Below are 135562 nucleotides of genomic sequence, written 5' to 3'. Positions count from 1 at the left end.
CCTAAATCTATACTCCAAGGCCACAGCTCCCACGTACACTTCAGAATAATCTAGGTGGAGGCTATTCTTCTGATGACAGGGTAAAAATTACACTTTAAACAAGTGGATCATTTGGAGATCTCTTTAAGAAACACATAGGCTCATGGATCCCCTTCTCTAGTTTCATATAAATGGACAATCATCTCACCAAAGATTATCAGTCTCACTCCCCAGTAACAGTAAATCAGAGGGTGTCTAGACTGGAGAAGCACCTGACACTGAGGCCTAGGGCTCCTTACTATAAACAGAAACATCAAAGCATGCCTACAAACTCAATAGTGGGAGACAGGCTTCCTTCTATTCAAAAACAAGATAGTCCTTTGAGTGTCCTTTATGTCCCCAAAGCATGGCTGTGAATGAAGACTTGGCACCCAGGAAAGCACTCCTGAGGTGCAGGAGAACCTTTGGGAGTCAAGCCCACCTTCAGAAAGCAGCTCTCATGGCACTCTTTGGTGGTTCTCGTGAGGGGACAGTTAGAAGCTGCACCTGCCTCAAAATAACTTCCTTGCCCACACACATTTTCACAGTTCCTATCCTCATGAGCCATGGCGTGATGTAGTCAAGGGGCATCCTTCATTGAACCTGCTGTAGGCCATTTGGACTGAAAGTTAAACCATCTTTTTCTCATAAGCCATGGTGAGAAAAATAAAGATGCCAAGAGCCAGGCAGAGGTTTAGACAACATGGCGGTAGTGTGGGCATCCAGAATGATTTACTTAAGATGACAGCTATAGGAGATCTGAGGAACCACAAGAAAGTAACAAATGACTGGTCTGTAACTCATCCCACACCCAGTTCTGACAAATGCCGTGTGTGTGTGTGTGTGTGTGTGTGTGTGTGTGTGTGTGTGTGTGCGCGCGTTCATGCGTGATTCTGAATAAATATACTGAGACTAAGGTGTTTGTTTCATCTGCCTGCCACCCTCCCTATCCCTGGCTTCCAAGCTCAGACTCACCTCTTTGGTCTTTCACTGCTTCATTCTGTGCTTTGTTTTGTTGTGCCATGTTTTGACAGGCCTTAAACTCCTTAGTGCCAGGATTGTAGGTGTGCACCACCATGCCCAACCTAGAGTATTTTTTTACATCAATGAAAAGCTAAATAATAATAATAATAATAATAATAATAATAATAATAATAATAATAGGCTATACCTAGTAGAAAACTCTTGGGAGAATTTGATACCCAAGTCTAAAGATGCAGACAACAGCATGCAGGAGTCCCTGGGTGCAATCCCCAGAAATAAAAACCTTTTTAAAATTAATATTGTAATTACCTTAGAAAGGTAAAAGAAGATGTTTAATGCAAGAAAATGATCCTGCTTAAAAGAAAATCAGACCAGTGAGTGACCTCCTCCGGAGCAGGCCTGAACCAGCAACCTCCACTGGAGCAGGTACCAGAGAGTGACCTCAAGGGAGCAGGCCCAGAGCAGGCCTGGGCTAGCAACCTCCACAGAAGCAGGCCTGAGCCAGCAGCTTCCCTGGGAGCAGGCCAGAGCCAGCAATGACATCGGGGATTGCAGATCAACCTCTGGGAATTGCAGTGCCTGCACTACAGGATGGTTCATGAGCCCTGCAAGGGGCTGGAGATTGAAACACATACACACAGAGAGACACGGGTCATCCTTGAAAAAAGAATGCCAACTTCATTGTGTTCCAGGGCAGCTTATATAGTGCCTTCCCTGACCAATGGTCATGCCCTAGCTCTTGGGATTTTCAGATGCAAACCCACCACGAACCACCCCCTTGTCTTGTGCTCAGAGCAGCTGCAAGCATAAAAAACAAGTTGTTTACAGAAAATTCAGAATCTGGGGATCCACAGTCCCCAACAGGAAATGCCAAGCGACCTCTGGGATGACTGGAACTGTGGCCCCGACTATACCATGAAACAATCATCTGAGCCTTAGATCCACTGGCACCTGGAAGAGTGATCACCAGAGGCACAGCCCCAACTACACCACTCAGAGGAAAAGATGGGTAGGCAAGGTAAGAACACACTCAACACCAAAAAAAGCAACTCAGCACCACCAAAAATTAGTGGCTCTACAACAGCAAGCTTGAACATCCCAATACAAATGAAGCAGAAGAAAATGACATAAAAATTAACTTTTTTTTTTTTTGTTGTTTTTGTTTTTCGAGACAGAGTTTCTCTGTGGCTTTGGAGCCTGTCCTGGAACTAGCTCTTGTAGACCAGGCTGGCCTCGAACTCACAGAGATCCATCTGCCTCTGCCTCCTGAGTACTGGGATTAAAGGCGTGCGCCACCACCGCCCAGCAAAAATTAACTTTAGGAAAATGTTCGAAGCCCTTAAAGAGGAGATGAAAATTTTCCTCAAAAAAAATGGAGAAAAAGACAAACAAAAAATTGGAAGAAATCAACACATCAAGACAACCAAGAAAAAGCAATCAAACAGATGAAAGAAATGATTCAAGACTTGAAAACCAAAATAGAGACAATTAAAAAAATACAAACCATGGGAATTCTGGAAACAGAAAATATGGGAAAATTATCAGGAACCACAAATGGAAGCATGAACAGCAGAATACAAGAGATGGAAGAGAGAATCTCAAGTGTTGAAGATACAATAGAGGAAATAAACTCAACAGTCAAAGAAAAAGCTTAACACAAAATATCCAGGAAATATGGGACACCATAAAAAGACCAAACCTAAGAATAATAAGGATAGAAGGAGGAGAATTCCAACTCAAAAGCACAGAAAATATATTTAACAAAATCATAGAAGAAAACTTTCCCAACCTAAGGAAGGATATGCATGCGAAGATATAAGAAGCTTACAGAACACCAAATAGACTGGACCTAAATAAATAAATAAATAAATAACTGTCCCCTCATACATAATAATCAAAACATTAAACATACAGAATAAAAACGAATATTAAGAGCTGCAAAGGAAAACGGCCAAGTAAGATATAAAGGCAGACCTATCAGAATAACACCTGACTTCTCAATGGAAACAATGAAAGCCAGAAGGTCCTGGTCAAGCATTAAGCAGACATTAAAAGACCACGAATGCCAGCCCAGACTACAATACCCAGCAAAACTTTCAATCGCCCTAGACAGACAAAACAAGATATTCCATGACAGAACCAGATTTAACCAATACCTGGCCACAAACCCAGCCCTACACAAAGTACTGGAAGAAAAACTCCAACCCAAGGAAGTCAGCTACATCCACAAAATCACAGACAATAGATGATCTCACAGCAGCAAATCCCAAAGAAGGGGAAAACACACATAATAATATCAACAATAACAAAAACTAAAATAACAGGACCTAGCAATCACTGGTTATTAATAATCACTTAATATAAATGGACTCGATTCACCAAAAAAAAGACACAAATTAACAGATTGGATACGAAAACAGAATCCATCCTTCTGCTGCATACAAGAAACACACCTCAACCTCAAAGACAGATATCGCCTCAGAGTAAAGAGTTGGGGGAAAAAATTCCAATCAAATGGACCTAAGAAACAAGCTGGTGTAGCTATCCTAATAGCTAACAAAATAGACTTCAACCTAAAATCAATCAAAAGAGACAAGGAAGGACATTTCAAATTCATCACAGGAAAAAAATTGATCAAGAGGAAATCCCAATACTGAACATCTATACCCCAAATACAAGGGCACCCTCATATGTAAAAGAAACACTTCTAAAGCTTAAATCATACATTAAACCCCACACACTAACAGTGAGAAACTTCAACACCCCACTCTCTCCACTGGAAAGATCTGTCAGACAGAAAATTAACAGAGAAATAAGGGAACTAATAGATGTTATGAATCAAATGGACTTAACAGACTTCTATAGAATATTCCATCCAAACATAAAAGAATATACCTTCTTCTCACCACCTCATGGAACCTTCTCAAAAACTGACCAAATACTAAGTAACAAAGCAAACCTCAACAGATACAAAAAAATTGGAATAAACCCATGTATCTTATCGGGATCACCATGGCTTAAAATTAGAATTCAACAGCAATACTAATTTCAGAAACCCCACAAACACATAGAAATTAAAAAATACTCACCTGAATCACCAATGCATCAAGAAAAAAATAAAGAAATTAAAGAAGTCCTAAAAATTCAACTAAAATCACCACACAACATACCCAAATTTATGGGACACAATGAAAACAGCGTTAATAGGAAAGTTCATTGCACTAAATGCCTACATAAAGAATCTGGAAAAAACCCACACCAGTGAGTTAACAGAACACCTGAAAACTCAAGAAGAAAAAGAAGCAAACTCACCCAGGAGGACTAGACAGCAGGAAATAATGAAATTGAGAGCTGAAATCAACAAAATAGAAACAAAGAAAACAATACAAAGAATCAATGAGACAAAGAGTTGGTTCTTTGAGAAAATCAACAAAATAGACAAACCTTTATCCAAACTAACCAAAAAACAGAGAGAATATCCAAATTAACAAAATCAGAAACAAAAAGGGAGACATAACAACAGACAAGAAGAAAATCCAGAGAATCATCAGGTCATACTTTGAAAACCTGTACTCCACATAATTGGAAAACTTAAAGGAAATGGACAATTGTCTGCATAAGTATCACTTACCAAAATTAAATCAAGACCAGATAAGCAAATTAAATAGACCTATAACTGCTAAAGTAATAGAAACAGTCATCAAAAAACTTGCAACTAAAAAACCCCAGGACCAGATGGTTTCAGCACAAAATTCTACAAGATTTTCAAAGAACTAATACCAATAATTCTCAAATTGTTCTACACAATAGAAACAGAAGGATCATTACCCAACTCTTTTTATGAGGCTACAATTACCCTGATACCCAAACCACAGAAAGACATTACTAAGAAAGAGAATTAGAGACCAATCTCACTCATGAACATTGATACAAAAATATTCAATAAAATACTGGCAAATGGAATCCAAGAACACATCAGAAAAATCATCCTCCATAACCAAGTAGGCTTCATCCCAGACATGCAGGAACGGTTCAACATATGAAAATCTGTCAACATAACCCACCATATAAACAAACTGGAAAAAAAAGTATGATCATCTCATTAGATGCCGAAAAAGCTTTCTACAAAATACAACATTCCTTCATGATAAAGGTCTTGGAGAGAGCAGGATGCAAGCAACATACCTAAACATAATAAAGGCAATATTCAACAATCCAACAGCCAACATCAAACTAAATGGAGAGAAACTCAAAGCAATCCCACTGAAATCAGGAACAAGACAAGGTTGTCCACTCTCTCCATATCTATATAGTACTTGAGGTTCTAGCTAGAGCAATAAGACAACAAAAGATCAAAGGGATACAAATCAAAAAAGAAGAAAAGGAACTTCTACAGCTCATAAACACCTTCAGTAATGTAGCAGGATACAAGATTAACTCAAAAAAGTCAGTAGCCTTCCTTTACAAAGATGATAAATGGGCTGAGAAAGAAATCAGAGAAACATCACCCTTCACAATAGCCACAAATAATATAAAATATCTTGGAGTAACTCTAACTAAATGAATGGAAGAACTGTATGATAAGAACTTTAAATCTTTGAAGAAAGAAATTGAAGAAGACACCAGAAAATGGAAATATCTCCCATGCTCTTGGGCAGGTAGAATTAACATCATAAAAATGGCAATCTTACCAAAAGCAATCTACAGATTCAGTGCAATGCCCATCAAAATCCCAGCCAAAATCTTCACAGACCTTGAAAGAACAATACTCAACTTCATATGGAAAAACAAAAAAAACCCAATATAGCCACAACAATCTTATATAATAAAGGAACTTCTGGAGGCATCACAATTCCTGACTTCAAACTTTACCACAGAGCTACAGTACTGAAAACAGCCTGGTGTTGGCATAAATCAGACAGGAGGACCAATAGAATTGAATCAAAGACCCAAATATCAATCCACACACTTACAAACACCTGATTTTTGACAAAGAAGCAAAAAATATAAAATGGAAAAAAGAAAGCATATTCAACAAATGGTAATGGTATAACTGGATATCAACATGTAGAAGAATGAAAATAGATCCATATCTATCACCATGCACAAAACTCAAGTACAAATGGATGAAAGACTTCAACATAAAGCCAGCCACACTGGACCTCATAGAAGAGAAAGTAGGAAGTACACTTGAATGCATTGGCATGGGAGATCACTTCCTAAATATAACCCCAGTAGCACAGACACTGAGAGAAACAATTAATAAATGGGACCTCCTGAAACTGAGACGCTTCTGTAAAGCAAAGGACACGGTCAACAAGACAAAATGGCAGTCTACAGAATGGGAAAAGATCTTCACTAATCCCACATCAGACAGAGGTCGGATCTTCAAAATATGCCAAGAACTCAGAAAATTGGTCATCAAAAGAACAAATAACCCAATTTTTAAAAAGGGGTACAGACCTAAACAGAAAACTCTCAACAGACAAACCTAAAATAGCTGAAAGACACTTAAGCAAATGCTCAACATCCTTAGTCATCAGAGAAATGCAAACCAAAACAACTCTGAGATATCATCTTACACCTGTCAGAATGGCCAAGATCAAAAACACTGATGACAACTTATGCTGGAGAGGATGTGGGGTAAAGGGAGCACTCTTGCATTGTTCGTGGGAATGCAAACTGGTACAGTTCCTTTGGATATCTGTATGGAGATTTTTCAGAAAATTAGGAAACAACCCAGTAATACCACTTTTGGGTATATGCCCAAAGGATACTAAATCATACCACAAGGGCATGTGTTCAACTATGTTCATGGCAGCATTATTTGTCATAGCCAGAACCTGGAAACAACCTAAATGCCCCTCAGCTGAAGATTTGCGGACAAATGGATGGATCTAGAAAACATCATATTGAGTGAGGTAACCTAGATCTAGAAAGACAAATATAATATGTACTCACCCATGAGTGGCTTTTAGACCTAAAGCAAAGAAAAGTCAGCCTTCAAATCACAACCCGAGAGAACCTAGACAACAAAGACAACCCTAAGAGAGACATACATGGATCTAATCTACATGGGAAGTGGAAAAAGACAAGATCTCCTGAGTAAATTGAGAGCATGGAGATCATGAGAAAGGGTACAAGGGGAGCAGGGGAGGAAGGGAGGGTAGTGGAGAAAAATATATAGCTCAATAAAAACAACTTTTAAAAGAAGATGTATAAAAAAATCAGTCAGCCAGGTGACTCAGCAGGTAAAGGCACTTGCTAGTAAGAGTGACAATTTGAGCTCAAGCCCCAGCAGCTACTGTTAGCAAAATATCAACTCCTGAAAGTCATCCTCTGACCTCACACATGCACCATGGCATACATGTGCCCACACATTCAAATTTCAGAATGTAATAACAATTTTTCAATAAACCTGGCAGTGGTGGCATATGCCTGTAATCCCAGCACTCAGAAGACAGAGGCAGGAGGATTCTGTGAGTTTAAGGCCAGTTTGGTTTATTATAGATCGAGTTCCAGAACAGCCAGGGATACATAGAGAAACCCTAGCTTGAAAATAAAATTAAATAAAGAAATAAAATCAGCCTGACTGCAGTGGACCAGCCCTCCATTCAGAACAAGAAAAGGCCCCGGCAATGAGTCGGAGTCTGTGAAGTCTTATCAGGAAAGCACTTACAACCTCCCATGCCCCACATGTCAGGCCCCTAAGAACACTAAAGCTGCAGACACCAAGTCTCCCACACTCTGCGTCTGCGCCATATGGAACCACTGGAGTCAGAGGGATCTGAGAATGCCATCTTTCAACTCCACGCAGCTATGCCAGCTGTTCATTTCACGAGTGATCTTTCTCCCTTGCTTCCTACTGTTAATTTCAACTCTAGTATCTGTGTCTCAGGACGAGTTTGCTTTGGTTTCTGCATTGCTCAGTTAGGTCTTAGGACCACTGTTTGTGTGTGCACCCGGTTTATCATAAGGCGTTCTTCACTGCACTCTTCCGCCCCATCTCATAGACCACCCCCCCTTATTACTTCTTTCTCTCGTCCTCACCTCCTTTTTTACTTCCTAATTATAACTTTCCATAGCTTTACCAATCTCTAAACTCTTTGGACCCTGACTATATCACAATTTTCCCTCCTAGTCACTTCACCCACCATGATGGGTTTTTTTCCCCCAAAGTTGATCTTAAGGCTTAACCCTAATCCACATGTAACCTATTTTTTCAAAGTAGATCTAATATTTAATACTCAGCTTTATCTACCTTCCTTGCCTTCCACTCCTAATATTATTAACTAAAATTCAAGCATATGCCACTTTCTTCTTGGTTGTTTATCCTGCAACAGTTATTGAAGTCAGAGCCCCCACCATTAGTAATTGGTTAGTACATTTGCAGAAGAGTATTATCAAAAAGCCTGGGGCTGGAGAAATGGCTCAGCAGTTAAGAGCACTGCCTGATCTCCCAAAGGTCCTGAGTTCAACTCCCAGTAACCACATGGGTGGATTACAACCATCTGTAATGAGGTCTGTAATTAAAAGATAGCAAACAGCAGTGGTTGCTCTCCCAGTTAAGGCCCTGCTCTGGAAGCAATAAAGAGCTTACTCCAGGCACCCAGAGCTTGTAGTCTTAGAAATTGTGTTTTAAACTATACAGTCAACCCTACCACATAGGTTTGAACAAAATACTTTGACTGAAAGAATGTAACTGATAAAAAAAATAGTAATAATTGAGCAAGGGACACAGACAGACAGACAGACAGACAGACAGACAGACAGATAGATAGGTAGGTAGATAAATAGATAATTACTAGATAAGAGCATGTACTGCTCTTGCAGGAGACCTGTGTTAGGCTTCTCACACCTGTGTCAGATGGCTCACAGGGCCTGCTACTCCAGCTCCCAGGGGATCCGATGCCTCTGGCCTCCACAGGCACCTACACACACACACACACACACACACACACACACTTAAAAACAAATCTTTAAAAAGTAAAAAATAAACCAATCAAAGAAATAGATCAGATGCAAACATCTTAAGACAGTAGTGTAAGAACTAGGAAAAATCAAAACAACTTATCTCCCTCCTAACTTACTAGCCTACAGCAGTGGCATCTAATGAGAGTGGGCTGGATAAAATAGCAAAGACAGGGAGAACACTCTGTGCCTCCCACGCAGAGCACAGCCTCGGGTATGGCACGGTGCCCTGGGAGCTCCAGGAAAACAGCATTGTGTCACATCTGGAACTTGACTTTGTCAAGTAGCTCTTTATCCATTTCCTTTCTAGGGCTCCCATTACAACTCCAAACTGATAATGGTCCTGCTCATACTAGCAAATGATTTAAGGGGTTTTGCAATTTATGCAATATTAATCACTTTACTGAAATCCCTTACAATCCACACGATCAGGCTGATGTAGAGTGACACCATCCCAGAAATGGCAAATTTTAAAAGTAAAAAGAAGGTGCATATACCCATCTAAATCCCCACAAACTATGCTACATCTAACTACGCTAACTTCAAATTTGTTCACTTTAAAAGTTAATACTTCTGCTGCACAAAAGCATTTTGCTCTGAAGGAGACACAGCCTACATTATATGTTAAATGGAAAGATCTAGAAACAAACCAATGGAAAGGGCCTGACGTTCTGCTAACATCAAGGCGAGGTTATGCTTGTATCTTTCCAGAAAAGGAATAACCAGATGTCTCCCACTTCAATGCATCAGACCAGGACAGCATCCCAGAGACCACCAGTCAAATAAAACATCTAAAAATAGACTGAAAACCCATTAAGAGGAGGCATTCCAGGAGGAAAAATAGGCAATGACTTAAGGAGATAACAAGGACACAATTCTACTGACCCCAAAACAATGCTGTTGTGTTTACTGACTATATTACATGATAATTGTCAGCTTGTCAATGCAGACTCCAATTGCCTTTTGTCAGGGGAAATGAAAGGCATGCCTGTAATAGGAGACAGTACGATGTTGTTTTCCCGTGCTAAGGATTGTTTTTTTAGACTTTTTACTGCCTGTTCCAACAGTGACTATTGGAATACAAAGAGAGGTCTCAAAGATGACCTGATTAATTAATAAAACTACTACTATTGCAACAAAAAAAAATATGAGCAGAAACAAATCAAGGCATGAGTGAATTAAGGACCGCAGTCATACAAAACAGAACCATTTTAGATTGTCTGTTGCTCAGGCATAATCTTTGATGTTATCCATGTCCTGGCATGTGTTGCTTTGATGTGTCACATGTTTCTCATACTGTGGATGGTCAAATTAATGATCTACATAGGAGATAAACAAAATCTCTCAAGTGACCTTTAAAAGGCCATCATCATTAAGGTGGCTTTCTCCTTTCCTAGGTTCCTCTGGTAGCTATTCTTATCATTCTGCTAGGCTTGCCTACACTAGTTAGACTAGCGATGCAGGGAATGCATTCAACCTTGGCCTCTATTATAGTCACAATTTTCTCTTTAAAAAATGCAAGGGGAGGTGTGGGGGCATGAAGGTCATTGTGCTCACAGATAAGCATTAGGGAAACCAGGAATGTTAAACACACAGGGTTGTCCCCTCAAAAGGAGGGATGTATAACTTGTTATCAGCACAGAGGGCTGGGGAAGGACGTGGTTAATAGCCTGGTGACCTTTGTGCTGTCTGTGTGGTTGAGACCACAGTGGATTCTCCTCCAGACCCTTATCATGAGCTCATCAATCTATAGGACCTATCTTTATGGAATGTGTCACTTGTACTTTACAAATCATTCTGATGTAGTCAGGTCATGGGCTTTAATATGCACACAGGATTAAGTTAATTGTCAATAGGAAAGTTTTCACCAAATTGGGCTGTGCTTAAATATGCCTGAAATAAACTACTCAGGGTCAAATTCCCAAAGTTTGAACCACACCAGCCGCTTAGTCATGCTGAAGCAAACTACCTCTTGCATTCCACAGATCACTGAGAGCCGGATGAAATAAGAAAGACAGTGGGAGATATGAAAGGAATTTGTCATAGATAGAAATAATAAGAAAAAACTAATTTGAAATCTGGAAGTAAAAAACATAATAGATCAAATAAACTCTGTGGAAATTATCAGCAAGAATGGATAGCGGGGGACAGAACATCTAAGCATCTAAACATGAAGACAAAGTGGAAAAAGTGAAGCAACCCAACAGGGACAAAGGTACATTAATGAGCAGGCTCCAAAGGAAATTCCAAGATACATATGATACTCTGAAAAGGCCAAATTTATTGGATTATAGGCATAGAAAAAAGAGAAGAAACTCATGTATAAAGACATGGAAAGTGTTTTTCAAATGAATCAAACAGAAAATATCCCAAATTTAGGGAAAGAGTTGCCAGTCCAGATAGAGAAGACATTCAGAACACCGCACAGACAGATCAGAAAGAGACTCCTCTCTCCATACTATAATTAAAATAGTAGGGACTGGAGAGATAGTTCGGCAGTTTGTCAGCATTTCCTGTTCTCCTAAAGGAGTCAAGTTTGGTTGCCAGCACCCAACTAAGGTGGCTCTCCAGTGCCTGTAACCTTGGTTCTGGGAGATTCAATGCCCTGTCAGACACCTGCCACGTGTGGCATACACTCACACAGACACACGGGTACACACAAAAACAAACCTGAAAAAAATTCAGACACTAAACATACAGAATAAAGTATACTGAATTTCTTGATTTATGTGTCTTCTTTGGAGTACCTGTGGAACTCAGGAAGCTAAAAAAAAAAGGTGAGGGTTCTTAATGGGTGAGGGTATAGTAGAATACATACAATAGAAATGGGTGAGGGTATAGTAGAATACATACAATAGAAATGGGTGAGGGTATAGTAGAATACATACAATAGAAATGGGTGAGGGTATAGTAGAATACATACAATAGAAATGGGTGAGGGTATAGTAGAATACATACAATAGAAAATAGAGAGGGAGAAATACTGGAAGTTAAAGATTTAAGCAGTGATGAGGTAGAGGTACAGGGTGAGAAAGGGGTGGGGAGTTTGTTAACCAAAACTAAGGACATAAGGAAAGCCCTTATACACACACACATATGCACGCATACACATATATGTGTGAGAAATGTGTGTGTGTGTGTGTGTGTGTGTGTGTGTGTGTGTGTGTGTGTATAAGCTTTGATCACTGGTATCCAGCATGGGTGGAAAATACTTCCCTCAGAGATGTGGGTTATATAAACAAAGACTCAGTTCCAGACATAGGATCAGGGCCAGAAAGGCCCCAGAGGTCTCCAAAACAACAGAAGCTATTGCTATCCCTCTTGGCTACTGACCATAACAAGACAGTAAGACCCTGTTGCTTAAGACAGAATATATTTTGGTTGCAGGACAGAATATATTTTGGTTGCAGAACATAAAGACATCCAGCTGGAACGGAACTAAAACCTTCCTCCCTGCTGGCTAGATTTCCTAGTGCCAGGGGGTACTAAGCAGGCTGCCGGGGATGACAGGTCACTAGAGGTGCCCAGTGATAAACCCTGCATGCTGCAAAACCAACTTGCCAGTCAAGATATGCAATAACAACACAAAGGTTATGGGGGTAACCAACCTTTATTGGATTGGATGTGGAGCCTGTTCCAAAGGAGAGAATCTGTGCCAGGTACTGTAAACTGGAGGAACCTACTACTGTTACCTTGATAAATGGATATGTCAAACTCTCTTCTAAGTATTTGTGTTTATACACATAGTTTAGATCTGTCTTCGGCCTCGACTAGAGAAGGTTCTCTCTGTAGTGGGCAGCTGTTAATGCAGAGACTCATGTTTGGTCCAAGTATTGAGAGTAAGTGACTACTGAATGGCCAGTCCTAAATAAGATATCTATTTCAACACAGACACACAGACACACACACACTAATGTATAAAGGAAAAATGATCACTTTTTAATTCTGTGCATATGTTAAATATCATTTATATGAATAGGTGTTTTGCCTGCATGTATGTCTGTGCACCACATGTATGCAGTGCCATAGAGTTTGGAAGAGGGCATCAGATCCCCTGGGGCTGGAGTTACAGTTTCAAGGAGCCTTGGCGGGTCCTGGGAATCAAATCCAGGTTCTCTGGAAGAGAAGTGTGTGTGCATACACATGCCTGTGTGAGTCTATGTGCACCATATCTATACAAGAGACCACGGAGGCCAAAAGAGGGTATCATATCTAAACCCTGGTCCTCTACAAAAGCAGAGAGTACACTTCACTGCTGAGCCACGTCTCCAGCCCCAACATTCAATTTTTGAACAAACAGGTGAGGAAATGTCTTTACTGGTACAGTGTAGTGTGCAGCCTGAAAGTCTTTACAGTAAGTTTGTAGTGTCCTAACTTAGGAAGCTGAAGTGCCCTGGTGACCCCGAATGTATTGCATGTCACTGGTTATCTGTCCTGAAGATCAAGAGCAGAGCCCTGTGCTTGGGGGAGGCAATGAGACCTGTGGCGAAGCGAGCAAACCCTGTCATTCCTGCAGACTCCAGCTTCCTAAGGTCTGGTCTCACATGAAAATGGTTGTCCTCACGGTAGCGTGAGGAATATAGCTAACGTATGGTGTTCCATACCACTCTCTCCTCAGATTCTGGATTCTGATTATAAATGCTCGAGTCTGAGATTATGAAAAAATAAGATACGAACAAGGAGCTCGTCTGGAAGTAGAAAAGGGACTAACCAGTAAATGGGGATGTCTCTGGTAAAGGTACGGCCCGGTCCTGGGCAATTACTTAGCTTCTCGCAGCCTCTTTATGTTGGATTCCATTTGTCGTTCCTATGTGGGCTGACAAATTAGGCCTTGCCTCCACCTGCCTGCTTAAGTCTGAAAGCATCTCTCGTGGGGTGACCATGGGGCTTTCGGCCACGCGAGGGCAGCATTCTCCCTCCCAGGCTCTCTCGATCCCTCCTGCAACCCCCAGTGCAACCTAAACAGAACAAACGCCGGTGGGGGCTCCCCTCTCCACTACGATCAGATTGCCTTTAAGAAGCAGTTTCTCAGAACCGCACGAACTAGCAGGGGTCAGCCGACATTCTCGCGATGTCCCCACCGGAAGTGGGTGGCGGTAGGAACTCGGAGTTCTCGCGAGAGCCCGGCGGGAAGTGGGTGGCGGCCCGGCCGGAGCTGAGCGCATCACTGCTCGGCTTTCGCTTGCTCCAGCGGCTGTAGCCATTGCCTCCGGCGCTGTTCCTTGAGCGCTCGCCTCGCCGCGGTCTTTCCAGCCCGGAGCTCGCGCGCTCGGCCTCCCGCTGTCCGGCGGTTCCTGTCCCGGCATCCGGAGCCGCCGTTCCGGTCCTCGGTCGGTCCGCCGTTAGGCCGCGCCTCAGGCCCTGTTCGTGGCGACGCCGGCAGGTGATGCCCAATACAGCCATGAAGAAAAAGGTGCTGCTGATGGGGAAGAGCGGGTCGGGGAAGACCAGCATGAGGTCGATCATCTTTGCGAATTATATCGCGCGCGACACCAGGCGCCTGGGCGCCACCATCGACGTGGAGCACTCCCACGTTCGATTCCTGGGGAACCTGGTGCTGAATCTGTGGGACTGTGGCGGCCAGGACACCTTTATGGAAAATTACTTCACCAGCCAGCGGGACAACATCTTCCGTAACGTGGAGGTTCTGATATACGTGTTTGACGTGGAGAGCCGCGAACTGGAAAAAGACATGCATTATTACCAGTCGTGTCTGGAAGCCATCCTCCAGAATTCACCTGACGCCAAAATCTTCTGCCTAGTGCACAAAATGGATCTGGTTCAGGAAGATCAACGTGACCTGATTTTTAAAGAGCGAGAGGAAGACCTGAGGCGTTTGTCTCGCCCGCTGGAGTGCGCTTGTTTTCGAACGTCCATCTGGGATGAGACGCTCTACAAAGCCTGGTCCAGCATCGTCTATCAGCTGATCCCCAACGTTCAGCAGCTGGAGATGAACCTCAGGAATTTCGCCCAGATTATTGAGGCTGATGAAGTTCTGCTGTTCGAGAGAGCTACGTTCTTGGTGATTTCCCACTACCAGTGCAAAGAGCAGCGAGATGTGCACCGCTTTGAGAAGATCAGCAACATCATCAAGCAGTTCAAGCTAAGCTGCAGTAAATTGGCCGCTTCTTTCCAGAGCATGGAAGTGAGGAATTCTAACTTCGCTGCCTTCATCGACATCTTCACATCAAACACGTATGTGATGGTGGTCATGTCAGATCCATCCATCCCTTCTGCAGCTACTCTGATCAACATTCGTAATGCCAGGAAACACTTTGAGAAGCTAGAGAGAGTAGATGGCCCCAAGCACAGCCTCCTCATGCGTTGAGTAATGCCAAATGCTCTTTAGTAAAATGCTGAATTACCTTTCTTTTCTTTGCATCCCCTGTTTTTGATATTCATGTCGTGTGCTTAAAAGTGAGCTTTGAAACGTGTGCTTAGGTTCCCATATCTTCCCTATTCTTTGCATTGGACGCTATTTACTCAGCTACCCAGTAGAGCTTCAAGACGGCCTTTATGAAAAGTTGGTGTGGTGTAACACTAAAGTAGGGGATTTGTGTGCGTGTTCTGGTTACCTGGTTATGATAGATAAGAATATTAAAGTAGTTATCTTCTGTATTATCAGATTACAAAGGTGGGATGTTACTATTTTATCAGCAAGATATTAAAATGTATTTCTAAGTCCTCGGTTTCAATCATGAATAAACATTTATTAGCAATTTAAAATGTTGTTTGAAATAATTTGAAGGTCCTTAATAGTAAAGATTCTGATTATCCACAAATATTGTTTAGCTGGCAAACTTCCCGTTTTCCTAGTTGGGCCTCCATCACTCTGGCAGTGCTTTGTAGCAGCTGTAGCTGTGGGACTGGAGTGGTTAAGAGCACTGTCTGCTCTTCCAGAATACTTGAGTTCAATTCGCAGGACTCGGAGCACCAACATGGCAGTTTACATCCATCCGTAACTCCAGTTCTGGGGGATCCAACACCATCTTCTGACCTCTGCCATCACCAGGCACAAACAGCCATTTTTAATTAATTAAAAATTGTATTAAAGGACTAGGTATTTATATAATGTAGCTCAACTGGTGTATGAGTTGCCTAGCAATGCACAAGATCCTGGGTCCAGATACCAGCAGCACATAAAAACGGGGTTGTGTTGCATGCCTATAATCCCAGGTGAAGGCAGGATTGCGAGTTCAAGGTCATCAAGTCTGAGACTAGTTAGTGAAAACATGAGGACCCCACACCCCCCCGACTCACCCCACCCCCTCCCTGCCAACCCAAGATGTTCTCAGGCTAGGGATAGAGCTCAACGGTAAAGTACTTGTCTAGCTGATGAAGCCCTGGATTCAAATCCCAGTTCTGACCCTTTACTTTTAAATTGAGCAAAGGCATTTCACTGTGCCTTTTCCCTTGTTTGTGGGCCCAATAAGAATACAACAGAACTGCCAAAAGTTTAACAGGGGAACATACAGAATAGTGCACCTTGTTAGCCTTGACCACTGGGCCCTTCCTCTAATTATAGCATGTGACACTGGCTAAGCTTGAACCCTTTCAATGCCATGTATTTTAATTTATCCTCACAACCTGAGAGATGGTTACTTCTATCACTAATACATGAGGAAACTGGTACAACCTTACAGCAGCATTCTTTCTGACCAGACCTTCCTATAGACCCCTCTACCACTACTGAAGAAAAGTTGTTTTAAAGAACAAAAAATAAAAACCTAGCTTTTGCTAAACGTCAGCTTATTCCCTGTAATCCCAGTATTCAGGAGGCTAAAGTAGGATGATAAATTTAAGCACAGCCTGGGTTATAGTCTTACCTCAAAGGAAAAAAAAAAACATTCCTGTCATTTTAGGTACAGATTAGTCCATGTTAATTCCAAATTTACAAACTGAAGAAACCAAGACCCCAGAATTAGTATTTTGCCATTTGTATTTATCTGGAAATTAAATGATACTGACCAGCAAATCACTTACTTGGTGAGGAGCCACTCTGACATTACTAATATGCATTGACCATATAAGGTATGGTAAAAACAATACAGATATAAACTGCCCCACGCCAGTTCTAGTAATAGCTTAAAGGCTAAGCTTAAGTAGTCTCTTAGAGCAGAGACTTCCGATCAACCTGGACCTTCTTATTTTACAAATGAGGCAGTACATGTGATAGGGCTTTAAAGTTTCTAAGCTTTTTACATTATTTACTAAACACTAGCAGTAGGTGTGATGACAGGTTCCCTACCTACTAAACTTATGGTTTAGTAGAAACTGGGCCTGGTGTCACCACCTTATATAATCCCAGCACTTAGAGGCAAGCAGAAGGACCAGTCACTCACTTAGGCCACCCTGGTCTACACAGGGAGTTCCAGGCCAGCCAGGACTACATAGAAATAGAACAAACAACAAAAACCTGTTGTAGTAAATCTAGATTCTAGGGAGTAAATGCCAGTAACAAAATACTCTTACCTGTATCACCAAGCCTTTCAAATTATTTTGACCAAGTTGTACTTTTATATGTGGTAAATCAGTGGTGTGTTCAAGGCATAATTCTTTTTGAAATAAAGAGAATTCCAGACAGGTGGTAAAACACTGAATATTTATTCTAGACAGTAGTATGTAGAACACATTTAATAAATAATTCTTAGGGTGCAGACAGTTTCCACTTAAGAGCATGGACTCGCAGGCTCTCAGTGAATAAAGGAAAAGGTGATCTTTAGAGAACCAGGTATTGAACTTCATACTGTCTTCACACATTAAACAAAATGTCTTGAACACATTTTCTTTTAATGCACTAAGACAGAAATAAGTTTCTTTTATACAGGTCTCAAGAATTCCTGTTTATACATTATATAAAACAGAAGTAATACCTTATAGCTGAGAATAAGTCAAGGATTCAAAATGCTTGTTTAGTATATTTTGTTCAGCTTAATCCCTGCCCTCCAAATGGTCTGTAACTTCTCAAACTGTTCTTTATCCCACTTGGGAACATTTTTCATGCTCAGCAACATTACATGCTTGCCCTCTTTAAACATTTAATTTTCAGGGGCTGGGAGTGCATCCTTAGGGTTCATAGGTTTGATCCCACCTCCACCATAATAATTGAGACATACTTGCATCTAAAGTTTTACTTAATATAGAAGTCCATTTGCACAGTTTTTTTAATCTCTGTGAAGAAAACAAGGTATACTCTGTAACCGGGGGTGGAGGGGGTGGGGGGACTACTTATTTACCCCTTCTTTTATTCTGTCATAGAGGCACAAAAAATTCCAATACTTAAGTATCTGCACCAATGAAGTGTGACCCATGGGATATGTGTTTATGTGTGTTTGTATGCACATGCATTACCCCACAGACATCTACATAGGTTACAAAGGTAGGGATCTAAGTTTATATATAAATGTTGTGACCAGAGATCACGTACAATTTGGGGGAAGTGTCTAATGAAGATACTAAGTGAAAGCTAGGCAAACATCTGTAGTTCCAGCACTTGGGAGGCTGAGGCAGGACTGCTGTGAGACTAACCTGAACAAAATAGCAAGAGCCCATCTCACAACCAAAACAAAACACAACCAAAGTTAAACAACACACTTCAAAAAAGGCTCAGACCATGGTTCTGGGGAGAACAAATTAAGACTTCAAGGTGGAAATGTGATTTGTTCTGAGCTTTGTTTTCCAGACAAAAGTCTCACTGTGCAGCCCTGGATGTCCTGGAACTATGTAGACTAGACTCAGAGATCTGATTGCCTCTGCCTGCTGAGTGCTGGGATTAGAGGTTTGTGTAGGTTTTGTTTTTTTTGTTTTGTTTTGTTTTGTTTTTGGTTTATCGAGACAAGGGTATCTCTGTGTAGCCCTGGCTGTTCTGAAACTCGCTGTGTATACTTGTCTGGCCTGTAATTCTGAGATCTGCCTGTCTCTGCCCCCAAGTGCCAAAGGATTAAAGGCATTTACCACCATGCCTAGCTCAAAAGTGTTTATTAATTAGAGGATTTAATGTTGTATTGAGCTTTAAAAGGAACTATAACTGACTAGAGAGATGTTTACTCTGGAGATTCAAGTTCAAGTCCTAGCAATTACATGGAAGCTAATAACAGCCTGTAACTCAAGTCCCAGGGGATCTGATTCCTGCTGCAGGCCTCCCTGGGGACAAGACACTAAAGTGGTATACAGACAGACATGCAGGCAAACATCCACACACATGGAAACAGAATTTAAAAAATAACTAACTGGTATGATTAAAGGTTATTAAATTTTTCAAGTCAAAATAAAGAACTGAGGTGAGCTAGAAGAGCAAGGGAAGTACTCCAGAAGATCCCAGGGGAAGAAAGAAGAAGATTCTAAGTAGAGCTGTCTTTAAATTAGAACCCTATTCTAGAACTACAATAAATCATCAAGGGCTTCTAAGCAAGCACATGATCAAATTCCTTATTATCGTCTAAGGGAACTTCAGGAGATACAGGATGGAAAGATGCCAAAAGCATTAAGTTATAATCAGTTTGGGAAAACTAGAATAAAGATTTTGTTCATGGTGCTAAAATGGAAATAAGCATGTCAGGAACACTCAGCAGACCATAGGTAAATTTCAGTGACTCCTAAGTAAAATATATCCAGATATTTGATCTTTTGACTCTCATAATGAAGGGCTCCTAGAGCAATACACATATAATAGCATACCGTTTCTTAAAGGTACCTCAGGGCTAATATGAATCATACCCTCTCAGCAGAAAACTGTTGAACATGAAAAGACATGAGCCCACTCAACATTTGGCAGTGGCAGGCCTTGCCCTTCTCTCCCATTCCCTCTGCCTTGCTAAAAAGTTTACATTCCTAAAGCTAATCACCAAGATCTATTTCCTTATTTGGCTACTTCCTCCTCCTGAGGCTGACTACTACCAAGGTCCAGCTATGGAAGTATTAAATCCAGCAATCAGAAGTCCCCTTTGGTTCACCTAATTAACATGCCCAACTAAAATATCTCATCCTAACACAGGTTCCCCCCACCTTAACTTTATAAACCACCACATACTTATCCACCATGTCTTTCACCTCTTTATGTCTCCAGAGGGACAAACACTTCCTCCCGGCTTCCCCTTGTTCTCTTCCTTCTCCCTCATACCCTACCTCCTTTACCACCGCATCCTAGCCCATTCTAACATAGTTCTCCCCTTTTCCTCCTCTTTAAAACTCGCCTCTGCAAGGTCATTTGCTGCTGTTTTCTGCCTGAATCAGAAAGCAGCCACTTTAACTTCCCCACTTAATAAAGGATCTCTCAATGAAAACAGGTGTTTTGGGTATGGTCAGTGCCTAAGCTAGGGTCCAGGAGGAAGCCCCCGCTATTCAGGAGTCTCATTCAGAACTCATAAATTACCAGAGAATCCTATCTGAGATTTCTAGGACCTATCTCAGATGACCCTGGTACAGCTGGGTCCTGCACTCCGCTCCAGCCTTTTACCTCCTAGCTTCAGTGCCAGCAGGCTAGGTACCCTGCTATCTCAACTATGAAGTTAAATAAGCATGCACATTAAACACTCGGCTTTGGCTCTGACAAGATGCTCCTCTTACCTAATATGCTACTCACAATTTAGATACTAGGTTGTCTGTAAAGCAGGCGACTGAATGACTTCCCTACAGTCCCTGCTTTGCTGTATTCGTGAGACCCAGGAGCTCTTACACGGTCCCTCTGCCACTCAGCCCATCTGCTTCCAGTACTCTTTCCTCCGGCCTCTCTCCTCTCTCGTTTCCTAGAGGACTTGTGGACAGGATTTAGACAGTTACAAACTGAGACAGTACAAGGAACTGAAGGCGATAAATCAACCTTTCAGCGCCTCTCTGCTCACGCTTTTTCAGGCACATGTATTCATTCCCTGGACGTTACAAACAAACCCTTTTCTGGGCCAGAAGCAGTGACAATAAGGCAAAGTGTACAAATGTCACAATTACTTAAATCCATGTTCATTTCTCTCAAATTATTTTTGGATATTCGGTAGGCATTAGGGAACTTTAATAGATTCTGATCAGGAACATAAAACTTGTTGCTTTCCCCCAAACACCCCATATCACCCATAGACAAGAGTAAACAGATTTGTTAATTTTTCATTTATATTTTTGTTAAATATAAACTAGGATTAAATTCTCAATCTATGTAGACAAAATAATACAGTTTGACAGTGTTCTTTAAATGTCCGGTCATCTTCTACCTTTCCCCTTTTCTCAATTCATTCTGTCCTGTCTTATCACATGTGTTTTATCCATCAACATCAGGCTGCAGGATCAGTATACTTGGAATTCATTAAGCCTGTTTACAATCTCACAAACTATCTAAATACATCACATTTCAAAAGACCTAAATGCCTAAAGACATTACAAGAAGCCGAAGTGCATCCGTAACTCCTTTGACCTTGGAAAGAGCGTCACACTTCCAGTGTCTCAATGAGCTGCAGCTGGATGGCAAGGCTTCAGTCTAAGTGCATCACAGCTAAATCAACTGGAAATTGCTTCATCATGTCAAATCAGAGATTCTCTTGCTTCAAGGCTCTTGAGATTTCTTCTTCTGCAAAATTGATTTTTTAAAGGAGGAAAATAAACATTACAAAGAAAGTGGAAACAATTCTAAGTAGTAGCAAATTTCTTGATTTCAAGAAGGCTCACTTTGTGCAAGACTCACTAATAAATAATAAATAAAATTACCATTTCTACTGAAATGCTTTTTCTCCAAAATTCTCCTAGAGTACTTTTCAAAAACCCAGTGTTTAATTATCATGGGAAAATCAAAGTGATAAGCAAGGAAGGTATATATTTGTTCTAAAATATTGAAATAGGGTTTAAATTATTTTTCTTTTAAAGATCTATTTATTTACTTATTATGTATATAGTGTTCTGTCTGCATGTCTGCCTGCAGGTCAGAAGAGGACACCAGATCTCACTACAGATAATTGTGAGCCACATTGTGGTTGCTGGGAATTGAACTCAGGACCTCTGAAAGAGCAGTCAGTGTTCTCAACCTCTGAGCCATCTCCCCAGCCCTTAATTCTTTATTATGCAACTTTTAAAACATGAAAATAGGAGAACTGTGATTAATAAAATGTGCTGAACACTTGGCTTCAATAACTTATTGCTACAGGTAGAACTCTGCCTACCCAGACACTATGATTATATTTTGAAAGACAGATTTGTCTGTCTCTCTCCATGGATATATATAATCATAGGGATTCTGAAAGTACCCATAAAGCAAGGGATCACTCCTCTTATCCTCGATGAAGGTATAAAGATTTTATTTATCATATTACCAACCATGATCATGCAACATTCACTTTATACTATATTTATGAAAAGGTAAGTGAACAGAAGAGATTAAAAATAGCCTGGGCTACTTGGTAAATTTGAGCTTGAACTATACAGTGAATCTGAGTTAGCCAGAGGTACGATGCTACTCTGTCTTAGAAAGGAAAAAAAAAGTTGAGAGAATGGTTCACCAAGGATGTACGCACAGGTCTGGGCAACTCTTACCTTTTAAGTTAGGAAGAAATTCCCTGAGACTACATGGTAATGTAGTCCTCAATTTTTGCTCCACCAGAGAAACTTTAGTTAATGGTGATACAGACTGTGTTCTTTCATCAAGGGACATGTGGGAAGATGGCTTTGTGTAGTCAGTAAACAAATCCTGAGTGCCCAAAAAACTATGGGTGTCATCTGCTTGCAGGTCTTTGGCTACAGGGCTCAATTCTACTTTGTGTTGTTCAAGTGTCTTGGGACTAGACAGGTGAGATTCTTTCCTTATTTTGTTAAGGGATTTCTTCAAAGCCTCATAACTACTGAGAATAGCCTGAAAACTGGAATCGACTTCTGGAGGAGCTTGTCTTTTTTCAACATCATCTGGAAAATCATCAGAATACACACAACTACTTGGATCCAGTCTAAAATTGCTCTCTGAATTAGTAGAGCTATTAAGACTTAGGTGGCCAGCTTCTTCTGGAAGAGTTTCATGTAATATTCCAAAACCACTCAGCCTCTGCAAAGGGTCCCATAACCGAGTTTTACATGTGGAAGGTTCACTGCAGGAAGCTTCTGAGTGGTCCAACAGTCGAACAGAGTCCTCTTCTCTTTTATCCATCACATCTATCCCACTGCCCACAGCAAGGGAAAACGCCGCCATCTGTCCGGTTTCTGAAAGTCTGGTTGCTGCACACTCTAACTCTTGCTCACAAAGCATTTTCTTATTTATCGAGTCTGACTCGTCCTGAGTTGGGGGTTCACTGATCTGATTTGTCACCAAAGGTTTTTGAGGTACACTTTTGAGCTGATCTGAAACAGCTTTTTCTTCAGGCAAATAGGACTGATCAAAGTCGGAAGAAAAAATAGCCATGCTTAGTTCCCTCTGATTCTTCAATGCCAGCGAAGACTCTGGAGACACTAGAATCGCATCTGAACTTCTGTCATCTTCAGTTTCAACAGCTTTTCTCCATGAGCTCCTAATTTCAGTTACTAATAAATGTAGTGGAAAAAAAAACATAATTTACTATTTACATATTCCCAAACACATGCAATGAAAATCTTCAATCTAGTGCTGAAAATAAAGCTACTGCCTCAGTCCAAGTTCCATACACATGCTGGCATGATGAGAAACCTTCATCTCCAAATGCCCCAAATCAAGTCAGTACATACAATAACAGCTGTTCCTAAAATACACTAACACCTCTAGGCGATACATGTGATTACATACATGAGAAATTTATTTTCTTGTCCATCCATATCAGAAGTGGGAGGAATTACTTTTTTTGATAAAGGATTAGCTATTAATCTAATCTCTGTTGACTATTTGATCTCCCACAACTCCTCAAATCTTCCATTGTAGCATGGAAATGGCTATTAACAATGTGTCAACAAATTAGCAAGGCTGTGTTAAATATAACTTTAAAAACAAACCAAAAAAAAAAAACAAAAAAAACAAAACACTGCAGGACCCTATTTACTTCACTGGGTGTCATCTGAAGAACACCAACCTAGGCTGTTTCACTTCAATATGAAGTATATCAGCAAAGAGGAAACTGTCTTAATCATTTAGCCCGCATGATCTACATTGGTTAAATAAAGAAATATGTATCAGACGTCTGCCTACCCAATTGTAAGTATTAGGGGAAACACTTGACACTATGATTATTTTTGCCAAAGGGTAAAAATCTATGCAAGCAGTGTGATGGTTGCATATGACCGCTGACTAAAAAACATAATCCCCGTACCCAATTTATTTATATAGACAGAGGGTGTGTGTGTGTGCACGTGTGTGTATGCGCGTACACATGCTATGATGCAGGTTTATTTATGTAGACAGAGGGTGTGTGTGTGTGCACATGTGTGTGTATGCACGTACACATGCTATGATGCAGGTATGAGTCAGAGCACAACTTCAGGGATTCATTCTCTCCTTTTACTATGTAAGAGATGGCTCAACTGGCCCCAGAATTTTTTTTCAAGTAAAATAAAATATTTTGCAGAAAAATAGCCAAGTAACACATTAAAACAAAACTAGAATACCAAGACTGAGTATGCTTCTGTGTAGGTACACTGAAGTCACAAGATTACTGAGGAATGACTGTTGTATGAACATGAGTGATCACACTGAATACTTCAATAAAATTTCATCATATCAGAATAAAAGTCATTGCCAACAAAACAAAAAATACAGAAACAGTCTTAGATCATTAGTCTGACAGTGGCAATGTCTTAGGAAGGGAAAACAGGACAGAAAGCATAACTTACGCCGGGTGGTGGTGACACATGCGTTTAATCCCAGCACTCGGGAGGCAGAGACAGGCCTGGTCTACAAGAGCTAGTTCCAGGACAGGCTCCAAAAGCTACAGAGAAACCCTGTCTCGTAAAACTAAAGGGGGAAAAAAAAAAGCATAACTTACTCAAGTTTTCTGGAGTTCGTGGAATTTGTTTCCTAGTTAAGAAAGGATTAGAAATTAGAGTGTCAATCAGCTCCTCCAATTTTATTTCTTTTCCTTCAGAGAACTGTGGCGAATCAGACAGAACTACTCTGGCAACCTGCAACAGAAAAGAAAAAGAAAATGACCAAGCCCAGACAAAAGTATGAAACAAAACTCCAGGAGGAACTGTGAGCACATCAAAGCCGGCAGTTCATCACTACAGATGACAGATTAGACAGTAAGGAAGCTCCCTGACATGCTGCAGATAGTCCAGGTACCATCATGATGCAAGATGAAACACAAACTAAATTTAACAAGGTGCAGTCATGAACGCCTTAACCCCAGCACTCAGGACACAGGCAGATAGATTTGAATTCAAGGTCAGCCTGTTCTACAGAGTAAGTTACAGGACAGCCAGAGAGAGCTACATAGTAAAACCCTGTGAGAGAGTGTGTGTTAGGGGAGGGAGAAAAGTTTTATACTCAGAAAGATTTTGGGTTTTGATTTTTGTTTTTTAAAACAGGGTTTCTTTGTGTTTTGGAACTTAGCTGTAATCCCAGCATTTCAGAGACAGAGACGGGAAAACCATCATCATGAATTCAAGGTTAGCTAGGGCTATGAAAAGATTCTGTCTCAAACCACTAAATAAATGAATATTCATTTTATTTTCAGTGTCACGAGATTTTAGGATTCTCTTCTTCTATCCCACCCTATTCCATTGTTAATATTTTTATTGTATTTTGGGGTTTTTTCTAATTTTTTTAAATTTATTTACTTTTATGTGTATGAATGTTTTTGCCTGCACACAAGTATATGTACCCTGTTGGATCCCCTCAAATTGGGGTTATGGGTGACTGAGTCAAAATGGGGATGCTAGAAATCAAACTTGGGTCCTCCGGACAAGCAACAAGTGATCTTAACCACTGGGCCATCTCTCAGGCCCATATTTTTTTATTTTGTTTTGCTTTTTGAGACATGTAGCCTAGGGTTGCATGGAACTCATTATTTAGCAGAGAATGACCTTGAATTCCTGAACTTTCTGTCTCCATTTCCCTAGAGCAATCTAAATTCTATTAAACTAAAAATATGCATTACTTTCCATAACTAGGGAATTCCATTTTTAAAAGAACTGATCATCTTTTTGGTGTAGTCAATAAAGAGAATCAACAGAATATTAGAAACTTAGAAGCATTTAGAAACCATGAATTTGGCCTCATGCTACAAATAGAATAGTTGGCATTAATTCCATTCTCTGATACTGTACAGTGCCTATTTAGTAGGGTCAGACTGACAAGGAGATGCTAAAACCAAATTAATGCAGTCTTTAATAAAGCCTATTTTTAAGTCACTTGGAAATAAACTGTCATATGCTAAGACTGCTTAATCAAATATTAATTCAAATAATGTTAAATTATAAAACAATCAAGACAGCAACAGTGAAAAGCCTGAGAATTTAATTTGTATAAACTGACCCGTGGGTACTGATCAAGTCACCTGACATAATAAAAAACATTGCTACAATGACCTGAGTTTGATTCCAGGGACCCATGGTAGAAAGAGAGAACCAACTTCTCCAAGTTGTCCTCTACCTTCACATTTGTGTAATACACACACACACACACACAAAAGAACTTTTTCTATTTAAAAAAAAAAAAAAAAAAAACAAACTAAGGGAGCCAGAGAGATGACTCAGCAGTCAAGAGCAGTTGCTCCTGCAGAGGACCTAGGTTTGGCTCACAACCATCAGTAGTAACTCTACCTCCAGGGATCTAACACCCTCTTCTGACTTCTGCAGACACTGCACATATGTGATGCAATATGTACATGCAGGTAAAACATTCACACAAAAAAATTAAAAAATATTTTAAATATTAAAATAATTTTTTAAAAAAATCAAGGGCTAGAGAAATGGCTCAGAAACTAAGAGAATGTATTGCTCTTACAGAGGCCTGGGTTCAGCTCACAGCACCCACATGGTGGTTCACATCATCTAACTCCAGTTCTAAGGGGTCCAACATCCTCTTCTGGCCTTCTCTGGCACCAAGCATACACATGATGCACATACATACATGTAAACAAATACAAAAAGAATTAAACTAAAAAGAACCTTTCAAAGTCAATGAATTGATACATCTTTAGTCACTTTGAAAATATTTCTAAAGCAAAGTTAACAAAAATTGCACTCAATAGTATTACACAATCTTAGTTTTTATATTTAAAAAAAGCCAAGAAACACAAAGTATTCAAATGACTATAATCATTGAAGACATTTACCTAACATTTTATGCAATGGTTTTATCCATTAACTACCGAACATGTACGTTTATACATTGACTAATATTTACAGAATGGGAAGTAAATAATAACCTCAATCTTAACTAAATAGGTTTATAAGAAATCTACTTTTGCTTTTCTAAGGAGGTTGATTTGAAGCCGGGTGGTGGTGGTGCACACCTTTAATCCCAGCACTCAGGAGGCAGAGGCAGGCAGATCTCGGTGAGCTAGAGGCCAGCCTAACCTACAAAGTGAGTTCCAGGACAGCCAGAGCTATTATACAGAGAAACCCTGTCTCCAAAAAAACAAAACAGAACAACCCCCACCCCAAAAAAGGCTAATTTTATTTTAGCCTTAATTTTTATTAAGATTATTATTATTTTTTTTTTTTTTTTTTTTTTTTTGGTTTTTCGAGACAGAGTTTTTCTGTGGCTTTGGAGCCTGTCCTGGAACTAGCTCTTGTAGACCAGGCTGGCCTCGAACTCACAGAGATCCGTCTGCCTCTGCCTCCCAAGTGCTGGGACTAAAGGCGTTCGCCACCACCGCCCGGCTAAGATTATTTTAAATTATGTGTTTTATGTGCATGTCCATGAGTGCAGTGGCTGAAGAGGTCAAAAGAAAACAACAAATTCACTTGATCTTGAGTTATAAGCAGTTGTGAGCCACCCAATATGGGTGCTGGGAACAGAACTCGGGTCCTCTGCAAGAATGAACAGTGTTATGCTCTTAACTACTGAACAATCACTCCAGACCCTAGCGTTCATTTTTATTATCTGTGACTTCCTTAACTTCAAATTACCCCATTACTCAACAAGTGTACTCCATTTCTGATTCCAATACAACTTAGAAAATACCAGAAATGAAGAATGAAGCCAGGCAGTGGTGGCACACACCTTTTATCCCAGCAGAGGCAGAGGCGGGCAGATCCCTGAGTATAAGGCCAGCCTGATCTACAGAGTTAATTTCAGGACAGCCAAGGCTACACAGAGAAATCCTGTCTTGAAAAAAATTTAAAAAAGAAAAAGAAAATAACAAAAACGTAAGTATATTTATCAATAACCTTCTTCTAACCTCTTCTGCTAGATGATCTTGTTCCTTCTGGAATGGATCGCTCTTTTTCACGGGCAGAGACCCTCTGAATACATTCTTCTGTGTATTCTTTGCAATGTCTGATAAAGGAGGGTTTTCCACATCAGAGTCTGGTACTTTCTTATAAGTCATTATGTTTTTGTCTTTGGGGGTTCTCATATTTGGATCCTGAAAAGATATAAATTATAACCTTAATGATCATGGTGATTTTGTTATCTTCACTCCAGATTCATGGGTTAAAAGTAGGGATGTTTTACTTTTTGAGACAGGGTCTTATTGAGTAGCCAGGCTAACTTGGAACTGCAGTGTAGCCCAAGATAGCCTCCCCTAGAGACACTTATGCTTCAGCCTCCAAAGCTCAGGATCTCAGGAGTGTATCATCACACTGGCAACAGACAATACTATTGTAAAGAAACAATTTCACATTCTTATTTGGCAAGAGAATAAAAAAAATACAAAAACAGGAGGGAAAAACTTTAAATGTAATTGTTATGTCACCAAAAATAATTTTATTATAAATCACAATTTTATTATATTATTATAAATTATATTCACAATTAATCAAAACTGTTTTTAAAGCCAGGCATTAGACAACTATGTAATCCCAATATGTGGGCAACTGAGGCAAGAGAATTGTCATGAGTTCAAAATTGGCCTGGGCTACACAGTTAGTTCAAGACAAGAGCCTGGGTCAATTAGCGAGGCCATGTCTTGCTGTGGAACAATCTTTGTACATTCTAAATATGTATTGCTCTCTTTGTTAATAAAAAAGCTGATTGGCCAATGGTTAGGCAAGCTTTTCGGGAGAGAGAGAATGCTTTCAGGGGAAGAAGGGTGGAATTAGATAAGTGGCAAGCCAGATGCAGAGAAAGCAGGATGTGTAGAAAATGAGGTTAACAAGCCATGAGCCACAAGGTAGAACTAACAGAGAAGGAAAGAGATATCTAGATTGACAGAACCATTATGGGGCTAGCTAGAAACCTGGCACTAGGGAAATTTCCAAGAGTCCACATTAGAGGAGAGAGGGCCTGAACTGGTCTTCCCCTATAATCAGATTAAGGACTACGTTAATTACCATCATATAACCTCCCCATCCAGCAACTGAAGAAAGCAGATGCAGAGATTCACAGCCAAGCATTTGGCTGAGCTCCCTGAGTCCAGTTGAAAATAGGGAGGAGCAAAGGGGTCAAGACCATGATGGGAAATCCCACAGAAACAGATGACCTGAGCTAGTGGGAGCTCACTGACTCCAGACTAACAGCAGGGAACCTGCATAGGACCAAACTGGGCCCTCTGAAATGAGTGACGATTGTGTGTCTTGTACAGTCGTTGGGACCACTGGCAGTGGAACCAGGATTTATCCTTATTGCTTGAACTGGCTTATTGGAGCCCATTCTCTTTGGAGGGATACCTTTCTCAGCCTAGATGTAGCAGGGAGGGCCTTGTCCCTGCCTCAAAGTGATGTGCCAGACTTTGTTGACTCCCATGGGAAGTCTCACCCTCTCTGAGTAGATGGAGTGTGGAATGGGGGGAAGGTGGTGGGAGCAGAAGGGGAGGGAGTGGGAACTGGGATTAATATGTAAAATGAGAAAAGATTTGTTTAGAAATAAAAACTAAATAGGAAAAAAAAGAAATATGGGTTACGTAGTAAGAATTAGCTAGTAGGAAGCCTGAGTTATTGGCTGAGTATTTATAATTAATAATAAGTTTCTGTATGTTTATTTGGGACCAGCTGCTGAGACACAGAGAAACTCCACCTACAGAGTCTTACAACAAATTAACAATAAAAATGAAAATTGTTTTACAAGATACCTTTTCAAGTAGTGTGATACTGTTTGTATCTGATGATGAGGCACATTGTAAGGGGGAAGGCACAGGACTGAAAGAAAAGACAGCAAGTCCAGGTTATAAGTAGGAGGCACTCCATAACTTGATGAATCTGAATATCTAACAGACTGTCTGCCTCGTATCTGTCCATGACGATTTCACTCAATTCGTCCTGGTCATCGAAAGGCAATTTATTTTAGGGAGGTCTAGTGACAATTAGAGCAGTACTTCTGCCCAATTTGTGTATCATTCTCCCAACTAACTCAAACTTTCTCTCTTTGTATCTTCTACATCAATAATATTTTTACATGGTTAACTGAGTTGGCACACAACAATTTCAATACAACTTAAAAAACAAATTCAACTAACTAGAATTTCATTATTACAAAGTCCTCAATATATTAATACAATTTCACAGTAGCAGAGACTTTAATATTCCTTTAAGCAGACATGGTATCACACACCTGTAATATCAGACAGCTCGGTGGCAAACAACCTAGCACCTGAACTTAATCCCCAGATCCCACGGCAGAGCAGAATAGACTCTCAAAAGTTATCCTCTAACTTTTGCACAGAGACACATTTGTGCTCCCACCACACACAACATAATAATAAATATTTTTCCTGCTGGGCGGTGTTGGTGCACGCCTTTAATCCCAGAACTTGGGAGGAAACAGCAGGTGGATCTCTGTGAATTCGAGGTCAGCCTGGTCTACAAGAACTAGTTCCAGGATAGGCTCCAAAGCTACAGAGAAACCCTGTCTTGAAAAACAAAACAAAACAAATAAATACTCTTTTATTCTGATCCCTTTCCTAGCCATAAAATACGATATAGTAATTAAAATATGTATGTTCATTTAGTGCAAGTCTTAATAATAAAAATAGTAATCTGTACACTATTAACCCATTTCAAGTTCTCCTTCCCATGTACAGAGATTCTTCACTATCATAAAATTTTTAATTTTGGGGCTGGAGAGATGGCTCAGAGATTGCCTGCTCTTCCTGAGTTCAATTCCCAGCAACCACATAGTGGCTCACAACCATCTGTAATGGGGTCTGGTGCCCTCTTCTGGCCTGCAGGCATACACACAGACTGAATATTGTATACATAATAAATAAATTTTTTAAAAAAATTTTAATTTTGCAAATCAAAATTTTTTAACAAAAAGACTTGATATTTCCTGTCCAAAATCAGTTTATCCTGTGAATCTTGCTCTATAACAACTGTTATATATAATGAAACTGTTTGTTTAGTGTTTTAGTGTTCTCCATTCTGCTTATGCCTTAGTGTTTTATATTCCCCTGCTCCTCTGCACAAACATTAAAATGTCATGTTACCTTTTCATGTTAATTATAAAACAATTTATTTACACTTTAACTCTGGGATATGGCTGAACGTGGATAAGGTTGGCAGAATATTTGCACGCCCCATAAAAGGGTATCATGATGGCATGTGCCTGTAATTCTAAAACTGCAGTTTAAGACAGGAGGGTCAAGGTCAGGCCAGTAATATGGCTCCCGTGGAAAAAGCAGCTGATATCTCACAATGCAAGCTTGATAAGCTGAGTTTGATCCCCAGGACCCATATAAAGGTGGAAAGAGACCCAGAAGGTCAGCTATCCTCTAAACCTCACGTGTGCCATGGTCCATGTGCACACAATGGCAAGTGCAAGAACTCATAAGTTACACACATAAATACTAAACTTTCTTTAAAAGAAAATCAGAAAAACTCTCCTTCCTAAACAGCAAGTTTGAGGCCAGCCTGGCCTATAAGTAACTCTTGTCTTAACTTCAAAAGATCTTTTAAATTCTAAAATCAAAAGAAGGGGGGAAGCACTGGCATGTGTAAGCACTTTGCTTACTTTTCAGGACAGAACACAAATTGAACAGCTTTGCTAATTAATCTGGTGGGTTTTCCTCCTAGGGTCTTCAGTTCCAGGCTCTATACTTAGAGCTCTGACAGGACTGAGTTTTTGTTTCTTTCTTTCTGGTTTTTTTTTTTTTTTTTTGAAAGTGGGGTGGTGCCCAGAGAGACAGCACAGTGGTTAAGAGCATTTGTTGCTCTTCTAGAAGACCCAAGTTCAGTTCCAAACATGTGTATAGGCAGATGGAAGAATCTGACACCCTGTTCTGACTTCCTCAGGCACCAACGTGCATATACATACTACATAAGTATGAAATAAATCTTCTAAGGAGGTGGAGTTATGACGGGTAGATTAAATCAATCTTCTAAGGAGGTGGAGTTATGACAAGCAGGTTAAAGCACCTGCTGTGCAAAACTGGAGGCCTGAGCTCAATTCCTGAACCCACCCTGGAAGAGAGACCAATCCCCAAAACTTCTCTGACCTCCACATGTGCACACCACCCCCTACATCATACACATACACAATAATAATAATAACAATAATAATAAAATAATCTGAAACTAATTAGTAATAGGTACAACATCCCCAGCAACTGGAGGAAGAGGAGCATTGAAGTTGAGGGCTAAGGAGGTAGGGTTGATCCAAAATGAGATGGGGAGAGGGTGGTGAATAAGATCAAAACACACTGTACTAAATTCTGAAAGAATTAATAAAAATATTTTAAGGATGATATATGAATATATAAAAAACATTATACAGTTAATATGTTCTAATTAAAAATATATGTAACTTTTAAAAAAGAAAGACTAGAATTTAGGGTTTTGTGGGGTTTTTTGGGTTTTGCTTGTTTTTTTAGACAGGATTTCTCTGTGTAGCCCTGGCTGTCCTGACACTCACTCTGTGGACCAGATGGCCTCAAACTCAGAGATACACCTGCTTCTACCTCCCAGTGCTGGGATAAAAGGCGTGCACCAGCACAGCCGGGGGGGGGGGGGGGGCTGGTTTTTTTTTTTTTTCTTTCCTAAAAAATAAGAAGAGAAGAAAACATAGAGATTAAGAGTTGAGAAATACTGGGTGTGGTGGCACATGCCTTTTATCCCAGGAAGCAAAAAGCAGAACTCTGAATTCAAGGGCAGTCTGATATACACAGAAAATTGCAGGCTAGCAATTTAAAAATTAAAAATATCAAAAAGTAAATAAATCAAAAAACATCATTACCACTATACATTAGAAATTTTGTAAAAATCACTATAATGAGAGTGTTTACAACAGCAAAGGAACGACCTACTACTACTGAATACTGAGTACAATGCTATCTCTATCAGCTTACTCTAATCAAAACCAGCATTAGGACTTTGGGTGCTTTGATTATCTGTGAGGATACATGTATGTGAAAGGCCTAAAAATATACTTACAAATAATACACAGTGGTACTGGGCAATAGCCCCAAACATAACAGCAGTACTAATCCTGAGGAGGACCCAAGCTCAATTCCTAGCATACACACTGGGCAGCTCCCAACCACCTGAACCTCCAGCTCCAGGGGATCTGACACTCTCCTCTGAACTCCACAGGCGCTTGCACTCATGTGCACATACCCATACACATAACTAAAATTACTAAAATCAAAACTTAAAAAAACTAGATGGGGAGTGGCAAGATGGCTCAGCAAATAAAGCCACTTGTTGCCAAGCCTGACCACCTCAGTTTGATCCCTGGAACAACTCTTAGAAGGAATAAAGCAGCTCACACAGGTTGTCACTCTAACCTCACATACGTGCAATCATTCATCCACACAGAAAAAAAATAAGTGTAAAAGACAATACAAGGGCTGGAGAGATGTTCATGTGCTTCCTGCACAAGCTGGAGTTCAGAACCACATAAAAAGTCAGACATGGCAGCCCAAACCTATAGTCCTTGAGTCAGAGAGAGAAGGACCACAAAGGCTCACTAGCCACCCAACCTAGCTAATTTGTGAAATCCAGGTTCACATTTGAGACTGTCTCAAAACATAAGGCTGGAGTAACAGACGACACCTAGTAATGCTTTGGTCTCCGCATTAGCACACATGCATAGGTGTACACACTGCACACATACATGCTTTCACAAGCATGCACTACACATGTACACATAAATACAGCTATCTGTTCAGTATATCTGTTTCCCTGTTACATAATAATTCTTAATTGCAATAAAAATATGCAGATTACATATATTTAAGAGGCATTTTTTGCTTTATGTTTTAATTAACGGTGGTGAGGTTGTGCATTTCACAGCATACATGTGGAAGTCAGTGAACAACTTGGGGGAGTCAGTTCCCTCTTTCCACTATGTGAGTCTGAAGGGTCAGGACTGAACTCATGTCCTCAAGCTTGGTAGTAAATACCTTTGTCCACTAAGGTATCTCACTGGTCACCAGCCACTGACTATAAGAGCTAAAATGGGATAACAGAAAACAGGCAATAAAGAAAATAGAATTCCTGAAGGAAGTGGTAATGAAATGAGCTTAGGTTTTTCATATTAAAGTTGGTATTAGAGTAAATCAGGTATCTTCTAATATTTTTTCTAAAGAATGTTAACTATTTATAAAATATCAAAAACTTCAGTATAAGCCCAACATAGTGGTGCAGACCTTTAATACTAACACTAAGGACACAGAGACAGGCAGATCAGCTTATATTCCAGGAGAGTCAGAACTACACAGTGAGACCCTGCCTCAAGCAAACAAGCAAAAAAAGATAAGGGGGAAAACAAAAACAAAAACAAAAAACAAACAACAACAACAAAAAAAAAAAAACGTTGGTGCTGGAGAGATGGCTCAGCAGTTAAGAGCACTGCCTGCTCTTTCAGATGTCCTAAGTTCAATTCCCAGCAATCACATGGTGGTTCACAACCATCCATAAGGAGATCTGGTGGCCTCTTTTCTGGCCTGCAGGCATACATGCAGGCAGAACACTGTATACATAAACAAAACTTCAATATATGGGCCAGAGAGATGACTCACCTACTAAGAGCACTGCTGTTCTTGCAGAGTGTTTGGTTATTAGTACCTACAATGCAGACAACTATAACTTTAGTTCCAGGGAATCTGACACCCTCTTCTGGCCAAGGGCACCAGGCATGCACTCGGTACACTTACACACTTACATGCAGGCAATGTAAACATTGTAAACATAATAAAACATAAATTAAAAAGAAACTTTTATAAAACAGATGGAAACAGCAAGCTGTGCAGGCTAAAGAAGGAAAAGATGAATCGTCAGAGGTTGGGGGCACACGCCTTTAATCCCAGCACTCAGGAGGCAGAAGCCGGCAGATCTTCGTGAGCTCAAGACTAATCTGGTCAACAAGCGAGTGCCAGGACAGCCAAAAGTTACACAGATAAAATCCCTGTCTCAAAAAAACTTCAAAAGAAAAATAGAAAAAAAAGACAGAAAACACAGACCAACTGAAAGCTAAGTCAGACTCAGCCACTGCAACAGAAAGCACTAGTCTGTTCCACACCAAACCGGATGACCTCAAATGCCCCAAAAGTTTAGATTCAATAGCTAAGAGTGATTCAAAAATAGTACACACATAAAGGAAAGGGCAAAATTCCCAAACTTATCTTCTGCAATTTCCAAACCTATACTTTCTTCAAAAATCAGACAATCCCCATAATGTAATCCAATATTCAGATAAATATAAGAGGGAAGAAATGCCCAGGCACAGCAAGTACTGAATGTCTTCTGCAAACGTGGGTCTGCAGTAAAAATACTGTCTAGTTGAGAGGAAGAAATCACACAGTATTCTACAGTACAGAAAGTTGTAAACTGGCTTAAGATGAGATTCAAATCAATAGTATGAAAATCAAAAGCTTTACCTGTTGGCTAGATCACACACACCTCCTAGGGTATCAGCTTCTCTTCCATTACCATTTTCTTGGTTATGTTCTTTATGTGTATCTACGGAAGTGTAAAAAGTATTCTTTTAGTTATATTTATGTATTCTAATATTCAAGGACCTCTAGAAATGGTAGAACATCTATACTTTCCCCTGAAACCAACGTCTGAACGCACCCTTTGTTAATGTTACACAAGTGCTCTATCATTGAATTCATGACCAATTGTTTAGAAAAGCTTCTAAATGGAGGCAAACAGAAAGATAATATAAACACAAGTAAGGAGCCAAGGGGATAGCTCAGTTGGTAAAAACAACTTTGCCACAGAAACCGACAGCTTGAGCTCAACCCCCTAGAGCCCAAGCCATAGTGTACCTATAACCTCAGGACCCCTACAGAAAACAGGAGGCAGAGGCAGAGAAACTGAGGGATTGCAGGTCAACTGGCCGTGAAGAACTGCAAAAAAGCAACAAGAGACCTTGCTCCATACTCACACCCCAAGGCATCACACAGCAAAGTTTAAAAAAAAAACTATCTAAGATAGGTAAGATAGTTGGCTCAGCAGGTAGGGCACAAGCCACCAATCCTGACACCTGAATTAGCTCCCCTAAACCCACATGAGGAGAAAACTAACTCCCACAAGTCTGATGGAACAAATTGTTAAGACAAAGTAATAAAAAAGTAACAGATTGTCTGGTAGCAAGCTTTTGTAAAACAACTGATGTAGTCAAGCATGGTTCTGTACTTCTACAAGCCCAGCACATAAAGGCAGGTGATTCAAAGTAATTCAAGAGCTTCTACTATACAGAGAGTTTGAGGCCAGCTAGGGCTACGGAAAACCTGTTTTGAAACAAAAAAAAAAAAAAAAAGGAGGAGGTGTTATATAACCATGTTTCATTTTTGAGTGAATAAATCATGTACTAACAATATTAAGCAAGGAAAAACAAAAGGTACTCAGCATATTTCAATGTGCTTGTGACATCAATCAGCCACACTTTTTTTCACCATCCTCTCATTAAAAACTATGTCACTACTAGGTGTGGGAAGTCATTCCATATTCATTAACCAATAAAAGCAACACATATAAAGAAGCTGCCTTGGTCTATGATAGGGCAGAGTAGAGCTAGGTGGGAAAACTAAACTGAATGCTGAGAGAAGACAGAGTCAGGAGACGCCATGGAGCTGCCAGAGGTAAAGACACGAGCGGCCAGCTGGAACGTTGCCAGTAGGCCACGAGCCTCAAGGTAAAATATAAAATAGAAATGGGTTAACCAAAGATGTAAAAGCTAGCTAGCAATACGTATAGCCAAGCACTGACTTAAATAATATGGTTTCTGTGTGATTATTTCAGGAGTCTAGGCGGCCTCCTACAACAACTACCATACTAACACAGCAAAAACTAAGAGAACTTTGACACAAGCATCAGTGTGGGACAGTGGTGACTGAAGCGTTGTTCTACTGCTACAGCAGCAGACCGGAAGTGTGCAAGGAGGATGCAGATATACACCAGTCCCGTTGAGAGTGGAAAGCAGTGGAAAGGCACCAAGAAGATAAGGTACAGATTGCATTTACAAGAGCATGGCTTATGGTACTGAGGAGGAGATAAACACCAGCAAGAAGGATGGAAAAATCAAATCCTCGTTACATTACAGATGTGATATTGCAGGAACCCCTCCATTTTCAACACATAACACCTAAGCCTTTCCATATTTGAACATTTAGCCAAGGTATCACTCCATAAGCCAACGCAAATGCTATATAAAGGTTCTCTCTTCGTCTTATAGTAGTATGCATAGTATACAAACTCAACCTTTCTTATTTGTTTTGTTTTGATTTCCAACACAGGTTTCTCTGTGTAGCCCTGGCTGTCCTGGAACTCACTCTGTAGACAAGGCTGACCTCAAACTCAGAGATCCCCTGCTACTGCCTCACAAGTGCTGGGATGAAAGGGGTGTGCCACCACTGCCAGGCTCCAACCCAGCCTTTTCAAAACCCTCTATACCTATTGATTATAATGGAATCACAAAACATTCCCCAAATAAGAGCAAATGCAAATATCACAAAACTAGTAGAACACCATAAAAACAAACTACACAAAACTATAAATATCACCTGTTACTGGTAGACAGAACTACAACTTACCTGTCTGGCAAACAAAAAAGTTTATAACCAAAAGGTGGTGGCTCATACTCATAATCCCAGCACTTAAAAGCTAAGTTCAGGGCTGGAGAGATGGCTCAGTGGTTAAGAGCACTGCTTGCTCTTCCAAAGGTCCTGAGTTCAATTCCCAGCAACCACATGGTGGCTCACAACCATCTGTAATGAGATCTGGTGCCTTCTTCATGTATGGCCTGCAAGCATACATGAAGAATACTGTACACACAAGAAATAAATCTTAAAAAAAAAAAAAAAAAAGCTAAATCCAGGGCTGGAGAGATGGCTCTGTGGTTATAAGAGCACTGGCTGCTCTTCCAGAGGACCCAGGTTCAATTCCCAGCACCCACATGTCTGTAACTCCAGTTCCAGAGCTTCTGACACCCTCACACTGAAAAACAGGCAAGAAAAATACCAATGCGTATAAAATAAAAATAAATTATGTTTAAGAAGAAAGCTGAGCTCAAGATTAGCTTATGCTACATAGAGTTCTATGCCGACATGGACTTCTCATGTGGAGAGACCCACTAAAGGTAAAACTGCAACCAAGTATTTCAACAAGAAGCAAACAACTTGCTGGGTGGTGGTAGTACACACATTTAATCCCACTCAGGAGGCAAAGGCAGATGAATCTGTAAATTTGAGACCAGCCTGGTCTACAGAGTAAGTTCCAGGACAGCCAGGACTATACAAAAGAAACTCTGTATGGGGGGAAAAAAAGAATAATTTGTATATGCAAATGTTAACAGAGATGAAAGACAGAATTAGATGTCCTAGCCACAAGTGGAGGTACATACTTCTAATCTCAACATCTGAGAGATTGAGGCACAAGAATCTCAACTTTGAAGCTAGCCTGGGGCACATATTAGAGACATGGCCTAAAACAAAATGAGCAGAAACAATGACAAAACAGAATCCTAATAGGATTTTGAAGGTATTTGAAAGAGGATGACCCCCAAAGGGAATGGTACTAGTAGGAGATGTGGCTTTGTTGGAGTAGGTACAGCCTTGTTGGAGGTGGGCTTTAAGGTCTCCTATGCTTAAGTCACGAGTCAGATCACTTCCTGTTGCCTGCGGCTGGAGATGTAGGCCTCTGAGCTGGATGGAGCACCATGTCTGTTTGCATGCCTTCATGTACCACCATAATGGACTGTAAGCCACCCCATTAAATGTTTTCCTTTACGAGAGTTGCCATGGCCCTGGTGTCTCTTTACAGCAACAGAAACCCTAAGACAGAATTCCATAAGGAAAGGATTTAAAAGTGAAAGATGGAGATGGCTCAGCAGTTGGTTTTTCAAGACAGGATTTCCCTGCAAGCCTTGGAGCCTGTCCTAGAACTTGCTCTGTAGCCCAGGCTAGCCTCAAACTCCCAGAGATCCGCCTGCCTATGCCTCCTAAGTGTTGGGATTAAAGGCGTGCACCAACTCCACCCAGCTTGTTGAAAGATATTTGGTTACACGGTGTAAAGATATGTTACTCTGACTGGTTTAATAAGAAGCTGAACAGCCAATAGCTACGCAGGATTTCCAGGCAAAAAGGATGCTTAGGAAGAAAAAGTGCAGAGATATGGAGAGAGAACAAGCAAGCATGCAGGAGAAGTAACAGCCACAAGCTATGTGGCAGCAAATATATTAATAAAAATACGTTAAGTTTTAAGAACTAGTTAGAAACAAGCCTAATATATCAGTTGAGCTTCATAATAGTAAGTCTGTGTCATTATAGAAGAGCCAAAGGTCCCAATGAAAAGTTCAAGTACTTATTGCTCTTACAGAACCAGAGTTTGGCTCCCAACACCCACATCAGGCAGCTCAAAAATGTCTTAAGTCTAGCTCACAGGAATGTGACACCTCTTCTGTTCTCCATGGGTACCCTCGTGCACATGCTTGCACACATATATGCAAACATATAAACACACACATATAAAATCTTTTTAAGAATGAAAGACAGGCAATATTAGAGAAGACACAGGAAAACAATTTCTTGAACTTGGAAAATAATGAGCTTCTAGATTATACACATACACAACCCAAACATATAAAAACAAACCTACATTTAGGCATGTCCCAACTAATCTGCATAATATAAAAAGTAAAGCCTTATAAGCAACCATAAATTGTAACCTAATTGTGCACAAATGAACAACGAGACAGTCAATGTGTCAGCTGTAGCAGAAAGCAGGAAACCAGATTTTACCATCAAAGTCCTAAAGATAATCTGTCAACCCAGATTCTAAATCCAGGCTAACTACTGTTCAGTACTGAATAAAACACCAGGTTTAGTGTCTCACACCTTAATCCCAATCTTCACATAGGCTGAAACATACATGTTTTACAAATGATACGATTCTATCTTTTTTCATGACATTTTTGCCACCAAAACAGAAATTTTACGTACATTTCACAGTAAAAATAATTGGAGAGCAGGCAAGATGGCTTAAGGGGTAAAGAAACGTTACCCAGGATCTGAATTTGATCCTGGGGTCTCACATGGTAAAAAGAGAGAACCCGGTTGTTCTGCGACCTCAACACAAGCACTGTTGAGTGTACATACACATGCAAATAAATGTAAAAATTACTTTAAAAATATAAATAACTATTATGAACAATGAAAAATAAACCAAGTTCTTTAAAAATATAAATAACTATTATGAACAATGAAAAATAAACCAAGTTCAGTGGTGAACAGGTATACTCCCAGCACTCAGGGCAGAGGTAAGAGGACCGCTCCAAGTTCCAGGCCAGCCTGGTCTACACAGTATGTGCCAGGTCAGGCAATGCTTTACCAATGAGACACTGTCTTTAAAGGCGACTGGAGGGAGCTCACCAACCTGGAAGTGAAGCAGGATACTTTAAAAGTACACTCTTCTCATATACTTCCTCTGACACAGGATCAAACGAAAGAGGAGACATGGGAGGCAAAAGATCCACAGCCTTAAAATACAGAATTCACAATATTAAACACTCTCACAAATAACCACAATGACAAAGCTAAGTTCATCTACGAATAGATTTTTCCTCCTAACAATGAATTACCAAACTTTTTTTTTTAAATAATTATGTATACAATATTCTGTCTGTGTGTATGCCTGTAGGCCAGAAGAGGGCACTAGACCCCGTTAGAGATGGTTGTGAGCCACCATGTGGTTACTGGGAATTGAACTCAGGACCTTTGGAAGAGCAGGCAATGCTCTTAACCTCTGAGCCATCTCTCCAGCCCGAATTACCAAACTTTTATCCTGCGACTACTTTTTTTTTTTTTAGTTTTGAGTATGGACATTTTGCCTGCATGTATGAGCACCATGTGTGTGCCTGTTGCCCACAGAAGCCAGAAGAGGGCATCAGACGCCCTAAGATTGGAGTTTTAGCTGGTATGAGCCACCACATGGGTGCTAGGACTCAAAACAGTAGGCTTAAGGATAGACCATCTCTCCCACCCCTGCAAACATTTTTTTTAAATCAAACAATATACTATTTGTATAAACAAGTTTCAAATTTTATTTAATAGTATTTTAACCCTCTGAATTTAAAATGAGTAACTATAAATAACTGTAGCTTGATGAAGAACTATTATGTACTTAGAAAAAATTATACAAATTAATTAAAACATTTGAACTGCACAGTAACACACACCTATAATCCTAGCATGTAATAAACAGCTTAGGCGACAAGTGCTCCAGATCAGCCTAGGATACATATCTGCACAAGATACCTGTCTCTAAAAGAAAACCACTGAACGGAGAATAATGGTGCAGGCTTATAATTCTAGCATTTGGGAGCAGATGCAGGAGGATCACTGGGTCATATTCATCATCACACAGCAAGTTTAAGGCCAACCGAAGATACATGAAATTATCTCAAAAAAAATAATAACTTGGACTGATGAGACAGCTACAGGTAAAAGCACTTGTCAGACACCCTAAGGGCCTGACTTCCATTCCAGGAACACAAGCATAAAGGGATGGGAAGAACTGACACCATAAAGTCACCCGTGCCCTCTGTATGTGCACCATGGCACATATGTGTTGCCCCAGCTCCATCAAACATATAATAATTATATACAATTATTAAAAAAAACTTTCAACTTCAATGTAAACACAATAAATACACATACACACACATTTCTAAGTTACTGTAACATAAATTAAAGGACTGTTAAACCTTAAAGACAGAGAATTGCCAAAATTAAACTCTTCCCCAAAACACAAATCTACAGTACTTACTGAAGACCCGCCTTTAATTAGACTGAAAGGAGACAGACCAAGAAATTCTTTCCACTTCTGATGCCATTTTCTTTCCTTTTCAAGGACAGAATGTCTTATTGCAGTGACGTTCTCTTTTATTTTATGCCTATGATATCATAAGAAATAACTGTATTTGAAGAACAAATAAAAATATAGCACAATTTAAGAAAATAGTATTAAGGAAGAGAATATAAAAAATTAACCATTAAACTACATATAAATTAAATTAACTCTTACAAGTGACTCTTCAGAATTTAAAATATTTTTTTTCTCATTTTAAAACAAAAAAGCAACCATACTCCACTTATTTTAAAAACAAACTTTTTGAGACTGGGTCACACACAGTAGACTGGCCTAGGCTACTTAACAGAAGATGTTCCTGAACTCCACAACCTCCTGCCTGGGCCTCCAAATGCTGGGATTACAGGCTTTTGCCACAGGGCATTATTTTCCCCAGCTCTAATCTTCACTTTGAATTCCACTCCCACTCCATCAACTCCTACAGGGAGCCAAGCTTATGATCTTCCAACTCAAATGAAGAACTTTTCTCATGCTCAATTTTCAGAGGAACTCACTATATATAGAGTAGGATGGCCCCAAACTCACAATCTTCATGCCTCGGCCTCCCAAGTACTATGATTATAGCTGTGTGCCACCATGTATGAGTTCAAGGTTAACCTGTTCTACATAGTGAGTTATAAGCCAATCAGGCCTAAAAAGTGAGACTGTCTCAAAAACAAAAAGAATTATCATAAGGCAAATAATTTATTCCAAAAATAAAAATAAAAACTACATTTCTTGTCCCTTTACTTCACATATCTTTTTGGAAATTCCTTACATAAGACTCCTGAATACCAGTATTTCTTTTCTTTTTTTTAAGATTATACATACAGTGTTTTGTCTACATGTCTGCCTGCAGGGCAGAAGAGGGCACCAGATCTCATTACACATGGTTATGAGCCACCATGTGGTTGCTGGAAATTTAACACAGGACATCTGGAAGTGTTCTTAACTGCTAAGACATGTCTCGGGCCCAAATACCAATATTTAACTTATATGCCAAAGCTGAAGAATTATACACAATTTCTGCTGAAAAAACCACCCAACCCAACCACCCTACCCACCCCATAATAAAATAACAAAAAAATTTTCTATGTACCTCGTATGTTTCATATCTGATAATCTTTCCCTCTGTAATTTGGCTTCTTTTTCAAGGTAGTGAAGGTCTATTATCAGTCTTGCTTGGTCAACCTTACAATGTTCATATTTCATTATTTTCAAGACTTCATTTAACAACTGAATAATGGTTAAGAGGTTCAACTTTCCAGCCTCATAAACATTTCCCATCTGCAACTAAAGATTTAGAAGGGAAAAAAAAGCAAAGATCTGTAGGTTCTTTTGGCAATACTTACATATTTATGCTTTTTACTATAATATCATACCTTAAGGGATAAATTGATCACCACCCAAACAGAACCGTGGAAATAATTTCAATCCAATAGAAATTGTCAAAGAATTCACACATTTTTATACCATGCAAAAAGCTAAAATCTAGCAGAAAATAAAATCAAACAGATGGAAAGAAAAATAGAGGGGCTGGAAAGAGGGCTCAGTAGTTAAGATCAATTGGATCAACTGGTGCTCTAGCGGGACTCGAGTTCAGTTCCCAGCACCCACATGGCAGCTTACGATTGTCTCTACCTCTAGGTCCAGGGAACCAAATGCCCCCCTCTTCTGGCATTTTTGAGCACCAAGTGCACATGCAGTGTGTACACATGTACACGTATGTGAGTTCACACACACTCATTCACATAAAAAGTAAAATAACTCATTTTTTTATAAAAAGTCTAATGAGAAAGCAAATTTGCAAAAGGGATCACAATTTTTTTTCTTTGAGACAGGTTCTTACTATGTAGCCCAGCTGGGTTAGAACTCACTATGTCAACCAAGCTGGCTCTGCACCCAGAGATCTGCCTGTCTCTGCCTTTCAACTAACAAACTTATTTTAACAAAAATTGCAAAAATGTCAGCTAGCCCAGCTTACTTGAGTTGCAGGTCAGTAAGAAAAAAGAAAAAAAAAGAGTGGATTATCACCTGAAAAACAAGACACCTGAAATTGTCCTCTGGCTTCCATGTGCTCACGTACCTGAGAGCACTCATACACACACAAAAGTGCATGCACATACACAAAAGCAAGAAAAGAAACACAGACAGAAAAAGGGAAAAAAATGAGGCTGGAGAAAGAATTTAGTCTTTTTAGTGTTCGCCATCCAAGTATGAGGTCCCTATTGCCCACAAAAAAAGTGGGTTTGGTGGCAAGTACTTGTAATCCAGCAATGCAATGAAGACAGGAAGATCCCTAGAACTCACTGCACAGCCAGCCTAATCCGTGAGTCCCTGGTCTCAGTGAGAGACCCTGTCTCAAAAAAACAAGGTGGAAGTCAGGCATGGTGTTACACACCTTTAATTCCAACACTCAGGAAGCAGGGGCAGATGGATCTCTATGAATTTGAGGCCAGCCTGGTATGACTTCTAAGCTAACCAGAGTTACACAGTGAGACCCTACCTCAAAAAAAAAATTAATAGTGATTTTCTCTAAAGACATGACCACTTCCTGCCTTATCTGTGTTCTTAACATAATTAATATCTTTTCTTTTTGTTGTTTTCTGTTTTGTTTTTGAACACAGGGTTTCTCTGTAGCTTTGGTGCCTGTCCTGAAACTCGTTCTTGTAGACCAGGCTGATCTCAAACTTACAGAGATCCACCTGCCTCTGCCTCCAGAGTGCTGGGATTAAAGGCATGCACCACCACCACCCGACCTTAATGTCTTTTCTGATACCTGCCTACACCATATAGAAATTTGAATTTATACATCTAGAGTATATGAATTTGATGCACATATATTGCACCCTAAAGTGAAATCTCTTCACAAAATATTTTATCCATGTAACTTCTATATACCACAATCAATACCAAATAGGTGGTAGATACTGTACTTACTAAGGAAAGAATAAGTAAGTCATACAATTAAAATGTTCCATATAAAGACAAACACATAAATGATAGATGGGTGGTACTTTGGCTAAAGAAGAAAGATTAGAAATAAAAGTTTAGTAATATTGTACAGGGACCAGAAGCTGTGGTGCATGTCTTTAATCCCAGCATTCAAAAAAGCAAAGGTAAGTGGAGCCCTATATGTTCAAGGCCAACCTGGTCTACAATGCTAGTTCCAAGCCAGTCAGACACACACAATAAGACTTTAGGAAAAAAAAGACAAAAATAAAATTATTGATAGGAAGGAAGCTGTTGAAGTCATGGCGCTGTTAAGAAAAATGTAGGTAAATCTGTAGTGTCAGAAAGAAAACTGTGTGTGTGTGTGTGTGTGTGTGTATGTATATGTATGTGTGTATGTATGTGTGGGGGGGGAGGCTAGGCATGGTGGTGCACACCTTTAATCCCAGCACTCAGGAGTCAAACAAAGGCAGACAGATCTCTGTGAGTCTGAGGCCAGCATGGTCTACATAGCAAGTTTCAGGATAGGCAGGACTACAGAGAGAGAACCTACCACAAATTTCCCCCACTGCTTGTTTTCCAAATTACTGAAGAACAAAACCCTTCCTAAGACTTGCAAAGTAACTCAGCAAAGCTTGTGAATGAAAAGAGAGTGCCCTTGAGGGAGGGGGGAGGAGGAGGGAAGGAGATGGAAATTTTTAAATATAAAAAAAAATAAACCATGAGAAAAAAAAAAAAAAAAAAAAGAAAAGAGAGTGCCCAAGTCACATTCTGCTTAAAGATAAATATAGATGAGTTTAAGAGAAAAAAGGAAAAAGACAGAGCATACAGACTTTATAAAAGGTCACCTGGAAACCAAGCATAGTGATGCACACCTTTAACCCCAGCACTTGGAAGACAGAAACAGACCTGGTCTACAAATCCAGTTCGAGACTTACCAGGGCTACATAGCAGATCCCATCTTAAATCAACAACAAAAAGAGAGCTGGGCTTGGTGGGGCCTACAAGCCCAGCACTGATGAGGCTGAGGAAGGGGGAATTTATAAAGAACTAATTCAGAGGGAGGTGAAATGGCTCAGGGGATAAAGACATTGACACCAATACTGTCAAGCTGAGTTCAACCTCAGGACACAAATGAAGAAGAGAATACGTTGTCCTCTGACCACCAAATACACACGTGTAAATGTGTGTGAATGTGTGTACATGTACACACACACACAAAAATGTAAAGAACCAAAACAGTACTATTTTCATACTAAGCAATCTTAAGCTCTCCATGCTACACAAAACTGTACAATGACGAAGAGATAACGAAAGCAATAGATCCAAATACACATACCTTTGGCAGGACCTCTATGAAGGCTTCACTAGAGATGATAAAGAACACAAATGCTGGAGGCAGTGGGAAAGCAGAGTTGACAGGAAATATAAAGTAGTGACACTGTTTTAACACATTTCCTTAACAGCAAAGTTTACCTGACACATCTGCTCCTCGATTCTGTCAAGTAAGAGTCTTGGTATATTAACAGTAACATTAGTTCCATCCAAAACACACTGGTTATCAACACTGAAGAGTGAACTAACAACTTCTCTCTCCTTTTCCAAAAACAGGAGTGTCTCATTCACTAAAGTCCACAAAGACCGAACCTTTGAAAACAAAACAAAGTAAGAAATCCACACATAACATGTATGTACTCTAGGAGGTTGGAGAGATGGCTCAGAGGTTAAGAGTTGCTCTTAGACATATCCTAAGTTCAATTCCCAGCAAACACATGGTGGCTCACAACCATCTTAATGAGATCTGGTACATACATGTAGACAGAACAATATATACATAATGAACAAACAAACAAATAACATATATGTACTCTAAGAAAACGCTGGCATAAATATTTGTTCACCCCTTCTAACAAAAAGAAATACAGCTGAAAAGAAAATTATGTGATGGCATTCTAACTGTTTAAAGCACTGATATCTCTAAAAGGGCTTAAAAACATGTTTTTTGGGAGGAAGGGACTTGAAACAGGTTCTCACTATGTAACTTTGGCTGGCAAAGAACTAGATTAGACCATGCCTCCAACTCAGAGATCAGCCTGCCTCTGCTTCTCGAGTGCTAGGATTAAAGACTTGTGCCACCAGGGCTGACTTAAAGAATTTCTTAGGGAAAATACAGCTTATTTAATTTTCAAACAAACTTAAGAAATCTTTATACTACCATTCTAAAATTGTATTACATATGGCAAGCTCAAAAAGGAAGAAAACAAATGCTGGATGTGGTGGTTGCACACACCTTTAAGCCAACCACCCAATGGCGAGGCAGACAGAGCTCTGTGAGATCTAGGCTAGCTGGACTGACTTCCAAGACAGCCAGGGCTATGTATCCAGACCCTGTCTCAAAAAGAGAGAGAGAAATGAAAGATAAAGTAAATAAGCAGGATTCAATCTGAAAAAAAAAAAACTCACAAAAGCAAATGAGAAACACTCCCATTTTTTTCAGAGTGAAGGTAAGGTAAGTGTACACATTATGAGCTTAGTTTCCTTTGAAAGCAATGAGGTGTTTTTTAAAATAAAGTTTCCTGTCTTTTAACATTTTATTATTATTATTTTATGTATCTGATGTTCAGCCTGCATGTATGTATGTATGCCAGATTCATCCACTGCTAGTTAAGGCCAGAAAAGGACATCAGATCTCCCAGGAGTTACAGGTGACTGAGAGGGGCTATATGGGTGCTAGAAACCAAACCTGGGTCCTCCAGAAGAGCAGCCACTGAGCCATGTCTCCTGCTCTTTTTAAAGTAACATTTGCCTTCATATGCTAAAGGTTCATTACAGAAAACTTAGAACACAGAAAACAAAATCTTTCCACCAATGCCCCATTATTAACATTGTTATCTCCCCATGTGTGGATATGTATATACATAAATTATATTTTTAAAAAAACTGAAGTTGTTATATATGTTCTTTGTTGCTGCTTCTCATTTGGAATTACATTGTCAGGTCTCTGAAATATACTGATCTAGAAAAATGCTAACATTAATGCCCTATAGAAACTTTCACAGTAAACATATCCTGCTATTTAAAAAATGTATCTCACCTTTTGAATTTTCTCTTGTATATTACTCTGGTCATCAGAGGGGTTCATTCTAATAAAAAAATTAAACAAACAAATTAGTCATTAAAAAATTCACATGGTAATTTCACATCCAAGAAAACTGGTCTGCAAATCTACAAACAGGCATTTCAGTTAAAAAATAACAACAACAACAATAATGAAGCTCTCAGGTGGGTGTGGTGGTGCATCCCTGCAATCCTAATGCTCGTAGGCAGAGGCAGACAAATCTGAGTTCAAGGCTAGCCTGATCTACAGTCCCAGAACAGACATGTCTCAAAAACAAAAGAACTCAAGTTCAATGCAGTCATTTTTAAGACCTTTATTAAAGTGAGAGGGAAAACCATGCTCTAGTTCTAACATCAACTGGCTAATGATATTTACTCTATTTCTATTTTTAGTAGTTTATCACTCATAATTCAAGATCTAAACTCTGTGTAAGGTAAATTCCAGCTCTAAAAGTCACTTGCCTTTTAATTTGATTTTGTAGGGCCATGTATTCTGATCTCAAATTTCGTACTTGCTTAATAGACAAACTGCAAGAAAAAAAAAACAGAAAAGAACATTTTCATTGTAATGAACTGGCATGAGCCACTTGTTTGCTTTCTTTATTCTTATCTTTACTGCAATGTTTTAATAATAAAATCTGCTCTTTTCCATCTTCCTCTTGGAGAGGCAGCTTCGCTTCTGCCTCTCTCCCCACTTCTCTGCTTCCCCCTTCCCCCCTGTTTCCCCCCCCCTCTCACCTTCCCCCTTTATAACTCCCTGAATAAATCTTCAACCTCAAAAAAAAAAAAAAAATAATAAAATCTAAAGAGACCGGCAAGATGATTCAATGGGGAAAAGCACTTGACTCCAAGCCTGACATCCTGAGTTCAATCCCCAAAACCATACAGCAGAAGGTGAGACTCAACTCAAAAGTTGTCCTCTGACTTCTACTTGCACAATACGGAGTATACAAACAATACATGTTTATTTTTACATGTAAAAGTAAAAAGACAAAACTATTCTGTGACAGTCTTGCCTGTCTCATTTCATGCTGTGACACCAGTGCACAGAAAAAAGAATTTGTTGAGCAGATAAACACACATACAGTAAATAAGTACTATAAACTAGAGTATGCCACATGTCAACCCTCGGATGTAGAAGAGAAACACAGTTCATATGGCAAGAAACATAGTCTATATGGCAAGGCTCAAGTAACAATGAGTGAATGAGTGAATGTGTTAATGTGCTATAAAATGACTTATATGGAGGACTTGTTGGTAGGTACAAAATATCTACTCAAACTATGAAATAAACATTAAACACAGAACAGAAACATGGAAGAATTTACAGAATGAACAGCACGATTAGAACTTAAAACTACAACTCCATGACCAGAGATGGCTAAGCAGATGAGAACACCTGCTGCCCTTCAAGGACTCGGTTCACCTCCTAGATCCACATAGTGGCTCACAACTGTCTATAACTCCCTCTTCTGGCCTCTGTGGGCAGCAGGTACATGTGATGTACAGACATACGTGCAAGCAAAGCAGCCAAACACATAAAACAAAAATATTTCAAAAATTGTGTAACTAAAATGCAATATCTAGTAATCAAGAATTTGAAATAGGCACAGATCATGTCTAGGCTTGTTTATATTGGTATTTTTTTAAAAAGAAAACTATTTACTAACTTTAAAATATGACTTACTGTGCATTTTCCTGGTATTTTTGGGTAACATAATGTTCTCTTTGCAAAATTTGTAAAAATCTGTTACGTGCTACGTGGCATCTGGCAATGCACTTGTGCATATCCTGTTGCTTTGCATTAAATGTTTCTGCAAAACGTAGAGAATCTATAAGGAAGACAAGATTGCAGACATCACCATGAGCTTGTTTTTTCAATAAAACAAAGGGAGGAAAAAAAACTGTGCCATTTTGTAAGCAACTTTTCACTTTGTTACTGATGATCAATGAAGAAGAATCCATACAAACGTATCAGAGGTCAGGCTTTTATCTATAAAACCTACTGTAAAGAGATTAATAATAAAAAATAAGGATATTCTCCCAAGCGGGGTCTCCACACTGCACTTAAAACTTACCAGGTGAAAGGTGGTGATGTACGCCTTTAATCCCAGCATTCAGGAGGCAAAGGCAGGCGGATCTCTGTGCGCTCAAGGCCAACCTGGACTACAAAATGAGTCCCAGGCAAGACAGCCAGGACTGTTACACAAGGAAACCCTGTCTCGAACAACAAACAAACAAACACAACATATCCACATCCCAACAAGCTGTGCAGAAACCTCCACAATGTCTAATTATTTAAAGAAAATCAGTTCACTGAATTCAGAAGTCACCTCGACATTCAAAATCTTGACTAAACTTACTTTAAATCAGAAGTTATATTCAGAAACCCAAATACAAAATAAATTCTTATTAAATCCAAATACTTAGCTGAGTATGGTGGTACACACCTATGATCCTGGTACTTGGGAGGTAGGAGGAAAAGATCAGGAGATCACAGAGCAAGATTAAGGCCAGCCAGGGTTATTCCAAACAAAACAATGAAAAATCCAAACATACATATTTTATATAAAACAGCTTGCATTACATATAATTGGAATAAATTACCTATTTACAGAAAAAGAGGCACAATGCTAAGATCGCATTAGATTTAAAGTATATAAATATGTGTAAAGCATGCTCACAGATGTTTGGAAACATCACACCTGGAAAGAGCAGTAAATGCATACTCATAAAGTTTGGGTTGCAGCATTGCTCTTTTAAAGGTTAGCCAAATGTTTCTCAGCTGTCGGTTACGTAAACAAATTAGGGTGATTTGTTCAGTTTAATTAAAAAGGAGATCTAAAAAAGAAAGAAGAAAGGTCTATCAACTGACACCCAATGATTTCCAAGTGAAAAAAAAATCCAAAACCAGGGCTATAGTCACATTTATGAGCTTCGTTCATTTTTTATTTGGTTTGAATAGTGTTTTTTAGGCATTCTCACTATGAGCCCAAACCGGCCTGGAATTTACATTGTAGCCCCAGGTTGACCTCAAATTAGCAATATTCCTGGCTCAGTCTCCCAAGTGTTAGCACACCAAACTTGGTCTCCCATGTAACCCATGAAGGAGGCCTAAACTCACTATGCAGCCTAAGTTAGCCCTCAACTTGAAATCCTCCTACCTCAGTCTTCTAGAATTTAGATTACAGGCATAAATCACCATTCCTAGATCTATTTATTATTTAAGTGTATGTGTGTGTGTGCACATGCTTGCTTTCCATATATATATATAGGAATGTTGGTCTAGCCTTTAACAGCTGAGCCATCTCTCCAGTCTGGTTTGATTTTCTTTTTTTTTAACAAAAAAAAAAAATTGTTGGTCCAAGTGGCACATGTCTGTAATCCCAGTAGAAGGGAGACAAAGGCTAGTATTACTGATTAAACTGTTGTTTATACAACTGAAAACAACAAAATTGCCAAGTCTGGTCATATACGCTAGTCCCAGCACTTAGGAGGCAGAGGCAGGGATCTCTGAGTTTGAGGCCAGCCTGATCTATAGTGAGTTCCATGAAAGCCAGAGTTAGGTAGAGAGGTCCTATCACCAAAAAAAGAAGGAAAAAAAAAAAAAAAAAAAACCACACAGAGAGAGAGAGAGACACACACACACACACACAGAGAGAGAGAGAGAGAGAGAGAGAGAACATCAAAGTTTAAAAAAACAGGGTGAGTTCTCATATTCTGATTTTTAATAGAGTATACTAAATGACTATTCAAAATGAGTCATGTCAGAAAACCAGAAGACAGGCAGGATTTAACACTTCAACACTTTTGCCTTATACCTGTCCATACTTTATGACCAAAATAAAACAACACCATAGCTAATAAATACAAATACTATTCATTTTTATTTAGCTCTAAGAAATCATTTATTTGATTTTTATGAGCTAATGAATCAAAAAAATTTTGAAATAGAAATTATCAGCCAATGCCGGTAACTGAACTAAACTGCTAACAATATTCAGCACACTGGACTAGAGGCCTGATTTGTCTCAGTGGTTATCTTTAAGCCAAGCAAGGTATGGATTTCTACAATATTTTAAAAGGCAGATTCTCACTAGGTGGTGCAGGTTTGCCTGGAACTTACAACTTAGCACAGGTTAGCTTACACGTCTGTTCACCCTGCCTCTACCTCCAAGTGCTAGGATTATACGCATGTGCTACCATGCTGGCGGTTCCTGTATTTCTAAAAGGTTGTAAAAAACCAAAATTAAGTGGTCCAGCCGGGCGGTGATGGCACATACCTTTAATCCCAGCACTCAGGAGGCAGAGGCAAGCGGATCTCTGTGAGTTCAAGACCAGCCTGGTCTACAAGAGCTAGCTCCAGGACAGGCTCTAAAGCTGCAGAGAAACCCTGTCTCGAAAAAAAAAAAATTAAGTGGTCCATAAAACCTAAAATACTTATCTAGCTTTCCTATGGAAAATGTGTCCCAATCCCTGCACCAAAACATAATAAAGTAACACAAATATTAACAAATTCATTATGAAATTTCCAACCATAGATGAGTAAAATATTAACTAACCATTTGCTTTTTCAGACAAATGGTTTAATTTGATCTTGATTTTAAAATTATGAACAATAGCAATTCAAGAATAAAGAAAAGTATAAGTAAACTTACCATTAGATTGTATTTTAATATATTTGATTGCAACATATCTTGCAAAATGATACATCAGATGAATAAACTTAGGACCACCAGGAGAAAGAAACAGTGAGCCAACAACCTGAGGAAAACTTCTTCCACATTCAGCCTAAGAAAAGATATGAGACGATTCAACCAACAATAACTGTCACATTTTTAATCATTATTTTTCTTAATTTTATTATTTTATTTGTCTGGGTATTTTGCCTGCATGTATGTCTGTATACCAGGTACAGGCACTGGGAGCTAAGGTCAGAAGTGGGCATCAGATACCCTAGAACTGCAGTTTACTGGGGCTTGTGATCTGCCATGTAATCGAACCTGCGTTCTCTGGAACCACTGAGCCATTCCTCCAGCCCATCACTCTATTTTTTTAAAGGTGATAATCTTGCAGTGGGCCACACATGAGCTCCTCACGGTAGGACAGTAAACCATCAACACACCCCCTTCATGGCACAGTGGCTTAAAAGATCAATTTCCATAGTGGAACAGAGAAAAGTCAGAAAGCAAAGCAGCCAGGTGGTGATAGTGCACACCTTTAATCCCAGTGCTCGGAAGGCAGAGAGACAGGTGGATCTTTGTGAGTTCAAGGCCCACCTGGTCTACAAGAGCTAGTTCTAGGACAGCCATGGCTGATACAGAGAAACCCTGCCTTAAAACACCAAAAAAAAAAAGGGGGGGGGGGGGGAAAGGAAGGAAGGAAGGAAGGAAGGAAGGAAGGAAGGAAGCAAGGAAGGAAGGAAGAAAGAAAGAAAGAAAGAAAGAAAGAAAGAAAGAAAGAAAGAAAGAAAGAAAGAAAGAGAATATAAATACTCCTACCCACTCTCCTACCATTTTTAAAACCTGAATAGGCTGGGTACAGTGTTACACACATAACCCCAGTCCTAGGTAGGGAGAGAAATAAAGGCCTTTAACCTGAGCACCCAGGCGGATACAGGTATACAGATCTCTATGAGCTTAAGACCAGCTACATAGTTCCAGGCCAGCCAGAGTTACACAATAAAATCTTTCACTTTAGGGCTTAAGAGAGATAGCTCAGTAGATAAAATTCCCAGAATGAAAAAAGAAGCCAAACTATAGCATATGTCTGTAATCTCAGAACTCTGGAAGACAGAAACATTATTTACGGTGGCAAGCTGGCCAGCAAGACCAGCAGTAAGGGACAAGCTCCAAGTTCAGCAAGGGAACCAGCTTTGGCTAGGGCAGATCTTTAAGTTCAAGGCCAGTCTGGTCTAAAGAATAAGTTCTACATCAGCCAGGGCTACACAAAGACCACCCCCCCACACAAAAAAAAAGAGAAAGAGAAACCGGGGGGGGGGGGGGGGAGACAGGAAAGATATCCAGTTTCAATAAATAAAAAAATACGATTAAGTTAGACATCCAAAATCAACCTCTGGCCTATACAGACATACACACACACACACACACACACACACACCAAGGTTTCATTTTTACAAAAAGAATAATGTAATTAAGCAGCCTGTTTTGTTGTTCTAGGTTTGGTTTGGATGGTTAAGTTACAGTGCTGTTGAGGGAACAGAGGGCTTACACATGCTAGGAAAGTGACCTGCTGAGCTATATCCTCAGCCTTAAGGGATTTTTGTTGTGGTTATTATTGCTTATTTTTGTAAGGCAGTCTCACCATGTCACCATGGCTAGCCTGGTGCCCACCACAAAGACCCAGGCTGGCCTTGAACTTTGATGGCGCCTCCTGCCTCTCAAGCACTGGAGTTACAGGCACATCTGAACCTTCAAGACTGCATCCTCTACCTTACAAAGAAAATACTTACAGAAATTTCTTTTAACCATTCACAGCAATGTTTCCGGAATTCCATGTCATGTTTTTGGTCAAATGGAGGCCAGCAATCTCTTAAAAACAGATAAAGCAGTAGATTAATGAACCCTTCCAAAAATCAAACTTAGCAAAATTTAAAAGACATGAAAATTATTCCCCACAGTAGAAACATTAAAGCAAAATGAATTTAACTAATGTTCTTTGACTCAACTAAAAATACTGAGAAAATAGTTCTTTTTTTCTTAGGTCAATATTTCTGGGTTGAGTTCAGTTTATTATAAATAACTACATATTATAGAGATTTGCCAAAAAATAAGCCAGTCTTGGTGCAAGCCTTTAATCCTAGAATTGGGGAGGAAAGGCATGTGGAGCTCTGAGTTAAAATCTACATAGAGTATCAGCTGGCCAGGGATAACAATGAGATCCTATTCATTAAAAACAAAAAAATAATAACCTTACAATTTACCTAGTACTCCTTTGATTATCTTTTTTACCCAAGTATTTATTAATTAATTATTTATTTATTAATTTATTTATTATATAAATGCTTACTGAAAGAATCAAGCTTTTAGTCCAATGTGGTAGTGTATGCCTTTAATGCCTGCAGTAGGGAGGCAAAAGCAGGAGGATCTCTGGGAGTACTAGGACAACCAGGGCTACATAAAGAGTCCCCCTCCCCCACCAAAAAAAAAGAATCAAGCTGTACTTTTACAACATGTTTTCTATTCCGGGGAGGAAAGCCAACACTGAGGTTATAACTCAGTAGGAGAGTGCATGCCTAGCACAGGGTTGCAAACTCTATCCCTAGTACAAAAGAAAAGAAAATAAAACACGTACAGGAAACAGGACTAAAAGGCTAGAATGTTAACAGTGATGTTCTCGGCTTAGTGGGGTTAGGAATGACGCTTATATCTCTCTTTACATGTTCTAAAACAGAAGTTTTCAGAACTGTGTGTTCTACAACAAAGTTTTTAATCAGGGGAAACAAATCAGAAAAAAAAATTATTTTAATTTGAAACCCCTAGTGGTGGCTGAACTAAGAATGAGCCCACCGGTTCACATATGATAGGATTAAAAGGCTTTAGCCAGGCATGGTGACACACACTTGTAATCCCAGGACTGGGAGGCAGAGACAGGCAGATCTCTGTGAGTTAGAAGCCAGCCTGGTCTAGAGTGAGTTTCAGGACAGCCAGGGCTACACAGTATACACAGTGAATTCCAGGCTAGCCAGAGTGATATAGTGAGACCCTGTCTCAATCCCCATTAAGAACATTAAGAACAGCAGGAACAAATGTTAAGAACAAAATCTATACGAAGTATGCAACTTTTAATATAAGCATGCACACCCCCAAATCCTCACTCAGCTATAAAAAGGTTAAGTACTACATTTCTAAGGCTCACACCAGAATTTTATCACATTTATTTAAAACAAGATAATGGAAGTTGGAAGTCTATTTTCAAATCTGAGAATGACTAAAAGAGAAGATGAAATAATTTTTCCTACCTGAAAACGTCTTTGGCAAGAGACTCATCCAGAGTTCGAAACAAAAAATAAGAAACTATATGAAAGGCGTCACGGTTCAGTTTGTCAAACATGTTCCTGTGGTTTAAAATGAAAGAAGCAAAGATAAATGATTAATAAAGCTATGTAGCATCACACTGTCTGAGCATTGCACTCAAACTGGTATTGTTCATTCTCTTCAAGAGGTCAAGGCGAATTCATCTTTCTCTTTCAGGTTCACTTTATACTCCATTAAGAAAAAACATACAGCCAGGTGGTGGTGGCGCACGCCTTTAAAACCAGCACTTGAGGCAGAGGCAGGAGGATCTCTGTGAGTTCAAGGCTAGGCTGATCTACACAGAGAGTTCCAGGACAGCTAGGACTATTACATAGAGAAACCCTGTCTGGAAAAATAAAAACGAGCTTTTATTTTCAGATTATACAAATAGATATCCAAATAGGAAACTAGCACTTGCTTTGCTGCTATGAAATATTAAACATAAAGAGCCGGGAAAGCTAATTAACAGGAAAAGACGCCTTGACATGATGAAGATGGCACTGGCTGCCATCTACTGAGTAGCAGTAACAGCAGCCAACACTTTTGAGAACTCGGTATTTGTCAGACACTATTTTATCACTTCTACATGGAGCAATTTATCCTGAATTCTTCAAAGTACTATACTATTTTCTTAAGATGTATTATTTTAAAAATTTGACTGTCCTCATTATACACACAAAACTTCAATCTAGAGATGCTTAAAAAAAATGCCCCTTCCCAAAAATATCCCAGTGGGACACTGCACTCAACAAGTAGCTGCAGACTGAACACATATATCACCTCCACCTGTCAATTTATTCAAACGGGGATAACTATGCAACTCTGCTTCCCCTCTATTGCACTCGCTAACAAAACTCATGAGGCTTTCAAAATGAAGCCTTTGAAACAAACACCTTGGACTGGAACAACTAGGTTAGCTCAGCATGTTCAAATTTATAAGAACAGAGGTTACACAAATACTTGTCCACACAAACTACGAATTCATAGAATTACAAACAAAAAAGTTTGCTGTATATGTGAATAAAATATATTGTTTTTAAGTAAATGTGACACAATATTAGCCCTCAAAGTTGTAATTAAGTTCGATTTGATAGCTGTTTAGGAGTTACTACTATTAGCATATGTAGTGCTTTGTTTAGGTGGCTCAGCAGGTAAAGGTGCTGGCCACCAAGCCTGACTACCAGAGTTCTATCCCTGGGACCCACACGGTGGCAGAAGAGAACTGACTCCATACTGAAACACATATTTTTAAAGACTGAGAAAACAACGCCTTTAAATTCCAGCACTCAAGAGACAGAGGCAGGCGGTCTCTCTGAGTTCGAGGTCAGCCGATTACTCTCCCAGAAGACCTAGGTTCAAGAGGATAACCACAAGCACAAGGCCAGCTGGGCAGAGTAAGACACTGTCTCAAGAAACAAATCATTAAAAAAAAAAACTCCAAAGCGGAAAAGGGGTCTGAAACCAGAAGTGTAAGAAGCCCCAGGTCGGGAGTACACAAATAAAAACAAAGTATTTCCTTCTGAGTCACAATAACAGAAACGGCAAAAGAAAGGGTAGCGTCGTTTGATTTTCATCTTAATATGGCCACTTTTTTTTTTTTTGCTAGCTGTAACACTGTAACATGTTTTGGTTCCCCCGATTCGAAATTAAACCCATAGCTAACTACTTAAAAGGCGTTGCATGCAAGTTCCCCCGCGCTTCCCACCAGCTGCAGCCCATAAAGGCCGTGTAGGACAACCCTGAGGCCCTCCCCGCATCCCTGCACTGGTGCCGAACGGCGCCGCCACAGGCCGGCAGCCGCGGAGCTTTGCCGCCAGTGACGGGCCACCCAGGACCGCGCCGCCGCCGGGTCTCCTTACTCTCCGAGGTGCGCTTGAGACAACATCTTCCCGCCCACGGCGGCGACCCAGCTCGGATCCAAGCCCAGCGCCTGCAGGTACATCCAGAGGTGACGCTTCTCGAAAGCCGAATTCATCCTCTCGGTAGACACTGCGACGGCGTGAAACGGAGGAAAGCGAAGGCCGCGGCGACCCGTGAGGACCCTTGCACCCCTCCTACAGGCAGCCCGCGAGGACGGTAGCCCCTCCGCTGCGGTCGCCCGCTACCTCCAGGCCGGTAGCCATAACAGCACAAAAGGCCAAACGCGCCCGGGAAACCGAGCCGGCGAGTACAGCGCTGCCCCCAAACCGATACTCCCGCGCTTGCGAAGAGGACAGTGCGCCTGCGCCGCAAGACTTCCGGGGCTGGTCTTCCTTAGAGGACTCTATCTCCCGCCATGCAATGCGTCCCTGTCTCCGACTGAGAAAACTACAAGCCCCACAGAACACTGCGTGGCGAGCAACCTGCTCCTGGGTAACAGGTATTTTGCTGAGAACACAAGATATCAGTTCCGGATTCTTGAGAGTTTTATTTATTTATTTAAGGTTCCTGTTGCAAGGTTGTGATTGCTTTTAGTTCGGTAAAGGCTGCATTAAGCCGTTTGTGAGTAACACAAGTGTACGGCCCTGAACAAATCATCTTTTTCTTTAGTTTTTTGTTGGATGGTTGGGTTTCTCTATTTAACAGTCCTGACTGTCCTGGAACTCTTTGTAGACCAGGCTGCACTGAGATCCACCTACCTCTACCTCCCAATTTCTGTGATTAAAGGCATGCGCCACCGCAGACCAAGCTCTCCTAGTAGCCTGACAGAAATCTAAGCCTGAGTGTCTGGTCACTAAAATGGGACAGACCTAAACAGACAGTCCTCAGAGAAACCAAAGCCTTCTGCTGGCTCAGCAGGTCCCCAAAGCCCATTTGCTGGCTTAGGAGGTGTCCCCAGTCTCCTGATAACTAAAGATGGCTTTCCCACTCTGGCGCTCGAAGGTCCCTAACTACTGGGACCTTCGACCGATCAGCCCATACTAATCTTTCTACCATGAATCAGTCCGAGATTAATCCCTCCTCACTGGAATTCCCCTAACTTCCCTTAAAAGGGAATCCCATCTTAAGGGGTCGCCAAGTGTCACCGCAATGTTGAAATTAATAAAGCACTCTTATTATTGTATATGTGGCTGTTGGTCATCTTTGGGGGCTTCTCGGACCATAACACACTGTCTGGCTTTTTGTGAGTTTTTTAAGACAGGGTTTTTCTCTGTGTGGCCCTGGCTGTCCTGGAACTAACTCTGTAGACGAGGCAGGCCTTGAACTCACAGACATCCAGTGTCTCTGCCTCCCGAGTGCTGGGGTAAAAGGTAAAAGGTGTGTACCACTACCTCTCCCTTTCTTTCTTTCTTTTTTTTTTTTTTTTTTTTTTTGTTTTTCGAGACAGGTTTTTGGAGTCTGTTCTGTTCTAGAACTAGCTCTTGTAAACAGGGTGGCCTCGAACTCACAGAGATCTGCCTGCCTATGCCTCCCAAGTGCTGGGATTAAACATATAATTACTTTAAACTAGCACGATTATGACCTGGAGTTTAACTACATTAATATTCTTTTGTCCCCCTTAGATATAAAGAATGCACTTCAGAAAACTACTTCACAATTTCATTTGCCAAAAGAATTTTGCTGGAGGTTTTTCACGTCTTGGTACAGATTCTCCTGTGGCATAGGATGATCTCACATTCACTGTACAGCAGAGGGTGGCCTAAGACTCTGATCCTCATGTCCCTACCTTCAGAGTTCTGGGACTAAAGCCAAGCAACACAACAAATTTTTCAAGATAAGAAAAATAAGTAAACCAGCACTAGTTTTTACTTAATTTTTAAACTTGTCTTGATCTTTTAACCTTTTGTAAATTATATCCTCTGAACAATGTGACTTAGAAGGCCATATAATCATATATATAACCATTATAAAGACACCTAAACATGCCAGGATGTAGGCAGAGACTGCTCGTTCGTTTCCTGGCCTCCCAGACCTGAAATAACCACACAGAAACTGTATTAATTGCAATACTGATTGGCCAATAGCTTAAGCTAGCTCCTCCATCTTAAATTAACCCATTTTTTATTTTATATTTTGCCACAAGGCTCATGATTTACAGGTACCAGCATGCAGGTGTCTTTCTCCTCTGGAGGCTACATGGTGTTTCTTTGACTCTGCCTACTGTCTCCTCCTCTATGTGCTTAGAATTCCTGTCTTGCCCTATTATGTGCTGTCATAGGCCCAAAGAAGCTTCTTCTTTTTTATACTGTTATTTTCATTATTTTAAATTTTTTATTATTTTTATTGAGCTATATATTTTAATTTGCTCCCCTCCCTTCCTCTCTCCTTCCCTTCGACCCTTTCCCATGGTCCCCATGCTCCCAATTTACTCAGGAGATCTTGTCTTTTTCTACTTCCCATGTACATTAGAGCCATGTATGTCTCTCTTAGGGTCCTCTTTGTTGTCTAGGTTCTCTGGGATTGTGAATTGTAGGCTGGTTTTTGTTTGTTTTATGTCTAAGGCCACTTATGAGTGAGTACATATGATATTTGTCTTTCTGGATTTGGGTTACCTCACTCAATATGATCTTTTCTAGAACCATCCATTTGCCCCAAAATTTCAAGATGTCGTCATTTTTTTCTGCTGTATAGTACTCCATTGTGTAAATGTACCACATTTTCCTTTTCCCTTCTTCAGTCAAGGGGCATATAGGTTGTTTCCAGGTTCTGGCTATGACAAACAATGCTGCTATAAACATAGTTGAGCACATCTCCTTGTGGTATGATTGAGCATCCTTTGGAATATATACCCAAAAGTGGCATTTCTGGGTCTTGAGGAAGGTTGTTTCCTAATTTTCTTTTTTCTTTTTTTTTTAGGTATGTTGGAAGATTTATATATGATACACATAATGCTGGGAACATCATAACAAAAAAATGTTAAGTGTATTTCTTTCTACAGAAAACACAGCTTTCGGGACTGGAGAGATGGCTCAGAGGTTAAGAGCATTGCCCGCTCTTCCAAAGGTCCTGAGTTCAATTCCCGGCAACCACATGGTGGCTCACAACCATCTGTAATTAGGTCTGGTGCCCTCTTCTGGCCTGCAGGAATACATGCAGACAGAATATTGTATACATAATAAATAAATATTTAAAAAAAAAAAAAGAAAACACAGCTTTCGTCCCAAAACTGCTAGCGACTGCTGATTGTTAAACAAAGGACCGTGGTCCTGGTATGTAACACATTCTTGTGAGGATCTCTGCAAACACCAAGGCCAGCAGAGTGTCGATTCACATGACACAAGAAGGAAGTCTGATTAAACATGACTCAGTACTCAGTGTTGGATCAAATTGGAGAGTCTGACACTGGCTCGTTTAAATCAGGCATAATTAAGCATGGTACAATTTGGAAAGAAAGTTTCTTGGTGATGATTAACTCAAGCCTGTGTGCCCAATAAAGGTTAAGGCATGCCGGGCGGTGGTGGCGCACGCCTTTAATCCCAGCATTCAGGAGGCAGAGGCAGGCGGATCTCTGTGAGTTTGAGACCAGCCTGGTCTACAAGAGCTAGCTCCAGGACAGGCTCTAAAGCTGCAGAGAAATCCTGTCTCGAAAAACCAAGAAAAAAAAAAAAAAGCTTAAGGCATGACTACACTAAACTCTTTATACATGTGACATCTTCCATAATGATGGGTTCTATAGCTTAACTGAGAAGGCAGGTTCAAGGTAAACAAAGTATATGATGAGGGCACAGGTGAAGTTAGCACTATAGACTCATTGAGACAAGAGTCTGAAGGAGCCAGATGTGGTCTGGCTATACAGATAGCACGGAAGTCACCAGGCTGTTGACCACATCCATTTCCAGCCTTCGGGGTGGAAAACATGGTATGTATTTCTTTCCTTGAGGAGACAACCCTGGATGTTTAACATTCCTGGTTTCCTTAGTGATTGTCCCTGAGCACAAGGACCTCCATGTTTCAAAGTATAAAGAGCTTCTTGGAGTTTTTACAGTTACAGAACAAAAGAAATTCATAAATCGTAGTATGTTTCCAAATATATTTATTAGGTAGCTCATCAGATATCTGTAGGCTTCTTGGAGGTCATTGTAAATGAAGCCCTCCCTCATTTTTTTATTTTTACTGAGCTCTACATTTTTCTCTGCTTCCCTCCATGCCTCCCCCCTCCCCTTTAACCCTCTCCCAAGGTCCCCATGCTCCCAATTTACTCAGGAGATCTTGTCTTTTTCTACTACCCAGGTAGATTAGATCTATGTATGTCTCTCTTAGGGTCCTCATTGTTGTCTAGGTTCTCTGGTATCGTGATTTGTGGGCTGGTTTTCTTTGCTTTATGTTTAAAAACCACTTATGATTGAGTACATGTGATAATTGTCTTTCTGAGTCTGGGTTACCTCACTCAAAATGTTTTCTAGCTCCTTTCATTTGCCTGCAAAATTCAAGATGTCTTTTTTTCTGCTGTGTAGTACTCCACTGTGTAAATATACTACGTTTTCCTTATCCATTATTCAGTTGAAGGGCATTTAGGTTGTTTCCAGGTTCTGGCCATGACCAACAATGCTTCTATGAACATAGTTGAGCACACGTCCTTGTGGAACGATTGAGCATCCTTTGGATATAACCCAAAAGTGGTATTATTGGGTCTTGAAAAAGGTTGTTTCCAATTTTCTGAGAAATCGCCACACTGATATCCAAAGGGGCTGTACCAGCTTGCATTCCCACCAGCAATGAAGAAGTGTTCCCTTTACCCCACAAGCTCTCCAGCATAAGTTATCACCAGTGCTTTTGATCTTGGCCATTCTTACAGGTGTAAGATGGAATCTCAGAGTTGTTTTCATTTGCATTTTTCTGATAACTAAGGATGTTGAGCATTTTCTTAAGTGTCTTTCAGTCATTTAGATTCCTCTGTGGCGAGTCCTCTGTTTAGGGCTGTACTCCATTTTTTAATTGGATTATTTATTCTTTTGATGACCAATTTCTTGAGTTGTTTGTATATTTTGGAGATCAGACCTCTGTCTGATGTGGGGTTAGTGAAGATCTTTTCCCATTCTGTAGGCTGTCGTTTTGTATTGTTGACCGTGTCCTTTGCTTTACAGAAGCTTTTCAGTTTCAGGAGGTCCCAGTTATTAATTGTTTTTCTCAGTATCTGTACTACTGGGGTTATATTTAGGAAGTGGTCTCCTGTGCCAGTGCGTTCAAGTGTACTTCCCACTTTCTCTTCTATGAGGTTCAGTGTGGCTGGCTTTATGTTGAGGTCTTTGATCCATTTGGACTTGAGTTTTGTGCATGGTGATAGATATGAATTTGTTTTCATTCTTTTACATGTTGATATCCAGTTATGCCAGCAGCACTTGTTAAATATGCTTTCTTTATTTCATTTGATATTTTTTGCTTCTTTATCAAAGATCAGGTGTTTGAAGGTGTGTGGATTAATATCTGGGTCTTCTATTCTGTTCCATTGGTCCTCCTGTTTGTTTTTATGCTAATACCAGGCTGTTTTCAGTACTGTAGCTCTGTAGTAGAGTTTGAAGTCATGCTTCCTAACTTTCTGAGAAATTGCCATACTGATATCCAAAGGGGCTGTACCAGTTTGCACTCCCACCAGCAATGGAGGACTGTTCCCTTTACCCCACATCCTCTCCAGCATAAGTTGTCATCGTGTTTTTGATCCCAAAGCAGCTTTTTTATTAACCAATGATATTAACAACATACAGAGGGGAATCCCACATCACCTCCCCTTCTCTGTCTAAATAAAAAGGAAGGTTTTAATTTTAACATAGCAAAATTACATATAACAAGACAGTTATCAAGCCAGGTGATTGCCCAAGTATCCAGTTGTCTCTGTCATTTATTGCACATTGTCAAAGTTGCTTGATTGCTCTTCTTGTTTATCCGAATAATATTATTTCCTTTCTCAGGCCTTCAACATGGTTGAAGATTAGATAGTCATAGTTACTTTCCTTTCATGACTGGACCAATCCATTTCTAATATAAGACTTAAACTCTTTAGGATAGGATAATTATTGAAACATTTATCATGTTTCTTTTTTTATTGATATTTATTGAGCTCTACATTTTTCTCTGCTCCCCTCCCTGCCGCTCCCCTTCCCCCTTCAATATTCTCCCAAGGTCCCCATGCTCCCAATTTACTCAGGAGATCTTGTCTTTTTTTACTTTCTACTTCCCATGTAGAGTAGATCTATGTAAGTCTCTCTTAGTGTTCGCATTGTTGTCTAAATTCTCTGAGATTGTGGTTTGTATGCTGGCTTTCTTTGATTTATGTTTAAAAACCACCTATGAGTGAGTATATGTGATAATTGTCTTTCTGTGTCTGGGTTACCTCACTCAAAATAATGTTTTCTTGCTCCATCCATTTTCCTGCAAAATTCAAGCTGTCGTCATTTTTTCTCCTGTGTAATACTCCGTTGTGTAAATGTACCATGGTTTCCTTATCCATTCTTCAGTTGAAGGGCATTTAGGTTGTTTCCAGGTTCTGGCTATGACAAACAAAGCTGCTATGAACATAGTTGAGTACATGTCCTTGTGGCACGATTGAGCATTCTTTGGATATATACCCAAAAGTGGTATTACTGGGTCTTGAGGAAGGTTATTTCCTAATTTTCTGAGAAATCACCACACTGACATTTAAAGGGTTTGTACCAGCTCATTTAACATGTTTCTTGCTTGATATTGTTTATACTGGTTGTAATTCTAATTTTTATACTTGATATTTGTTCTTATTATATATTGTTTTATATTAGGCTTAGAACTCTCTTATTTAGACAAAAGAGGGAGGTGCTGTGGAAACTCCTTCAGCCAATAGCCTTTAAGATACCAGCCCACGGGTGTGGTCTCTTATACTATAAATGCAGCTGTAAGGCTTGAGGGTGCACATGTGTTTCTCTCTCTCTCTCTCTCTCTCTCTCTCTCTCTCTCTCTCTCTCTCTCTCTCTCTCTCTGTTGAATTCAGTTACTGTTACTCACTTGTGCAGAGAATTGTAATCTGTGAGTTCCCCCTAAATAAAGAACCCTTCACCTTTCATTATACTCAATTCTGAGCTAGTGTGGAATAATCTTATTCACAGTCTCCAACAATGGTACATGTCTTTGATTCCAGCACTCAGGAGGCAGAGGCTGGAGAATCTCTGAGTTAGAGGGCAGCCTGCTCTACCCAGTGAGTTCTAGGATAGCCAGGGCTACACAGGGAAATCCTGTCTCAGAAAAAAAAAAAAAAAAAGACAGCTAAACATGACTCTCTCAAGAAACCAGCATCCATATTTTAGGAGTGTATACTGTCCTTCTCTCCAAATGCCCATGCTTAAATCAAACATGGCATGTGCCTATTTCTATTTTAAGTTTATTTTTGTTTGTGTTTTACCTACATGAATTTCTGTACCATTTCATGCAGTTGTCCTCTTCTGCCAGCAGAGGGCATCGGATTCCCCCGAACTGGAATTACAGACGTGAGCCATCATGTGAGTACTGAGAACTCAGCCTGGGTCCTCTATAAGAGCAACAAGTCCTCTAACCGGCTGTGTTTCTCTCCAGTCTTGTCTTATTTCCCTTTAATAAAAATCACTACCGCCGGGCGGTGGTGGCGCACGCCTTTAATCCCAGCACTCGGGAGGCAGAGGTAGGCGGATCTCTGCGAGTTCGAGGCCAGCCTGGGCTACAAGAGCTAGTTCCAGGACAGGCTCCAAAGCTACAGAGAAACCCTGCCTCGAAAAAAAAAAAAAAGAAAGAAAAAAAAAGAAAAGAAAAAAAATAAAAATCACTACCTTTGCTTCACTCAGATTGGTCCTGAAATTCTTAAGTATAGTCAAGCATCCTCCTAAGTTCCTAAGCAGGGAACTCCTCAGGCCTAATGGCTATTCTAGGCCATGTCTCTACCCCTGCTGACAATACAATTCTCATTTTACACATGAGAAAATTGTGGTACCAAGAAATGAAGCAATTTGATGAAGGTCACTCCTAAGTAGGAGAGATTAGAACTTGGGGTCTCTACTTCGTTTCCTCCTAGTTGGCAAACTTTTGTTCATTGACATGACCACTGTATGTAGAAGTTTCTGTCCTGCAAGCCATGCCCAAGCAACCATACAGAGTTTAATATTAATTATAAATTTTTGGCCAATAGCTCAGGCTTGTTATTAGCTAACTGTCACACTTTAAATCAACCCATAATTATTATCTATGCTTTGCCGCATGGCTTGGTACCTTTTCTCAGCACAGCATGTCCATCTTGCTTCTCTCTTTGTCTGCTCACTACTCCTCCAGAATATTCCATAGACCACTTCTAGAATAAGGGAAAGCATAAAACTTTGACTGGCTGACCCACTGAGACCTCCAGAGACACAAGTATGCTATTACCAAAAGAAGAATGTTTTTGGGCAGTGGTGGCACATGTCATTAATCCCAGCACTCAAGAGGCAGAGACAGGCAGATCTCTATGAGTTTGAGCCCAGCCTGGTCTGCAGAGCGACTTCCAGGACAGGCTCCGAAGCTATATAAAGAAACCCTGTCTTGAAAAAACAAAATAAAATAAAAAATATCCTAAGATAAAACAAAAATTTGCAAATGTTCAGTTAAAAAAAAAGACTCTCTGATCAAGGATTATACTGCCAAATTTTTATATTTTTAATGTGCACCTCACTGACCAACAGCTCAATTTTATTATAGGTATTTCAGCAATTAAACATTAAAGAATTATAGAAAATGATGCATGATGCTGAACAAAATCTCTCACAAACGTTCACATCTTTTACAATTAAGATCAAGCACTCCCCAGAAAAGTAGACTAACAATCCCCAAAGCCACAGGATTAAACACAATTGCAAATATTAAAAAAATGATACATAATACATTTAAAGAGAGAGAGAGGGAGAGGGAGAGGGAGAGGGAGAGGGAGAGGGAGAGAGAGAGAGAGAGAGAGAGAGAGAGAGAGAGAGAGAGAGAGAGAGAGAGTTTCTTTGTGTTGTAGCATTTTGCCCTCAGAGGACAGGGCTATGAGTGTGTGATCTTTGGTTCAATCATCCTCTTCCAAAGGTATAATATCAGGAACTTCATCAGTCTCAGATGTCAAATCAATGGCAGTGAAGTCCAGCATCTGTAAAAGAACCTTAGATGGATTCTTAGTTAGGGTTTCTATTGCTTTGAAGAGATACAATGACTATAGCAACTCTTATAAAGAAAACATTTGGGGGGTCCTTACAGTTCAGAGGTTCAGACCATTATTATAATGGTGGGGAGGAACATGGCAGCAAGCAGGCAGACATAAAGCTGGAGGAATAGCTGAGAGTCCTACATCTTGCAGGCAACAGGAAGTTAACTGAGAGTCTCATTGAGGGAATCTTGAGCAAATGAGACCTCAAAGCCCACCCCCACAGTGATGCACTTCCTCCAACAAGACCACACCTACTTCAACAAGGCCACACCTCCTAATAGTGCCACTCCCTTTGGGCACCATTTTCTTTCAAACCACCACAGATGTGAAAACGAGCACTAAGCTTCCTTGTGTTAACTAAGGTCAAAGCAAGAACCAGCAGCAATGAGGTGAAGTGAACATTCAGGTCCACAGCAGCTCCTTGGGCTTTCCCCTGGAATGCTGAGAATACAGGCAGGCACTACTTGTTGGCTTGAAACTTCTCTTTACTGGAGAACTAACGGGGTAGACGCTATTACAGTGTCGTTGTTTTGTTGTTTATTGTGCCAGGTGCTCTCTGGAAGCAGAAGCAATCAGATCTCTGTAAGTTCAAGACCTGCCAGGGCTACATAGTGATACTGTCTCAAAAGACAATGTGAGGAGCATTTGGGGTTATTCTTCTTCCTTTTTTAAATTATAATGTTCCACTTTTCTAGGATTTGTCCAGGAACTGAGATAGCAATTTTTTTTCTAATTTTGAAATACAGCACTGAGGAGGCAGAGGTCAGGGGGTGGGGGGTAAACTTGAAGCCAGACTGAGTTACATAGAGAGGACTGGCCTCAAACAAAACTTTGAAATAGTCATCACAGGTGCCGGAGGTGCGGCTCGTTGGTAAGGCTTGTGCTTAGCGATCTCAAAGGCCCTGGGTTCCACCCTGAGCACACCAGAAAGTTAACTAAGAGGAGGGTAAAGGAAGTAGCTGGAAAATTTATTACTACAGACTGGACTCTTCCCAGCAAAAAAGAACAAGGGAAAACTAATGGCCTAATAGCCAAAACAATTAACAACAACAACAACAACAAAAAAAAACTCTCCAAAAAAGGGGGGGAGCAGAAATGAAGAAATGGGTTAAGGCATTAATGTTTTTATCCCGTAGCATAAATAGACAAGACGTTTTATTTGAATGAGAAGTCTCTATAGCGAATGATAGCGATAGCTGGACTACACTGTGAACATATTTAATGCCACTGAGTTACATATCAAAAATATGACTCAAATGGGGCAGGCGTGTGGCTCACACCTGTAATTCCAGCATTTGGGAGGTGAGGCAGGAAGGTCTAGAGTTCCAGATCAGCCTCAGTTATACAGCAAGTTCAGAGCCAGCCTGGCCTGTACGGAAAACCATGTCTGAAAACAAAACAAAACAAAACAAAAACACCAGCTTGAGCTACACACAGTATCAGGCCAGATAGAGAGATACATAGAAAAATCCTGTCTTGGGGCTGGAGAGATGGCTCAGCGGTTAAGAGCACTGGTTGCTCTTCCAGAGGACCCAGCTTCAATTCCCAGCATCCCCCATGACAGCTCACAACTGTCTGTAACTCCTGCTCCATACGATGCGACCCCCTCACACAGGCATATATACAGGGAAAACATCAACGCACATAAAGTACAAATAAATTATTTTTAAAAAAGGAAAACTCCTGTCCCAGGATGATCAAAATAAGAATGTGTATGTATGGCAAGTGGATGTGGATAAACATGTGCCCACGCCTGAGACCCAAGACTGGCGTGGCACATCTTCCTCAGTCATTCTTCAACTTGTTTTCAGAGGCAGACGTCTCTCGCTGACCTTAGCTCTCATTGACTTGGTAGTGTGGCTGGCCAGTGAGCTCCAGATTCTGCCTGTTTCATAATCCTACCCACCGCCACCAGCACCCGGATTCAGACCACACCACTGTTCCTGGTGTAAATACAGGTGCTGGTGATCCACACTCAGTCTTCATTCCTGTGACCCAGACACTTTGCCAGCGGAGCCATCTCCCCAACCCGAAAATGGCAAACCTGATGCTTGGTATATTGTATTCCATAACAATATGGGAAAAATGAGGGGCAAGGGGACAGGGAAAGTCTTCATTTATTCAACAGGCCCCTTAGATCTTCGTGTCCTTCATTGTCCTTTCCCCTAACTTGGGAACTGAGAGAACTTAGCATCTGAGGTACAGCTTTCACTAATTCAGTCCTTAAGGTTTTCATGGAAGAGACTGTATAATTCTAGCACTCAGCAGTCTAGGGTTAGAGGATTGCTGTGAATCAAATTTGAGGCTAGCCTAAACCAAAACCTGTAAATACGTCCTGAGCCAATCCCAGAAAGAGCTGAGTTAATAAAGTCTGCACGCAGGGTGAGAGAAAGGTATTCTCTGAAGAAGCCAGAGGAGTAAGTAAGATCTTTACCACCAAGGCATTTTAAAATGTTACAGAATAGCCAGGATCACAGACAACCTCTGTGGAAAGTCTATAGCGACAGCCTGAAGGCTTCCTTGAGACAAAAGCGGTAAACACTTAAGCTTACTGGGTAAAAGACAGACACATGTGAGACCATCACACAGAAAGGCCTCTGTATGAGTCATTCCTGGAATTGGTTCAGTTCTCAGAGCTATTGGCCCTGTCCCACGGGAGCCAAGAGAGGTCCAGCTGGCGAAGATTTCTCTCCTCCCTCCAGCTATCCTGCTTCTTAAAGATCTGTCCTCCTTCTTCCTCTTGAGCAATTCCCTGAAAGAGGCATCGAGCATAACCCAAATTTTAGTTTCTCTTTTTACTTCACTAGCTCCTCAGCGCCTTAAATGTCTTACTAAAGGAGGTGTGTTTTCTCTAATCACGTCCTGGTATAATGTACTTACCCGAGCTGGTCAGTTAGAGATAATATATGTCATTGTCCCTCAAATGGTAGTCTTACACTCTAGTGCAAGTTAGTGAAGACCAAGAAGATGGCCTTGAACTTAGAAAAGTGCCTGTCTGCCTCTGCGCGGCCTGCTGGGACTAAAGGTGTGTGCCAGCACCACCCGGCTCCTTCGGTGTTCTTGTTACAGAGAGAAAACAGAGAAACAAAAAAACAAACAAACAAAAAGCTGTATTCTGTTGCTCAGGAAGAATAAATTTCAGAACTGTCTCCTTTTCTAAACTTTTGTTTTGTTTTTTTTTTGTTTTGTTTTTCAAGACGGGGTTTCTCTGTGTAGCAGTTCTGGCTGTCCTGGAACTGGCTTTGTAGACCAGGCTGGCCTCGAACCCACAGAGATTTGCCTGCCTCTGCCTCCCGAGTGCTGAAATTAAAGGCACCACTGTCCAGTCCATCTCCTTTTCAGAATCAGTTTAGTTGGCACTGAAACCCTCGTAATGGAGAAGTACAAGAGTATACATCCAGAATTAAGTAGTCAGCATTGTGACACGTGCCTGTAATCTCAGTCCTCAGGAGACTGAAGGCAGCCAGGGCTGTGTACAAGATCCGTCTCAACAAGAAAATGCATGCATGTGGTTATTACATATGGATTCCCCAAGCCAGGTGTATATCACACACCGACAGTTCCTGCACTCTGACGGCTGAGTCAGGAAGACTGCTTGAATCCGGGAGTTAGACCGGATTGGGTGGCCCAATTAGACCCCGACGCAGAGGGTGAAAGCAGATGCTGCCAAGCCTGATGAACTGGGTTTGATGGGGAGCCCACACAGTAGGGGAAAACGGACTCCCACAAATTGTCCTCTGACTTCTACATCCATCATAGCACCCTACACCCACACTAAAGAAACAAATGTAAAAAAACATTTTACACCCACAAATGCAAATATTCTTAACTGAAATAAACCACCCACATACTTTTGAGGCACAGAATGGAAAGACTATGACTTATTTGAACTAAGAAAAAAATTAAGCAGAGACCCATGAATAATCTACGTCTCCTAAAACCTGCCTGTATCTCCCAAACAAAGACAGCTGTCAGGATGCAAGCAAGTCCTAGCTGCACAACAAGAACACAGGTAAAGTCACATGCTCTTTCTTATTTCCATGGGAAGGTATGAGTCAGGGCAGAGACCACCTTTTTTGAATTTTGTTCTGGCAAAGGGCAGCCTTGTTCATTTCTTAGCGTGACCAGCAGAGTGTGGCTCTTTCTTAAAACATTCTATTTTAAAAAATATTTTATCCGTAGGAGTTTTACTTGATGGTATGCATGTGTACATGTGCATACAGTGCCCACCGTGACTAGAAGGGGGCATCAGAGTCGCTGGAACTTGGCTACAGCAGCTGTGAGCCTTCGTCAGATACTAGGAAAGGAAACCAGTTCCTCCGCAAGAGCAGCCAGTGCTCTTAGCCAATCAGGCCTCTCCTCAGCCCCTGGAATTTGCTGTCCTGAAAATACTTTTTAGGTTTTATTAGAGTTCCATGTAGCCCAGGCTGACCCTAAACTCACTCTATAGACATGGATGATCTTGAACTTCTGCTCTTCCTGCCAGCACTCTAAAATGCTAGGATCCCAGCAGTGACCACACCTCGTTTATGAGGTGTTAGGGACTGAACCCAGCCAGGGTTGTGAGCATGCCAGGACAGCACTCCACCAGTTAGCTGCACCCCCAGTTTGCATTTGCAGCTTTGAAAGCTTGGTAAGACTGCAGCTTTGTGACAAGGAGACTCAGGACCAGTCCTAAATGACAGGTCACCCTTAAAAGGACTAGAAGCCCGCAGCTTTGAAAGCTTGATAAGACTGCAGCTTTGTGACAAGGAGACTCAGGACCAGTCCTAAATGACAGGTCACCCTTAAAAGGACTAGAAGCCCGGCTGCCACAGACAGATTGCTTAGATATCTTATGTCAAATTATTCTCACGTCCTCCTATGGGCATCTCACCAATGACTGAAATTGTTTCCCCACACAGAAATAGCTCAGCCGGTTAGCCAGGTAAGTGGACACTGAGCAATCTTACTTGTGACTTACTTTGTAACTGGGCTCTCGGGGAAAGAAAAATCTGCTGTCTTCGGGGAAAGCAATGCAAATACCCAATTGCTTCCTGTCCTTTATTCCTTTTCAGCAAAGCAGCCTGCTGTGGCCAGACCTTTCTCTGGACTTAAAAAATCCCCGGGGGGCTGGCTGGTGGAGAGAAGGCCAGCTGTGGGGTCCACTGGCTCCTCCTGCACGGGACCAGGGATTTGAGTCCCTGGCACCCACATGTTGGTTCATAATTGTAACTCCAGTTCCAGGAGACCCAATGTCCTCTTCTGACCTTCCCAGGTATCAGGCATGCACATAGTACACATACATACATGGAGGCCAAACACTAAAACACACATAATAAATCTAAAGAAAATGTTTTAAAATCCTGCCAGGGGTTGGGTCAGCTGGCAAATGAACAACTGTCTCCTAATAAAAGTCTTACACATGAGCAATATTTCTCCTTTATGGTCTCTGTTATTTTCTGAGATAGGGTCTCATGTAGCCCAGGTCTCCAAACTTGGAGATCATAGTGCCTCTGCCTCTGGAGTGCTGGGTTAAAGCCATCACACACTGGGACTATTCTGGAACTTTGGTTCTCTTCTATCTCCTGCACACTAAGATTCGAGGCATGTACTGCCATGGCCCCATGCACCGCTTCTTGTTTTCTGTTGAGTTTTCATTTCTCCAGGCTCAAAAGAATGTGCAGAGAAGTATGGCCATAAACTGTTTTCTGGCCTCTTAAAGATAGCATCATATTTTCCTTTCTTTTTTATTCTAAGTGAATGGGTGTTCTTTCTTTATTCTATGTGAATGGTTGTACTGCTTCCCTTGGGACTGGAGTTACCATTCTGAGCTGCCATGCGCATTGCTGGGAATTGAGCCCAACTAGTGGCTCTTAACCCCTGAGCCATCTCTCCAGTTACCCCCATTTTTATAATTCATTTTTTTAAAAAAAAATAAAAGATGCTCCCCACTTCCATTGTGGTTTTGCTTTGTTTAGGACCCAGGATTTCTCTATGTAGCCCTGCTGTCCTAGAGCTTGCTATGTAGCTACCCTCAAACTTAGAGATTTACCTGCCTCTGCCTTCAGAATGTTGGGATAAAAGGCATGAGCCACCATCCCCTGGCCTGTGTATGTGTGTGTGTGTGTTGCGTGTGCATGCTTGTGCATAAGGAACTCAGAGAACATTTAGGGTCAGCTCTATCCCTCTATCATAGGGTGGGTCTTGAACTCAACAGGTTTGGCAGGTAGTATCTTTGCCTACTGAGTCCATATACTGACCCTTTACTCCTTCTATGGGGGCTTCCCTGCTGCCCAGGCTGCTCTCTAATCCCCGAGGGCTCAAGTGATCCTCTCCCATCACCCCTCTGAGTAACAGTAACAATGCATTTAGTCTCTTATTAGCTTTGGATTTGTTTGAGATCTTCAGATCAGTTGTTGTCTCCCAATGCTGTTTACCCTGCTGACCTCCCAACAGGCCAACTGGAACTCATGCAGATCAAGCAGGCCAACGAAAGCAACACACAAAAGCCCACATGACAACAGCATAAAAGTGCTCCACCCTGCTATGAATTTCACTGACTCCAAAGGCGGCATTTCTCCATAGGGAATAAAAAAAAAAAAAACCCTAAATTCAAATTGCTCAAGCATGCCCCTTGAGATGAACAAGGACGAAGCCAGCTCAGAAGACACGGGACACACAGGAGCAAATGAAGCCACACGGATGAATCTTTATTCAGTACAGACAGACATTTACAGCCAATAGCACAAAGGCCACAGACAAGAACGTCTAAGTACCCCTGGGCTTTTAAGTTCTGGTAGGCTCTCACGTGCCTAACACGTTCCACTTCCCAGCCAGGGGGCGAAGGTCATGTGGCAATGCCGCATCTTCACAGCTCTTAATTCAGCCACTAATGACCGTAATGAGGACCTTTGTTTGAACTAGCTCCTTTTCCAATCTAAAGTCATCTATTGGGTTAATTTCAAACTAGCAAAAGGCATCACCCGGCTAACATCATGCACTGGTGACAAGGACAGGTTTAGTGAGTTTTGAGCTCAGGCTGCTGGACCTTCTGGCTGGTCTTGTCCACCTCTGCATTCTGAGGCTCAGTAGACTGAGGATAAAAGGGACCTACCAGCCAGTTGAGAGGCGTGTTGTTAACAAGGTAATCCATCACATCATCTAAGGATTCTTTCATTTTCTGCAGCTGCCCCTTACTGGAAGTGAGGAAGCCGTCAGACACTTCCTTAAAGGAGGCAGCATTGCGGAACACTGAGTAGATGTCGCCTGCCATCACCCCCAAGTGGTTGGCCTGATCTTGGACATTCTGTGGTAACCCTTGGACGCTGGACAGGAGAGTCTGGCACGTAGTTTGGAGCTGCTGAGTCAGGTTGCGGGCGATAGCCAGAGTACGTGACTCGATGTGCTAAAAATAAAACACACTCAAGAATTAGCAGTGGCTCCAATGGTACCACAATATGCTGGCTATGTATGCATACAGGCATCCAATACACATGCAGCTTCGCTGAACCCTGACTGCTTCTTTTCACCCAGGGAGGAATGCTCTGTCACTGAGCTAAGTCCCCAAGCAATTTGATTTTTAAACAACCCTTATAACAATACTATATGCAGCAGTTCTAATCCTATTTCACAGCTAGGAACATATGCTTAGAGTTTAAGTAATTTGCTCTAATAGCTGGAAAGTAGCTAGGTGAGAGATTTGAACTCGTGACTGTAAAGGTCATCTTCTTAAACAGAGGAACAGCAAACAGGAGAGAGAGCGGACATCAAAACATATACTCCCTGTTGTTAGTTTAATTTAGATATTCTATTCTCAAATAAGTAGATACAATATGAACAAACAATTGATACGGATTTCAGAGGCACACTGGCACTGGGGACACAAAGATCCATTTTGTATGATTACACTTTGTATGATTGAGCTAGTTCTGGGGGCGCCATTAGCCCCCACTCTTTCACTAGTTTACCGTTGGTTCTCAGCTGTGTTCTGATCCTTCCCAGAAGTCACCTGACTCACCCATTTGAAGGCAGGAGCTTGCACCACTGAGCTACACCCCAGCCCTCTCCTTACTTCTAAAAATAATATTTAAATTACATGTATTGTGTGTACTTACGCAGAGGTCAAAGGAGAACCTGAGGGACTTGGTTAGTTAGCTCCTTTTACCGTGTGGGTTGGAGGCACCTCTCTATCTGCTTACTATATGTCTTACCAGCCCCTCTATTTATTTTCAGTTAGGCCCAGGCTGGCCTTGAATCTGTCACCTTCCTCCCTCAACACCCCAGGGTAGCTGGGATTCCATGTCTGCACCATGAGGCTGCGCTGATAGAAAGACATTCTGGGAGGATTCATTGGGAAACACGGTGACACCGTCTCACCTCAGCACAGTGGGACTCGTCTGTGTCATCGTAGCCAATGCTTCTCTTCCACTCCACCCACGAGACAGAGAGCTTATCCTGGGCACCCTGCATGTTTTTCCTGGCGAATTCAATCTGTGACGAAAGGAAGCAGGTGAACACAGCCATCCCTCCCTTTTCCATCGGCCTGCAGCTCCGTGGCAGACACAGGTGACATAGATACCACGGATTACTGCAAGAGTTCAAGGACAGCTGCAGTTACTGATCGACGCGGCAGCCTGCCAAGGAGCAGGGGCTCTTCATTGCCTCTATGCAACTAGTAAATTGCCGGGGCCCAATGTGGCTCCTGTTTAGCACAGGTAAAGCGTAATAGAGTTTATATTTGCCTGAAGGGTAAATGAGAATTAAAAGAAGGAAAAAGCATGGGGAAAAAATAAAGGAAGGAGGCCAGGCATGGTGGTGCGTGCCTGTAATCCCAGCATTTGGAAGGCAGAGGCAAGAGAACTGCTACAAGTCTGAAGCTAACCAGACAACTACTGAGCAAGCAAGACTGTCTCAAAAACAAAAAAACAAAAACAAAAAAAATGAGGAAGAGAATTCTCTGCCTTCCTCTTCCTTGTCACCAGCCACCTGTTCTAAACTGACGCTCAGTACCATACACGCCGTTCTTTAACTTGGCAGTCTTTAATGGCTGCATAACAATCTATTGTGATGTATTGCACAAACCTGCCCCTACTCTTGCTGTGCACAGTTAGGGTCTCTTGCAACTATAAAGTAAAAGAAGTATCTGTAGCCGGGTGGTGGTGGTACACTCCTTTAATCCCAGCACTCGGGAGGCAGAGGCAGGTGGATCTCAGAGTTCAAAACCAGCCTGGTTTACAGAGCGAGTTCCAGGACAGCCAGGGCTACACAGGGAAACTCTGTCTCGAAAAACCCAAAATAAATAAATAAATAAATAAGTAAATAAGTAAGTAAATAAGTAAATAAAGTATTTGTAAGGCAAAAATCTAAGAGGAAAACTGCTCAAGATATACATTTATAACTTTCTAGAATAACCTGATTATTTGATTGTTTAGGTTTTTTTTTTTTTTTTTTGAGCCAAAGTCTTAGTCCTGGCTGTCCAAGAATGTGCTGTGTAGACCAGGCTGGTCTCAAACTCACAGAGATCCTACTACCTCTCCCTCCCTGAGAGCTAGGATTAAAGTAAGTGTTTTTTTATTGTCATTGTTTTGTTTTTTTCAGATGACCTATTTTTATGTTATGTGTATGAGTATATGTCTGCATGTATGCATGTACATGTGTGTATGTAAGTAGGCATGTATGTATGCATGTATGTATTGTACAATGTGCACACCTGGTACCCTCAAAGGCCAGAAGAAGGTGTTGTAACTAGAGTTACAAGTACTTCTGAACTGCTGGTGTGTGTGCGTGTGTGTGTGTGTGTGTGTACGTGCTGATAACCCATCTGGGTGTTTTGCAGGTGCAACAAGCGCTCTCAACGCCCAAGCCATCTCTCCAGCCCCACAGAGCTGATCTTATGAGCGCTGGAGTTCTGTGGACGTTCTCCACCCTGTCTCTGGATCACTGGCAACAGCATCACATTCTGTGGATGCCACAGGACAGGGAGGTGGCTGCACTGTCACCCAGGAGATCCAGTTCTACTTCCTTCGCTAGAGTCATCTGAGCATGACCCATTCTCCTCCCTGGGCTATTCATATACAATACTGAAGTTCTTACCTTTCCTCACTACATCTACTCTCATCCTTAAAACGGCACCGTACTCACCAGATGGACAGTGGAATGAAGCTGAGAAATGGTCTCCTGGCTTTTCTGTTTGGCATCCTTAACCCTGCTGAGAGCCTGCTGATAGGCCCGGGAGCGGACCTTGGTGGACAGGGACCCCAGTCTCACATAGTAACTTGGCTTCTGAACCATATCAAATCCTTCCACCTTTTTTGCTTCTGTCTCTGGAAATAAAAGACAAAAAGAAAATAAACAGGGAGCCTCAGCTGTGATCCCAACAAGGACGTTTTGAAACTATTCACGTCCACTGTTGGGCTGACCGCCCTCACGTACTACTGTATCTGCTACACACTTATACATACAGACACACACGCATGTGTGTTCACACATGCTTCTTCCCACTAACATGAACGTCTTAGCAACATAGACCTAGCACATGGTACAAGCAGTACCATGTGGGGCCTGAAAACTGAACCCAGGGTCTTCCACTGAGCCATTTCTCCAGCTTCTGGCTTTATATTCTGGATCCTCCTCCTGCCTCTGCTCCCCTAGTGCTGGGATTACAGGCATAAGCCTCCATACCCCGTTTTGTTTTGTTTTTTGAGAAATGTTCACTATGCCATCCTGGCTGGACTGGAACTTACTATGTGCACACCTACGATACCAGCACTTGAGAGACTGAGACAGAAAGATCAGGAGTTATCTACCTAGTGAGTCTAAGACCAGCTTGGGCTGTCTGAGACCCTGTCTCAGTAAAAATAAACAAACAAACAAGTAAATAGATAAATAAACAAGTAAGTAAGTAAATGAATGAATGAATGAATGAATGAATAAATAAGTGGCAAAGAGTGTGGTAGAGCCAGAAGGATCAAAGTCATCCTCAGCTACATAGTAAGTTCAAGGCCAGCCTGGGTCATATGAGACCCTGTCTTAAAAGAAAAAAAAAATGTGAAAGGTGACATCTGGCGCAGTGGGCAGAGGCATCACTTAGCCTGGTGGCCTGAGTCTGATCCCCAGCACCCACACTGTAGTGGTTTGAATGAGAACGGTCAGAGGCTTTTGGTTGACTACTTGGTCCCCAGTTGCTGGAACTGTGTGGGAAGGAATAAGAGGCGTGGCCTCGATGGAATGCAGGTCTGTCACAGCGCGGGCTTTGGGGTTTCAAAAGACTGGTGTCACCCCCAGCGTGCTCTCTCTGCCTCTGGGCTGCCCTCGGCTGACTAGCTGCCATGTTTTTGTTCCCAGCATCATGGCCACTAAGGCTCCGAAACCTTACGTCCAATTAAATGCTTTCTCTAATAAGCGGCCTCGGTCCCGGTCCCGGTGTGTCATCACAGCGATAGAAAAGGACTGGGACACACATGCGGGCAGCACAGAAGCGGCCCCGGCTGCTTCTCCTTTGTCTTCCACATGTGCGTCATAGCATGTGTGTCTGCCACACGCAAAATAAAATGTCATTTGATTAACCAATTAATTAAAGGTTAATGATAGCCTTGGGCCGGTCATGGTGGTGTACATTTATCCCTGCACTCCAGAGGTAGACAGTCAGATCTCTATAAGTTCAAGGCCAATCTGGTCTACACAGAGAGCTATAGGGCTACATAGTGAGACCTGTGTCTAAATAAATGAGCAAAGTTTTTTAAAAGGGAATCATAAATCACTTCGGCATAAAAGCAACATTAATTACCTAGCTCTTCCTGAGTGAGAGGGAGGTACTGGTCTACCAGGAGCTCCGACTTGGCAAGTGCATTTTCTACCCCGCTGCTCACGAGCTGCACCATCCGACTCCCCAAAACTGTGTTGATGCCGCCGTTGACCACAGACTTGGTCCTCTCCACGCTGCCAGCCACTGCGCCCTTGGTCTTGTCCACCACCCCCGTGATAGTGCTGGCTACGGAATCTTTGGCCCCGGCCACAGTGGTCGTCACTGCATCTTTTGCCCCGGTCACAGCACCTTTGGCGTTGGCAACAATCTGCAAGAAGAACAGACAAGCCGGCTTGTGAGAAAAATGGGCGAATACACACTTAGGCTTTTACAAAGGCTGTGCAGTTAAAGACGGGCTGAACACGCCCCTTTACTCCTGGTCTTGGGCACAGCATTAAGATTCAGTGAGGCTAAAAGTCCCTGTCAGGTCGCTTTGTCCTACATCCATCCATTCTTTAAGGACTGTTAGATATGCAAGTAAAATAAATAAACATGAAATTATTTATTGAGGCAAGTTGTTTTGGTTTTGTTGTTCTTGTCTGAGACAGGGTCTCATACAACACTGCCCTTAATGAACTCATATTCAGTTGCCTCTGCCTCCTGAATGCTGGAATTAAAGGTGTGTGCCCCCATGGCTGGCTTTGATTTGCCCATTAATAACTTATCTTAGAAGGCTGGGAGGTCAGCCTGGTCTATAGCCAAGGCTATATGGAGAAACACTGTATCCAAAAAAAAAAAAAAAAACAACCAAAAATAACAAAAAAGAATTTATCTTAGGGCTAATAAGATGGCCCAGCAGACAAAAGCAAGTGCTAATGAGTCGGAAGACCTGAGTTACAATCCTGGGACTCACCTGGCGGAAGGAGAGAACCAACTCCCTTAAGCTGTCTTCTGACCTCCACACATGCACTGTGGCAGACACCCCATTTGCCCCTCAAAAAGTTAACTTACATACAGTATTTTTCAAAACCTTATCTTATACTGGTGGCTCATGCTTATAATTTCAGCTCTCAAGAGGCTGGGTTGGAGTTTGAGTTCTGATACACAAGGAAACTACGGCTCAAAACCAAAATAAAACCAAACGTTCTGGATTCAATCCTCAGCAACCTCTGCCCCACCCCCCAAAAAAATCTTTACAATGTTACATTTGCATTTAGGTAAAAGCAGAGAAAAAAGCCTCCGAAGAAGGGTGGTAGGCTGGGGATGTAGCTCAATTAGTAGAGTATTTATACAGCATGAAACCCTGGGTTTGAGCTGGCACCATAAAAAGCCTACAACCCCAGCACTGGGGAGGTAGAGGCAGGAGGATCAGCAGTTTAGCATCACCCTTACCTACCGAGGGAATCAAAGGACAGCCTAGGCTAAGAGACCCTATACCTCCCAAAAAACAAAGCAGAAACGTATTAACTCCTGGTGAGATTATATAACTTTAGATAGCGCATTCAGAAGTCACATCATTCCAGAAAGGAAACTGCAGACCAAGCTGAACTTGGTCCTCTAGGTACTGGCACAAAGGGTTGTCTAGGTTAAAGGGAAGAATGACAGGGACGAGAAAGGACGGCAAAAGACACAGGGGAGGGTGGAGCATAGCCACAAGGAGCTCTAGCAACAGGATGCTCTAAATTACTTCTTAATAAGATCTCAATGTACTGCTGGGTGGTAGTGTCACTTGCCTTTAATCCCAGAACTTGGGAAGGAGAGATAGGCAGATCTCTATGAGTTCCAGGCCAGCCTGGTCTACCAAGCAAGTTGCAGGCTATGTGGAGAAATGCTGTCTCAAAAGAGCCATTACACAGAAAAACCCTATCTCAAAAAACAAAAACAAAATGGAACAACAACCAACAAAACCCTATAATTCATAAAGCTTTCAGTTTAATATCCCAATCTATTTTTTATTTCGTTTGAAATATAATAAATTGACTATTTTTTGTTGTGGTGTTGCAGGTCAAACTCAGGGCCTTGTACACAGTAGGCAAGCAATGAATTATAACCCCAGTTCTTAAGTTATGCTGAATATTATAAACAAGTCATCAAAAAACTTTTTTTTTTTTTTAGAAAGGGTCTTATTGCACAGCCCTGTTGGCTGAGAACTCGCAATGTAAACCAGACTGGTCTTGAACTCACAAGAATATCCTGCCTCTGCTTAGAGCCCTAGCCCATGCGTCACCACACTAACCAACCCCTCATCAAGAATTAAATATCCCAAATAGAAAAGAATTCCTATCCTTACAATAGCCTCAAGCAATGTAAGTGAAAATTTTAGAGCCCTATAAAAGTATTGTAAAGGCTGTCCACAAAACCCACCGATTTAAATGGTGAAAGACACAGCCCTCCCTGTTTTCCCCTATCATTTTGTGCAACGCTGTACTCTTAACCAAAATGAAAAATTCGGCATGATCTGAGCTACAGAATCACCAGGATAGATGAGGCAACCATTTTGCCAACACTGGCTAGCTGTCACGTATGCTTGTGGTTCCTACCAGCATTGCACAAAGCCAGCCCAGACCTGCGCCCAGCTGTATCCACAGCCAACCCCACACGGAACCAGTTATTTAAGAGAAGGGTCACAGCTGGAGCCAAGTTACAAACTGATAGAGAGCGGCTTAAAAGCATTCTAACCAAAAGCGGCTAGTTCCTCTCTGCTTCTTGGACTTAACCCGGCAGCAGTTCAGGAAGTCAGGCGGCAGCCATTACTCCTTCAAAACTACACTCAGCTCGAGCTTAAGGGCAAACTACTGGGTGTGTTTGTAGCCCACAGTGCCTGGGCTAAAGAGAAGATGAAACACGCCCAGCAGCAAGCCTCAGCGCTGTCCCAAGCTCACCTCAGCTGTCGGCTGATTCAGAATAGGCAGTCTCTCCTCGATCCTGTCTAGCCCCTTGCAGGCGTAGGTATTGGCAACAGCAACTGCAGGAAACAGGAAACACAGGGAAATGGTCACTGGAAGTATAGAACACACACGGCAATACCTTCGGCCTTTAATTGGCTTTAATTTCGCTTTATTACAAAAAACAGCAAGAATGCAGTTTTGTTTTCCTTAAACCCACAGGACATGCTTCCTGGCTTCTCTCGCTGTGACAGGAGGAAATTACACAGGTTGCTGGCAATGTTCCTCCAGCGACAGGTAAATCAGGGGCTGTCCAGGAAAAGCAGCTAAGGAGGAAGGCCTCAATGTTAGCAACAGAGTAGGCAAGCTCCCACTGAACCTTCTGTCAGGAAGTAAAGTAACTGCAAACTCTCAAAACTAGGTTAGTCCCTGTTTATCTCAGTACACAATGATACATTTTGGGATCTCACCAGCGAACAATAGCACCCTGGGTCCCCCAATAAGGCCCAGATTTCAGTCTAAGCTTCTCCGTTAAAGGTAACAGGCCAAGTATTCATATCAAAGTCTCTTGAGAATTAGCATTGTTGGGAGAGCTTCTCCAAGGATGCTTATAATCTAAGGTGATGTGGAATAATCTTTTTGAACACTGTGAAGTTGTAGCATTCTGATTGATTTAATAAAAAGCTGAACAGCCAATAGCTAGGCAGGATTCTCGGGGCAGAGAGGATGCTAGGAAGAAGGCAAAGTTACCAGATACAGAGGAAGCAAGAAAACAGCATGGGCAGTACAGAGTAAATTAATTAAATTAATCAATTAAAAGTAGTAAATTAATAGAAATGTGCTCATTTAAGTTATAAGAGCTAGTTAGAAATAAGCCTAAGCTAGTGGCTGAGTTTACATAATTAATAAAACGTCTCTATGTCATAATTTGGGAGCTGGCTGACTGGATAAATTAAAACTTGCTACACCAATGCCCTAATTTACCCCTTGGAAACTGATTCAAATCTTTGTTAAAAGCAGTTCGTGTTTTTGGAAAAATTTGGTGGTGAGAGTATAGAATCACCGGTGTAGCCACTTAGTAAAACAGTCCGGTGATTCCTCTAAAATTGAAAAAACAAATCCAATGTGTACGGTTGGGTGTTTTGCTTGTGTATATGTCTGTGCACCAAGTGTACAAGCCTAGTGTCTTTGGGAGACCAAAAACGTCATTGGATCCCCTGAAACTGGAATTAGAGATAGTTGTGAGCCACCATGTGGGTGTTAAGAATCTCACCAGGGTGGTCTAGAAGAGCAGCCAGTGCTCTTAACCCTCAGTCCCAATCCCAGCCCCAATTCCTCTGAAATTTAAACGGTTATAGAAGACCCAGCAGTTCTACTCCTAAATACATCCCAGCAAAACTGAAAATATTCTCCCCCAAACTTGTACATACATATGTTCCCATAAGCATCATTCATCACCTTCCCAAAGAGAAGCGACTTTAACGTCCATCCGCTGATGAATGGATAAACTGTTGGGGCTGGGGAGATAGCTTGGTGGTAAAGCGCTTATCAAAAGAGCTTCAAGACCAGAGTTCAGATCCCCAGAATCCGCCTACACACAGAAACACACACTGTGACACAGAAAAAGAGGGAGGCGTATTGTCCTGGCGAGTTTTTATGTCAACTTGATGCAAGCTAGAGTCATCAGAGAGGAGGGAACCCAATCGAGAAAAAAGGCTATACACACACCTGTAGGGCATTTTCTTAATTAGTGATTGATAGGGAAGAGCCCAGGCCATCGTGGGTGGGGCCACTCCCGAGTCGGTGGTCCTGGGTTTCTATTAGCCAGCCGAGCAAGCCAGGAGACTCAAGCCGGTAAACAGCACTCCTCCATGACCTTGGAGTCAGCTCCTGCCTCCCAGCTCAGACCCAGTTTGAGCTCCTGCCTTGGCTTCCCTCAAGGACAGTGATTCAGGTTGTGTTAGCCAAATAAACCTTTTCCTCCTCCAGTTGCTTTGGGATTTATGGTGTTTCATCACAGCAACAGTAACCCTAAGACAAATATGTTCTACCCACACAATGTAATATTATTCCTTAATAAAAAAAAAAAGGGATTAAGTATAGATACAGCATGAACATCTGTCATGGCTATGCAGTACATGCAAGGCTATGTCCCAGACAATTCTTGAAAACCTCTACACTAAGTGAAAAAAAGCCTGTCGGAGAAGCCCGTTTCAGGACTCTGCTTATAGCAGAGGCCAGAAATAATCTTATATAAAAATAGATGACTAGCAACCAAGGGGTACAGAAGGAAGGGGGAACTGACTGCTAATGAAAATGAGCTCGCTCTCATTGTTTGCAATTCTTGGGATGGAACTCAGAGTCTCATAAATGACAGGAAATTGTCCTACCATTGCGCTACAGTCATTTTTATTTATTTATTTATTTATTTATTTATTTATTTATTTTTTGGTTTTTCGAGACAGGGTTTCTCTGTAGCTTTGGAGCCTGTCCTGGAACTAGCTCTTGTAGACCAGGCTGGTCTCGAACTCACAGAGATCCGCCTGCCTCTGCCTCCCGAGTGCTGGGATTAAAGGCGTGCGCCACCACCGCCCGGCTAGTCATTTTTAATTTAAGTGGATTAATTGTTCAGTGTGTTTTTCTTATCTCAATAATGTCAGTATTAAAAATACAAAGTTTTGGACTCATGATGTAGCTCGGAGGGTTGAGTGTTTGCCTAGCAAGCACAAAGTTCTGTCCCCAGGACTGCATAAACCAGGCATGTGGCTTTGGGCCTGTGATCCCAGCCATTTGAGAGGCTAAGGCAGGGAGATATCCTTATTTAAAGATAAAGTTACATAGGGAATTCCAAACCAGCATGAGCTACAATGTGCAACCTTGCCTGAAAAAGAAATTTGGGCAGGCAAGATAGCTCGTTGATTAAGGTTGCTTGCTGCCAAGCCTGATGACTGATGATCTGAATTGATCACTGTTATTCTCTGACCAGGGTCATGGCATACACCTACACACAAACGCAGACACACAACCAGACACAAAATAATTTAAAAAATAATAAAAATTTTCAATTTGCACATTTGAATGAGAAAGCTAACTCAGTCCACCCCCCTAGATGATTCCTTTATAATTTCAGTTACTAACACAGAAGCATTTCTGAAATTTACTCTTTCTTTTCTTTTTGGTTTGTTTTTTGTCTAGAGACAAGGTCTCACTATGTAGCTTTGGCTAGCCTGGATTTTGCTGGGTATAGCAGGCTGGCCTTGAACTCAAAGATCGGCCTGCCTCCACTTCCAGAGTTCTGGGACGAAATGCATACACCACCAAGTCTAGCCTTATTTTTTTTTCTTTTTGAGACAGTGTCTCATACAGCCCAGGCAGCCTGGAGTTCACTGTGTAGCCATGGCTGACCTTCAGCTGACACTCCTCCATCTCCCCTCCAAAGCATTAGGATGACAGGTATGAGCCACCATGCCTGGCTGGGAAGTTCCAATTAGAGAACCTGGCTACAAAGCAGTCCCTTTGTGACAATGAGGGTCACCAGACAGCTTCCACACAGAGGTGGATTTGTGTTTCAGGAAGGCCCGAGGGTTTCCTGGTGTTAACCTTAGAACTCACCCTACCTAGTCCCTTGGGCTCAATATTGACTGAAACATCTGAACTCACTTTGTGGCTCCAGCTTCTGGATGATGGGCATCGCACTTGTCACAGCCACCGAGGTCACGGTCTTCACACCCTTCTCTGCCATCTCACACACAGATCTCAAATATGGATGCTGGTCCTTTGTGCTGATATAAGCCGAGGACACCAGGTCATAGGTTGAGCTCACCAAGGGCAAGTTGGCCACTCTGGTCACCACGCTCTGCAACCAGAGAGGAGTGGATATTAGTGACTCAAAACAGAAGAAAGGGGCCAAGAAACAGGTACTTAAAACAAAAAAATCATACCGGTTGTGGATCAATTGCAATCGAGGCCATTTTTTCCTCCTGGAGAAAAAAAAGAAACCTGGAGAGAAAAGAAACTGATTTCAGAACGCTGGGAAGCGATTCCTTCTCCAACCCAGGAAGGTGCTCAATTCTGGCAGATAGTTTCAGTTTCTACCGGCTAACTCAGCCCTCTGCAGGGCCAACAGCCTGACGCTAGGTGAGGCTCCAGAGCAGTTTAAGAACTTTCAACAGGAAAGAGCAGTCATTGGCACGTGTCCTGTCTCTTAACCAGGACACTAGAAGCGCCTTTGAAGGGCAGCCTCTTTCAAAAATGCTAACCAGAAAGGCAAACAATTCGATGTAGAGATACAGATACGCCGGTTTCTGTGACAGAATCCTAAGAATTAAAGGCGTGCCCTTGATTTACTCAAGTCTCGGTCAGTCTAAAGCCCAGACTGGTCCTCCTAATTTAACCTCCCGAGTGTTGGAATTAAGGTACAGGCCACACTAGCTCACAGCCTCAGCACTCTCAAACTAACATCCGTATGAAAAAAAAAAAAAAAAACTAGCAGTGAATGCCTTATGCCGACTGAGCTCAAGAAAGAGTCGCTCCAGGGAATTTAGGAACATCTCAGGAGTGGCGCTGTAAAATTTAGCTACCCAGTGACCCACACCCACAGGAAACTGCCGTTTGTCTGCCCAGCAGCAGAACCTGTCCAGCCACAGTTCAGCCTCTTGCAACAATTGCCCTGAAGGCGGAAGCTTCGAGACCAGTATCCATTCCTTAGTGCAGCCCGTAAAATAAGCACTTTACAACGTTTTCTAAGGGTACGGTGGTGCAGTGATTCCCTGAGACAGGGTAGGGGAACCAGAGTTCAAGGCCAGCATGGGCTCTGGAGAGCCGAAGAGCAGACGGCGCTGCCTAGTGAGGAGCTAAAGGATAAACGAGACCATTCCCACTACGCACCCCCGTAAGTACTTCTGTAAGGTGTTTCCCTTTAAACGTTTAAAGGACAAACGCAAATTGCTCACAGCCCAGACGGAAGTACAAGCAGAAAGTAAACCTCTGAAACAAAGGCGAGAGCTTTCCCAGCTAGCCCGGGACTGCCCGCGCACCGCCGCCACCCGCTGCTGCAGTCCCGAGCCAAGAGCAGGCTGAGTGGCAACCGCCTAGGGGACCTGATGATGTGGTGCAGCACCCACCTAACGGCCCGGAGAGCAGAACAAAGAGCAAGTCCGCACGGTCCAGCCCGCAGCACAGCAGGGGAGCCCGGAGCAACCGCTAAAAAACGCCTGGCTGCCCCGCCCAGGCCTCCGTGACACGTGATAGTCTAGCCACAGGCAGCAGCTGAACCCGGCTCCATCTAAAAGCAGGAGGGGCTGGGTCGCTGGAGCCGCCCAGCGGGGAGGTGGGAACCCAGCCCGTGCGAGCAGAGCCCAGCCCGTGTCAGAAGACCAGGGACACGCCCGGGAGAGTAGATCCCAGCCTAGAGCCGGGAGACTAGGGACTTCCCTGGCAAGGGACTCAAACCCAGTGCCAGGAAATCCCAGCCCAGTGCCAGGAGACTGGGAACCCTCGGGGCGAGGCCTTCGACTTAGGTCGGAGGGATAGGGGTTGTAAAATGCACACAAATTAAAGATCCCTCAAGAAAAGAACGCTTCAAAAATGAAGTCGCGGTTCTAACCTTTTACTTTGGGCCAAGAAAGTAACAAAGATCTGTGAAATTCCAACACAATAACGACCTGTAGAGATTTTTGGTTTACTGTTCTTTGGATTTAAACAATTCATCAACGGGATGTGGTTGGTTCACCACTTGGGAAATTGCAGCAGGAGTTAGTTGCAAGTCCCATGCCAGAGAAATGCCCTGTTCTCGAACTAAGACAACTTATCAAACGTTTCTAATTGAAAGGTTAATCTGGATTTCCCAAAACAAAGCTTGGCACTGCTTTCTGTGTTTTCTTCAGCAAGATAACTTCAAATCGCCCTGGAGTGATAGCAGCCCAAAATTAAGGAAGACAGCCAACTTGGCTGTGACTCATGAAATGTTTTTGTTTTTGTTTTTCTTCGAGAAGGGGGTCTCACTCTATAACTCTGGTTGTCCTGGAACTCACTCTGTAGACCATGCTGGCCACGAACTCAGAGATCGACCTGCCTCTGCCTCCTGAATGGGGGATTAAAGATACGTGCCACTACTGCCCTGCCCTGCCCTGCCCTGCCCAGTATGCAATGTTTTTATTTGTTGTAGGGAACTTAATAACGTCCGAGGCGTTTTCACCCCTGTGTAGGATGCATGGGTGTGAACCGCGTTATTGATCTGGAAAGTTATGACCTGAAGTCATAAGGGTTCAGAGAATGTCTTTCCTGAGAAAGGTAGAGGTTCATGCCTTTTGACTCCTTGCAAGGGAAAACTAGAGGGAACAGGTTTAGGAAGGATACTCCCTCATGTCCTAGTCCTGCAGGTCCCCTGTCACCAGAGGATGGAGTAAGGGAAGCAGCAACAGCGCTGGATCCCACTAAACAAGGCTTATGGAAGCTGCTTCTGGAGCTGTGGAATTTGAACTCTGGGCAGCTGTCACCTCCACGTCAATCACTTAACCAATGTTGCATCATGCAAAAAGCATGCCGGTGTTGCTTTTGTTTTTTGAGGCGTCCAAGGGTCCAAACTGGCTCGTTAAAATGTACGTCTGGATCGATCGCCAGCACTGCAAAAGACACCACTGTGTTAACAACAACAAAAAAGTAAGCCATAAAATGTCTGAAGAATTCGAGACCAGCCTGGTCTACAAGAGCTAGTTCCAGGACAGGCTCCAAAGCCGCAGAGAAACCCTGTCTCGAAAAACCAAAAAAAAAAAAAAAAAAAAAAAAGTCTGAAGAAGTCCAAAATGTCAAAGAAGTTCTGAGTGCTTTTTTTTTGAAAGATTTTGTTTTGTGTGAGTGTTTATACGCCACTTGAGGCCGGAAGACAATGTTGCATTGCTAGGAACTGAAGTAACACTTGGTTGTAAGCCAAAACACTGAGGAGGCTGAGGCAGAAGGATTGCTACAAGTCTGAGACCATAATGAGTATTAAGCCAACCAGGCTACATAACAAGATCCTGTCCCCACAACCCACTCCAATTCTTCTTCTGATGATGATATAAAAAGAAAAAACAGTCAAATAATTCCTTTCTGTTTGGTGTTACTCTAAGCAGATATCTGGTCTGTCCACTGTCGTTCCACCCCGTCCCTGATGACTTTTTTTAATCTGACGTCTTTTTTTTCTGCCCTTTCCCCTACAAAAAAAAAAAAAAAAAAAAAAAAAAAAAAAAAAAAACCCTTTTCAAGGCTGTGAGTCACTTCCCCTCTATAAAGTTGTGAAACTTCCCGTCTGTTTTCATTTGCCTGTGAGAGACAGGGCCGCAGGGACTCATCAGGAATCAGGCTCTCCTAACCCACAAAGGGTGGAACACACGGGCATTGGTGCCCCCTTCTTTTTCACGTTCACCAGTGTGAGATCTGGGAGCCAGTGGCAAAGACAACACTCAGAAGGGGAGGAGTCCATGAAGGGAGAGTGAGGCATCCTGGGGAGAGCTTTCTGTTGGGGTGGGCTGGTAAAGAACACTTCAGTCAGGATTTGATTGGACGGGGATGTGGATCTCATGGGTCCTCGTCTCTCTCTATCTTAATCCTTAAACTCCACAGCTTGCTCTGGTCCCTGGACCACATCTTAGCATAGGATTTGTGTCGTTCTTTCTCAGTGGGTATTCTAAGACCTCGGACAGAAACCATCGTACACCCCTACCCCAGGGAGGGCCACCTCCTCCTCACTGTGGCCGCCTTTGGGATCTAGAACTCAGCAGCCTTGCTTTGAGACTGCACTTCGGTTGCCTTTTTTTGTTTGTTTGTTTTGGTTTGGTTTTTTGAGACAGGGTTTCTCTGTAGCTTTGGATTCGGTTACCTTTTTTAAACACAGTTTGTTTGTTTGTCTGCCTTAAGATTTACTTTCTTTGGTTTATTGAGATAAAATCTCACCATGTATCTCTGGTTGGCCTGGAACTCCCTATGTAGACCAGGCTGGCCTCAAACTCACAGAGATCTTCCAATTTTTGCTTCCCAAATGCTGGGATTAAAGGCATGAACTACCATGCCTGGCTACATAGTACTCTTTATTTATTTATTTATTTATTTATTGAGACAGGGTTTCCCTGTAGTTTTGGAGCCTATCCTGGAACTTTGCTCCGTAGACCAGGCTGGCCTCAAACTCACAGAGATCCACCCGCCTCTGTCTCCCGAGTGCTGGGATTAAAGGCATGCTCCACCACCATCTGGCTTAACATTCTTTTTTTGTTTGAAAACAGAAAGTTCTTGTCCAGGGCTGGAGAGATGGCGCGGCAGTTAAGCACGCTTGCTGCTCTCGCAGAGGACCAGATCTTGGTTCCTTGCAGCTGTGTCACGTAGCTTACAGCGAAACCACCTGTAACCCCAGCTCCAGGGATCTAATGTCCTCTTCGGGCCTCTGCAGGTATGTGCACTCCGCACCCACATGCACATACCCACACGGAAATATACATACACACATAAGTAAAATAGAAATTTTTAAAGTTAAAAGTTCTCAGCCAGGTAAGGTGCCCTGTAACCCAGCATGTAGGATGTGGAGGCAAGAGCATCAGGAGTTCAAAACCATCCTGTCTCAAAAACAAGTTTCTCTTTCTTATAAAAGAATGTCTGTTATTATTATTATACACAGTTAAGCCCGCTTGATCAGGGGGATCAGTATATGGTTGTCAAATTAAATTTTAATTTGAGCAAAGAATTCCTCTTTTACAAGTATCATTCTATTTCTTAGGTGTGTTGGTTTGGTTGGTTGGTTTTGAAACATTGTCCCTGACTGGTCTTGAACTCACTGTATAGCCCAGGCTGACCTTGACCTTGAATCCTCTCTTAACCTTAGGACCACTATGCCTGGCTCTAGATGTTTCTGTCATCTTTATCATTGTCATCATCATCGCTCAAGTAGAGCAAATAAATTCCTTAAGAAAAAACAAGAGCCCGGCGGTGGTGGCACATGCCTTTAATCCCAGCAGAGGCAGAGGCAGGTGGATCTCTGTGAGTTTGCGGCTGCCTAATCTACAGAGCTAGTTCCAGGACAGCTAAGATTGTTGCACAGAAAAACCCTGTCTCAGAAACCAAAACAAGGAAGGAAGGGAGGAAGGAAGGAAGGAAGGAAGGAAGGAAGGAAGGAAGGAAGGAAGGAAGGAAGGGAGAAAGAATGAACAAGAAAGAATTCCCGAGAATAGGGGTGGCTTCAAGCTGCTTTTCTTTTTTTTCTCTTGAGACAAAGTGTCACTCTGTAGCCCAGGCTAGCTTTAAATTCACCATGGAGCCCAGGCTGGCCTCAAACTTGCAGTGATCCTCCTGCTTCAGCTTCCTGAGAATTAGGAATACGGCATGAACTATGCCCAGCGTAGCTATTTTCACAACACTGGTTCCCACGGTCTGAGGCTTTCTGCCTCCTTCTCCTGGCCTACTGAGTCAGGACCTCAGAGGACTGGTAAAACCTCACAACACTGTAGCGCGTGGGTAGCATGGAATCATTACCACCATTTTTTTTTTTATGAAGAAACAGCTTCAGGACAGACACCTGATCTGTCACATGGCCAAGCAGCAACTTGGCCAAGATTAGATGCCAGGTAGATGACCTGAGCTAGTTGCTTAATTAATTTTTGTTTTGGTTCCCTCACCTGTAAAATGTAGATAACACTACATCCCAATACTTCCTCATCTAGAAAAAAGTTATTTGACTGTTCCTTTTATTGGTCTTTTCTTTTCTTTTCTTTTTTGAGACAGGGCCTCACTGTGTAGCCTAGGCTACTCTCAAATTCATTGTGTTGTATAGGTTGGCCCTGAACTGCTGATCCTCCACTCCACCTCCTGAATGCTGGAATTAGAGGTGTGTGATCAGGATTTACAGTCACGTTACCATGCCTGTTAAACTCGGATGTTACAGGTAAGGGACTGGTGAGGCGGCTTACTGTGCCAGCAAGAGGGCCTGTGTTTGGATCCCAGCACCTACATAAAAAGCCAGGTATGGCTGCTCAGCACTGAGGGAAGAAGGGGAAAGAGGAGAACCACTGGGGCTTACTGGGCTCCAGCCTAACTCCAGGTTCAGCGAGAGAGATCCTCTCTCCAAAGAATAAGGTGGGAGGGACAGAGGAACAGAGCAGGGCACCCTGTGGTGTCCTCTGTTCTCTCTACACAGAGGTACATGCACCTGCACATACATTCATAAGCATATATAACACACATACACACACAAAGTAAAGGCAGCGAACGGTGTGAGACAGCACACACCTATAATCCCAGCCCTGGGTCAGCGGAGACAAGAAGACTACCAGGAGTTCAAGACTAGCCTGAGCTACACATAGTGAGCTCCAGACAGCCTGGACTATGAAGCAAAATACTACTTAAAGGGGTTGTGAAGGTGGGGACAAGATGGCTCAAAAGACTGAAGTGTCTGCTGCCAACCATGATGGTTTGAGCGAGGTTTCCCAGAACCCACACGGTAGAAAGAGAAAGAAGTGATTCTCCTAGCTGTCATCTGACTTTACAAGCATACCACAGCACCTAGTACCTCCCCCTGCCTCCCCAAAAAACCCAAATAAATTAAAAAGGTAAAAAAAAAAGTAAGGATGGGGCCAAGCATGGTGGCACACAGCTTTAATCTCAGCACTCAGGAGGCACAGCCAGGTGGACTTCTGTGAATTCAGGGCCAGCCTGGTCTACTTAAAGACTTCAAGGCGAGAGAGGAGAGAGAGAGAGAGAGAGAGAGAGAGAGAGAGAGAGAGAGAGAGAGAGAGAGAGAGAGAGAGAGAGAGCAAAAAACAGGTAAGGATGATATTTGTTTCTGTGTTGAGACCAAAAAAGGGGGCTACCATTGGAGTTGGGGTCCCGGAGGAGTTTTGGTTTTTATTATAGGGATTTATTATGTATATATACTCTGAAACTATCAAGCTGTACACTTACCTATGTTTTTTTATGTATGTTATGCTAGGGCTCACTGTGTATCCCTGGCTGGCCAGGAGCTAGCTATTTAGACCAGGCTAGCTCCAAACACATAGGGATCTGCCTGCTTCTGCCTTCCCAGTACTGGAATCAAAGGTGTGTGCTACCACACCTGGCCAAAGCTTTGAGAAGTTGAAAGAAGAGCCTATTTTGAAAGTTTCTGGGGAAGATAAATGAATCAATAAATTGAACAGTTAGAATAATGTGATACACATAGAAATGGGACTGGAATGACTTAGACATGTGCATGGCCTTATTTTTCAGGAGAGTCTTACTGAGCACTGAAATGAAGAGCTGAGCTGACAGGGGAGCTTGAGGGAATCTCAGGTGTCAGCGACTTCCCAGACACTGCCCAGTCTGCCTTCCTGAGCCATAAAGCCTACGCAGATGCAGCTGGTGGCATGTTGTGTCAGTTTGTAGCAATGCTAAAAGTGCGTTGAAGCCTGTGTCTGAAGTTAGTGTCTACTAAGATTAAGCCATGGCCTCCTTCAGGCATGCTGGTCACACAAAGTGATACTAAGGAGGGGGCGGGCACTGGCTAGCGGGAGAACAGCCCCTCCCCCATCCCACCAACATTTCTCCTCCCTCTTAACATCAGATGCTCCAGTTCCACCCTGCCAGAGTAGCCTCTTTGCTTCCCTCTAATCTCCTCCTTTCTGCAGCTGGACCTTTCCTGTCTCCTCCCTCTTTGAACAGAGTGTTTTCTTTATCTAGACTATCTGAGCCCCCTGGCAAACGCTACAGTGGAACATTCAGCTCTCTGCCCTAAGACCATAAACTAGACAAAGGCAGGACTGGGCTATAAGTACATTGTTGATTTGTTTGGGTATTAGTTTACTTCTTTGCTTCAGACTCCCTACGTGGCTGAGGCTGGCCTTGAACTCCTGATGTCCCTGCCTCAGCCTCCCTGAGTGTTGGGAATAGAGGCATTTGACAGTCATGCCCAATACTCAGGCATGGTCTGTCTGACTCAAGAATATATACTTTATTTCTTCCGGGGGGACCCCTGGGCTATTTACATTTGCTCCTTTGGCCTTAGAAAAGATGGAGTTAGAGGAGATCATATCTAGAGTTCCTTGAAGCTATGTTATATGAAAAGAACAAAACATAGCTGGGTGGTGGTGGTGGTAGTGGTGGTGGTAGTGGTGGTGGTGGTAGTGGTGGTAGTATTGGTCATTACATGCCTTTAATCCCAGCACTCTGGAGGTAAAGGCAGGTTGTTGGGGACTGCAGACCCTCAGACCTTGAATTTTCTGTGACCCCCTTGCCTGCCGTAGTAAACAATTTGTTTTCCTATGTTTGCAACTTCTCTGAGCATGAGACCCTCAAGAGTTCCTGATGTCAGGGGAGTGGTTTCTTGTGAGCTTGCAGCTGAAAACTCTCAAGAGCTGGACGTGGCCATTAGTCAAGGAGAACCCTATATAAACTGCCCTGGAACACAATAAAATTGGCATTCTTGTTTCAGGATGACCCATGTTTCTGTGTGTGTGTGTGTGTGTGTGTGTGTGTGTGTGTGTGTGTGTTTCAATCTCCAGCCCCTTGCCCAACCGATGAACCATCACATGGTGGACAGCTGGGACTGTATAGCAGGTGAATCTGTAGACAGACTTTTTTTTTGTCAGGGCCACTGCTCAGCTCTGTCCTGCCAGCCGCTCCAAAATAACCACACAGAGACTTAATATTAATTATAAATGCTTGTCCAATAGCTTAGGCTTGCTACTAACTAACTCTTACAACCTAAATTAACCCATATATCTTTCCATATTTTTTATCTAAGTTCTACCATGTGGCTCATGGCTTGTTCATTTTCTACATGTCCTGCTTCCTCTGCATCTGGCTCAGGACTCCTGAGACTCCACCCTTCTTCTTCCCAGCATCCTCCTAGTCTGGCTCTCCCACCCAATCTCTCCTGCCCAGCTATAGGCCAGTCATCTCTTTATTAACCAATGAGAGTAATACATATTTACAGTGTACAAAGATTGTTCCACTACATGAATGTCTGAGTTCAACAAACACCAGCTTGGTATATAGAGTGAGTTCCAGGACTTCCAGGATTACACAGAGAAAACCTGTCTCAAAAAATTAAAACAGAGAAGCAGAATAGCTTGCATTGTATATAGGTCCATCATGTCCTTCCTGGAAGACTGTCTCAAACCAGACTAATGACTAGCCAGTCCTGTCACAAAATGGCTCTCCTATGAAAATGGTCCTGTCTTCTTTTCAACTGACCAGAGACAAAAAAAAAAAAAAAAGAAAGTAGCGTAAGAAGTCACGAGGCAGTGACTGGTGGTTTGACTAGTGTCTGTTCTGCGTGGATTGCTCACCATGAAGTACAGTTTCCTGGAGAACCCAATATTCAACTTTACTAATTGTCTTAGCTCCTTTTCTATTGCTGAGATAAAACACCATGACCAAAAGCAGCTTGGGGAGGCAAAGGTGTAGTTCATTATCCAGTGAAGTCAGGGAGGAGCTGATGCAGAGGTCATGGAGGAGTGGTGCTTACTGGTTCGTTCATGGTGGCTTACTCAGCCTGTTTCCTTACAGCACTCAGAAGCACCAGCTCCGGGATGGCGCCACCTACAGTGAGCTGGGCCTTCCTGCATCAACCATTGATCAAGAAAATACCCCACAGACTTGCCCACAGGCCAATCCAGGAGGAAGAGTTTTGAACTAGTTTCACTGGCAGAAGAGATTTAAAGACAGCCTAATACTGACTCTGTCCATTGGTTTAATAGCCACTCCTAGGCTGTTCTATAAGGAAAAGAGTGTCACAGTTGACTTCCTGTTGCTTGCAAGATGTAGTACTTTCAGCTACTTCTCCAGCACCATGTCTGCCTGTACACCGTCATGCTGCCAGCCATCATGATAATGGACTAAATGCCTGAAACTGTAAGCTGCCACCTCAGTTAAATGTTTTCCTTTATAAGAGCTGCAGCGGTCATGGTGTCTCTTCTATAGTATATAGTAGTATAATATTCTATAGTAATAGAAACCTTAAGTAAGACAGATGACTGACTGACTGACTGACTGACAGACAGACAGACAGACAAACTCCGGAGACCATCAGAATCTATTCCCCTCCCTTACTGGCCCTGAACCCAGGGCCTCATATTGGGTCCTCTTCCACCTAGCTATATTCCCAGCTCTCTGAATACGCTTGTGATAATCAAGTTCTATTGCCAAACTGATTGGATTTAAAAAATGCCTTGGTCATTAATGAAACACACCTTTGGGCATGTCTGTCAAGGTGTTTTCAGTTTAGCTGAGAGAGAGAGGCCACTGTGAATGTGAGTGGCAGCATCCCATGGGCTAGGGAACGGAGTAAGCCAAGAAGGAAAAAGCCCTAGGCCTGATGGCAGTGTCTGTAGTCCCAGCAGTTGGGGGCAGGAGGATCAGAAGTTCAAGGTCATCTTCCGTTCTCAGACTTGAGGCTAGCCTGCACTACATAGCAAGACCTCTCCTCAAAGGCTGCATGTGATCACAGATGTAATCCTATCACTTGGAAGGATGAAGCAGACGAGTTGCTGAGAGTTGTAGGCCATGCTCAGACACTAGTGAGTTTGAGGCCAGCCTGGTCTACAAGTACTAGGAAGACTCTACATGAAGACAACAAAAAGTCTGTAAAGCCAAAGGACTTAAATGAAAAACACTAAAGCTAATTGGTTTGTGGTATGAAATTATGCTTGAGAGAGCCGCCTGCCGATTTTGTTTGTTTTGCTGGCCTTGAACTTACAGATACTACCCTGTCTACTCCTGCCTCTGCCTACACAGTGCTGACGTGAGATTTGTGAGCCACCATGACTAGCTGCTTTAAAAAAGATACCTCTTTTCCAAACCTCTCCTCCTCTTCTTCTTCCTCTCTGTCTTAGGGTTTCTATTGCTGTGAAGAGACACCATGACCACAGCAACTCTTACAAAGGGAAACACTGAACTGAGAAGGCGACTTACAGTTCAGAGGTTCCGTCCATTATCATCCAGCAGGGGGAATGGCGGTGCACAGGCAACAGAAAGTGGACTGAGTGTTACACTAAGAGAAGCTTGAGCAAAAGAGACCTCAAAGTCCACTCCACAGTGACACACTTCCTCCAACAAGGCCACACCTACCTCAACAAGGCCGCACCTCTTAATAGTACCACTCCCTTTGGGGGCCATCTTCTTTTTTTTTATTTAAAAGTTTTTTTTTTTCATTTTATATATCAACCACAGTTTTCCCTCCCTCCCCTTCTCTTGCTTCCCGCTCCCACGTTTCCCCCACCCAAACCCCCATCCACTCCTCAGAAAGGTAAGGCTTCCCATGAGGAGTCTACAAAGTTGGGCCATCTTTTTTCAAACCACTACATTCCTCTTTAGTTTATTTACGAGACTGGAGCGATGATTCAGTAGTTAAGAACACTTGCTATTGTTGCAGAGGTCAGAGTTCAGTTCCCATGGCTTACAACCATCCATAACTACAGCTGCAGCCGGGATTTATGCCCTTCCCTGCAGCCAAGCTTTCCCTGCCATGACACTGTACCCCCTAAATAAACCCTTCCCTCCTTTGCCCTTATTTTATTTTAATTTTGTTTTTGTTTTTTTTGAGACAGCTTCTCTGTGTAGCCCTACCTGTCCTTGAACTCAACCTATAGACCAGGTTAGCCACGAACTCAGAGATGTGCATACCTCTGTCTCCTGAGTGCCAGCAGTGATAAAGGCTCACACAACCACCGTCTAGTTTAATGCTTTTTTCAGACAGGCGGGGTCTCCTATAGCTCCTCCTGCCTCAGCCTCCTGAGGGCTGAGATAATAAGCATGAGCCACTGATTCAAGCTGTTTTTAAGTTGCTTCTTTTCTTTTTTTTCTTTTTTTTTTTTTTTTGGTTTTTCGAGACAGGGTTTCTCTGCAGCTTTAGAGCCTGTCCTGGAGCTAGCTCTTATAGACCAGGCTGGTCTCGAACTCACAGAGATCCATCTGCCTCTGCCTCCCAAGTGCTGGGATTAAAGGCATGCGCCACCACTTCCTGGTCCAAAAACATCTTTAATTCCAGGTAATCCAAGCACCAGGCACAGAAGTAGTACACAAACAGGTGGAACATCATACACATAAAATAAAATATAAATAAATAAAAATGTTAAAAAAGACAGAAGAACCAACAAGTCCAAGCCAACCCTCTTCTTTTTTTTTTTTTCTTGATTTTTCGAGACAGGGTTTCTCTGTGGCTTTGGAGCCTGTCCTGGAACTAGCTCTGTAGACCAGGCTGGTCTCAAACTCACAGAGATCCACCTGCTTCTGCCTCCTGAGTGCTGGGATTAAAGGCATACGCCACCATCGCCCGGTCACCAACCCTCTTCTTAACCAAATTCAAATCACAACCATCCTCTCACACACACTCACCCCCACCTTTTACACAGACCTTTCCAGGATCACACTGGGGCAGCTCCTCTGACTGCCCCTTCTGTGCCTTCCCATCCACAGGCCCCTGTGCCCTCTAATGTCACGTTTTGGCTTCTGCCTATGCAGGAGTGACAGTTCCACCCCATTCTGTATTCCTCCAGATTCCCTCTGTCCACCCTTCCCCAGGCTCTGAATGGGCCATGGCTTCTAGTTGGGGTTGGAGCACTGAGTTACCCAGCCCACCTTGACTCAACACTGGATGGCACCCAGACGAGGATGGCCTCCAGCTTCACTGCTCCCTAACTGTTCAGTAACAGTCTAACCACGGAGCCTTAGCATGTGGAACGTGTGCTGGAGGCTGCCATTCGCTCTCACTCCACTGGTCGGGCTGAGCAGGTGGCTTCAGTGTTTATCTGTGACTCCAATCCCGGAGACCCTGCAGTGAGCAACTGCTGCTCCCTGCTGGCTTGCTCAGTCAGCCCCGCTTCTTGGCCCTGGCCAGGGCAGATGAACAACTCCAGCCAGGACCTGGAGACTATCCCTCTCCTTTTCTGACCTGGTAGGCCATGCAAAGGGCCCTTTCCCACAGAGAGCAGCCTCAGAGGTTCAAAACTAGTGACAAAACCTTATTTCATTCAGTCCCTGTGGCCTGAAACCTCTTGCTTGGCCTGTTAATATTGACACCATTTGTGCCTTCCCCTGAGCTGACCTGCTCCCTCTGCCCCGGCTCTCAGAGATACCATCTCTGAGCAAGCTTTCTCTGGGCCCAGCCAGGACAAACCCGGAGGCAATGCACACAGGATTGGGAGCTCTCTCCTGTGCCTCCCCTCCCTTCCTTTCCCCTGTCGTTGTGTGGTATCTGCCAGGCCCTGGCTTCACAAACAGAGGAGCTTGTCCCTGCATCTCTTCCAAATGGGAAATACACATCATGGAGAGGGCGAGAATCAAGAACAAAAAGAGTATTTCCTAGAAAAGGAACACAAACAGTTCTGGGGACAAAACTCAGCACCTGGGGGCACTAAGCAAACAATTCCATTGAGCTACTTTCCCAGACCCTCCCTAAAGGGAACAAATGATTTCTCCCCTCCCTACTCCCCATAGTTCCTAGGTGTCTCTCTCTCTCTCTCTCTCTCTCTCTCTCTCTCTCTCTCTCTCTCTCTCTCTCTCTCTCTCTCTCTCTCTCACACACACACACACACACACACACTTTGGAACACATACTTTAAACCGCCAAGGAATCTCAGTTTATAATGCTGTTTCTTTTGGTTAACAATTCTGTGTGGTTTAAGAAACAATTTTCTTCCAAATCCCAGGGCATGTGCAGGGTATGGCGGCTCATATCTTTAATGCCAGCACTTGGGAGACAGAGAAGGCAGGCAAATCTCTGAGTTTCGAGGTCAGTCTGGTCTACAGAGCAAGTTGCAGGACAGTCAGAGCTACACAGTTAAACCCTATCTTGAAAAAAATAAAAAAAAAGAAGAAAAGAAAAGAATGAGAAAGAAAAAAAGAAATATCTCATATCAAATACTTCAAAATGATAATTGGGAACAGATGGGCAGGGACAGCAGAAAAGTTTGAAAATGTTTAGTGAATTTGTATTTCTACTTTGGTACACAAAAGCATTACAAATTTAAAAGATAAAGCCAGTGGCCAAGTGTGTCAATGTACTCCTGGAATCCTAGTATTCTGGGGGCAAAGAGAGAAGTTTGTCAGAGTTGAGTCTAGCCTGGTGTACATAGCAGGTTCTAGGCTAGCCAGAGCACAAGACCCTGTCTCAACAACAACAACAACAACAACAGTAAAATGTCTGAAGATTTGGGTCCGCTGGTAACGGGCTTGCTCAGTAAGCATGGGGATCTGAGTCCAGATTCTTAGCCTGAGGCACAGGGCCAGGCTCAGTGAGTAAAGAACCCAAACCTGACAATCTGAGTTTGATCCACAGGACCCATATTGTGGAGGGAACTGATTCCCACAAATTGCCCTTTGACCTCCATATGTGGCACCACCCCAAATAGGTAAATAAAAATGTAATGAAAAAAGTGTTTAGCTGGGCAATGGTGGCACACATGCCTTTAATCCCAGCACTCGGGAGGCAGAGACAGGTGTATCTCTGTGAGTTCGAGGCCAGCCTGGTCTACAGACTACAGAGCAAGTGCCAGGACAGGCTCCAAAGCTACAGAGAAATTCTGCCTTGAAAAACCAAAAAATTAAAAAATTAAAAAAAAAATTAAAGGACTGGAGATATGGCTCAGCAGTTAACCCTTTAGAGGACTTAAGCTACCCATAACTCAGGTCCAGAGGCACCAGAAGCTTCCAGGTGTGCACTCACACGCGCTTACCCCATGTAAGTACATGCACATAGTATAAATACCTTTTAAAAAGACAGGCTAATTTCACAGGCCTGTGATCCCAGCACTGGGGAGGGGGAGACAAGATCCCTGAGACTTAAATGCAGTCTGTCTAGACAGCCAAAGAGCTCCAGATCCAGGGAGAGACCCTGACTCAAAAATTAATGTGGAGAGTGATAAAGGAAGATACCTGGCATCTACCTGAGATTTCCACACTTATACACACCCACACATGGACAGGAGCACACACACAGGCCGCCACACACACTCATATGGACAGAAGCACATACACAGACCCTGACACAACCTCATTCATAGGAGAACACACTCAGATTCCCCACACTCACACACACACAGACCCCCCCCCCCAAACACGCAGATCCCTCCCCACACACATGGACAGGAACACACACACAGACCCACAAACACACATGGACAGGAGTACACACACACACACACACAGAGACCACACACACCCTCATACACAGGAGCAAACACACACAGACCCCCTCAACACAAACGCATAGACAGGAATACACACACGCAGAACTCCCCCCACGCACACATGGATAGAAGCACACAGAGACTCCCCCCATGCACACACACGGACAGGAGCACACACACAGAGACCCATACACACTCCCATGCACAGGAGCACACATAGACCCGCAAACACCAACAAGGCCAGGAGTGCTCACATACATACACAAACACACACATGTCAGCAGCTTTCCATGTAGCAAGTAGATCAAGAGCTACCACACTAGCTTCACACTGCCTTCCCCATAACAGTCTTGCATCCTGTGAGAACCTGGAGCCCACATCCCACAATTTCCAAGCTGTGGAGGGCTGTCCTTAACAGCCCTCTGGAAGGTAGGAAACGATGCAGATACAAATCTGGTCAAAAGCCCCAGGGCTCCCTTCTCCTGTAATGCCTTCCCTGGATCTATGGGACTATCTTTAGCCACAGGCCTAGTTCCTAAAGGCCTTGGCCACCCCACCCCTTTGTCCTTTAGCACCTCTCATTAATGGTTGATTCTCCAGGCCCCCCAACAAGTGGCTAATGGGCACAGAGGTTTAACTAGTCTGGATTGCCAGCAACACAAACCTCACGGTTAGTCAAAGACATAGCTTAGACTAGTGAGCTAGGCCTTTGCTGCACACCTCTAATCCCAGAACACCAGAGAGGGAGACAGGGGGATCTCTGTGATTTCAAGGCCAGCCTGGTCTACACGGTAAGTTCCAGGCCTACACAGTAGAGAATATGTCCAAAAATAAAATACTATAAGGAGTGAACTGTAGATGAACAGACTGCCAACGGGAGCCCTTAAAATGTGTAAGGAAGAGTGCTGGGGTAAGGCGGGGAGCTCTTGTGTTCCCAGGCCTGCAAATCATTTAGTGCAGTGTACATTACCAGCTTACCAAGCCTGTATTTTTTTATAACCCCCAAAATAATAAGTCTTATTTGAGGAGGCCCTGTCAAGTATAAAAGTTTGCCACTGAGAATGCAAGACTGCACTGGTTCATAACCGACTGCTCTCTGTGTGGCGGCACACACCTGGAATCCCAGCAAGAGGAAGGCTGGGGCTACCAGGGTCCTGTAAGCAGGCCTGAACAGCGAGTTTCAGGCTACCTGAGACTATGCAAAGAGAGCCTGTTTCAAACATACAAAGAACTGGGCGGTGGTGGCACACAACTTTAATCCCAGCACTGGGGAGGCAGAGGCGCGTGGATCTCTGTGAGTTCAAGGCCAGCCTGATCTACACAGAGAACTCTAGGACAGACAGGGCTGCTATACAGAAAAATCCTGTCTTGAAAAACCATAAATAAACAAATAAACAAACAAACAAACAGAAAAAGAAAATAGTGAGAGCAAGAGAGGAAGGGGAAGGGAAAGAAAGAAAAGAAGGAAATCAAGAACTAAGCATATATGATTATTATTTGAGATCTCTGAGGGTGAGGAATGAGTCTCTGTCTCTCCCTGTGTCCCCCCCCCCCTTTTCCCTCAAAAGAGGGTGTATGAAACTCTTTTCTTCCTCACACACCGACCACGACAGCTCGTCACCAGGCTTCTGCAATCGCAACTTCTCAAGGACGAGCCTTGTTTCTCCACCAGGTCCCGTGGTGCCACCCCAGCTCTTGCCCTCTACCTTGGCCTCTGCCCTTGGCCCTCTCCTCCTCCCCAGCTGCCCTTGCTGTCCCCGGGAGACGGGAGCAGAAGGTAAGCCTCGTGATGCCCTGATAGACCGCCCACACCCACGCTGATGAGGGCTGCCTGTCCTACAGTTCAGTTTGTCTCTTGAGAACGCTTCTCCGGATTCGTCCAGCAGCCTTTCTTCCACGCACCACTTCAGGTGCACCTCTTACAGTTGGTGTTAGACGGCCCCAGAGGGTTCCCGCCCCTGTCCCAGCCAACCATTAAGACTTTAAGAAGCCCCACTCGTTCTGACGAATGATTCTGTTCTGTCGGTCTAAACTCAACACAGTACTGGGAACTCACGCAACATCCATTCCTAGCCAAGTACTGCCTGCCAATTCCAAGAAGCGTCTGGAGGTAGCAGGCTTCTTGTTCCTCTGCCTCCTTCCTACTCCGTGTTGAGTGGTGTTCTGCTCAGAGCTCACAATGGCCCCATTCTTCTAGTGACCTCGTTTCAACAGTTAAGACGGCTGCTCCACAGCCCAGCATCTGTGGTTTTGTAATATTCCCTGAGGAAGGAACAAATGAGAGTCCTGGCCTGCTTAAATCTCCATCCTCTAGGTTGGACACATAACTACAAGCCCAGGTGCCTGCATAACTGGAGAAAAATCAGGGGTACAGGATGAGAGGAGGCAAATTATTAATCAAAGGACAGCCTCAAAGTCTGTGTTGATGTTATTTTATAGCCCGGCATAGTGGCTCATGCCTGCAATCCCAACATGGGAAGGGGCAAAGGGAGTTCAAGATCATCCTTAGCTGTACAGAAAACTTGAGGCTAGCCTAGGCCACCTGACTCAGGATGCCTAACGCCAGAGTTGACTATGAGGGCTTCCTGAGGCGATCACGGGATGAGGTTTATCTTCTGAAACAGAAAGCATTGTAGTTTCCAATACTTAGAGTCTATAACTAATCATCTGTGCCTTTGCTAGGTGTTATGCTTATTCCCAAATTGTTGCTGCTGAAACTGCCAAACATCAACAGCCGGTTGCACAAGCTGAGTGCCATCTTGCCTCTCCATCCTTTTGTAGTCTGTTATTTCAACCCACAGCCCCAAAGGCTAGTCTTCCCCAAGAATTTAAATGTGGCTTCTTGTTCTGACAATGCTTTGCAGGTAAGACCCAGAGAACATTTCTTCCTCACAATGTGTTGTGGAATGTTTCTCTACACTGTGTGGAGAGAGAGAGAGAGAGAGAGAGAGAGAGAGAGAGAGAGAGAGAGAGAGAGAGAGAGAGAGAGCACACTAAAGCATTAAAGAGCTTCTGGGTGGTGAAACAGATGATTCCATAAAGCCACTAGTATTTGAGGATGCCATCAGCAGGAGTTGTGGGATGGAATCCTGGCAACAGATGTGCACAAAAACAAAGAGGGCATCTTCAGGGAGTTTTACTTTGAGAGCCACAAGGGACTGGTCTGCAAGGTCAGTTAGAAACCTCTTCTTCAGCCTGGCGGTGGTGGCGCACGCCTTTAATCCCAACACTAGGAAGGCAAGAGGCAGGTGGATCTCTGTGAGTTCGAGGCCAGCCTGGTCTACAAGAGCTAATTGTAGGACAGGCTCCAAAGTTACAGAGTAAACCTTGTCTCGAAAAACCAAAAAAAGAAAGAAGAAAAAAAAAAAGAAAGGAAGAAAGGAAGGAAGAAAGAAAGAAAAAGAAACCTTTTCCTTGGGAATCACAAAATGGAGAACATTTACTTCTAGGGAGGGATAATAGGGAGATTAGAGGTGACAAATAGGGACCACTGTAGTTTGAGAAGCGCTATGACCAGAAGTGGTTATTGGAGGGGCTGGAGAACTTGCCCGGCCATTAAGAGCAATTACTGCTCTTGCAGAGGACTCTAGTTTTATTCTCAGAACCCACATGGTGGTTCTCAACTCCCTATAATTCCAGTTACAGGGGAACCCAGCACCCTCTTCTGGCTTCCTCAGGCTGCTACCCACACTGATGTGTGTACATACATCCATGCCACGCACACACACGTACGCAGAAACCAATGAATAAATAAGAAGTTAAGAAATGAGCTATCTTAGGAAGACACAGTGAATCAAAGCACGGTGGCTGGACTGAAGAAAGTGACAGACTCACGTCAACAATGACCTTCAACAAACACATCATGCAAGCAGCTCTCTAACTTTTTGCCTACCAATCCCATTGTGGAAATTAGTTAGCGATGTAAACAAGAGCTTCTAAAGTTAAATGCCTCTTGTTGAAGTATTATGAAAAAACTACCCAGCTTTCCCCTTTTGTCCCCTTCCCATCCCTGTGGGTGCCAAAGGGCTTGTTTGAAAATCATCAATTAGCAGGGATCAGTGCCTCACAACCAACTCCTGCCTGCCACCTGTCATTACAAACAAACCCTGCTGGAACACAGCTGTGTGACGGTGCATGGACTGTTTGCTTTCGGTTTATAATGACAGAGTCGAGTAATCAGGATAGAGGACCTGTGGCCTGCAAAATCAAACATATCGCCTTTTATAGACAAAGGTTTCCAACCTCTGGTCTCAACCTTTGCTCTCAAAGTGCAAGCCTTTGACTGCAGACGTTGTCCCTGTTCACACACAAAGCCCAGGGTTGTCTGAGGAGGCTTTTTCTAGGAGGCAATTACGAGAGTCTGGAGTTAGTTGTGCCCCAAGGCTAAAGGGGCGAGTCTACAAAGGATGGGAAACAGCGTGTGGTTCAGCGGAAAGCTGGGACTTACGCAGTGCTGGGATCCGTTTCTGGTACCAAAATATAAAAAACTAAACCAAGGCAGCCCAAAGCACATTCCGGCTTGTCGGCTTTTCAGACGGGGTCTCTTTTTGCCCAGGCTGCCTGTACACTTGGAGCGATGCCTTGCCCTTTAGCTTTACAATGTTGGGACTGGAAGCGTAGTGAGATTCTCTCTCAACAGAACAAGCGAATGAGAAATAAAAACAGTTGGGCCTAGTGGCTCATATCTGTAATCCTAGCAATTGGGCCCTGGAGACAGGAGGATCGAAGTTCAAGATCAATGTTGAAACCATAGTGAGCCAGGCTATTGTGAGCTAGACAAGCTCTGTCTAAATAAATAAAAATAAGTAGAATCACCCCTTCCTCTGGCTAAGATAGAAGTAACATTTGTGGCTGGGAATGTAATTCACCTAATATACCTGAGGCCCCGGGTTCGAGCCCCAGCACAGACTATATCTTAGTGTGGTAACATATGCCTTTAATTTGAGCACTCAAGAGGTGTTGACTGGAGGATCAGAAGTTCAAGGCATCCTCAGCCGGAAAACATGAAACTGTCTCAAAAAGCAACAAAAGGAGAAAAGGAAGAAAGATGCTTTTATTTTTAAATACATGTGCTAATATGTTTGGGTGATAGTTAGAAAGATTGAAATTGATTAATAGGCTCACCTTCATCACTATTCATAATTTCCGGAAACCAGACTTACAGGTGAAAGTTCACCGAGGGGCACATGTCAGTTACACCAAAAACTAGGCCAAAGTTCAGAGCTCGGTGGAGCTGCTGAGTTAGTCGTGTTTTCTTTTAAGACCAGCAAACCTTTAGCATCACAAGGTAGGTGTAAAACTTTATCAGGAAATGACTCAAATCTAGACCAAAGTTAGTTCCATGAATAATGAAACATTATGCAAGACAAAAACCGATCTGGGGCAAGAGTCACGCGGGATGAATGGACTGATGTGTTGCTCAAGACGCTGGGACGCAATCCATTTTGCAGCCCTCAGAGCTCCGGCCAAAGCTGCGGCTGTGGTAGAGTTAACAACCAGCGTGAATGAGGCATTGGGTTTTATGGCCAGCCCTGAGAAAAACAGACACACAAAGCCCCATAGCAAACAGACATGGGCACACATTTGTAACCCCAGCTACATAGGGGAGTGGAGGCCAGAGGAGAGAGGGTGCATTCTAAATAAATCAATAATGCCATGTGGAGTTAAGTGGCTTTTTTCCTCTTTGATCTGATCTTAATTCATAGCTATCTTCCTGCCTCTATCTCCTGAGTATAGGATTATACTACTCTGGAGTACACTTAGTTTACAGTGGCTTTGTGTTGTTGGCTTAGTTTGCCTGAGCTTGAGATTGAACATGTGACCTTACATATGATAAACAAATGATATACAGATCCTAGCCCTCTTTTTATCTGAACTCAGTAACCCGGGCAGGCTTTGACTCAAGATTCTTATGCCTTATCCTGCCAAACAGATAGAATTATGCCCAGTTACAATGGTTTCTTAACTAGTCTCTTAAGGAAGTCCTCCACTCTATCCCACTTACCAAACCTGTAAACTTAACACAGCATCAATGTTATCCTCTGTTCAAAACATTTCAAAACTAAGCGTGGTGGTACAGGCCTACAATCCAAGCACTTGGCAGACAGAAGCAGATAGATCTCTGAGTTTGAGGCCAGCCTAGTCTACACAGTAAGACACTATCTCAAAAAGAAAAGAAAAAGCTTTCAAAAATGTCTTATCTCATGCTAACTAATCCTCTAATTGCAACTCCTACTCCTTCACCTTTTCCCCAGCTGAGCCACATACTGGCCAGGCACACCAGGGTGGGAAGAAACACTACACATTTAAAACATGAGAACTTAGGCCACAAAAGGTGGTTAGTAATATAGTGGTTTCAACATGAAAGTGTACCTTCCAGATTCTATTTCTAGCTCCCTATATTTTCTATCCCTTGCTCCAATGGCACAAGGATTCAAAATGCAGCAGGGTCTCACTATGTCATCTTGGTTGGCCTGGAGCTCGCTGTGTAGACCAGGCTGACCTTTGAGTTTGCGGTGCTGCTCTCTCTGCCTGCAAAGCGCAGGGATCACAGGCACACACCGTGATGTCTGGCTAAATGGCTTGATGTTTTACTATTCAGCATCCCTGTTACAAGATTAACAGTCATAGCAATCAAATGACAGGAAAAAAGCTTCGTCTTTTTTTTTTTTAAAGAATATTAATTTAACATGGTGGCACACAAGCCCATGCCTTTAATTCCAATGCTCTGGCAGATCTCTGTGAGTTCAAGGCCAATCTGGACGATATGGCAAGTTCCAGACCAGTCAGTGAGATTCAGGGCTACACAGTGAGACTCTATCTTTAAAAAGGAAAAAAAAATGAAGATTTTTCTGGGCATGGTTTCACATGTCTGAAATTCCAGTACTTGGGAGGTAGAGGCAGGAAGATGAGGAGTTCAAGGCCATCCTTGGTTAAGTAAGTAGTGAGTTTGAAGCTAGCCTGGGACACAAGAGACTCTGCCAAAAAACAAAAACAAACAAAAAAAAACTTCAACATTTTACCAAGAAAACAAGTGACTATCCAGTAGCACTTGAGAAGATGCTCATGTAGTTAGTGATAAGGGTCATGCCAACAAAAGCCCAAGACACCGGTATGTACCAACCAGAATAGCTGGGAACCCGGCTCCTGATGCTGATAGTTCAATTTAGCCTATAGCCAAGGTAGCTGGGTATAGATGCATGAGACCCTGGGCTCACGTCAGCCCATACACACTGTGTACCCAAGGCTGGCCAGGGAAGAGAGGGGTAAACTGAGCATGGTGGCTCTCACTTTAATTCCAGCACTTGGGAAATAGAAGCAGGAGGATGAAGACTGTGAGAATAGTCAGGGCTACACAACAAGACTCTTGTCTTAAAAAAAAAAAAAAGCTGGGGTATCAGGGTATCCCTGGTAGCAAGTGGGAAAAGAGAAATGGAGGTGGGAATGGGAGACTCATAGAAAAAGTAGAAACCAGCCGGGCAGTGGTGGCGCATGCCTTTAATCCCAGCACTCGGGAGGCAGAGACAGGCGGATCTCTGTGAGTTCGAGGCCAGCCTGGTCTACAAGAGCTAGTTCCAGGACAGGCTCTAAAAAAGCTGCAGAGAAACCCTGTCTCAAAAAACCAAAAAAAAAAAAAAAAAAAAAGAAGAAGAAAAAGTAGAAACCCTTTTCCAATAACAGAGAGGGAGAGGGTGGAGGAAACAAAGGGGAAGACTTGGAACCCGAGGCAGCGGTAGGAGAGAAACCAAAGCTTGATCAAGACTAAAGAAAAGCTTAAATAGAGATCACGCACGCACACGCGTGCGCAAACACACACACACACACACACAAAACACACACACAGTACTTTAAAGAGTGAATGCGTGGAATCTAGACATAGTTATAAATCAAGGAACAAGTTAAAAAGAAAGGCCAAGTGCTCAGTATCTGTCTGTTCAATAGGTATTCAGGGGGCAATTTGGCTATGTGAAATCAATATGAGAAATCAAAAACCCAGTCGGCTCTGCCTGTTGCTAATGTTAGGCCCTTTTCCAGACCTCTGGGTTGTTTTAAGATATTTTAATTATTTGTTTGCCTTTGTGCGTGTCGCGCAGCAGCAGCAGCAGCAGCAGCAGCAGCCGCCGCCGCTGCCAGGAGAGGGTGTAGAGTTATAGGAAGTTGTGAGCTGCCTGAGGTGGGTAACAGCATCTCCATAAGTCCCTTTTTATTTGAAGACTATCCAAGAAGCAATTGAGTTCCGTTTTCTGGTAACAACCATTAGAGATGCAGATAGGGACCTCTTCCCGAATGGCTTTTTTTTAAAGACCCGGTAAAAACAGGAACAAATACTAAGTAATTCACCTGTGGAGAAGTAGAACCTGCGATGCCGTGATTCAACCCCTGACGAAACCCAAGTTCATCGTGGGGTCGAGTCGTGACTACACTCAAGATTCCGCGCGCACCCAATGTGGTGAGGGTGGGACTGGGCAGGCTGCAGTCGGGGCTTTCCACTCAAGCTGTGAAACACCCAGCTCACTAACAACTATTCAAAGCACTCTGCAAAGATAAAGATAGGCCTTCTGGAAAACGGAGGGGGATGGAGGTGATAAAGGCCAAATACTGTCACCCAAAGGGAGATAGGTACGTGACAGAATTGCCTATTGGTGATCAAAATGGTACCCCTGTGGAGCGAGGGAGTTCCCGCAGACCTTCCGTCTTGTCAGCAGGCTTTTGATGACTCAGCTCCCAGCTGTCACTTTAGCCCCACCCCTCATCCCAGGCCAATGTTCCCTTTCTCCTACTAAAGTCTTCCAAATCGCATTTCCACGCTACGAATGCTACGATTCCTACGATTCAGTCCTTGCCTTCCAAAGCATTCCTCACAAGGAGACATAGTCATTCCCTCTCTGCCCCACCCACTGCCCAAAGGCGGGCTAGTTTAAAACTCAGTCTGCAGCTAAAAATAATCTAGAACTCTTGATCCTTCTTCCTTCACCTCTGATTACACGTGCTCACTACTACACGGTTCACCCTAAATCTTTAAAAAAAACATGGGCCAGAGAGATGACGTAATGGCGAGAAACACGTACTACACTTGGAGAGGACCCAAGTTTTGTTTCCAGAAACCATGTGAGGAGGCTCACAACCACCTGGAACTCCAAGAGATCCAAAGCTTACTTGGGTTTCTGGACTCAAGAGACAGAGGCAGACAGATCTCTGTAAGTTCAAGGAGCACCTAATCTACATATCAAGTTCAAATTCCAGGTCAGCCAGAGTTTCGCAGTAAGACTCTGCTTAAAAAATGTGTGTATGTGAGTGTGTGTGTGTGTGTGTCTGATTTTTCTGAAAACTGACTTTTTTTGGTGGGATTGTTTACCTTATTTTAGACAGGGTCTTACCCTGTATCCCTGGCTGTTCTGGAACTCACTATTTAGACCAGGCTGACCTCAAACTCACGGAGATCTTCTGTGGGATGTCTTTCTGTACATTTTGAATTGGTGCTGGTCTTTGAACTAAAGAGATGGCCCAAAGGGTAAGAACACTGACTGCTCTTCCAGAGGACCTGAGTTCAATTCCTAGCAACCACATGGTGGTTTATAACCATGTATAATGAGGTCTGGTACTATCTTCTGGCCTATAGGTATACATGCAGACAGAAACATAATAAATAAATAAATCTTAAAAAAAGAATATTAAAAAAGAAAAAAAAACAGGCGGTGGTGGCGCACGCCTTTAATCCCAGCACTCGGGAGGCAGAGGCAGGCGGAGCTCTCTGAGTTCGAGGCCAGCCTGGTCTACAGAGCTAGTTCCAGTGAAAGACCAGATAAGTCCAGATCCTTCTAGCAGGTAGAGAAGAGCCAAAAATCTAGGATTAGCCAGTTCAGTGACTCTGTTTCAGGCACTAGCTGAAGATAAAGTTAGATTATAATCTTGAGATACAGGGAGTTACCCGCTTGTGATGATCACTGGTATTTTCAGAATTTTCCAAAGATGCCCTCCTTACCCCCTTTGGATTACTGGGTTGTGGTTTCTTCCCATAAATACCCCTTCTCCCAGCTCCTCGAGGTCGAACTCCTTCCCTGCTTGGGTTATGAATCTGGTCCCAGTGCTGGTTCCTGTCAATAAACCTCGTGTGATTGCAGCAAGAACAGTCTCTCATGAGTTACTGGGGGTGGGGGAGGTTGTGTTATCCCAAGACTTGAGTGAGAGTCTCCCCACATTGGGGGTCTTTCACCAGGACAGGCACCAAAGCTACACAGAGAAACCCTGTCTCAAAAAGCCAAAACAAACAAACAAACAAACAAATAAATAAATAAAATTTAAAAAGTAAAGAAGAATAGGTGCTGCTCTCATTGGTTGATAAATAAAGCTGCTTTGGCTTATGAGAAGGCAGGATAGAGCTGGGTGGGAAATCCAAGCAGAGATACCGGAGAAGAAGGTAGAGTCTGAGAGATGTCAAACAGTTGCCGAGGAAGTCAGACATGTAAAAATGAAGTAATAAATGACAAACTATGTGACAAAGCATAGATTAAAAAATAGGGGTTAAATTTAAAAATAAGAGCTAGCTAATAATAAGTCTGGACCATCAGCCAGACATTTATAATATTAAGCCTCTGAGTGGTTATTTGGAACCTGGAGGGTGGAAAAGAAACCTCTGTTTACAGAAACCTGCCTGCTTTTGCCTCCTTGGTGTTGGGATTAAAGGTGTGTACCACTATACCATGTTTCTTGTAAAGCGATTTTTTAAAAAAATGATTTGTTTTCTTTTTAATTAATTGTGTGCATGTGTTATTGAGTATGGGTACCCTCAGAAGCCAAAGGGAGGGTACTATCAGATCCCCTGGAGCTGGATTTGCAGCCTGGTCTCAGCTGTCCAACCTGGGTCCTGGGAACTAAACTCTAGACCTCTGCAAGATCAGCAAGTACTCTTGAACCCGGCACTATTTCTCCAGCCCCACCCCCACACTGTTTTTGTTAGTTTGTTTTACGTTTTGTTATTCGTTTTTGTCTGTTTTAAACATAGTCTCACCTTACAGCCAAAGTTGGCATAAGACAAAATATGTAACCCAAGATACGTTATACTCATGGCAATCCTCTGCCTCCGCTATCTGCATGAAGGGGTACAGAAACATAGATCTGAGCCTGGAGAGATGACTCACTGGGCAAAGCACTTGCCAGTGGAGCATGAAAACCAGAACTCTAAACCCCAGGTTCCGTAAAAAGGTTGCATGGGCGTGGCAATCTGTCTGTAATCCCAGCCCTCGAGGGACAAGGATGCCTGGAATAAAGTGGCCAGGGAGACTAGCTTGGCTAGTGGACTCCAGGTTCAATTGAGGGGCCCTGCATCAGTGAACAAGGAGGGAAATCGCCAGTGTCAACCATGGGACACCCGTCAGCACCTCCCACGCTCATTCCAGGTGCAGATCGTGCTTCCTCGCTATGACTGTCAGGAGTGCTCAGCGCGAGCATGGAGGTCTGAAGACAACTTTTGGGAAATGGTTATCTCCTTCCCCCTTATGTGGGTTCCTGATTCTTCAGGCTTGTGCGGCAAACACCTTTTTTCCACTGAGCCATCATTGTCCTCCCTGCTTTGTTGACACAGAGTTTCATGGAGCCCAGGACACCTTGAAACTTGCTATTTAGGGAAGGATGAGTTTGAACTCGTGATTCTCCTGTCTCCACTTCCCAAGTGCTAGGATTACGTACCTGGTGCTTGTTTCTCTTTATTTCTGTCTTGTGAGACGAGACAAGGCCTCCCTCTGTAGCTCTGGCTGTCCTGGAACTTGCTTTGTAAATCAGTCTGGCCTTGAATTTATCAGAGATCTGCCTCACTCTGTTTCCTGAGTGCTGGGATTTAAAAGTATGAGCCACCACACCAGGCTTTCTTTCTTCTCTCTACATTCTCCTCTTCCCCCACCACCACCAGCACACACACACACACACACACACACACACACACACACACACACACACAGAGTTACTTGGGATTAAACTTAGAACCTTTGGACTAGAGAGGTGGCCTTGAAGCTGAGAGCACTTGCTGCTCTTCCAGAGAACCTGAGCTCAGTTTCTAGATCCCACATGGAGCAGCTCACAACCCTCTTTAGTTCCATCTCTACGGGATCTGATGCCCTAGGTGTGGAGGTGTGTGCTTGTAATACCAGCTCTTGAGGGACAGAACCTTCAGGATCAAGATTTCAAAATCGTGGGCTGGAGAAGCGTCTCAGTGGTTGTAAGCATTTGCTGCGCTTGCAAAGGATCTCAGTTCAAGTCCCAGTACCTACACGGTGGCACACAACCACCCATAGCTGCAGCTCCCGTTGTGGGCACAAAGCATGCACATGGGGCACAGACACACATAAAAGCAAAACCTCATATATATATATAGAAATTAAATAAATAAAAAGGTTTATTTTTGTTTTTAAGACAGGGTTTCTCTGTATAGTTCTGGCTGTCCTAGGACTCAATATAAGCCAGGTTGGCCTCAAACTCAGAGATCCCCCTGCCTCTGCCTCCAAAGGGCTGGGATTAAAGGTGTGCTCTATCACACCTAATGTGAAAATAAATAAGTCTAAAATAAAATTCTTTTAAAAAGTTCAAAGTTGTTCTCAGTTACACAGTAAGCTGGGAACTAGCCTGTGCTACAGAAAGCCTTGTAAAAACAAGCAAACAAACAAACAACATATAGAGAACACAATTTTCTAGACATATGAGACCAGAGATTCAAACAATGGAACTTAGTGTCCCCTCAGTGGGATCTGGTGCCCCTCTGGAGGACAAGCAAGGGCTTCATAACGCAAGGTCTCCCACTTTCTGGGTGTTGAGTGACATCTAATGGTCAAATTGGGGAAATGCACCTACTGGATCATTAATGTTCAGGGGGAAAAATTCCTCAGAATACATAATTTTATTTTTATTTGTTTTTTATTTCAAACAGAGTCTCATGTAGGCAGGATGCCTTCAAACTCTACACACATCCAAGGATGACTTTGAACTTCTGTTGTTCCTGTTTCCTTCCAAGTGCTGAGATCAAAGGCATTCACCATCACACCCAATTTAGACCACGCGGGGGATCGAACCCAGGACGTCACACATGCAAGGCAAACACTTTGATGAGTGACGTCTCTCAAGGCAATGTTACACTTTAATTTTTTGAGGTTTATTTTTATGTGTATGGGTGCTTCCTGCGTTTATGTCTGTGTACCAGGTGTGTGTGGAGTCTACAGGGGAGGCCAGAAGAGGGTGTCAAATCTCCTGGAACTGGGGTTACAGACAGCTGGGAGCCACCATGCAGGTGCTGGGAACCAAACTCAGACCGTCTGAGAGAGCAGTCAGTGTCTTCACTAATTGAGTCATCTCCCCAGTCCCCTCCCATACACATTTTAAAAAGAAAGTTTACCTCAGCCATGCTGGCAGACATGACCAGTTATCCCAGCTTTTTCCTAGGTGAAAACTGGAGAGCGAGTTTTTCTTTTGCTTGGTGAGAGAGTGTTTCACTAGTACATGGAAAGCGCTGAAGCAGAAGGATTGCTGTTAAGTCTGAAGCTGGCCAGTTTATGTTTTCCTTACATGTGTGCCTGGTACCTGCAGAAGCCACAAGAGGGCGCCCAATCCTCTGGAACCGGACTTGTGAATGGACTGCCACGGAGATACTGAGAATCAAGCCCAGGTCTTTTGGAAAAGCAGCCAGTACTCTTAGCTGCTGAACATCTCTCCAACTCTCTACACAGACATATTAACATTCATACATCCCTTTCATTCCCTGAGTGCTGTTCTTTCTACACTGTCTGGCTCAGTAAACATACCAGAGTCCACTTAAGTCAGAAGCCGAGCATCGAAATCCAAACATCAAAAATACATCGATGTTGGCTGAGTATAAATGTTGAAACAGAAAAAAGGCCAAGTCTAATGACCTGAGTTTATTACCCAGAACCCACATGGTAGGAAGAAATAACCAGCTCCTACAAGTTGTCCTCTGATCTCTACATGTACATGTTGGTATGTACTAACACATGCACACACACACATACACACAAAGAAATAATATGATATTAAAAATATGTGTGTATATGTACGTGTGTGTGTATGTATGTATATATATATATATATATATATATATATATATATATATATATATATATATATGTGGACTGGCAAGATGGCTCTTGGGTAAACAGTGTCCACCACCAAGCCCAATGAACTAACTTCAATCCCCATGACCCACAGATTAGAGGAAGAGAAAGAACCATGTCCTACAAGTTAGTCTCTTATTTCCACACAAGCATGTGGCATGAATGTGTGCCCCTCTATGTGAATAAATAAAGACCTAAATAGATAAATGTTGCAACATTGCAACTGTCTTCCTTCAGTGGGAGATGATGCTAAGGACCGAGCCATAGCCTTGTGCATGCCAGGCAAACACATCTATTACCCGGGGCATCATGCATGCCAGGCAAGTGCTCCCCTAAGAAGGTCTTAATGGAAAAAAAAATAAAATAAAATAAAAAAAGAAAAAGCCGGGTGGCGGTGGTGCATGCCTTTAATCCCAGCACTTGGGAGGCAGAGGCAGGCGGATCTCTGTGAGTTTGAGACCAGCCTGGTCTACAAGAGCTAGTTCCAGGACAGGCTCCAAAGCTACAGAGAAACCCTGTCTCGAAAAACCAAAAAAAAAAAAAAAAAAAAAAAAGAAGGTCTTAATGGCATTCTTCAGATTGTCAAGTTTTATATATGTGCAGTGCTATAGCTCAAACCCGGGACCTGAAATACTTTTGGTAGAACATAGAGTCTTAATTTTGAAGAACCAGGTCCTTTAGGACCTGGGGATCAAGCTCCCTTTTTTATAAGATGCACTGTTACTATAGGATGTGCTGTAATTGAACCATCATCCTGTATGATGGACAGATTGCTTCTAGTATTTTTTATATGACAGAACTAAACACTTTTTGTACACATGTGTGTGCATGTGTGAGTGTAACGACTTATATGGACAAATCTGCAAAAGACAAAGTCTTCAAACAGTATCCAGGCACGGTGATCCCGGCATTCAGAAGACATGGCCAGGAGGATTGCTACTGTTGTTAGCTGCCCACCAGAGCTCCATGGGAAGACCCTGTTGCTGGAGCCCTCACACGCTTTGGTATCGGATATAGAGCAGTCAATCAGCAACTGAGCTGGGCACTTATTCCTCATGATGAGTTTTCTTAGTGCCAGAGGCACACACAACACAGGCTGCTGGGGGAGAATGATCACCAAGAAGAGTTTTACTCGGCTGTGGACCTTGACTGCTTTACTACCAAACTGCCAAGTAGGATGTATCCATTGGTACAATAATGGCAGAACTGTCATGGGAGCGACCAACTATATTATTATTACTATTACTACTACTGTTATTATACTTTTATTGAATTTGAGGCCTGCTCCAGCAGAGGAAATTCAAATCCTGTACCATAAACCTTGTCAAATGGCAGTGGTGTGGCACATACCTTTAATCCCAGCACTTTTAATCCCATACCTTTGCCCAGCAGAGGCAGGCAAATCTCTGTGTGTTCAAGGCCAGCCTGGTCTACAAAGCAAGTTCCTGAACAGCCAAGACTGGTACACAGAGAAACCCTGCCAAAAAAAAAAAAAAAGGAAGACAGAAAGAAAAAATACCTGGTGAAAAGCCTGTGGCTGGAGCATGATCATAGCCCCTAGGGGAGGAGCTAGCGTTATTGTCTTGCTATGTGAACACAAGTGCCTGTCAAGTTGCCTTCTAAATATTTGTGTCTGTAGTCATGGATTTGTGCTGTCAGCTTTGGTCGAAGAAGCTTCCTTTCGTAGGTAGACGGTGGTTACTACAGGGACGCGTGGAGTGTTGTGGAATGCTGTCCCCTGGGCGTGACAGGATTGCTACACTCCTGAATTCTCAGAAGCTGAGACCTCACCAGGGGAGGGCAGTTAATATTCCATCACGCGATCTCTTCTCTTTCTGGGAATAATCATTGCTGGGGAGGAGGGGCTCAAAGGGTTCAATCCCTGCTGCAGATCTATAGGCAGTTTTCTGGGAAAGGAGAGATTTTATTCAGCGTAGTGTCAGTGATGAGGTGCTCATGCTCCTGTTAAGAGACCCCTCACTTCCACTTCTGTAGGCCCACCCCAGTGTCGCTCACTGAGCCATCTAAAAACACACAGAACAATGGAAAAGACAAGAAAGCATGAAGGCAATTAGTTGAGAAAGAGGATCCTAGCAAGGGATTAAGAGAATAAGAGAGGGGGCTGGAGACACGGTCCAGTGGTTAACAGAGCTGGATGCTCTTTCAGAGGACCTGGGATTGGTTTCTAGCACCTATATGGTGGCTCACAACCACCTGTAACGCCAGCTCCAGGGGACTGGATGCCTCTGTAGGCACCAGGCACATATATGTGTACACATATGCATACAAAACAGTTACACATAAAATAAAATAGGTAAATCCAAAAAAAAAGAAAAATAATTTTTTTAAAAATAAAGGAAGCCAGGTCTTGGTGGTACATGCCTTTCATTCCAGCACTCAGGAGGCAGAAACAGGCAGATCTCTGTGAGTTCGAGGCCAGCCTAGTCTACAGAGTGAGATCCAAGACAGCCATGGCTACTCACAGAAATCCTGTCTTGAAAAACCATAATAGTAATTGAAGTGTAAATCTAATTAATCTTATTAATAAAATCCTGGAGTCAGATACCAGGGTAATAACCTGAAAGATGAGAGAAACAGAGGAGCAGGCACCAGTGACCTCTCACCTCTCTGATCCTCCAACCAAAAAGGCCAAGATTCTGTCTTCATCCCACCATATCACTTCCTGTCTCCACCTCCCGAGTGCTGGGATTAAATGTGTGTGCCACCACTGCCCAGTTTCCGTGACTAACTAGTGGCTAGCTCTGCCCTCTGATCTTCAGGCGAGCTTTATTTGTCAGAACACAAATAAAATATCACACAACAAATAATAATAATAAAAGAAAAGAAAGAAAAAGGATAGAACATTTCTTAAGACTCTATTTGGGACAATCTGCAGTTGGAGATTGGTATCTAACAGCATTCTACTCTGTAAGAAGGGATTAATGACACATGGAGAGTTCAAATCAACAGATGAAGGAAAAGAATCAAGTAATGACTCAGATAGGGAAGTAGTAAAAGGAACATGATGTTCAGTAAGCCGGAGGGGAAGCTCAAAAACATGGAGTTTTGCTAAGGAAACGGAGACACTGAAAGAGAACTGAAGAGAAATGTTGGAAATACACGTCAACAAAATAAGAAACACAGTGGAGAATATCAGCCCTCAAGACCAAGCAGAAAAAAGAGTTTTAGGGTTGAAAAAGGAGGTCAAAACAATAATAATTTCAGTGAAAGAAAAGACAGAAAGCAAAGAATTTGACCAATGCTTACAAGACGTGTTCTGGGATATAATCATAAGCCCAAACCTAAGAAGCCTCAGGGTAGAAAAGAAGCTGAAATAAACAAAGGCACAGGTTACTTATTTATTCAATAAAATTATAGCAAAAACGCCCTCAGACCTAGAGAAGAAAATGGATACCTAGACCCAGGAGACAGCTAGAACTCCAAATACACATGTCTATAGACAAGGCTCTTCACAATGCACCAGTGAAGACACCGAAAATACCAACAAAGAGGTGATGTGAAAGGCTGTAAGAGACAGACACCAACAACAAACTTTCAAGGCTGGGTAGGCACGGGGGGATATACTTTTAATCCCAGCACTAGCAAGGCAGAGTTCAAGGTCAGTTGGGTTGGATGATGAGACCCTGTCTCAGAAACATACATACAAACACACATGTAATATATGTATATATGTATATGTATACACACACACGCACACACACATATTCAAACACATCCAAATAATATAAAATCACCGTCAATGCTGGGAGGTGGTAGTGCAAGCCTTTCCCAGTAATCAGGAGGCAGAGGCAGGCCGATCCCTGAGTTCAAGGCCAGCTCTGTCTACAGAGCAAGTTCCAGGACATCCAGGGCTACACAGAGAAACCCTGTCTCAAAAAAACAAAAACCAACCAACCAAACCAAAACATTACCATCAGTAACTCTAAAAGCCAAAAAAGAATGAAATGATACATTTCAAACCCAGAAAGTAAAAACTGCCAATCAATAATCTGTTTTACATAGCAAACTTATCTCTTAAAATTGATGGAAAGTACATAAACATTTCAAGATAGGCACAAGCAAAGGCAATTCATTACAACAAAGCCATCATTGAAGAAAATACTGAAAGGATATACATGGAAGAAGAAGACAGACAGGCTCAGCTGTCAACACAACAGCCCAGAGTCACCTGAGAAGAGCGAGACTCCACTGAGGAATCGCCTGGGTCATATTACTCTGTGTACAGGTCTTGTGGCGGATTTTCTTGGTTGATTGTTGTGGGAGGGCCAGGCCCACTGGGGACAGTGCTACTCCTGAGCTGGGTTGTATAGGAAACCAAGCTGAGCAAGCCAGAGGGAGCAAGTCTGTAAGCTGCATCCCTCTCTGGTCAATGTCTGCTCCAAGTTCCTGCCTTGAGTTCCTGCCCTGAGTTCTCAGTGATGGAGTGTGACCTGAGAGTTGTAGGCTAAAATAAACCCTGTCCTCCCAAGTTGCATTTGGTCATTGTGATTCTCACAGCAACAGAAAACACACTAAGACAAACAAAACAAAAAAAATCATATTCACAAGAACACAGGCAAGAATGCATTTCATGAAGAGAATGGATGAATAAATGAGAGCCAAGAAGAAATGTACCGTGTCCAGCACAAGAAATCAGAAAATCCCTTGTCCTAGTAGGGGAGGTAGAGAAGAACAAACTATCAATAACCAGGAAGGAAGAAAGGAGGAAGGAAGGAAGGAAGAAAGAAAGGAAGGAAGGAAGGAAGGAAGGAAGGAAGGAAAAGAAATGGCAAACTCGTCTCAATAGCAGCTTTACATGACTTTGACACACCCTTTTACATACACTGAGTAACTGACTGGCTTTAAAAATAAGTTCCAAGTAGGGGGTGGCTAAGAGCATGCACTGCTCTTGCAGAGGACCTGAGTTCAACTCTGAGCACCCATACTGGGCAGCTCATAAGTACCTATAACTCTGGCTTCAGGGTATCCAATGCCTCTGTCCTTTGTGTATGCTGAGCGGGCACACACACACACACACACACACACACTCAAGTTTTTGAAAATTAAATAATCCAACTATCTGTTGTCCCCCAGAAACATACCTCACTAGCCATGACATCCCAAAACTGAAAAGGGGCAGAAATGAACCTATTAAGCAAATGGAGCCCCAGACAAGAAGGCTATTATATATTAATAGAGAGAACAAACTATCCAGAAGATATAGCAATCTTAAATATTCATACACCAAACATTAGAGCTCTCAGTTCTATAAAACAAATAGTAGATGTCACAAAAGTTGGTCAGAAAACAACCATAGAGGGGAAACTTCAACATTCCACTCTCAACTCTAAATAAGTCTTCCAAACTACAAATCAGGAGAGAAACTTCAGGATGAAACTACCACAGATCAGCTGAATTTAATAGCCATGTACAGACTGCTCCACCTCACCGGTACGAGTTACACATTCTTCTCAATGGTCCACAGAACCTCCTGTAAAACTGATCATATTATGCGTCACACAGCAAGCCTTAGCAAACACAGAAGAATCAAAGTAATATCTCTATCTTGGAAAGAGATCATAGTGGAATAAAACTAGACATGAACAGCAAGAAAAACAATGAAGAATTTCACATACACTTGGGAATGAATAACAACATCCCATAACAAAAAGCTTGCTGTTGTTGTTGGTTTTTCAAGAGAATTTTTCTTGTAGCCTGGGCTGTCCTGGAACTAGTTCTGTAGGTCAGACTGGCTTTGAAGTCACAGAGATCTGCCTGCTTTTGCCATTGTGCTGGCATTAAAGGTGTGTGCCAACACCATCTGGGACAAAAAAGATTTTTAATGATGTGTATGTGTGGGTGGGTGGGTGGGGGTATGTGCCCAAATGTGACCCAGGGGGATCAAACTTAGAGACTCGTGCATGCGACGACGCAAGCGTTCAACCCACAGAGTTATAGCCCCAGCCCCATGATTCACTTTTGAATGAATAAATGATTGAAGAAAATCAAGGAGGAATTTTAAAATGCCTGTAATCAAATGAAATGATAGCAATGGAGAAACAGTAGCTTTCAGTTACTGGTAAAACAACTGTCAACAGTTGTCCTCTCTTTCAAAATGGGAAGAGCCCAGGTGCCTTGCGCTCTCTGTCTGTCTCTATCAGCATGCCTGACCACAAGAAAGGCATTTCTCATCTTGATCTTAGTCATCTCTACTCTCTAATACTAATAGAAACATAGGCCCACTAGTGATGTAATAGTTAAAAATAATGCTGGAAAGTCTGTCAGTATTGTAAAAACCTCCAGCAGACGCTCACTGTTATGGTGACACCCCATGGAGCCCGTCAGTATAATAGACTTTTTCTGCTCCTCCACTCTTGTCAGGGGTTTCTGTCTTGTCCAGTTCCCATAGTCATTAAGTCCCAAAGAAATCACACAGAGGTAGGTCTATATTAGTTATAAACTGGATGGCCCATTAGCTCAGGCTTCTTCTTAATTCTTATAAATTATATAGCCCATTATTCTTATCTGTGTTAGCCATGTGGCTCAGTACCTTATTCAGCAGTGCAGTCACATCTTGCTTCTTCTGTGGATGGATCAGGACTGCTGAGAGAGCTTTCCTCTTCCCAGAATTCTCCTGTTCTCCTTGACCCACCTCTACCTCCTGTCTGGTTGTCCCGCCTATACTTCCTGCCTGGATAATGGCCAATCAGCATTTATTTAAAATATAATTGACAGAATACAGACCATTCTCCCACAGCACACTCTCTTTCTGGTGTTGTTTGAGCATGGCATCTTTCCTGCTGTTGTTTAGCATCTTGCAAGTAAAAATAAAAAAAAAATCAAAATACATTTAAAATATCAATTGAAAAATGGGAAGCAGAGCCAGGTAGTGGTGACACAGGCCTCTAATCCCAGAGGCAGGAGATCTCCCAATACCATCTTGGATTACAGAGCAAATTCCAGAACAGCCAGGGCTACACAGAGAAAGCCTGTCTTGAAAAACAGAAAAGGAAGGAAGGAAGGAAGGAAGGAAGGAAGGAAGGAAGGAAGTCAGGCAGACAAAAGGGAAGCAGGGGCAGTGCCAGGGGCAGGAAAAACAAAAGGACTTTTCTAACAATACTTGTTAGTATAGAGTGAAGTAAAGTTTACAGTTATTACAATATAATTAGGGGCAGGGTGGTAGCACATGCCTTTGATCCCAGCATTTGGGAGGCAGAGGCAGGCGGATCTCCTTGAGTCCGAAGCCAGCCTGGTCTACAGAATGAGTTCCAGGATAGCCAAGGCTACAGAGTAAACCTGTCTCAAAAACAAAACAAAGATATTATTTTATGTGTATGGATACGATGTGACCAAGGATACTATGGTTCTATAGGCTGAAGATGTGTTCCCCAATGATACAGAATTTTGGGTGACTGTCCAGGCAGCAAGATGTCTCTGTCAATTCTAGAGTTTTGGAAGTTGCTTTTAATGCATTTCCTGTTTACTTAGGTAGTATTATATCTTTCTGGAGTCTTTGATGGAGTTGAAGAATGTTAACAGAGGTTTTTGTTCCATTCTGTCCACAGTCGTTTGGCCCCCAAAAAGCATACAGAAGTCTACATTAAGTATAAACTGGTTGGCCTATTAGTTCAGGCTTCTTATTAACTCCTTTTTACATCTTAAATTAGCCCATAATTCTTGTCCCTGTTAGCCATGTGGCTTGGTACCTTTTTTAGTGAGGCATTCTCATCTTGTTTCCTCTGCATCTGGGTGATGACAGCAGACTGAATCTTTCCTCTTCCCATAATTCTCCTGTTCTCATTACCCCGCCTCTACTTCCTGTCTGGTCACCCTGTCTATATTTCCCTACTGGCCAATCAGCATTTTATTAAAATAATACAAGTGACAAGATAAAAGACCATGTCCCACAGCACTTCCCCCTTTAAAAAAAAAATAAGAACTCTGAATTTAATATCCTTTGTTTAGCTTTTTGTCCAGACCATTATTTTTTTTTTTTTTTTGGTTTTTCGAGACAGGGTTTCTCTGTAGCTTTGGAGCCTGTCCTGGAACTAGCTCTTGTAGACCAGGCTGGTCTCGAACTCAGAGAGCTCCGCCTGCCTCTGCCTCCCGAGTGCTGGGATTAAAGGCATGCGCCACCACCGCCCGGCCAGACCATTATTGATAACATCTTGTAACCAACACTCTAAACAAAGATAAATATCCATAATCCATTTTGGGGGAATGTGGATGCAGTTTTTCAGGCTACTTCCTGCTGATTGGGGGTGCTGATAATCTTGTGGGGACCTAAAGAAAATTTAAGATTATGGTCAAGTCCTGATTGAAATATTCTGTGAGGCTGGATCATTTCATCCAGCAGCTTTGAAACTGTTCTGGATGCAGAGCTCAGAGGAAAGTCCAACAGAGGTCCTCTGAAATAATAAATAATTTAATGTGGACTTATTCACACTAATAATAATAGTGAGTAATAGAGTGAATACTTATGAGCTATTATTTATGGATAATTTCCATTGGTATAGTTTTTGTGTATTGCTATAAGTTCAAATTATATTTGCTATTTCTGTTTATAATATTTGTACACCTTTGCAAAGTTATTCTGTCAGATTATATACAGATTATGTTTCTACCTCTGTTTAGGACATTTTGTATATTGATACAACTTTTAGGATATATTTTCATATTGCATTATATATTATTGACCTCTGATCAAGATGTTTCTACATTGTTTACATTTTGAGGTCATTGTCCTCATTTGCTGCACATTTGTTTACAGATTATTTAATATTCTGACATAAAGTCTTAGTCTTTAAGTTATAGCAGTATTAAATATTATAGGTCAATAGTTGTTCATGTTTGCTATACATATACTCAGATTAATTAGGTTCTTTAGATACATAGAGATAGAACATGGCATTTAAATAACTTGAGGTTCTGTTAACATGAGACATGATTGCTCCTGACAGCACCAATCTATTCCCAAGAGAATGTTAAGCACTGAAGACACTCCACTTGGAGTTTGTTTTCTTCTTGGCACAACTGGCCTTTGGGCAAGGAACTGCCCATGCCTCAACCACTGACAAAGTATATGGTATCCAGACTTAATAAGCAAGACACAAAAAAAAGGACTGCCAAGCCTTGCCAAGACAGGGTAAGACGGTTCTGAAAAATTTTCTGCCTCTGAAAATGGTCTGTCAGTTACAGTAGGCCTTAGCCAAAGTTGGTTGCTTCAACATTGTAAGTGAGACTTTGGGTGATTGCTCAGGTAGCCAATTGTCTCTGTCATATACTACTTGCTTTGGAAGCTGCTTGATTGCTCTTCCTGCCTAATCAAATAATAGTAACTCCCTTCTCAGGCCTTCGATGGGGTTGAAGATTAGATAGTTGTAGTTACCATCCTCTTATGGTTTAGCCAAGCTTATTTCCGATGCAAGACTTAGACTCTTTGGAATAGAATGTCTATTAAAATATTTATCATGTGTTCCTTGCTTAATATTGCTTATGTCGGTTGTGATTTTATTCTTGATATCTGTTCCTATTATGTATAGTTTTGCACTGGGTTTAGATCGCTCTTATTTAGACAAAAGGGGGAGGTGATGGGGAATCTTTGCCAACCAATTATCTTTAAGAGGTGGGACCAAGTTAGGCTTTCTGGGACCTGGAGAAAAACAGTGCATGGCCCAGGTGCCCCTCTCTCTCGCAGCACAGCTGAGCTTGGGCTTCTCGTTCCTGTTTTGTGAGTTTTCCCCTTATAATAAATAAAAATATAATTGTTTTATCTTTTAGTTAGCCTGGTTATTTCCCGAATCGAACTAACGTCTACAGAAGAATAGATAGTTATAATTATAGTTTTCCTTAGTTATGATAAAAGATAAAGTAGATATAAATATTGTAACTATAATTCTTGCTTGATGACTGTTTTGTTATATGTAATTTTACTATGTTAAAGTTAAAACCTTCCTTTTTATTTAGACAGGAAAGGGGAGGTGATGTGGGAAATCCTGTCTATGTGTTGCTTTTATTGGTTAATGAATAAATAAGCACTTTGGTCTGTGGTGGAGCAGAATAGAGCTAGGCAGGAAAACTAAACTGAATGCTGGGAGAAAGCAGGCATATTCAGTGGGACGCCATGTAGCCACCAGAGGAGAAAGACACAAGCCATCAGCCAGAGCTTTGCTGGTTAGGCAACAGTCTCATGGTAAACTATAAAATAATAGAAATGGGTTAATTTAAGATGTAAGAGCTAGCTAGAAATATACATTGGCCAAACAGTATTGCAAATAATATAGTTTCTAAGTGATTATTTCAGGTCTGGGCAGCTGGGAATGAAGGAGCAGCCTCCGTCAACCTGGGTGTTTATCTACATATATGTCTGTCCATGGTATATATGTCCATTTCCTATGTATGCCAGAAGAGGGCATTGAATCCCCTGAAACCAGCATTAAAGGTATTAGTGAGCTACCATGCAGGTGCCAGAAATTAAATCCAGGGCCTCTTAGCTCCTGAGCCTCGTCTCCAGCCTCCGGGCCATGTGTTCTTTGTGTAACAATACTTAAAGAAACGCTGTCAGATGAGACCAGGGTGTTGCTCAGGGTGGTTGGTTTGCAGGCCTAGCATGCCAGAGGCCCTGGATATAGCACCTAAGGTGAGGGGCTGATATTTACAACCCCAGGCCTCAGTTCATTAAGTGGCATGGCAACAAGCTACACCATCATAAACTTCCAGATAACTTGCATCTGAACCTTGATACTTTTTGCAAACATGGATTTTCAAGTCACTTACCATGCTTTAATAACAATGGCAAGAAGGAGGGGTCATTGTTTTAATTGGCTTTGTTGTTCTTAAGTCGTCTCCTCCTCCTCCTCTTCCTCCTCCTCCTCCTCCTCCTCCTTCTCCTCCTTCTTTTTAAGACAGGGTTTCTCAGTAGTCCTAGCTGTCCTGGAACTCCAGACTGGCCTTGAACTCACAGAGATCCGCCCGTCTCTGCAACCCCCCCTCGCAGTGATGGGATTAAAGGTGTGCACCACCACTACTCAGCTATGCCTGGCATTTTAAAAAGTATTCTGGAGGATAAGTTCTTCATGCTGGCGAGGCAAGCACGTTACCCACTGAGCTATTATCTATTCCACTATGTGTCTGTTTCTATTAGCTGTTATCTATTCTACTACACGGCTAGTTTTCATTGCTCTTTAAAATCAGCCTTGAAGGCTGCTGAGATGCTTGTTGCCAAGTCTGACCACTTAAGTCTGACCCCCATCCAGGACCCACATGGTGGAAGGAGAGATCCAATTCCCAAAGAGTGGCCTCTGGCTTTTGCATGTGTCCAGGGACACACAAGCATGCTCAATCAAGGCTTTTAATCCTAGCACTCAGGAGTCAGAGATAGGCAAACCTTTGTGACTTTGAAGTTAACTTGGGCTACATAGTGAGTTTCAGGCCAACTAAGCCTGTATAAGACCCCCATTGCAAAGAAAGAAAGAAACAAAGGAAGGAAGGGAGGGAGGGAGAGAGGGAGGGAGGGAGGGAGGGAGGGAGGGGAGGGGAGGGGAGAGGGAAGGGGAGAGGAAAGGGGAGGGGAGGGATGGGACGGGGAGGGGAGGGAAGGGAAGGGAAGGGAAGGGAAGGGAAGGGAAGGGAAGGGAAGGGAAGGGAAGGGAAGGAAAAAACTATGTGGACTGAGAGATGGCTTAGCAGTTAAGAACACATACTGCCCTGAAGAGGACCAGATATTGGTTCCCAGCAACCACCTATGCTTCAGAGAGATTGGGTCTGACCTTCATGTACACCTACACTCACGGGTACATACTCCCCCACATACACACAATGTAAGTAAAATATTTTTAAAGTGCATACATACAAGCACACTAAATAATAAATGTAATACCAAAAACAAAACAAAACAAAAAACAGCTTAGCTTTGTTTTTAAATCAGTACAACCAAGAGAATATTGTTGCCACACAGGCGAGGACATGGGCGGCAGAAATACTGTGGTTCTCTGTTCCCAGCATTATCTTGCTTCTTTGTTTTTGTGTGCTTGGGAGTGTTGTTGTTTAGCATGCTCATGCATGTGTGTGTGTGTGTGTTTAATTGTGTATGTGTTGTTTTACTTGTTTGTTTGTTTTCATTTTGAGACAGGGTCTCACTGTAGCACAGGCTACCCTCAAAGACAAGCTTGACTCAGCTTCCCAAATGCAGAGCTACCTGGTGGGTTAAGACTTTCTTCTGGGCCAGGCGGTGGTGGCACACGCCTTTAATCCCAGCACTCGGGAGGCAGAGGCAGGCGGATCTCCATGAGTTTGAGGCCAGCCTGGTCTACAAGAGCTAGTTCCAAGACAGGCACAAAAAAATACAGAGAAACCGTGTCTCGGAAAAAAAAAAAAAGAAAGAAAGAAAGAAAAAGAAAGACTCTCTTCTGGACCAAGTTATTCATGAGTGCTTGTGAGCCCTGGTTTAGCTGAGTTTATTTTCTGCAGAGAAGTGAGTTGAGCACCCGGTAAAAACAGACTGTAGACAGTTACGATGATGCTTGTCTTTAATCCCAGTATTCAGGAGGCAGAGGCAACCAGTGAGTAGGAGGCCTGACTGATCTATTTTGTCTACATAGCAAAGTTTTAGGACAGCTAGGACTAAATAGACCGTATCTTATACAAACAATAAAAACAAATCACATCAGGTATGGTGTTGCATATCTATCCAAGCACTCCAGAGATTGAAGCAGGAAGATTACAAATTTAAGGTCATTCTGGACTACAGAGTAAGACCCTTGTCTAAAAAAAAAAAGTCCAGAAATAAAACAACCCCTTCACACACACACACACACACACACACACACACACACACACGCACACAGAGTTTGCTGGGTCTTTTCCTAGAGACAGTGCTATCCTACTTAAGATATTTTTTTAAAATAGGTAACCCTCACATTATGTTTTGGAAAACAATGACCTAAATTTTGCAAAGAAAGTCTACAAGAGACCGGGGCTGTGTGTAGTTTCCTTTGAAGTCTTAGAGAACAGCTAGACATCATTTTTTACACTGTGGAACTCACCCAACCCCCACCTTCCGCCCCACCCCCATCTGTTGGAAGGAGTTGATTCATCTTGCAGTGTGGGCAACAATCTCTGGAGCACAGAAACCTCTTTTTTTTTTTTTTTTTTTTTTTTTTACTTTTCCATTCTTGGTGTGCAAACAGAATGTTGGCCTTCTTTAGTGAGGCAAGTCCAGGCAGAGGTCCAGAACAGCCCATTCTGGACATTTCTAGAGAGATGGAATTAGGTCAAAGAGAAAATGTAGAGCAGTCTGAGGGAGACGCATCATACACCTTGGCTGAGGAGGACAATATGCAGTCTTCTGTTTGCTCTGACAAAGGCTGGTGCCTGTCACATGTACCTCAGGCCTTCCTGCCCTGGCAACTGACTTCTGAGTCATTGTGGCTGAGGGGAGAACCCTCAAACGTCAGGCGGCCTAACCACTGTTTGACTCCTAGGTGAGGCTTTTGTGCCAGGCCGGTTTGAAGTGCAAGAACAACCAGCTGCAGCTTTGCTGGCTCTTGCTTAGTTTAAGAAATTATTGAAAGAAAGAGAAAGGAAAAAAGGAAGAAGGAAAGAAAGAAAGAGAGAGAGGGAGAAAAAGAGAAAAAGAAAGTTTTTACTCTGTTTTTTTTTATTATGGCTGTAAATTAACAACAAACATGAACACCAGGCTGGTAAGGAAATTCTCAACTGGGAAGTGAGGCCAGTGCCAGCCCCATTAGTCACCAACATCACTGAAGGGTGGAGCGCACTAACATGATAAAACATTAAACCAAAAGCAATACTTCCTTGTAACGTCCGCTTTCCTAAGAAATCCTTAAAAATGTGAGCATAGACTGCTTAGTAAGCGAATACTGTATTTAGACTTTTAGAAAAGCCCTTCTTTCTCTTTCTTTTTCCTCTCTTCCTTGGTTGGAGACCGTTACTGGGTATGCACGTCTGTAAACAAAGATCTCCCTATTTAATAGGTTTAAAATGCAAGAAGGCCTCTCGAAATCTTAAATCTTCGAGAACTTTAACCTGAGGTATTCAAAGCCTATTGACAGGAAACAACCCTGAGATATAACAGGTTTGAACTTGAACCTAGTGTCTGTTTGCATGAAGTGCCTAACGAAGACTGTTAACTGACCTGGGTATTGGTGGCTCACACCTGTAATGCCAGCACAGCCAGGGCATGAGGAGACAGAGGCAGGAAAATCACAGTCCAAGGCTGGACGGCAGAGTGAGATCCTGTCTCAAAAACAACAGCAACAAAAAAATCATTTAGCTGATTGGTGTGATCGTCTTGCCGGTCCCCAACCACAGTTACAATGACTAATCGATCTGAGTTTATTTTCATGTCTGCTGTGGGGTGTGTCCCTCTGCAGCCTACGTCATAGGTGCATATGAAACAATGTACAGGAAACAGAAGTTCACTTGTTTGCTTGGTTTGGTCTTGTTTGTGTGTTTGCTTGTTTGTTTGTTTGAGTCTTCCTGTTGCCCTTGCATGGCTTGGGACTTGCTATACAGCTGGGCTGGTCTCAAACTCCAGACACTCTTCCTGTACAGCTGCCCAAATGTAAGAATTCCAGGTCTGTGCCTCCACAACCAGCTAGTTTTTCTTTCTTTTCTCTACTATTGTTTTTGTTGTTATTATTTGCTTTTAATTTTTTCCAAAGGGAATCTCTTTTATTCCAGTCTGTTATTTAAGGCATTATATTTAGGATAGGTAATGTTCTCTAGAAATAAAGTTGAATAGTATTTATTGACATACACTTGAGTAAATTCAGAAGTTTGAATGACTAGAAATAATTAAATATAATTTTATTCTTTAAAAAAGATTTTACTTATTTTTACTTTGTGTGTGGAATGTTTTCTTGCATGTATGTGTACTGTATGCATGCCTGGTGCCCAGGGATATCAGAAGAGGATGTTGGATACTCTGGAACTGGAGTTATGGCCAGTTGTGAGCCACCATGTGGCTGCTGGAAACCAAATCCAGGTCCTCTGCAAGACCAGCAAGTACTCATAACCACTGAGGCATTTCTCCAGCACCTGATATATAACTTTCATCCATTCATTTATCTGAGAAGAATGTTACCCAAACATAGGAAGCTATTTGTTAATTGTGATATGCCGTATCACCTTAAGTCTTTTTTTGGACACCTGTCTCAAACAAAAACAAACAAACAAACAAACAAAAAATACTAGCAAATGCTGGTCAGGATGCGACAAGATGAGAAGACTTATCCCTTGGTGGGAATGCAAACTGGTGTTGCCACTTTGGAAATCAATCAGAGTAACTAAAAGCAGAACTATCACATGAACCAGCTATATCACTACTGGGCATATCCCCAAAGGACCCTGAGCTTAGTACAGATGCTCATCCATGTTTATTGCTACTTTATTCACAATTGTAAGGAAATGGAATCAGCCTAGACGTCCGTCAATAGGTGAATGGATAATGAAAAGCAAACTATATACACACTGGAATTATATTTAGTCATAAAGAAAAAAATCAGGAAAATGGGCAGAAATTGGAAAGCATTATATTATGGAAGGGAACCCAGATTCAGAAAGTCAAATACTGTCTATCCTCTCTCATACACAGATCCTAGCCTCTAATTGTAAAATGTGTGCATTGAGGGCTGAAGAGATGGCTCAGTGGTTGAGAGCACTGACTGTTCTTCCAGAGGACCCAGGTTCAGTTCCTAGCTCCTATATAGTGACTCACAACACTCAGCAACTCTGTTCAGGGGACTTCAATCCTCTCCAGACCTCCATGGATACTGCACACACACACAGACATACATGCCGGCAAAACAGCAATACAAAGAAAATAAAAAAGCAAATCTAAAAAATATTTTAAAAAATATATGGGTATCTTGGTGGGAGTAAACATGGGGAAAAGCCAGGAATCGTGAAAGGGACCCATTGTTCCAGAAAACAGAGACTTTTAAGGGAAAGGGGTGACAAGCACAAGAGGACAAAGTGGAAGGAGGTGTAGAGGAGCCACAGAGAGCAATAAGGAAAGAGTCGGGGCAGGGGGATGATGGACAGAGGGGAGAAGGCTCAACCAAAAAAATATATATATGGAATTCCTACATGGGGACCATTATTTTGTAATCTAATTTAAAAAGTAAAACTAAAGACAGAAGAGATAGCTCGGTTAACAGCACTTGTTGCTTTCAAAGAGACCCTGGGTTTGGTTCCTAGCACCTACATGGTGTCTCACAACCATCTGTAACTCCAGTTCCAGGGAATCCACCAGGCCATCTTGGGCACCTGTAACCACCCAGACCCAAATAATCACACAAAAACTATATTAATTACAACACTGTTTGGCCAATAGCTCAGGCTAGCTCTTACATCTTAAATTAACCCATTTCTATTATTTCATATTTTACCACGAGGCTCAAGGCTTGCTACCTCACATTTTGCCTCTTGAATGGCTACATGGCATCTGCCTGACTCCACCTTCTTTCTCTCTGCCTTCAGTTTAGTTTTTCCACCTAGATATAGTCTGCCCTGCCATAGGCCAAAGCAGCTTCTTTAGTAACCAATAGTATTAAAACATATTCTTAGCATTCAGAGGGAAATCCCGCATCATGCACCAAGCACACATGTGGTGCATAGACACAAATGCATGCAAAATACCCATATATAAAATAAAATAAATAAGAATAAAAGGGAGCTAGGGAGATGGTCAGTCAGAACAGCAAGCATGAGGACCTGAGTTTGAATATACAAATTTACATAAAACTTCTGGTGGTTGGATATACCTATAATCCTCTTGCTGGGATTAAGAGGCAAGAGGAACTCAGGGCTCCCTGGTCAGTAAGTCTAGCAAAATGATAAGCTTCAGTTCAGCCAGAGAACCTGTCTCAAAAAGTAAGGTGGTGAGAGATTGAGAAAGACACCAACTTTGATATCTAGCCCCCACATACTCAAGCATGGGTGCACACACTCTCATACTCACACATGTACTCATGCACAAATACATACACATGCAAACCACAGAAAGTATAATATTCCTTTTTTTTATTTTTTCTTGAGACAGGGTTTCTCTGTGTTGCTTTGGAGCCGGTCCTGGAACTAGCTCTTGTAGACCAGGCTGGCCTCGAACTCACAGAGATCCGCCTGCCTCTGCCTCTTGAGTGCTGGGATTAAAGGCATGCACCACCACCGCCCGGCTCAGAAAGTATAATATTCAATAACAAATAATAACACAGTTGATAAAGCCATAGGAGTAGAAGAGATGGTGAAATCTCTCCTTAACATCCCCTTTATCCATCAGGTGCCACTCAGCGAACACAAAGCTTCAGTTACCCAGGAAAGTATTGGATAATAAATGTGCTACTCACAGACCAAGAATTCACCAGCATGCTCAATGAGCACTCACTCCTTATACTTAAGAGGAGGTTTGGGGATCAAGACAGTGGTAGAGCTCTTTTCTCTAAAGTCCTAGGTTCAGTTTGATCCCACACTAAGAGAAAAATAAAGATTAAGAAGCAAAAATGCAGAATGTGTTTCCCCACAAGCAGAACACAGGAATTTCCACAGCCATTACCAAATATGAATCATTTGATCTACTTCCATTAGCCCAGAAAGATCATCCTATCTCTTCCTTAGTGTCAAGAGACCTAGAGTTCTGTCCTGGCTCTCTGCTTACAGTCATGAGTTGATTTTATCCAGAAAACTTTAAAAGCTTTGGCTTTGTTTTGAAACCATAACAACAGAGGCAGTGCGATCGTTGCAAAGATCTTGACTGAGAGAACCTTGAAGAGAGTTTTGGTAACTAGTCTTGTTATTTATTAAGCAGAACTCTGGTTTTTTTTTGGTAAACATTTATTTATTATTTTGTGTGTATGTGTGCATGCCTGCATGAGTTTCTGTTCACCACAACGCACATGCCAGCCGAGGCCAGGGGCCACTGAATTGACTGGAAATACAGTTACGGACAATGATGAGTCAACTGACTTGGGCATTAAACCTAACCTGGGTCCTCTGGAAGAGCAGTGGGTGCTCTTAACCACCGAGCCATCGCTCCACTCTCTTTGGCAGAGCTGTAATGGAAACAAAAATTTAAGAAAGTGAAAGCAAGAGCTGAAGAGATGGCTCAGCGGTTGAGCACGTTCAGAAGACTTGGGTTGGGTTTTCAGGATCCACATTAGGAGTCACCCTTCTGTAACTCCAATTCTAGGGCATCCGATGCCCTCTGGCAGCCATATAGTGTGCACAAACACATTCAGGCGCACAAATACTAAATAAATAAGTAAATCACACACACACACACACACACACACACACACACACGCACACACACATATATTTTAAGAAAGGGTTTTTTTGTGTAGCCCTGGCTGTCCTGAAATTCCCTCTATGGTCTAGTCTGACCTCAAACTCAGAGATCCACCCGCCTCTGCCTCCCAACTGCTGGGATTAAAGGTGTGCAACACCAGACAAAAATGAATAAATTTTTTTAAACAAAATAAGGAAAGAAAATGAGAAGTACCCAGCTTCCTTTAAAGGAGGGTAGGTATTTAGCCTGACTGGTGTACTTCTCATCCTGCTCCTGAACTCCTCTGGAGGAACACTCCGGCTCTGCAGTGTTTCAATGACTTGTTCCCATCTTCCCAGCTCACAGAGTAGTCAGACGAGAATTGGACCTGTGTCGGAGGCCTGTAATCCTAGCAACTCAGGTAGGAGGATCGTGTGTTCCAATCCAGATTAGGTAATTCCTTGTTGAGAGGAGGTGCGGAGAAGGAACAGGAGCATCCGGTGACTGAGGAGGTGCGGAGAGGAAAGGAACGCGAGCATCTGGTGACTGACTTGTAGCCCTGCGTTTGTCTGCACAGCACGCATGGGGTCCCGTGTTTGATCCAACGGAACAGTGGACACTCAGAGATGCTCAGCAGCTAAGAGCACAGGCTGCTTTTCCAGAGGACCCAGGTTTGAGTCCCAGCATCTACATGGCAGTTTACAACTACTGTAACTCTATGCCTAAGGCGCCCCCACACCGTCTCCTGGCCTCTGCAGGCACTAACCATACACGAGGTGCACTGAGATACATGCAGGCAAAACACTCATGTACATAAAATAATAATAAAATAAAAACAGCGAAAGAGAAAGCTAATAGTCAGTTCAGAGCACCTTATCATTTCTTTAAAGCTACCGTATATTTCCCTGATGACTTCTCTGGGCTAAACTGGGCTCTCTGTTTCACTTGCATTATCTCATTTATTCCTGGCAATCCCCCTTGGAGGGCTAGGAAATAATGAGATCAACTCAAGAGATTAAAAAAGTAAGGAGATAAGAAAATTGCTCAAGGCTGCTCAGTCACAGGGTTGCCTTTTTGCTCTGCGGCTTCCTCTGTGAGCGGTAGCAGATGAGATCATTTCTCAGGCACATGATAGTGCGCACCTATAAAATTTCCACGTTGTAAGACTGGTTCTTCCACTGTGACTGTTTCTGTAGAATCAGGGACACTCCTCTGCAATGGTTTAGTGTGAGACATATAGAGGGACATTGGAAAATGTAATTTTTTAAGCCGTCAATCAAGCAAGTTTAATAACCCACTTGAGGGTCAGGCCTGATGGTACTTGGAGGAAACCTAGTGAGGTCTAGGCCAGACAGGACCCTGCCTCACGTCTCAAGCAGAAACAAACAAAACCACTTGAGAGCATTTCAAACCCCTGGCCCAGTTGCTTGTTGATGCAGTAAGTTGCATCACAGGGGGTGGGAATTTGCCCCTCTAAGTTTGCTATTCTGGAATATTGGTGTATTGAACAGAACTTCGTGAGAAACAGCTCTGTATTGGATGAAAATCAAGATTTCATCTTTCATTTATAGGCCAGGAGTGGTGCTGCTCATGCCTTTTATACCAGCACTTAGGACGCAGAGGCAGGCAAAATCTCTGTGAGTTCAAGGCCAGCCTGGTCTGCATAGAGTTTCAGAATAACCAAAGCTACATAATAGAGACCCTTTCTCAAAAAAAAAAGTTTGCATTTGTAAAAGGGTCTCTCTCTCATCCTAGAAAAGGAGAGAAACTCTTAAGTACTTTAAACTTTTTTTTAAAATTTTTTTATGACTTATTTAACTTTATTTTACGTGCATTGCTGTGAAGGTGTCAGATCCCCTGGAACTGGATTTTCAGACAGTTGTGAGCTGGTGCCATTTGGGTGCTGGGAATTGAACCTGGGTCCTCAGGAAGAGCAGTCAGTGCTCTTAACGATTGAGCCATCTCTC

General features: G+C 42.4%; 3 protein-coding genes, 1 long non-coding RNA gene and 1 other non-coding gene across 6 annotated transcripts; 2 read left to right on the top strand and 3 right to left on the bottom strand.

Moving 5' to 3' along the window:
- Nucleotides 1–14106: 14106 nt before the first annotated feature.
- Nucleotides 14107–15699, top strand: Rraga (Ras related GTP binding A). Its single transcript, XM_038333583.1, has one exon. The coding sequence runs from the start codon at nt 14360–14362 to the stop codon at nt 15299–15301; it is 942 nt and encodes a 313-aa protein (XP_038189511.1). The 5' UTR covers nt 14107–14359; the 3' UTR covers nt 15302–15699.
- Nucleotides 15700–17561: 1862 nt separating this feature from the next.
- Haus6 (HAUS augmin like complex subunit 6) lies at nt 17562–58589 on the bottom strand. The gene is made up of 17 exons (XM_038333582.1): nt 58256–58589; nt 56342–56437; nt 54833–54911; nt 53019–53151; nt 50048–50192; nt 48823–48888; nt 48338–48386; nt 46720–46890; nt 43391–43584; nt 42211–42337; nt 40819–40921; nt 35820–35901; nt 30078–30144; nt 28248–28433; nt 24885–25020; nt 22483–23457; nt 17562–21526 (listed from the first exon to the last, which is right to left on the bottom strand). Exons 1-17 carry the CDS (start codon nt 58369–58371, stop codon nt 21486–21488), a joined length of 2766 nt encoding a protein of 921 aa, XP_038189510.1. The 5' UTR covers nt 58372–58589; the 3' UTR covers nt 17562–21485.
- On the bottom strand, nt 30219–30349 carry LOC119818133. The gene has a single exon (XR_005286042.1).
- Nucleotides 58590–66914: 8325 nt separating the features above from the next.
- Nucleotides 66915–87299, bottom strand: Plin2 (perilipin 2). Of its 2 annotated transcripts, XM_038335307.1 has the most exons (9): nt 87198–87299; nt 86016–86073; nt 85735–85930; nt 82072–82154; nt 79232–79517; nt 77587–77768; nt 75823–75936; nt 74561–74851; nt 66915–67407 (listed from the first exon to the last, which is right to left on the bottom strand). In XM_038335307.1, exons 2-9 carry the CDS (start codon nt 86043–86045, stop codon nt 67327–67329), a joined length of 1263 nt encoding a protein of 420 aa, XP_038191235.1. In that variant the 5' UTR covers nt 86046–86073; nt 87198–87299; the 3' UTR covers nt 66915–67326. The 2 variants fall into 2 exon arrangements, with proteins under 2 accessions (XP_038191235.1, XP_038191234.1); XM_038335306.2 differs by lacking the exon at nt 66915–67407 and having other exon boundaries at nt 74136–74851; nt 87198–87293.
- A 3069-nt stretch (nt 87300–90368) lies between these two features.
- Nucleotides 90369–94151, top strand: LOC119817949. The gene is made up of 3 exons (XR_005285974.1): nt 90369–90496; nt 91871–91981; nt 93301–94151. It is a non-coding gene; the product is annotated as an uncharacterized LOC119817949 (long non-coding RNA).
- Nucleotides 94152–135562: the final 41411 nt, after the last annotated feature.

Source organism: Arvicola amphibius, chromosome 6 (assembly GCF_903992535.2).
Source record: "Arvicola amphibius chromosome 6, mArvAmp1.2, whole genome shotgun sequence".
Lineage (NCBI taxonomy): Eukaryota > Metazoa > Chordata > Mammalia > Rodentia > Cricetidae > Arvicola > Arvicola amphibius.
This window is presented reverse-complemented; position numbering and strand designations above follow the sequence as displayed.

Excerpts from the sequence above, each read along its gene's own strand:
- Rraga (XM_038333583.1), top strand. The coding sequence starts at position 14,360 with ATGCCCAATACAGCCATGAAGAAAAAGGTGCTGCTGATGGGGAAGAGC.
- Plin2 (XM_038335306.2), bottom strand. The coding sequence starts at position 86,045 with ATGGCCTCGATTGCAATTGATCCACAACCG. Across the intron at positions 79,518-82,071 it reads TGAATCAGCCGACAGCTGAG|ATTGTTGCCAACGCCAAAGG; the intron begins GTGAGCTTGGGA and ends TTCTTCTTGCAG. Across the intron at positions 74,852-75,822 it reads ACGAGTCCCACTGTGCTGAG|CACATCGAGTCACGTACTCT; the intron begins GTGAGACGGTGT and ends TTTTATTTTTAG.
- Haus6 (XM_038333582.1), bottom strand. The coding sequence starts at position 58,371 with ATGAATTCGGCTTTCGAGAAGCGTCACCTCTGGATGTACCTGCAGGCG. Across the intron at positions 53,152-54,832 it reads AATGGTTAAAAGAAATTTCT|GCTGAATGTGGAAGAAGTTT; the intron begins GTAAGTATTTTC and ends ATCTTTTCTTAG. Across the intron at positions 46,891-48,337 it reads TACAAGAGAAAATTCAAAAG|GTTCGGTCTTTGTGGACTTT; the intron begins GTGAGATACATT and ends TTGTTTTCAAAG.